Source organism: Bubalus kerabau, chromosome 5 (assembly GCF_029407905.1).
Source record: "Bubalus kerabau isolate K-KA32 ecotype Philippines breed swamp buffalo chromosome 5, PCC_UOA_SB_1v2, whole genome shotgun sequence".
Classification (NCBI taxonomy): Eukaryota; Metazoa; Chordata; class Mammalia; order Artiodactyla; family Bovidae; genus Bubalus; species Bubalus kerabau.
Genome location: NC_073628.1, coordinates 38,535,253 through 38,679,431, shown reverse-complemented (window position 1 = coordinate 38,679,431; position 144,179 = coordinate 38,535,253). Strand labels below are relative to the sequence as shown.

Here is a 144,179-nt window from a genome sequence, read left to right as displayed (position 1 = left end):
TTGATGTTGACCAAAATGCCCAGTAGAGTTAGTGCTTGTCAAACTCTAATCATCTGATGCCTTTTCTATGATACCTAAATTACTCCAACTTTGGCCAGAGTTCTTCAATTGCTTTGTACCCCTTTGACATAACCCCATTACTCTGTGTGTGTGTGTGTGTGTGTGTGTGTGTGTGTGTGCATGTGCACTTCTTAGCTTTTTGCCACTACAAGATGTTTTAGACCCCTTTTGTCTATTTTCTGCTACAGTCCTAGAACCAGTCATGACCCCCAATAATCCCTCCTATTACACATTGTTAATGTGAGCACTGTGTATACTCATTACTACTGGATGTCACTATTTCTAGGCCCTGCTGATGGAACAAGGGAAGCAAGGGGACTGTATGTGTGTATGTTAACTGGTGTACCTTCACATACCTACACATATTTCTATATGTAGCTCTCTGTATCAGTACTGATTCAGTGTATCACACTGAAACCTCCAGGTCATTACTATGTCGTTCATTCTAGCCTCCACTCTTTTCTTATCTATAACCTTGCACTTCAATAACAAAAATCCAGGCTCCTACCACCTGCTATAACATTATTTAAGTCCAATTCCAGTATACTTGTCTAATGATGTAAGAATTATAAATCAGGGACTTCCCTGGTGGTTCAGTGGTTAAGAATCTATTTGCAAATGCAGGGGACATGGGTTCGAATCCTGGTCCAGGAAAATCATACACCATAGGGTAACCTCGCCCCTGTGCCACAACTACTGAGCTTGCTTCCTGCAACTACTAAAGCCCACACCACATGCCTAGGGTCCATGCTCTGCAATAAGAGAAGCCACGCCAAGGAGAAGCCTGCACACTGTGACTAAAGAGTAGTCCCCACTTGCCACAACTAGAAAAAATCCCACACATAGCAACTAAGACACAACGTATCAAAAAAAATAAATAAATTAAAATTCTTAAAAAGAATTATTAATCAATATTTGCTTGGAAAATAACTTTATCCACTAGAGTACTTTGTTTGTCTGTAGTTGTACAGATTCTTTCCCAAAGGTAGTCGGAACAGCAATTTTTACTTCATCCCCTTCAGTGAGGTTGTTTCACAATTTAAAAAAACTCACTTAGATATTTTTCACATTGTTAATTTTATCCTGGGATATCTGGACCTCCTAAATGACTTTTTAAAAATTTGCCTAAGTTAAGCCCTTTCCTTTATGCTGTATAGTTCATAGGTATTAAAAAGGAATGGTGGTATGAATTCAACTTCGTGGTAAGCAGCCTTTTCAGACTGGCTTCTTTCACTTAGCAATATAGATTTAAGTTTCCTCCATGTCTTTTTATGGCTTCTTAGTCATTTATTTTAATCACTGAATAGATCCCATTGAATAGATATGCCATTGTTCGTTTACCTGTTCACCTGTGAAGTACATTTTTTTTTTTTTTTGCCTCCAGTTTCCAGTGTATGAGTAAAGCTATAATAAACATTGTGTGAATATAGTTTTCAATGTGTTTGGGTAAATACCCAGAAACATGATTTCTGAATTGTATGGTAAGACTATATTAAGCTTTGTAAACAACTGCCAAATTATCTTCCAAATGAAAGTGAAAGTCGCTCAGTTGTGTCCGACTCTGCAACCCCATGGACTATACAGTTCATGGAACTCTCCAGACCAGTATACTAGAATGGGTAGCTGTTCCCTTCTCCAGGGGATCTTCCCAACCCAGGGATCTAACCCAGGTCTCGGGCATTGCAGGGTAGTTCAGCTGGTAAAGAATCTGCCTGCAACTCAGAAGAACCCCTGCTAGATTCCTGAGTTTGGATGATCTCCTGGAGAAGGGAATGGCTACCCACTCCAGTGTTCTTGCCTGGAGAATTCCATGTACAGAGGAGTTGGTCAGGCTACAGTCCATGGATTTGCAAAGAGGTGGACATGACCAAGCGACTAATACATGCCAGAGTCCAGCTCCAGCAGCCAGGGATTCAACCTGAAGGGGTGAGCGGTGTCGGCGAGAGAGAAACTGAGGCAGCCTCTCAGTTTTCTTGGACTGCTTGTTTATTTCAAGCTTATGATTCTCTTTTATACTTTTACAAAAGCATTAGGTCAGAGGTTTGATATTTTTAGTTCCCATGGACCCAGATTTATTTTTCTCCAAAAATCATTGTTGCTCCTCAAAAGGAGTTCCTTCCTCAGCGATTCTCTTATCTACTTTTTCTCACGTGTCCTTGTGAATACACTGTAACTCATGCTCATGTCTGGGCTGCATACCACATTCCTCAGTTTAATTCTTATCTTTCTAAGTCCTGTTTGCCCCTAGTATCCTAAGCAGCTCACTATTTCTTAGAAAGCGCTTCTACCTAATAATATCTCTAAAGTCTCTAATTTCTATAAGCTATAGTAGAATATGCTAACATTACAACAATCCTTAAATCTTTAGCTTCTAACTATTTTAATTATTCCTAAACCCTAAATTCAGCAAACTCCTTTGCCATAAACTTTTCTCACAAATGGGCTTCAGATAGCAATCCCTCCCATGGCCTCAAGCTGTGGCCTGTGTGCTCACCCCGGAATACTTTTTTGTAAAAGTCCTTGAACAAATGTCATTGATTAACTTTATGAATTATTCTTTGAGCACAGCTGCAGAAGGCTTTATGCCTTCTCATGCTCCTCTCAAAAACAATAAGCACCTTAATATTCTCTTCGGTCAACTCAGCCCGAGGAAAGGGAAAAACAAGTCAGAATCACAAAGCCTAACTCCATTCCGGATCTGTGCCTGCGGAACAAAGGGAGAGGGTTTAGGGCCGTGCCTCTATTTTGTCAGTAATGCCTAACACGGCTCCCGACAAATACACACACACATACACACACACACACACACACACACATATACACACACACAAATGCATTGGCCTCATAGAATGAAAAAGAAAGTCTTCTCTTGCTGTAATTTTTAGAAGAGCTTGTGTGGAATTGACATCATTTTTTCCCTAAATATTTGGTAGAATTCACCAACAGAACCATCTAGTCCTAGTGCTTTCTTTTTTAGATTATTAATTATTGATTCATTTTATACTTTAGATTTTAAAAGAAACTAAAAATAGAGCTACCAGATGATCCTGCGTTCCCACCCTGGGCATATATCCAGAGAAAACTATAATTAGAAAAGATACAGGCACTCCAATGTACAGAGCAACTCTATTTACAATTGCTAATACATGGAAGCAACCTAAATGTCTATCAACAGAGAAACGGATAAAGGAGATGTGCTATATATACACAATGGAATACTACTCGCCATAAGAAAGAAAGAAATAATGCCATTTGCAGCAACATGGATAGACCTAGAGATTATCATATCTCTGAAGTATCTCTGAAGTAAGTCAGAGAGAGAAAGACAAATATCATATGATATTGGTTATATGTGGAATCTAAAAAAATGAAACAAATTAACTTATTTATAAAACAGAAATAGACCTGTAGACATAGAAAACAAACTTATGGTTGCTAAAGGGAATAGCAAGGAGGGCTGGTAAATTAGGAGTTTTGGATTAACATACACACAGTATATAAAATATACACTGTATATAACATATACACTACTTGATATAAAATAGGTTAGCAACAAGGACCTACTGTATAGCACACAACTATACTATCTCGTTATAACCAATAATGGAAAAGAATCTGAAAAAGGATAAATACATATGTAAAAAAGTATTGATTCTTTTTTTTAATAGATATAGACCTATTTCAATTCAGTTCAGTTGCTCAGTCATGTCCGACTCTTTGCGACCCCATGAATTGCAGCACACCAGGCCTCCCTGTCCATCACCAACACCCGGAGTTCACTCAAACTCACATCCATCAAGTCGGTGATGCCATCCAGCCATCTCATCTTCTGTCGTCCCCTTCTCCTCCTGTCCCCAATCCCTCCCAGCATCAGAGTCTTTTCCAGTGAGTCAACTCTTCACATCAGGTGGCCAAAGTATTGGAGTTTCAGCTTCAGCATCAGTCCTTCCAATGAATACCCAGGACTGATCTCCTTTAGGATGGACTGGTTGGATCTCCTTGCAGTCCAAGGGACTCTCAAGAGTCTTGTCCAACACCACAGTTCAAAAGCATCAGTTCTTCGGTGCTCAGCCTTCTTCACAGTCCAACTCTCACATTCATACATTACCACTGGAAAAATCATAGCCTTGACCAGGCAGACCTTTGTTGGCAAAGTAATGTCTCTGCTTTTTAATATGTTGTCTAGGTTGGTCATAACTTTCCTGCCAAGGAGTAAGAGTCTTTTAATTTCATGGCTGCAGTCACCATCTGCAGTGATTTTGGAGCACAAAAAAAATAAAGTCTGACACTGTTTCCCCATCTATTTCCCATGAAGTGATGGGACCAGATGCCATGATCTTAGTTTTCTGAATGTTGAGCTTTAAGCCAACTTTTTCACTCTCCTCTTTCACTTTCATCAAGAGGCTTATGTATTTGTGTGACATGTGGTTATTTGTGTCTTTCAATGCTTTGGTACATTTAAGTTATAAATTTATGAGTATAACATTATATATAGTATTTCTTAATTATCCTTTTAAGATCCACATGATCAATAATCATGACCCTGATTCGTGATATTGATAACATTTCTTTTTTCTCTTTTTTCTTTATTAGTTGGGTGAGATATTTACAAAATTGATAGTTTTCCAAAGATGCAGCTACTGATTTGTGAATTTTACTATTTTCTATTTTTTAAATTATTGCTACCTGCTAAAATTTTTACTATTTCTTTTCATCTACTTCAAGCTTAACTTATTTTTCTTTCTGTGGTTTATTATGGTGGAAGTTTATCTCACTGACTTTTGATCTTTACTTTTATTGAAGATGTACATTTCAAACTATAAATTTCCATCCAAATACTGTTTAGGTTGCATTCCTCAAATTTTCATAAGCTGTTTTTAGTGTTCATTTATTTAAAGTTTTTAAGTTCTCTTGTTACATCTTGTCATGTGTTACTTAGAAGTGTGTTGTTTAATCACCAGATTAGCTGGAGATTTTCAGCTAATTTTATTGGTTTCTAGTTTAATTTCATTGTTGTCTGAGAATATAATTTGCCTAATTTCTATTTTTATGAACTTAGGTTTTTAAGACTCAGAATGTGGCCTATCTTGATGAACATTTCATAGGATCTTACAAAGAATATATATTCTGCTCTTGCAGATAGATCTGTAAATTAAAATTAGTCAAACTGATTAAGTTGTTGAACCATCCTCAGTGGTTTTAGCTGATTTGATCTATCAGTTAATGACAAAGGAGTGTTGAGGTTTTGACAATGATAGTGGATTTGTCTATTTCTCCTTCCAGCTCTTTGAGTTCTAGTTGCACATACTTTTATGTTCTATTCTTAGGTCCACAAACATTTAGGCTGATTATTATGCCTTTGTGGAAAACGGAACTGTTTATCATTAAGTAATGCATTTCCCCCCTGATTTTCCTTGGTTTGAAGCTTGCAGTATCTAAATTTAATAGAGCTACTGCAGCTTTCTATCATTGTTAACATGGTATATCTGTCTCCATCATCTTACTTTTAACCTATGAGATTTTATATTTAAGGTGAGTTTCTTATAGTGAACCTATAATGAGGCTTTGTTCTTTCTCATCCACTTTGACAAATTTCTTTTAACTTGTGTTTATATCAGTCACATTAAATTGATTGTGGATGTAGCTGGATTAACACTGTCATATTCTTAAGTATGTTCTATTCATTGCATTTTTTCTTTCTTTATTCCTTCTCTAGTTTTAAGTGAACATTTTATATAATTATATTTTATCTACTCTTTTAGCATATTAGTTATACTTATTTTGAATGATTTTTGTGGTTGTCCTAAAGTTTATAATAAAATTTTTTTATAAACCTGTGTCCACTACCTATAATACAATTTATGTAGGGTAGTGGAGGTAATGGGGGTGCTTCATGACAGACCATCTTCAGCTCCTCCATCTGTCCCTGTGAAATCTGTGATTCATTTATCTATCTGCTATTACCACCAAATATGTTGTGCCAGTTATTACTTTAACATCAATTATCTATAGATCAATTATGAATAAGAGAAGAAATTGTGTCTTCTCGCATGTTAATGCTTTGAATTCCTATAATTTTCTTATGATTCTCTACTGTACTTCCATCTCTCTGATTATGTTACCCATCTGACAAGTATTTTGCTTATAGCTTTTATCAATATATTTCTTAACATTTAAGCCTTAGTTATTTTAAGCTCTCTGTGTTATAGCTGAGTCTGGGATATTTGCTTTGCCTCTTCAGAGAGTGATGTTTTTTCTCCTTTTAGCATGCTTTGCAACTTTTTTGTTGAAAGTCATGCATGGTGTATTGAATAATAAAAACTGAGCTAATAGGTCTCTAGTTGTCAGGTTATACATTAATCTGGCTATGCTTTGAGCTTTATTTTATATTTCCTGTAACTCTATGTGCCAGAGGCTTCAAATTCCTGTAATGTCAGTTTTTATCTTTGCTGTTGTCTTTGGATTTCCCTAAGAACTACTCTTGAAATAGACTGCATCTTGCAGCTCTTTTAGCTGTAATCTACTGCTATTGTATGGTGGTGTCAAAATATGGGAGAGGGAAACTGTTGTATAATCTTATGATTTAATCTCTTTGTGCTGTGGAGCAGGACTGTGATCTTAACAGGCATTTCTCAATTATCCTTATCCTCTCCTTAGGTGACCCAGACTTGCTAGAATGACTGGAATAAAATAAATGCCCTTCTTCTATGGCTTTAGGAAAAGCCTATGATAAATATTTTTCTCTCAAAAATGAACCTATTTTTTTTTTTCAATGGAGAATGGTTTGGAGGTAATCTGTTAGGATTCTTTCCTTCTCCCTCACAAGGTGTTTCTTACTATCTGGTGAGTTACCTGCAAATAAAAGCCATGAAAATGTAAGGTCCCTTTAAGACTAAAGCCTCCAAGAGTTTCTCATGTAGTCCATACCCAGATAATATCTATTTGCCATTTAAGAACTCCTCTGTCTCCAGTGACTTCTCCAGATTTTCCTGTGACAGTTTTCCCTGCAATGTCAGTTTTTTGATAGGTTCACAAAAAGTCACTGATCTTCAGTTTCTTCAGCTTTTAACTGTTGCAAGAATGTAATGTTGACTCTCAAGCCCTTTACATGGTAGGGGTGAAACTAGAGATCTCATTGCCTTTTCACTTTAAAAACAAGCATTTTATCAATGTTTTCCATTAATAATATTTCCACAGTAGCATTTGCACTATTTGTACACTTTTGTCCATTCCATGGCATCAGGTTAATGTGTATTCTCCTTGGTGATTTCCAGCTTCACAATTTAAGGGCCTTGTATTGTGGTAATGCCTTCTGCATGACTCAGATAAATAGATCTATCTGTACTCATTTATAATGCTAATCCTACATTTTGCCCTTTCTTGCATTCTCAGTCAAGTAGATCTTTTTGTTTCCTTTAACCAGGTAAACCTAAAGAATCCTTCTTCCCCACTGTCATAGAGAAAGAAAAATTCTGCTTCCTCTGTACTGACACAAACTTGAGGAAGAGATTGACGAGATGTGGAAAATTTAAAAGACTTATAGTTTAATTAAAAGACTGAGTCATACCAAAGATTTAAGCCAAGACTAAGTAGATGAAATTCAAAGTGACAAAATATTTTAACTAAAAGGGATAGTGATTAAACTGGAAATAAATATTTTAATTTGGCAAGTATAAGTTGTCTATGCTACTGAGTGGGTTGCAAGCCTTTGAAACAAGATGTAGAGAATAAAAAAAAAAAACCTATTCAAGTACAGAATGATTAAATATGTTATTCTGTCTTTTAAGCTAAATGTTACATATATACATTTGTCTCAAATAACATTTTTTTAGGAGATTACTATACTTTTTTATAGATTATATTTTCATATTTCTAAATCTAAGGCAATATTTATTAAAATGAAAAGTGAAATAGCTTTCTAGGGAAATAAATAATAGCATTGATAGCTTTTAAGCTAGTTTAATTATATTTAGTACAAGAAAGATCCATAATATCACTGAGAGATCATGATCATAAACAATTTATTACTAGTTATTTTGGGTTTAAAGCAGCAGTCTTTGAAAAATGCAAATGCATCCTCTATTCATAGAGGAAACATGATTTTCAAAGACAATCCCTTCCTGGTTGCTTGAAGATTTTCCTATATGTACACTGGTTGGCTTAGTGGGAAGGGAGGAGTTAAAACCCAGGTTTATGGTGCTGTAATTTCTCTGTAGTTATGAATGCTCAGGAAGGGAAATGGATTTTGCATACAAAGGCGAAAGGCTTGGAGGAAGAACAGAAAACAAAACAAGAACAGGATCTTTAGGTAAGTCAGATTTAAGAAAAAGAATACTGAGTTAGAATTTGAATATCTGGGTATTGAAATAAGCTCTTAGGGACACACCCTGTGACCAGGAGCAGGTTATATACTCTTTGGGCTTCATGTCCTGCAATAAAATAGATCTGAACTATATAAAAGTTTATGATCATCACAAGGTTCCAGTTTAAAATACTAAGTCTCAGGAGTACATAGCTTGATTTTTAACAAGAAAATGGCAAATAGCCTACAAAATGGTATCTTTTAGAGTCCGTCAGAAGCCTGAGGCGGAAAGGCAGTAAGACGCATCCAGAGTTTTGAGGCCCTCCAATGGAGAGTGGTACACACGAACTGACCCCTCTTTTACAGAACAGTGGTAGCTAGCATAAAAGTGGATAAGAAAAAAAGCAGCCCAAACTACAGCAAATTACTAAAGACCATGTATGGCTGGTGTGACAATTTGAAATTCTTTTGATTCCCCAAACACAGTAAAAATCTATTACAACCTGGCATAAGAAAAAGTGTCATATTAGACATGCAAGACCCCATCTTTGAACAAGCATGGCAGTGCTTCCAAACTTTGAGGGTGAAGCAGGAAGATCAATAGAAACTTGTAGGGCACTGCATACATACAAACTATTGACCATCTCCATTTGGGAAAACACAAGAAAAGTATTCCTCGTCTGGACCCTGCACTGATGAGCAGTCAGAGGGAGCTTGCTTTTGGAAAAGGAGCAGAACAACTGCCCACTCCCTGAATGCTCCACCTGAGTATAAGCAGGGATCATCTGCTACTGGAGCACAGGCAGGGACTTTGAAAGATCCTGACCCCTGAGGTAAAGGCACATAGAATCCAACTCAATAAAAGACAAGAACAGGAAATTAAGAAAAAACCCTCTCTAAATCTCTGATACTTAAGACTTCATATCCTTGCATCAAGTACCAGGCAAGAGATGACTCCCAGTGGGAAAAAGGGTGTCAGCATCAAGAGATGCTTTACAGATAGGGAGAGCCTCTTGATTTTTTAAGATAAAGCGGGACCGTGAGAAACTCTTCAGTACCGCAGGCCTTATACTAAGTAGTCTATCACAGGAGCAATTTAAAGCACTGTGGCGGATTCATTTTGATATTTGGCAAAACTAATACAATTATGTAAAGTTTAAAAATAAAATAAAATTAAAAAAAAAAAAAATAAAGCACTGAATGTAACCAAAACAATAACAAAGATGGAACCTAGGTTAAGCGTAAAATAAATGGACTAAACTCCTATTCCCCATGGGCTCACAAAAGAAAAGGGGTGGAAGCATGCATGTTTCAGGACTTCAATATTAACTACCACAGTCTCCTACTCATGGCTGGCGTTATTAACCAAACAACAATAACAACAACGGAAAAAAAAAAAACAACTATACACAAAGAGTTAGATCTGTTCTACCATCACGAAATAGAGTAGTCAAGAAAGAGCCAGGAAAGAAAATGAACTGTTGGTGTAACAAGGTTTCAGAAAGATAACTCCAGGCCCAAATGACTTTGCTGATTAATTCCATCAAGCATGTAAGGAGAATACAATGCCAGCTGAGAAAACAATATACCTCAACTCGTTTTATTGAGTCACTTATCCTGATGCCAAAAGCAAATAAAAATATTATAATAGAAGAAAATGATAAAACCTAATATTTTTCATGATGTATAATATTATCAAATCAAATCCAACAGTGAATAAAAAGAATAATCACTGATCTCGTGGGTTTTACTCCAGGAATTCAAGGTTGGCTTATATAAGAAATAAAATCCATCTTATTTTCCACATTAAGAGATAAAAGGGGAAAACACACACACACTTTTGAAATTTGCAGAGAAAGCATTTGGCAAGAAACACCGCACATTCTTGGATTAAAACTTCCAGTAAACCTTAATGGAAAGACACTTTTTCAATCTGATAAGTAATGGAAAAACCTAAAGTTGATATCATAGACTATCATAAAAAGTTAAATTTCTTCCTCGATTGTGGGCAAAATCAAAACAAGATCTAAAAATATTGTAAGTTATAGAACATACCACTGATTAGAACACTCAGTGTGATGAAAGGTCAAATTTCCTCAAATTCATCTATATTTGGTACAATCTCAATAAAAATATCAGCAAGTAACGTGGACATTTACAAGCTCACTGGAAAATTCATTTGGAGAGGCAAAGAACTTAGACTAGCTAAAATATCTTTAAAAAGAAAGAAACATCATTTCTTCAAAATCTAGCATAACATTAAGAGTTACAGTAACTAATTACATCAAGATTTATTTTAAAGCTATAGCAATACTTTGTCATATTGGTAAAAGCATGGGGAAAAAATCAGTAAAACATAATAAAAAGTCTATAATTTATCTGCACAAATATGGTTGGTATTTTTGACAAGATTCCCAAAGTAATGCAAAAAACAGAATTTCCAACAACTGGTGGCACCAAAGCTGGATATTTATGTGGACTAAAGGAAAGCTGACCGGTAACTAACTGTTCATGTCATCATTCTAAGACAGATCATAGATGTAAGTGTGAAAAATCAAACAATGTCAGTAGAAGAAATTTTAGTAGGGTCTATCACTATGTTAGGGTAGACAAATATTTCTTAGAGAAAAGAGAAGATACATTATTGAAGATGGAAAATTAATAAATTGGAACTCTTACATCTTCAGTTCAATCGTTCAGTCATGTCCAACTATTTGTGACCGCATGGACCGCAGCACACAAGGCTTCCCTGTCCATCACCAACTCCCAGAACTTGCTCAAATTCATGTCCATTGAGTCAGTGATGCCATCCAACTACCTCATCCTCTGTCATCCCCTTCTCCTGCCCTCAATCCTTCCCAGCATCAGGGTCTTTACCAATGAGTCATCTCTTCACATCAGGTGACCAAAGTATTGGAGCACCAGCTTCAGCATCAGTCCTTCCAATGAATATTCAGGACTGATTTCCTTTAGGATTGACTGATTTGATCTCCTTACAGTCCAAGGGACTCTCAAGGATATTCTCCAACACCACAGTTCAAAAGCATCATTTCTTCAGTGCTCAGCTTTCTTTATGGTCCAACTCTCATGTACATAAAAGACTACTGGAAATACCATAGATTTGACTAGATGGACCTTTGCTGGCAAAGTAATGTCTCTGTTTTTTTAATATACTGTCTAGGTTGGTCATGACTTTTCTTCTAAGGAGAAACTATCTTTTAATTTCATGGCTGTAGTCACCATCTGCAGTAATTTTGAAGCCCCCCAAAATAAAGTATGTCACTGTTTCCATTGTTTCCCCAGGTATTTGCCATCAACTTATGGGACTGTATATCATGATCTTCATATTTTGAATGTTGAGTTTTAAGCCAGCTTTTTCACTCTCTTTCACCTTCATCAAGAGGCTCTTTAGTTCCTCTTTCTGCCATCAGGGTGGTGTCATCTGCGTATCTGAGATTATTGATATTTCTCCCAGCAATCTTGATTCCAGCTTGTGCTTCATCCAGTCCAGGATTTCTCATGATGTACTCTGCATATAAGGTAAATAAGCAAGGTGATAATATACAGCTTTGACATACTCCTTTCCTGATTTGGAACCAGTCTGTTGTTCCATGTCCAGTTCTAACTGTTGCTTATTGACTTGCATTCAGATTTCTTAGGAGACAGGTCAGGTAGTCTGGTTATTTCCATCTCTTTCAGAATTTTCCAGAGTTTATTGTGATCCACACAATCAAAGGCTTTGGCATAGCCAATAAAGCAGAAGTAGATGTTTTTCTGGAATTCTCTTGCTTTTTCTATAATCCAATGAATGTTTGCAATTTGATCTCTGGTTTCTCTGCCTTTTTGAAATCCAGCTTGAACATCTGGAAATTCATGGTTTACGTACTGTTGAGGCCTGGCTTGGAGAATTTTGAGCATTACTTTGCTAGTGTGTGAGATGAGTGAAATTGTGTGGTAGTTTGAGCATTCTTTGGCATTGCCCTTCTTTGGGATTGGAATGAAAACTGACTTTTTCCAGTCCTGTGGCCACTGCTGAGTGTTCCAGATTTGCTGGCATATTGAGTGCAGCACTTTCGTAGCATCATCTTTTAGGATTTGTAATAGCTTCACTGGAATTCCATCACCTCCACTAGCTTTGTTCATAGTGACGCTTCCACAGGCCCCTTGACTTCACATTCTAGGATGTCTGGCTCTAGGTGAGTGATCACACCATCATGGTATCTCAGTCACTAAGACCTTTTATGTATAGTTCTTCTGTGTATTCTTGCCACCTCTTCTTAATAGCTTCTGCTTCTGTTAGGTCCTTACGGTTTCTGTCCTTTATTGTGACCATCTTCACATGAAATGTTCCCTCAGTAGCTCTTATTTTTTTGAAGAGACCTCTAGTCTTTCCCATTCTGTTGTTTTCCTCTATTTCTTTGCATTGATCACTGAGGAAGCCTTGCTTATATCTCCTTGCTGATCTTTGGAACTCTGCATTCAAAAGGGTATATCTTTCCTTTTCTCCTTTGCCTTTATATTCTCTTTTTTCCTCAATTATTTGTAATGCCTCCTCAGACAACCATTTTGCCTTTTTGCATTCCTTTTTCTTGGAGATGGTCTTGATCTCTGCCTCCTGTGCAATGTCATGAACCTCCATCCATAGTTCTTTAGGCACTCTATCAGATCTAATCCCTTGAATCTATTTGTCACTCCACTATATAATTGTAAGAGATTTGATTTAGGTCCTACCTGAATGGTGTAGTGGTTTTCCCTACTTTCTTCAATTTAAGTTTGAATTTTACAGTAAGGAGTTCATGATCTGAGCCACACTCAGCTCCTGGTCTTGTTTTTGCTGACTGTATAGAGCTCTCCATCTTTGGCTGCAAAGAATATAATCAGTCTGATTTCGGTGTTGACCATCTGGTGATGTCCACGTGTAAAGTTGTCTCTTGTCTTGGAAGAGGCTGTTTGCTATGACCAGTGTGTTCTCTTGGCAAAATTCTGTTAGCCTTTGCCTTGCTTCATTTTGTACTCTAAGGCCAAATTTGCCTGTTACTCTAGGTAGCTCTTGACTTCCTACTTTTGAATTCTAGTCCCCTAGAATGAAAAGGATATCTTTTATGGATGTTAGTTCTAGAAGATCTTGAAGTTCTTTATAGAACCGTTCAACTTCAGCTTCTTCATCATTACTGGTTGGTGCCTAGACTTGGATACTGTGATATTGTATGGTTTGTCCTGGAAATGAACCGAGATCATTCTGTCTTTTTTGAGATTTCATCCAAGTATTGCATTTTGTACTCTTGTTGACTGTGAGAGCTACTCCATTTCTTCTAAGGGATTCTTGCCCACAGTAGTATATATAATGGTCATCTGAATTAAAATCACCCATTCCTGTCCATTTTAGTTCACTGACTCCTAAAATGTTGATGTTCACTTTTGCCATCTCCTGTTTGACCACTTCCAATTTACCTTGATTCATGGACCTAACATTCCAGGTTCCTATGCAATATTGCTCTTTACAGCATTGGACCTTGCTTCTATCACCAGTCACATCCACATCTGGGTTTTGTTTTTGCTTTGGCTCTGTCTCTTCATTCTTTCTGGAGTTATTTCTCCACTGATCTCCAGTAGCATATTGGGCACCTACCGACCTGGGGAGTTTATCTTTCAGTGTCCTATCTTTTTGCCTTTTCATACTGTTCATGGGGTTCTCAAGGCAAGACTACTGAAGTGGTTTGCCATTCCCTTCTCCAGTGGACCACGTTCTGTCAGAACTCTCCACCATGACCCGCCCATCTTGGATGGCCCTACAAGGCACTGCTCACAGTTTCATTGAGTTAGACAAGGCTGTGTCCATCTGATCAGTTTGCTTAGTTTTCTGTGATTGTGCTTTTCATTCTGTCTGCCCTCTGACCGATAAGGATAAGAGGCTTATGGAAGCTTATCCTGGTTGAGTGTTCACAAAAGGCCATATTTTACCCATTTCTTTTCAAAACCAAACTTCACTTAGACTTTTTTCTTCCTTTTATTTTCCTGAACTCTGATGGTCCCGAGTCTGAGAAAATATTAAAAAGAGAATGTAGCCCCTTATTATTAAGAGCTTATCCCAAGGATTGGCTGATCACAGCAAAGACACATTCCCCATCAGGTACTGCTGATCATTTTCTCTCCTTTGTCTCATTTCCCCTCTCTCACTTCTTATCCTCACTGTATAAAGAAAAAGCCATTTTTCTTCTTGATGTTGAGTTCTTTGCAGATTTCCAGTGTTTTCCCTATTGCAATAGGGAAATAATGCTTGTCTTACTTTAAATCCAGATTTGTTTTAAAGTGCCACTACTCTTCTAAAGATTCTGTTGTAAAAATGAAAGATAACTCACAGACTGGGAAAAACTTTTGGAAAGCATATCTGATAAAGAACGTGAACCACAGTATTTACAAAACTTTGTTGTTGTTTAGTTGCTAAGTAATGTCTAACTCTTTGTGATCTCATGGACTGTAGCCCACCTGGCTCCTTTGTCCATTGGATTTCCCAGGCAATAGTGGAGTGAGTTGCCATTTCCTTCTCCAAAGGATCTTCCTGACCCAGAGATCCAACCTGTGTCTCTTGCATTGGCAGGCAGATTCTTTGCCACTGAGCCACCAGGGAAGCCCTTATAGAACTTTACCTCAATTAAAAAAAAAAAAAGAATCATGCAGTAAAGACAAGCAACACTTTTGAGCACATCTCACAAAAAAGACAAATGCCACTGAAACATGTATAATGTCATATGTGAAATGAATCAGCAGTCCAGGTTCAATGCATGATACAGGATGCTCGGGGCTGGTGCACTGGGATGACCCAGAGGGATGGTACGGGGAGGGAGGTGGGAAGGTCGTTCAGGATGGGGAACACGTGTACACCCATGGCAGATTCATGTTGATGTATGGCAAAACCAATACAATATTGTAAAGTAATTACCCTCCAATTAAAATAAATAAATTTATATTTAAAAAAAGACAAATGCCAAATAAGCACATGAAAATATTATCAAAATTATTAGACACAAGGAAAATGCAAATTAAAGTCAAATGAGATGCCGGTATAAATTCATTAGAATAGTTAAAAGAAATAGACACTACCAAACGTTGGATCAAATCTGTAGTAACTGGACTTCTTATGTATTACTGGTGGGATTTTGAAAGCGGTCTAATATTTTTCTATTTTTTTCTGTAACAAATTACTTTACATTTGGGGCTTAAAATAACACAAATTTATTATCTCACATTTTTGTAGGTCAGAAGTCTGATATGGTTAGCAGGGCTCTGTTACTTTCAGGGGGATCTAAGTGAGAATCCATTTCACTTCTTATTTAGGTTGTTGGAAAAACTCAGTTTCTTGTGGTTTATGACTGAGGTCACCATTTCCTTGCTGTGAACTGAGAGCTATTCTCAGCTTCTAGAAGCAGCTCGTAGTTTTTGCCTTGTGAACCTCTTCATCTCAAATCCCGCAAAAGTAGATCAAGTTCCTCTCATACTTTTAATCTTTCCTGCCTCTATTTCCAATGCCACATTTCTGACCCACTCTCTGCCTTCCTCTTTCATTTTCAAGGTTTTATATGACTATGTTTGAACCACTAAGATAACACTGAGAAATCTCTCCATCTCAATATATTTAACCTAATCACATTGACAAAGTTGTATTTGCCATATAAGGTTACTTATTCACAAGTTCTCAGGGTTAGGTCCTAGAATTGAACTGGCTGTTTTCTATCCTAACACAAAAGGTACAATCAATTCAAAGATTTTGTTTTCTTAAAAAGTTAAATACATATATGCCTTATTACCTAGAAATCCTATTTCTATGTACATAATCAAAGAAAGAGAAACACACGTTCACCAAAAAAAAAAAAAAAAAAAAACCTACATACAAAAAAGGTCACAAAATGTTGTTCATACTAGCTCAAAACTTGAAAGATCCTAAATGTCTACAAGAATGAGAATAAAGAAAAGAAGTGATGTATATGAATTTATGAAAGGGAACATACTTCTGATTAATGACAAAATGTGAATGAAACTTCAAAATATTATACTGAGCAAAAGAGAACACAAAAATATGCATGCTATATTTTCCCATTAACATCAAATTGAAGAATAGGCAAAATTGGTTTATGGGGAAAGAAATCATATTACTAGTCTTTCTAGAAGGAGGATTGTCTGGGAAGAGGCATGTGAAATGTTATGTATCTTCATATTATTCATCAAAATGAAATTGATGTGTCTTCCCATCATTCATCGAACCTGATTAAAGAATATATTTAGGATCTGAGCTATCAGTGAATGTAAAAGATACCTAAGAAAAATAAGATCTTTCAAATTCTCAGATTCTCAAATTCTGCAAAGAATCCAGTTTCCCTTTACTTGTTGTTCCTAAAAATGAAGTGGAAATTTATAAATGAAATAAATTTTCTTGGATGTTTAGAAAGCATTATCTTTTTCAAGCACGATGACCAAGTTTTAATGTCCGAACACCATTAGCAATCGGTGAGCATTTCTTTAGTTCCATCCTTTTAGTAGCCAAAATGGAAATTAGTGAATGTTTGGGGGGACCAAAAAATATCCTTTTTCTCAAATGTGAGATTTAGTATTAAAAGCAGTTCAGATCAAGAAATTAGATTTCGGGGGAGGAGTCAATATGGCATAATACAAGGATTACCAAAATGGTCTTTCCTCACAAGTACATCAGGAATACATCTACAGACAGAACGATTCTCACAGATCACCTGCTGAACTCTAGTGGAAGGCTTTGGATAGCTGAAAGGGTAAGAAAGATCCCCTTGCAACCACTTGGATGAAGAAAAGAGGAAAAGAGAAATCAAAACAAGAAACCAGCAATTCTGGTGAAAAGCTGAAGGGGAGGAGGGATTCCTACCATCAGGGGGAAAAAAAAAAAATCCAAAAAAGCTTATAGTGGGGATGTCTGCTGGCACAGTAAGAGACTTTTAGGGGATCAAAGGCGAACACAGTGGACAGCCTATGCAAGGCAGGACAAAGCAAGAAACGTGCACGTGGTCTGTGTCACAGTTCTGTGCTGCCCCAGCCTGAGTCTTGTGTCTTCTGCTGTGGAGGGGGTCTGGGTGCTGGAAGGTGGAGTTTGGAGCATGGACCTAGGGAGGGGACAGCTGTTGGCTGCTGAAAGACAGCCTGAGGGAAAAGAGTAAGGAGCTCCACAACCAGGAAGCTTTGTGGGAAAAGCCCAGGACACCATAGAAGGAAGACATCATCGCTGAGTGGCATGCAAAGGGTGGAGACAACCATTGTAACCCCCTTCCCCACCAACCAGCTTCGGCTTCCTCAGGCCCTGGGAAGGGCACTCATCAGGCTTGCCCACTCCTCAAGCTCAGGCCTCATCTGCCTGCATAAACTCTGAGGTCCTGACTGGCATCCATCCCAAAGCCTCCTCAAGAATCAGCCCTGAGCACCCCTGCCTGAGACAGGAATTCACCAGTGCTGGCAGGGGCTGAGCACTAAGGCATGGGGCTAAGCAGACCCAGGGAAAGGACTGCTGTTGGCTGTGCAGGCTACAGCAGTGGGGACGGGTGAGGGACTCTGTGGCCAGGAATGCCCCAGAGGAAGTGCAGTTTACCTGGCAAATGAGGGGCCAGTGTTGAGTGGTGTGCAAAGGTGGGGCCGCCACCACCCCCACACACCAGCTCCTACCTCTGAGGGCACTGGGAGGGACTCGCACCAGAATGAGCTTGTCCCAGCCTGTGGCAAGTGCCTGCTAGTCTCTGCAGCTATAGCCATTTCCACCACACCCAAGCTGGGTCTGGATACCCCTACCCAGTCTGAGTGTGCCCCAGGCAGCCACAGCTTTCACTCCCTTTCACCTGGCTAGCAACTGACACCTGAGGAGGTGCACATGCAGAAACAGAGCCCAAACCAAAGCCAAGGCCCAGGGGGGGTGGGACAAAGGGAGAGGAACAGAAATCTCTCCCTGCAGCTGCATAAGCCACAGATTAAATACTTGGAACTGGCATAGTAAATCCAGCATCTGTGGAGTTGAGGCTTACTACAACTGAGAGAAGTTTAGTTTTACCAACAGTGGACTTTTGGGGACAAGTCCATGTGGGAGATTGGCCAGACTCTGAGCTGGTCCCACAGTAGGTCATGAGACCTATCTAGAGGTATGGGGGACCCTCCTGGAGAGGCGGGTTTGGCTGTGGCTCACTGTGGGACACTGAGAGAATGTTTTTGTTCAGTCATTGAGTTACATCTGACTTTTTTTGACCCTATAGACTGCAGCATGCCTCCACAGTCCTTTACTATCTACCCAAGTTTGCTCTAATTCATGTCCATTGACTTGGTGATGCTATCTAACAATCTCATTCTCTGCCACTCCTTTTTTCTTCAATTTTCCCCAGCATCAGGGTCTTCCCCAGGGAGTAAGCAATTCACATGAGGTGGCCAAAGTATCGCAGCTTAAGCATCAGTCTTTCCAATGAATATTCAAGGTCAATTTCCTTTAGGATCGAGTTGTTTGATCTCCTTGCCATCCAAGAAACAAGCATCTTCTCCAGCACCACAATATGAAGACATTAATTCTTTGGGGCTCAGGTTTCTTTATGGTCCAACTCTCAAATCCTTAACCTGACTAGTGGAAAAACCATACCCTGACTATATGGACCTTTGTCAGAAAAATGATGTCTCTGCTTTTTATATACTCTCTAGATTTGAAATAACTTTCCTTCCAAGGAGCATCTTTTAATTTCATGGCTGTAGTCACTGTCTGTAGTGATTTGGGAGCCCAAGAAAATAAAACCTGTCACTGCTTCTACTTTTCCTCCTTCTGTTTGCCATGCAGTGATGGGAGCATATGCCATGGTCTTAGTTTTCTTTAATGTTGAGTTTCAAGCCAACTTTTGCACTGTCCTCTTTCACCTTCATCAAGAGGCTCTTTAGTTCCTCTTCACTTTCTGCTGTAAGGGTGGTATTATTTGCATATCTGAGGTTATTGATATTTCTCCTGGCAATCTTGATGCCAACTTGTGCTTCATCCAATCCAGCATTTCTCATGATGTATTCTGCATATAATTTAAATAAGCAGGGTAATAATATACAGTCTTGACATACTCCTTGCCCGATTTGGAACCAGTCTATGATCCAGCAAATGTTGGCAATTTGATTGCTGGTTCCCCTGCCTTTTCTAAACCCAGATTGTAAAGCTGGAAGTTCTAGGTTCATGTGCTGCTGAAGCCTAGCTTGAAGGATTTTGAGCATATCCTTGCTAGCATGTGAAATGAGCACAATTATATGGTAGTTTGAACATTCTCTGCCACTGCCCTTCTTTGGGATTTGAAGGAAAACTGACCTTTTCCAACCTGTGGTCACTGCTGAATTTTCCAAATTTTCTGAAATATTCAGGGAAGCACTTTAACAGTATCATTTTTAGGATTTTAAATAGCTCAGCTGGAATTCCATCACCTCCACTAGCTTTGCTCATAATAACGCTTCCTAAAGACCACTTGACTATACTTCAGGATGCCTGGCTTTAGGTGAGTGACCACACTATCAAGGTCTGGCTCATAAAGGCCTTTTTTGTATAGTTCTGTATACCTCTTGCCACCTCCAGCTTACTACCTCTTCTTAATCTCTTGTTGCTTCTGTTAGGTCCTTACCATTTCTGTCCTTTCTTGTGCCCATCCTTACATGAAAATTTCCCTTGGTATCTCCAATTTTCCTGAAGAGATCTCTAGATTTTTCCATTCTATTGTTTTCCTCTCCTTATTTTCACTGACCACTGAAGGAGGCCTTCTTATCATTCTGCTATTCTTTGAAACTCTGCATCCAGTTGGATATATCTTTCCCTTTCTCCTTTGCTTTTCACTTCTCTTCTTTCCTCAGCTATTTGTAAAGCCTCGTCAGACAAACACTTCTCCTTTTTGCATTTCTTAATCTTTAGGATGGTTTCGGTCACTGACTCCTGTACAATATTATGAACCTCCATCTATTGTTCTTCAGGCATTTGTTTTACCATATCTAATCCCTTTAATCTATTCATTACCTCCCATGTATAATCAGAGGGATTTGATTTAGGTCATACCTGAATGGCATAGTGACTTCTACTACTTCCTTCAACTTAAAACTGAATTTTACAATAAGGAGCTCATGATTTGAGCCACAGTCAACTTCGGGTCTCATTTTTGCTGACTGCATTGAGCTTCTTCTCCACCATCTGCTGCAAAGAACATCATCAATCTGATTTCGGTATTGACCATTTGGTGTTGTTATCCATGTGTAGAGTCGTCTCTTGGGTTTTGGGAAAGTATATTTGCAAATATACTCTTGGCAAAACTCTGCCTTTGCCCTGCCTTTTTTTTTTTTTTAATACTCCAAAGCCAAACTTGCCTGTTACTCTGGGTATCTCTTGACTTCTTCCTTTTGCATTCTAATCCCCTATGATGAAAACAACTTTTTTTTTTTTTTGGTGTGAGTTCTAAAAGGTCTTGTAGGTCTTCACAGAACTGGTCAACTTCAGATTCTTCGGCATCAGTGGTTGGGGCATAGACTCGATTACTGTGATGTTGAATTGTTTGCCTTGGAAATGAACCACAATCTTCCTGTCATTTTTGAGATTGCACCCAAATACTGCATTTCAGACTCTTCTCGACTCTGAGTGCTACTCCATTTCTTCTAAAGGATTCTTGCCCACAGTAGTGTAGTTATAATGGTCATTTGAATTAAATGTACCCATTCCCATCCATTTCAGTTCACTAATTTCTAAGATATAGATGTCCATTCTTTTCATCTCCTGCTCGACCATGTATAATTTACCTTGATTCACGGACCTAACATTCCAGGTGCCTATGCAATATCGCTCATTACAGCATCAGACTTTACTTTCTTCACAAGGCACATATACAATTGAATGTCATTTCTGCCTTGGTCCAGTCTCTTCATTCTTTCTGGATTTATTAGTAATTCTCCTCCACTCTTACTCCAGTAGCATATTAGACACCTTCCGACTTGCTCATCTAGTAGTGTCATATCTTTTTGCCTTTTCATATTGTTCATATGTTCTCCAGGCAAGAATACTGGAGTATGTGGCCATTTCCTCCTCCAGGGAACCACGTTTTGTCAGAACTCTTCACTATGACCTGGCAATCTTTGGTGGTCCTGCATGGTATGGTTCATAGATTCATTGTGCAAGCCCCTTTGCCATGACAAGACTGTGATCCATGAAGGGTACTGAAAATGGTGGCCCAGTAAATATTCTTATTACTATTGTTCTTTTTGGTTTGTTAAATTTGTTTAGTTGTTGATGGTGCTATTATTATTTTTTGTATTTTTTAATATATGTTTTAAAGTGTGTCTATTTTTACTTTTTGTTGTTTTATGTGTTTGTTTTTGTTACTTTTAAAATCATTTTTTATGTTTATGTTTTCTTTTTTTGTTTAAGCTTGCCTTCTGTTTCTGTTTCATTTCTCATTGTTTTCTGTTAGTGTAGTCCTTATTGTTTTCTATTTTAAGTTCTTTTATTGGTCTCTTTCTTTTGTTTGCTTCATTGTTTTGTTTTTTTATTTATCATCTATCTTGGCTTTGATTTGTCTATTTATTTACTTTATTCTTATTTTTTGTATGTGTGTATTTGTTGTTGGTGGTGCTGTTTATTTTGTTTTTGCTATTTGTCTTGGGTTTTGTGTTTTCTTTTTTCTTCTTTTCCCTTTCTTTCTTTTTCGTCTGGTCACACGGTATGGCTTACAGGATCTTGGCTCCCAGACCAAATCAGACTTGGGTCTTCGAGATAGGAGTACTGAGTCCAAGACACTGGACCATCAGAGAATTCCCAGGACCAGAGACTATTAATCAGCATATGCTTTCCTGGAGGTATCTTTCTCAACACCTAGACCAGGTTCCACCCAACTGCCTGCAGCCCCAGTGCTGGACATCTCATGCCAAACAACCAGCAAGATAGGAACACAGCCCCATCCATCAGCAGACAGGCAACCTAAAGTCTTCCTACCACATAATGCAGTCCAGCTCATCACAGGGAAAAGGATTCAGCTCCACCAACTAGAGCACAGACACCATTCTTTCTCACCAAGAAGCCTACATAAGCCTCTGGACCAACCTCATTTGCCAGGAGGCAGACAACAAAAGTAAAAGGAGCTATCATCCTGCAGTCTGTGGAAAGGAGACCATAAACACAGTAAATTAGACAAATTGAGAAAAGAGAGAAAGATGTTGCTGAAGAAGGAGGAAGGTAAAATCCCACAATACCAAATAAATGAAAAGGAAATAGGCAATCTACCTGAGAAAGAACTCAGAGGAATGACAGTAAAGATGATCCAAAATCATGAAAATAGAATGGAGGCACATATTGAGAAACAGATGACAATGAAAACACAATGGCCTCAAACCTAAATTATGCAACAAAAGCAGGTCTAAGACACATGTACCCCAATGTTCATTGAAGTACTATTTGTAAGAGCCAAGACATGGAAGCAACCTAGATGTGCATTGACAGATGAATGAATAAAGAGGTCATGGTACATATATACCACAGTAATGGAATATTAGTCAGACATAAAAGGAACAAATTTGAGTCAGTTCTAGTAAGGTGGATAAACCTAGAGCCTATTATACAAAGTGAAGAAATCAGAAAGAGAAGCATGTATTGTGTATTAATGCATATATAAGGAATCTAGAAAAATGGTACTGATTAACCTATTTGCAAGGCATGAATAGAGAAGCAGACATAGAGAACATACTTGTGGACACAGCAGGGGAAGGTGAGGGTGGGATGAGTTGAGAGAGTAGCACTGAAGCATGTGCATTACCAGGTGTAAAACAGACAGCTAGTGGGAAATTTCTATATAACACAGGGTGTCAACCTGGTGCTCTGTGACAACCTAGATGGTGGGATAGCGTGGGGGTTGTGAAGGAGGTTCAAGAGGGAGGGAATATATATACTTACGGCTGATTCATGTTGTATGGAAGAAAGAAACAAAACATTGAAAAGCAATTATCCTCCAATTATAAATAAAGAAAGCTAGACAGATCTAAGAGGGAAGTACATAGCAACAAAATCCTGCCTCAAGAAACAAGAAAAATTTCAAATTAACAATCTAACCTTATACCTAAAGCAAATAGAGAATTAAGAACCACAACAAAAACAACCAAAGTTAGTAGAAGGAAATAAATCATGAAGACCAGTGAAGAAATAAATGAAATAGAAATGAAGAAAATATAGCAACGATCAATGAAACTAAAAGCTCGTTTTTTGAGAAGATAAACAAATCTGATAAACCTTTAACAAGACTCAATAAGGAAAAAAGGGAGAGGACTCAAATCAATAAAATTAGAAATGAAAGAGAAATTACAACTGATGCCATGAGATACAAAGGATGGTAATTAATTACTATGAGCAATTATATGCCAGTAAAAAAGACAAACTGGAAAAAACAAATTTTTTAAAAAGCACAACCTTCCAAGACTTAATCAGGAAGAAACAGAATATATGAACAGACCAATCACAAGTAATAAAATTGAAATTTTAATTAAAAATCTTCCAACAAACAGAAGTGCAGATGGCTTCAAAGGTGAATTCTATCATACATTTAGAAAACAGTTAATACCTATTATTCTCAAACTCTTCAAAAAAAAAAAAAAATGGAGAGAGAGAGACACTCCCAAACTCATTCTACAAGGCTACCATCACCCTGATATGAAAACCAGACAAAAATATTGCCAAAAGGAAAATTGCAGGCCAATATCACTGATGAACATAGATGCAAAAATCCTTAACAGAATACTAGCAAACTGAATCCAGCAACACACTGAAAGGACCACACACCACGATCAAGTGGGATTTATCCCAGGGATGCAAGGATTCTTTAATATATGCAAGTCAATTAATGTGATATACCATTAAAAAATTGAACAATAAAAACTATTATCATCTCAATAGATGCAGAAAAATCTTTTGACAAAATTCAACACCTTTTTACAATAATAATAATAATAATAAACAACTCTCCCAAAAAAGGCATAGAAGAAACCTACCTCATTGTTAACAAAAGCCATATATGATAAACCCAGAGCACAAGGGTGTTCACCCTTGCCACTATTATTCAATATAGTTTTGGAAGTTCTGGCCATGACAGCAAAGAAAAATAAATAAAAGGAATGAAAATTGGAAAAGAATAAGTAAAACTGTCATTGTTTGCAGAGCACATGATGTACATAGAAAATCCTAATGATGCCCAGGAAACTACTAGAGTTAATCAATGAATTTAGTAAAGTCACAGGATACAAACTTAATACACAGAAATCTCTTTAATTCCTATATACTAATAATGAAAGATCAGGAAGAAAAATTAAAGAAATGATCCCATTTATCATTGTCACTAAAAGAATAAAATACTCAGGAAAAACTTACTTATAGAAGGAAAGACTTGTTTGCAGAAAACTGTTAAGGTACTGATAAAAGAAATCAAAGATAAAAACAGATAGATATATACTATAATCTTGGATTGGAAGAATAAACACTACCCAAAGCAGTCTGCAGATTCAGTGCAATTCCTATTAAATTACCAATGGCAGTTTTCATGGAATTAGAACAAAAAATTTAGTGTATAGAAACCAAAACCCCAAATAGCCAAAGCAATCTTGAGAAAGAAACACAAAGTAGAAGGATTCAGGCTCCCAGACTTCAGGCTATACTGCAAACCTCCAGTAATCAAGACAGTATGGTATTAGCTCAAAAACAGAAATACAGATCCATGGAGCAGGATAGAAAGTCCAGAGATAAATCCATGCACCTATGGTCATCTAATCCATGATAAAGGAGGCAAAAATATACAATGGAGAAAAGAAGATCTTGTCAATAAGCAGGTGCTGGCAAAGCTGGACAGATATGTGTAAAAAAATGAAATTAGAACACTCAACACCATACACGTAAACAAATACAAAATGGATTACAGTCCTAAACATAAGGCTAGACACTATAAAGCTCTTAGGAAAAAACATAGGCAGAAAACTCTTTGACATAAATTGTAGCACATTCTTTTTTGACCTACCTCCTTACAGTAATGAAAATAAAAACAAAAATAAACAAATGGGACCTACTTAAACTTAAAAGCTTTTGCACAGCAAAGGAAACCATAGAGAAGACAAAAAGACAACCTTCATAATAGAATAAAATATTTGTAAATGAAAAAACTGACAAAGGATTAATCTCTAAAACATAAAAACGGCTCATGTAGCTCAATTTAAAAAAAAAAATCAAAAAATGGGTGGAAGACCTAAATAGACACTTCTCCAAAGAAGACATACAGACAGATAGCCAACAAACATATGAAAGGATGATCAATATAGCTAATTATTAGAGAAATGCAAATCACAACTACAATGAGGTGTCACCTCACGTCAGTCAAAAGGCCCAGCATCAATGGATCTACAAACACCAAATGCTGGAGAGGTTATAGAGAAAAGGTCACCCTCTTATCCTACTGGTGGGAGTGTAAATTGATAAACTACTATGGAGAAACATATGGAGGTTCCTTAAAAAATTAAAAATAAACCTATAGTATGAACCAGCACTCCTACTACTGGGCACGTACCCAGCAAAAACCAAAAGTCAAAAAGGTAAATGCACCCCAGGGTTTGCTGCAGTACTATTTACAATAGACATGGAAGCAATCTCAGTGTCCATCAACAGAAGAATGGGTAAAGAAGATGTAGCACATACCTGTGATGGAGTATTAACTCAGCCATAAAAAGGAACAAAATGGTGTCATTTGCAGAGATGTGGATTGATCTAGAGACTGTCATACAGAGTGAAGTAAGTCAGAAAGAGGAAAAATAATACATATATATAAATGCATATATGTGGAATCTATAAAAATGGTAAAGATGGTCATATGTGCAAAGCAGAAACAGAGACACAGATGTAGAGAACAGATATATGGAAACCAAGGGGATAAATTAAGAGACTGGGATTGACACACACACACATATATATATATACATATATACACACACACACACACAATTATGTATAAAATAGATAACTAATGAGAAACTACTGTATACCATAGGGAACTTGACTCAGTGCTCTGTGGTGACCCAAATGGGGAGGATATCCTAAAAAGAACAGATTTATTTATAGGTATGGCTGATTCACTTTGCTATACAGTGAAAACTGACACAGTAGTGTATAAAGCAACACACACACACACACACACACACACACACACAAGATAAAAGGAATTCAATTTTATGCTATGGATGACAATTCACCAACAGCTTTCAAGATTGCTAACCCATCTCAATACTATTATGAGTCAGAGCAATGTTTTTGATTTTGAGGTTATTTCTTATACTTTCACTCTAAAGTTGTTGAAAACAACACAGTAAACTGTGGTGCCCAGTTGGGGGACATGGGGAAGGGGAGTTAGGAGTCGATACGCGACCTTCCTTTTGCCAACATTTTCCACCATGCCATATGACTTGGAGAAAAACAATTCATAGGTTAGAAATCTTCTTCACATAAAAAATAAATCTGGAGCTAACAAGAAGGGAATAAGTCTTTCCTAAGGCAGAGTGAGTCTGGGCAACCATTTCCTCAAACAAAGATGATTTAATAACACGGAAGACCTTCTATTCACTATAACAAGGCACAGTACTTGGCCCATTAATTGAAGAGACTGAATAAATGAGGAATCACATTCTATGATACAGAATACAAAAAATTTTACCTTAAAATATATGAATGTATGGCAAAAACCACCACGATATTGTAATTAGCCTCCAATTAAAAAAAAATATATATATATATAAATGCACTTTGATTCACACTTTTTGATTACTATGAGGCTAAGGACTCTTTCCAGTGTTCTTGCCTGGAGAATCCCAGGGATGGGGGAGCCTGGTGGGCTGTCGTCTATGGGGTCACACAGTCAGACACGACTGAAGTAGCTTAGCAGCAAGGACTTTTTATTAAATATGAGTCATATAATTGGAGCTCAGTCTATTTTTTTGCCTGTGGATCTTGTCTAGTTTCATTTCAATTCTTTAAAATGATATTACAGCGTAAGGTGACTAAAGTGAGAGCATGCATGGTGTATAATAAATCTAAATGCAGAATGAAGATTTTTTAATAAATATCTCAACATATTCCCCAGCATTTTAGTTGCTTAAATTTCATCTAAGTCATCCATTGATATACAGATAATATTTCTATTTCTGCACCCATATTGCAGTGTGTTACTTAATAGTGAGTACAAGCGGCAACATGAAGTTGGAAACAAAAATAACTTACTCTCACCTGAAACTGCTTGACTTTCATGTTGGGAGAAATACAGGGGTGAACTGGAGAGTAACCTGCTGTTACACACATTCAGGGGGTTTTGGGTATCTGTTAAATTCTTTATGGAGAGAACAATTATTCTGACAGATGTATTAAAAGGACATGTAACTAAGAGAACTTCTTTTGAAGTAATAATTGACATAATTACATGTGGTGATTAGAAAAGCTCTAAGTCTAGACTGTCATTTTCCATAAACCTACTTTCTTTCCTGACTCATTTTACTGTATTTAGTTGTACATTATGGTTTCAGAAACACATGTGACTTTCATATTTTATTTCTATAATCAGTCACAATGATCTATCAGTTAGAATTGGTAGCCTCTACATTTCTATCTCAACTAGTGCCTAATATTCTTCCTGTAAAATAACACATAAGGACATATATACAACCATGCACAGAGTGTACAGTTCATCAGATCAGATCAGATCAGTCGCTCAGTCGTGTCCGACTCTTTGCGACCCCATGAATAGCAGCACGCCAGGCCTCCCTGTCCATCACCAACTCCCGGAGTTCACTCAGACTCACGTCCATCGAGTCAGTGATGCCATCCAGCCATCTCATCCTCTGTCTTCCCCTTCTCCTCTTGCCCCCAATCTCTCCCAGAATCAGAGTCTTTTCCAATGAGTCAACTCTTCACATGAGGTGGCCAAAGTACTGGAGTTTCAGCTTTAGCATCATTCCTTCCAAAGAAATCCCAGGGCTGATCTCCTTCAGAATGGACTGGTTGGATCTCCTTGCAGTCCAAGGGACTCTCAAGAGTCTTCTCCACAATAAATCTGGAGTTTTGAGTGTAAGGGCCAAGTACTGTGCCTTATTATAGTGAATAGAAGGTCTTCCGTGTTATTAAATTTTGAACACCACAGTTCAAAAGCATCAATTCTTCAGCGCTCAGCCTTCACAGCCCAACTCTCACATCCATACATGACCACAGGAAAAACCATAGCCTTGACTAGATGAACCTTTGTTGGCAAAGTAATGTCTCTGCTTTTGAATATGCTCTCTAGGTTGGTCATAACTTTCCTTCCAAGGAGTAAGCGTCTTTTAATTTCATGGCTTCAGTCACCATCTGTAGTGATTTTGGAGCCTAGAAAAATAAAGTCTGACACTGTTTCCACTGTTTCCCCATCTATTTCCCAGGAAGTAGTGGAACCGGATGCCATGATCTTCGTTTTCTGAATGTTGAGCTTTAAGCCAACTTTTTCTCTCTCCACTTTCACTTTCATCAAGAGGCTTTTGAGTTCTATAAATGTAGCAAACAACATATGATACAATATTGACACTGTAGGGAAGTAATATTTGCCATCCCCAAATGCCTCATGAAGATTAATTTAGGCTGAATATTTTTAATAAACAGAAAATTCAAGAAGTTTTTCTTGTCCTTCTCCTTAAGTGCCTAAAAGAATTTACGTAACGAGACTCTCCTCACAATATAGCTATCAGACATTATCTGTGAAGAATATGAGCTTGGTGTGGTGGGGTCAACTCTAGAGATCATCTAAGTCCCATAGTCTCTGCATGACCCAGTAAACATTTGTATACTAAACATTGGCTCCTCCATCTCCATGTGAATCCTCTTCTTTAAAATCCCAAACCACTGCTTCCAAATATCATCTGTTCCTTTAGTACTGAAGATAGTACTGAAAGTGAGAACTTCAGCCATTCTGGTTACTCAGTTTTCCTGAGTCTTTCCCATATATACCTGTTATCAAACCTTACGTTTCTCCTGTTAATCTGTCTCACATAAATTTAATTCTTAGATGACCAAAAGAATTTAAAACAACATAGGAAAATCTCTTCCTCCCTTCCAATGCTAACAAGAAAGAATATTCTATAAACAGGAATTAATTTTGCAAAAGGTTGGACTTATAGCTTTTTAAGTGTGACGTTAGTCTTGTTTTATGTTACAAAATAAGTCAAATGTTATTTTGAAAAGTATAAAAACCCATCAATGAAATTAAAAATGATAATTACCTTTCACATCACTATGGAAGGTAAAAAGCAAATATAGATTCTACATGACAAATTACAAGAAGCAAAGACAAAAAAAATATTAAAAAAACAAAACTGAGAACATAAAACAGACTGACAGAATTAAGGCTGCGTATAACAGTGAAGACAGTAAAGGAAATTGCCTTAAACTATCTTGCTATTAGGAAGGAAATGTTTTCAGGAAGAATAACAAAGCTAAATCAAATTTTAAAACCTACAGAAAATGACATACAAAGATTTCAAGTAAAAGGATGCATAAAGTTTATCATGCATGGACAAAAGAAAGCAATTGAGCATGGAAATGCTGGCAGCAAACAAGGAAATATTTAAGGCAAAGAGCATTAGCTAAGATAAATAGGATCATTTTATAATTCTAAAATTGGCCCTCAATAGTGCAAACTAAATGGCATTAAATCCTTGTACATTAAATATGTAATATCAAAGTATACAAAATAAAAGCTAAGAAATAAAGCAATAAATTCATAGGGGAAAATTATACCGATAAACACATGCTGTGTGCTTATTGCTCAATAGTGTCCTACTCTTTGCTACCACATGGACTGCAGCCTGCCAGGCTCCTCTGTCCATGGGGATTCTCCAGGCAAGAATCCTGCTGTGGGTTACTATGCCCTCCTCCAGGGGGGTCTTCCCAACCCAGGGATTGAACCCAGATCTCCCACATTGCAGGTAGATTCTTTACCATCTGAGTCACCAGGGAAGCCCAAAATAAACATATAGATATTTATAATATTATATAAGTACATTAATATTTAAATTAACATGCATTAATTGGCTTCCTTGAAGATGCAGCCATTAAAGAATCTGCCTGCAATACAGGAGACACATGAGACATGGATTCGATCCCTAGGTCAAGAAGATCCCCTGGAGGTGGAAATGGCAACCCACTCTAATATTCTTGCCTGAAAAACTCCATTGACACAGGAAACTGGCAGGCTACAGTCCATATGATTTCAGAGTCTGATACAACTGAGTGACTAAGCACATTCATGCACACACACAGGAAAAATATGAATGAGTCAAGGTTTTTACAGGGGTTGTCACCTCATTTTAAATAGGCATGCACTATTTGGGGGAAATATTATCCCTAATTGGGCTTTCCTGGTGGTGCAGATGGTAAAGAATCTGACTGCAAAGCAGGAGACCTGAGTTAGATCCTGGGTCAGGAAGATCCCTGGAGAAGGGAATGGCTTCCCACTCTAGTATTCTTACCTGGAGAAATTCACAGATGGAGGAAGCTGGAGGGCTACATTCCATGGAGTCACAAAGAGTCAGGACTAAGCAACTAACACTTTCATTTTTATCCCTAATTAGCCAAAAGGACCCACAAATTCTAAAATGTGAAAACTATATTTGACTATAAAACTAGGAATTATTAGCAGTGTTTATACTAAAATATATCTACATTAAAATTTAAAACAACACACAAAATTACGATAAAGAAACTAGTATTAAAAATTAACAATATATTGTAACAGATTATGCCAATTATTTGATAAGAGGTTTTTATTTTTTATTGAAAAATAAAGAAGTAAACTAATGCTCAAAACAATTTTCTTTAAAACAAAGGTGCCCTAGAGACAATTTAAAGTATTAGGTAATTCAGTAAAAGTTGTGAAAGGCAAAGGAGAAAAGGAAAATATACCCATCCAAATGCAGTTCCAAAGCATACCAAGAAGAGATAAGAAAGCATTGTTAAGTGAACAATGCACAGAAATAGAGGAAAATAACAGAATGGGAAATGCTAGTGATCTCTTGAAGAAAATTAGAGATAATGAGGGAACATTCCATGCAAAGATAGGCACAATAAAGGACAGAAATGGTATGGACCTAACAGAAGCAGATGATGTTAAGAAGAGGTGACATGAATACACAGAACTGTACAAAAAGTCTTAATGATCTGGAAAAACACAATGTCATGATCACTCCCCTGGAGCAAGACATTCTGGAGTGTGAAGTCAGGTGGCCCTTAGGAAGCATTATGAACAAAGCTAGTGGAGGTGATGGAATTCCTCAAATGCCAAGTCGAATCAGTCATGTCCAACTCATTGAGACCCTATGAATTGTAGCCTACCAGCCTCTTCTGTCCATGGAATTTCCCAGGCAACCATACTAGAGTAGGTTGCCATGCCTTTATCCAGGGGAACTTCCCAACCCAGGGATGAACCCACCTCTCTTGTCTCCTGCATTGGCAGGTGGGTTCTTTACCACTAGCGCCACCTGGGAAGCCCAGGTGGAATTACAGCTGAGCTAGTTCAAATCCTAAAAGATGATGCTGTTAAAGTGCTGTATTTAATATGCCAGGAAATCTGGAAAACTCAGCAGTGGCCACAGGACTGGAAAAGGTTAGTTTTCATCCCAATCCCAAAGAATGGAAATGCCAAAGAATGTTCAAACTACCTTGCCTTTGCACTCATTTCACATGCTAGGAAGGTAATATTCAAAGTCCTTCAACACAGGCTTCAACAATACGTTAACCAAGAAATTCCAGATGTACAAGCTGGGTTTAGAAAAGGCAAAGGAACCAGAAATCAAATTGCCAACATCTGTTGGATCATACAAAAAGCACAAGAATTCCAGAAAGACACCTGCTTCTTCTTCATTGACTAAATTAAAGTCTTTGAGGGTGTGGATCACAACAAACTGTGGAAAATTCTTAAGGAGATGGGATTACCAGACCACTTGACCTGCCTCCTGAGAAACCTGTATGCAGGTCAAGAAGCAATAGTTAGACCTGGACATGGAACAATGGACTGGCTCCAAATTGGGAAAGGAGTATGATTAGGCTATATATTGTTATCCTGCTTATTTAACTCATATGCAGAGTACATCAGACAAAATGCTAGGCTGGATGAAGCTCAAGCTGGAATAAAGATTGCCAGGAGAAATATCAATAATCTGAGATACTAAGATGACATCACTCTAATGGCAGAAAGCAAAAAGGAACTAAAGAGCCTCCTGATGAAGGTGAAAGAGGAGAATGAAAAAGCTGGCTTAAAACTCAACATTCAAAAAATGAAGATCATGGCATTCAGTCCCATCTCTACATGGCAAATATATGAGGAAACAATGAAAACAGTGACAGACTTCATTTTCTTGGGCTCCAAAATCACTGCAGGTGGTGACTGCAGCCATGAAATTAAAAGATGTTTGATCCTTGGAAGAAAAGGTATAACAAACCTATACAGCATATTAAAAAGCAGAGACATCATTTTGCCAACAAAGGTCCATATAGTCAAAGCTACAGTTTTTTCAATTGTCATGTGCAAATGTGAGAGTTGGACCATAATGAAGACTGAGTGCTGAAACATTGATGGTTTTGAACTGCAGTGCTGGAGAAGACTCTTGAGAGACCCTTGGACTGCAAAAAAATCAAACCAGTCAATCCTAAAGGAAATCAATGCTGAATATTCATTGGAAGGACTAATGCTGAAGCTGAAGCTCCAATAGTTTGGCCACCTGATGCAAAGAGCCAACCCTGGAAAAGACCCTGATGCTGTGAAAAATTGAGGGCAAGAAGAGAAGAGGGTGACAGAGGATGAAATGTTTGGATGGCATCACCGACTCAATGGACATGAGTTTGAGCAATTTCTGGGAGACAGTGAAGGACAGGGAAGCCTGGCATCCTGCAGTCCATGGGGTCACAAAGAGTTGGACAAGACTGAGTGACTGAGCAACAAGAAGAAAAAGGTAAAAGAAAATTTGTCAAAGGAAAAATAGTATGAACATTATAAAGATCTTAATATTGACTCTAAAAATTATCAATGAAACAGAAACAAAAGAAAAACAGATGCATTTAATGTCTTTGCTACCTTTCAACCCAATCTCAAATTATTTACTTCCATTTGTAAAGGTGTTCTTGGTAGCCATAGGCAGATATACAGTGTATGTGTACATAAAATGAGGCTTTGTTGGGGTCTTGGTAAAAACAAATGATCTAGGACCAGGCAAGAGATAGAAAATTAGCACCATGGCAATAAATACGGAAATAAAACTGTACTTTAAAAATTTCTGAAAGCTTCCAGGATTAAAATTCATCAAACTTGCCTGACTATGCCAGTTTGTCCTGACTCTCAAAAGAAAAGAAACTGCTGAATGAGCACACTGAGTCTCTGTGGCTTTGAGGGAAAGAGGATGCAAGGAGCCCAGAGAACAAAGGGGAGCAGCTGCAGCACAAGCCTGGTGCCTTTACTGCACCTGCACAGCAATCACAGGGCCCTGGACACTGTTCCACTTCCATTTGTGAGACATCCCAGTCTGTCATGGAAAAGGACATTCACATGCGTTGAGGAAAGACCTCATTTTGCAGATTGTAACCACTGGCCTATTTCTAGAAAGGAAAAAGGAATAGAAATATACATTTAGTGTATCTGTAGACTATCCCTGAACTCATGCAAAAGGGACTAAGTTATCTACAAAGTGTGGGGGGTTTCTACTCTCATTGTTCAATAAAATAAGAAACACATTGTAAAAAGTCGAGAAAAATAAGATAACTACTCTAAAGCTTGGTTCAAAGAGAATGTTATGTGTCATATAAAAACAAAACAAAAATTAGAGTGCTCAATATAAAAACCCTCAGGATGCAGAAAGAGCTATTCTGAGAAGAAAATGTTTAGCCCCAAACACCTCCATTAATAAAAAAGTAAGTATTAAAAAAAACCCTAAGTATACACTGTAAGAAATTAGTAAAAGAACCATAAGGAAAAAAGTAAAGCAAAACCAAATAACAAATAGGAAGTTAGAGCAAATAGAAATACAGACTAGAATTACTTGGTTGGGTTCAAGGTAGCAGAATATGAGGACCTGGAGCTCACCTCTCCCCACAGGTACATCAACAATATGTCTACATATGGAACAATTTGCACAGAGCACCTACGAAACACTAGCAGAGGACCTCAGACACCTACCAGAACAAGTAATTACACAACTCCTTGTGTAATTAGGTATGACAAGTAAGAGAAAGGGAAGAAAAAGAAAAGAGGAAATGGGATAGGACTCTCACCCCTGCTGGGGGACTGAAAAAGAGAAGAGGTTATAGCATCTGGGAGGCCCCCTCACTGGCAGGGAGATCAGCTGAGATAGAAGGGGAGCTTCGGGGGCTATCGGAGGAAAGTGCAGCAGTCAGGACAGGCAGGACAGAGTGAGACTTACGCAGACAGTCCATGACATAGCCCTGCGTGCCCAAGCCTGAGGGGGAGTCCATCAGTGCTGGCAGGACTGGGTGCTGGAAGAGGGCGTTAGGAGAGTGGGCCTAGGGAGAGGACAGCTGTTGGCTGTGCAGAAATGGCCTGAGGGTATGGGAGTGAGGAATGCTCCTCAAAGAAGCCTGGATGGCCATAGCAGTAAGTCAGCATTGTTGAGTGATGCTCAAAGGGTGAGGTCACAGTCACAAGCTCTCTCCACGCTCCAGCCCCTGCCTCTGCAGGCTCGAGGAGGGGCTCTTCCCAGAGCAAGCACTCCTGCCCCAGTCCCTGCCACCTTCCTGCCCTCCCCCCAGAGTGAGCAAGTGTGCCCCAGTCAGTTGAGAAGTTACAAGAAATGTAACTCTAGAAGAGTTAATGAATGAACAATGATGAGCCCCAGTCAGTTGAGAAGTTACAAGAAATTTAACTCTAGAAGAGTTAATGAATGAACAATGATGAGCAACAAATTAAAAACTGACTGTGCCCCAGTCAGTTGAGAAGTTACAAGAAATTTAACTCTAGAAGAGTTAATGAATGAACAATGATGAGCAACAAATTAAAAATACACCAGAAGGAATTAATAGCAGAATAACTGAGGCAGAAGAATGGATAAGTGAGTGGAAGATATGATGGTGGAAAACACTGCTGCAGAACAGAATAAAGAAAAAAGAATGAAGAGAAACGATGGCAGTTTCAGAGGCCTCTGGAACATTTAAACTCCAACATTCAAAATTATAGGGGTTTCAGAAGAAGAAGAAAAAGAGAAAGTGTCTAAGAAAATATTTGAAGAGATTATAGTCAAAAACTTCCCTAACATGGGAAAGTAAATAGTGACCCAGGTCCAGGAAGCACATAGAGTTCCATACAGGATAAACCCAAAGAGAAACATGCCAAGACACACATTAATCAAGCTAACAGAAATTAAATACAAAGAAAAAATATTGAAAGCAACAAGGGAAAAGCAACAAATAATACACAGGGAATACCCATAAGGTTATCCACTGAGTTTTCAGCAGAAACTCTGCAAGCCAGGAGGGAGGGGCGCAATACATTTCAAGTGATGAAAGGTAAAAAACACGACAACCAAGAATACTCAACAGAGCAAGGCTCTCATTCAGATGCAACAGAGAAATGAAAAGTTTTACAGACAAGCTAAAGCTAAGAGAATTCAGCACCACCAAACCAGTTTTATGACAAATGATATAGGAGCTTCTCTATATCATTTGGGACTCATATCAGGCGGGAAGCACAAGAAAAGACAACAGAAGAGGAAGGGAAGAAAAAAGACCTACAAAAAACAAACCCCAAACAATTAAGAAACCGGCAACAGGAACATGCATAATAATAATAACTTTAAATGTAAATGGGTAAATGCTCCAGCCAATCAACATCAAATATCTTCAATCAAAATCACTGAATATAGTTCAGCTCTAAGCTGAAAAATTAATAGGGGAAAAGAGCTTATCCCAGCAAAGAATGAATGGTAAATTTCAGACTATCTATTAACACAACAGTTTATATTAATACATCAAAAATAAACTATGAGCTGGTATTACCATTATTATACTTTAATCCCTGGTAGCAGAATAATTTTTAGGGAGAAGGAGAACCAGACATGGAACAACTGATTTGTTCACAGTTGGGAAAGGACTACGACAAGGCTATATATTGTCATCTTGTTTATTCAACTTCTATGCAGAGTACATCATGTGAAATGCCAGGCTGGATGAAGCACAAGCTGGCATCAAGATTGCTGGGAGAAATATCAATAACCTCAGATACGCAGATGAGAGACAGGAAGGCCTTCTTCAATGAATAGTGTATAAAACTAGAAGAAAACAACAGAAGGGGAAAGACTAGAGAGCTCTTCAGGAAAATTGGAAACATCAAGAAAAAATTTTGCCCAAAGATGGGCACAATAAAGGACAGAAATGGTAGAGACCTAATAGATGCTGAAGAGATCAAAAAGAGATAGGAAGAATACACAGAACTGTACTAAAAAGATCTAAATGAATGAACCAGATTACTACGATGGTGTGGTCAGCCACCCAGAGCCAGATATTCTGGAAAGCAAAGTCAAGTGGGCCTTAGGAAGCACTCGGTTAATAAAGCTAGTTAGTGAATGTGACAGAATTCCAGTACGGAATTCCAACTATTCAAAGCCCTAAAGGATGATGCGATCAAAGTGTTGCATTATATGTCAGCAAATTGGAAGACCCAGCAGTGGCCACAGGACTGGAAAAGGTCAATACTCATCCCAATTCGGAAGAAGGGTAGTACCAAAGATTGTGCTGAACATTGGACAATTGCACTATATCCCATGCTAGTAAGGTCATGCTTAAAATCTTGCATGCTAGGCTTCAGCAGTATGTGCACCAAGAACTTCCAGATGTCCAAGCTTGGTTTAAAAAAAGAAAAGAATCAAATTGGAAACATTCCCTGGATGATAGAGAAAGCAAGGAAATTTCAGAAAAACATCTACTTCTGTTTCATTGACTATGCCAAAGCCCTGGACTGTGTGGATCATAATAAACTGTGGAAAGCTCTTAAAGAGATGGGAATACCAGGCCATCTTACCTGTCTCCTGAGAAATCTGTATGTGGGTCAAGAAGCAATAGTTAAAACCCTGTATGGAACAACTGACTGGTTCAAGATTGAGAAAGGGGTACAACAGAGCCGTCTGCTGTCACCCTGTTTGTTTAATCTATACGCTGAGCACGTCATGAGAAATGCTGGGCTGGATGAGTTACAAGCTGGAATCAAGATAAGCAGGAGAAACATCAACAATCTCAGATATGCGCTTGATACCATTCTAATGGCAGATATCGAAGATCAACTAAAGAGCCTCTTGATGACGGTGAAGGAGGAGAGTGAAAGAGCCAGCTTAAAACTAAATATTAAAAAACACTGAGATCATGCAATCTGGCCGCATTTCTTCATGGCAAATGGAGGAGGGGAAAGTGAAAGTACTGACAGATTTCCTTTTCTTGGGCTCTAAAATCCCTGTGGATGGTGACTGTAGCCATGAAATCAGAAGACATGTGCTTCTTGGCAGGAAAGCTATGACAAACCTAGACAGTGTGTTGAAAGCAGAGACATTACTCTGCGGACAAAGGTCCGTATGGTCAAGGCTGCGGTCTTTCCAGTGGTCATGTACGGTTGTGAGAGCTGGACTATAAAGAAGGTAGAGTGCAGAAAAGTTGATGCCTTTGAACTGTGGTGCTGGAGAAGACTCCTGAGAGCTCCTTGGATAGCAAGCAGATCAAACCAGTCAATCTTAAGGGAAATCAAGCCTGAATACTTATTGGAAGGACTGATGCTGAAGCTGAAACTCCAGTATTTTGGTCATTTTATGCAAACAGCTGACTCATTGGAAAAGTCCCTGATGCTGGGAAAGATTGAGGGCAGAAGGAAAAGAGGGCATCAGAGGATGAGACGGCAGGACGGCATCACTGATACAATGGACAGGATCTTGGGCAAAATTCTGGAGATAGTGAGGGACAGCGAGGCCTGGCATGCTGCAGACCATGGGTCACAAAGAGTCAGATGTGACTGGGTGACTGAACAACAATGCAGATGATACCACTCTAATGGCAGAAAGTGGAGAGGAACTAAAGAGCCTTTTGATGAGGGTGAAAGAGGAGAATGAAAAAGCTGGCTTAAAACTCAACATTCAAAAACTAAAATCATGGCATCCAGTCCCATCACTTCATGGCAAATAGATGGAGAAAAAGTGGAAGCACTGACAGATTTTCTTTTCTTGGGCTCTAAAATCACTGCAGATGGTGGCTGTAGCCATAAAATTAAAAGACTCTTGTTTCTTGGTAGGAAGGTTATAACAAACCTAAATCAGTTCAGTTCAGTAGCTCAGTCAGGTCTGACTCCCGGCAACCCCATGAACCACAGCATGCCAGGCCTCCCTATCCATCACCAACTAAAACCTAACAAACCGAAATAATGCTTAAAAAAAAAAACAGGACGTCACTTTGCTGACAAAGGTTCTAGTCAAAGCTATGATTTTTCCAGTAGTCATGTACAGATGTGAGAGTTGGATCGTAAAGAATGCTGAATGCCAAAGAATGAATGCTTTCAAATTGTGGTGCTGGAGAAGATTCTTGAGAGACCCTTGGACAGAAAGGAGATAAAACCAGTCTATTTTAAAGGAAATCAACCTTGACTACTCATTGGAAGGACTGATGCTGAAGCTCGAATACTTTGTCTGCCTGCTATGAAGGGCTAACTCATTGGAAAAGACCCTGATGCTGGGAGAGATTGAAGGCAGAAGAAGATGGGGGTGGTAGAGGACGAGATGCTTAGCTAGCCTCACTGACTCAATGGACATAAATTTGAGCAAACTCTGTGAGATAGTGGAGGACAGAGAAGCCTGGCTTGTTGCAGTCCTTGAGGTCACAATGAGCCAGATATGACTTAGCAACTGAACAATAGCAACGACAACTGCTTTTGTTAAAAGAAGCTTTGACTGGGAAGTGATTCCTCTGGTGCCTGGAAAGATATTCATGCCAAGGTTTCCAAAGAAGAAAGATGCAATCTTTATTCATGGAGGAGATTTTTATTTGTGTAGTCCCTAGGACCAACTAGGGCAGAACAGAATAAGAAATAAATCAAAAGGAACATAAGGAAAGCACAAAAGGTGGTAGATGTGTTAGAAAATGTTTCATTTCTCTGTAGCCTTTACTCTTTAATTACTAAGTAATAGTAAAATTTCTTACTATAAAGCAAATGTACTGAATTTTGCATTTGGTTTGCCACAGATCCAAATTAAGATACTGTGAGAAAAAAACTGAAGCAAGGAGGGAAACAGAAATAAAGAGAAGTAAACCCTGAAAGCACAGAGTTGGGTCACTGGTCAATTTTAACCACATTTCCCCAAATCAAGGAAACCTACCTAACATCTGAGTTACATGTGGAAACCTTTTTCATCATTTCTACAGAAGTTAAGAAAAGTATTCCATTGAATTCAATAAAAAGTTTTGAAACTGTATCAGCCAGGGCTCCTCAAAGAAATAGAACCAGACTTCCACACGAGGTGGGGAGGCTCCTCTCACTCGCAAAAAGAGACTGCAAAAATCAGAGGATCAGTGTCCCCAGGTTCATTAGGGTCTTTTCACACATCTCATTACAACTTTCAGGATCCCGTTACCTCCTCGGCAACAGCCTCACTTTACAGTAGACACCCTGAAAGGCTGGGAGTTCTAGCTGCATTGATATTCAGCCAGTGACAGGATGCGATTCTCAGCTTGATTTTCAGCAATCTTGGCTCTTTGGCTACAGGAGACAGGTTCTCCTACATACAGAAGACTGCAGGTCACTAGCGCAGTGTTTGAGCTGGGAAGTCAAATCCCTGATTTCATCCTTTTCTTTTCCCACACTGTCCAGCGATTTTACCAGCCACATCCAATCTCATTATATTCATCAGTTTGACAAAACGTTCAAAAATATATTTACAATTACTTGGCTATTTGCATCTTGTAAGTGGTTGATTAGGAGTAAATGACGGTGATATTTTTCACAGCTCTACTGCCAGATCACTCTCTGGACTACCCGTGCTCTCTTTACTACTGGAAATAGAATCACTGGCATCTTTAAATCAAGTCACATCTGAGATTCAATTCCATAGCCCCTAGAACAAATTCAGGAGACTCATGCTAAAAGTCTGTTTCTCAAAAACCATTCCTGATACCTAATCTATACAAAAACCCTTATTATAGGCACATAATAAGTACATAGTAAATATTAACTTTCATTATTAAAGCCACCACTGAGCTATTTAACTTCAAGTTCCTCTACTCCACCCATTCTTGCCCTTAAAAAAAGAGGCATATTTAACACTATTGAACTGAGAAATTCACTTATAAATAAAACAATCACTCATTTTTTATTAGGAAAACAGTAATTTCACAAACTTTCGTATCACATTTACATAGATTATTTTGCTACCTATTTTTTTTTTTAAATCAGGATGACCAGATGTGATAAATTTTCCTCTAAAATATCTAATCTCATCTAATTTGGCAAATTCTTCAAATGTAGAAGAATATAGAAAGGAAATACATTTACTTAGATTTACCAATGAGCATAATTCTACACTTCCACATGTGTTATCTCTGTTTCCCCATTCATCCTTTCCGTATTCATTCTGTCTTCCCTCCCCTCTCCTCTCTAATTTTTTGCTCTAAACCATTCAGAATTTCAAATTTCATAACACTTCATCACTAAATACTTCAAAACACATATTATAACAATAAAAGCATTCTCCTACATAGCCACACTATCATAACCAGACCTAAGAAAATTAACAATTTGATAGTACTATCTAAATGAAATCCATCTTTGAAAGCTTATTTTGCCATTCTCTCAAAGATATCTTTCACAGCCCTTTAAAAAAAATCTAGAAATAATCAGTGTGTACCCATTTGCATTTAGTTATTATGTCTCTAAGTTCTAATGAACTCAGCTTTTTAAATCAATCATATTGCTAATCTTGGTTCATGTCATATTACTGTAGTTATCTTGGCAAATTCTGGATCCGTCCGTTGTTTCCTTCTGAACAGACTCATGATAAACATTTTGGCAAGAATGCGACATAGATGATTGTTTGTGCTTATTACATTATACTAGGACACACTTGGAGAAGGCAATGGCACCCCACTCCAGTACTCTTGCCTGGAAAATCCCATGGACGGAGGAGCCTGGTAGGCTGCAGTCCGTGGGGTCGCTGAGTCGGACACGACTAAGCGACTTCACTTTTTTCACTTTCCTGCATTGGAGAAGGAAATGGCAACCCACTCCAGTGTTCTTGCCTGGAGAATCCCAGGGATGGGGGAGCCTGATGGGCTGCTGTCTATGGGGTCACACAGAGTCGGACACGACTGAAGTGACTTAGCAGCAGCAGCAGCAGGACACACTATTGAACGACACTGTGACTATGATGTGAGCTAAATTCTGTACTATGGATTAACATTTTACAGTGCCACATTTTATATCCATGTTATGCCAAGATTCTTCCATGAAGGTTTATATCATACTTCATTTTTACACCTGAGAAAGCATATCATTTCAGGTAGAAGTCTGTGGCATTCTCTTACTCTGGCCTGGGGAAGGACATTTGTTTTCCTCATCATGTCTTTACTAAAACTCTAACTGCTTTTAATTGTCACTTTCAATAGGGAAGTCAATTTCATGCACCCTTAGAAATAATAGCAGATTCTTTTGCTACCTTTTTTTGTTTATCATCTGGTCATCATGACCAGATATCATAAATTTTCCTCTAAAATTTCTAATCCCATCTATAGTATCCATGACCTTAAGATATATTTTGCTTTCTCAAATACTTTGTCATTCGTTTTTCGTTATTATCAATATTGAAAACTGCAGAATATTTCTAACCCAGTAGGACAAAGCTGGTTTATCAAGTTGAAGCAAAATTATTAAATTATAATATTTATTCTACAATGATTAATAGGTCTTGTATTTTCTTTCCCAATATCTATTATAAAATGATAACAATTCTTCTGTTTCCAATTTGTTTTGTTTTTTACCACCTTGAAATTAAAAAGATACATATTTGTATAAGCTCATAGGTAAACAAACACAATACATGTTTGGTAATAAATGTAACAAATGTGGTAAATAGTATAGCTCATATTTTATGCCTGTTTTATGACTTAGCACTAACTTGTTATTTCATTTTCCACTTAAATCAACTTGTTATTTTTCTTTTTCCTTCTCTACCTTGAGCTAAATTCTTTGTTTCACATAAACTTAAGAAGCTCTGATCAACTGCTGATGAAGACCATCTCTCTTTTCTGTCTCTTTAAAAACTGCATGAATACAAATGTATTCATTGTTTTTAGTGTTTTTAAATTTCAAGTTTATTTATTCTAGTATAATTTTATCTACTTCATGTAATCAATGTTTTCTAAGGCATTTTTTAGAGGAAAAAATACCTACTTAAGGAAAAAAATCTAAATCACTTTTCTATGCAATAGAAAACCATTGAGTGACTTGTTTTCAAAAGTCATCTCAACTCTGTAAGACTCAGCAAGGCTAAAAAATGTTTGGAACAACTAGATACTGTGTGCTAGGCAAATAAAGTAAAACTCCTAATTCTTTCTAAATGGCTTGAAATTTTATTTAAGCACCAAAAGGTATGATCTGACTGAAACAGCAGTTATATATGCCTGGGTATGGTATAAGGCATAATATCTACTAGAGATTAGAAGAATAGAAAATTATTATTGGCTGGCTTTGTTGTTTAGTTTTTAAGTCATGTCTGACTCTGAACCCATGGAATATAGCCCGCCAGCCTCGGTGGAATTCTCCAGGCAAAAATACTAGAATGGGTTGCCATTTCCTTCTCCAGGGGATCTTCCAGACCTAGGGATCAAACCCAGGTCTCCTGCATTGGCAGGCATCCTTTACCACTGAACCACCAGGGACCTGGTTGGATAAAACTCAAAAAAGCAAGTATCTTCAATTAGGTCTCATACAGAGCTGGGATTTCAACACATAGAACAGACAAGGGTCAATACACATTCTCTTCATGTATCCTCCTTTTCCTAGAGGTTTTGCCCTCCAGGTAGCTGATCCCATCTGTTTACATAAGTGTTATCTATGGACACCAAATTAATTCGATATCTTTCCTTTCCCTTTATCATCTTGAAGTTGGTTGAGAGCAGCTGTCTGAGATTCATAAATCTCCATCAGTTCTGATGCTATGCTAGCTGTTCAGCTCTAAGTAGGCAGCTTATGAGTTGTGATGATTTATAGTTTTAATCTTTTCTATAAATGAGTATGGAGGCTATGCAACAGGCCCATATTTACAAAGAAAACAGCAGATAAATAAGTAAATAAATAGATAAATAGGTAGGTAGATAATCACAACAACCTTGAGATTAAGGCATAATGTTAAAAGGCATTAAGGTTGAAGAAATACATTTTTAATCCCCTTTTCTGAAGTGATTCCTAGAATGTTATTTGCTGTATCTATAAATTTCTATGGATGAATAATTGGAAATATATCAGATTATTTTATTGCATCCACAATAGTAATACATTAGAGTATGGCCATTATCTTACATAGATTCTTAATTTATCTAACAAGCTTTAAATAAAGCTGCCTATCTCTATGCATTTTCTAAAAGTACAATAGAAATATAAAGTATCAGAGACAGAAGATGTTTTAAAGTGAGTTTAATCTATGCCCAAGATTACTAAAGTATTTATGGCTAAAGTTATAGTAATAGTTGGGGCTTCGCGGGTAGCACAGTGGTAAAGAATCTGAGGGCCAATGCAGGAGATGGGGGTTCAATCCCTGAGTTGGGAAGATCCCCTGGAGTAGGAAATGGCAAACCACTACAGTATTCTTGCCTGAAAAATTCCATCAACAGATGAGCCTGGTGGGCTATAGCCCAAAGGGTCACAAAAGACCCTTTGACTGAGCAACTGAGCACAAACCCTGAGCACATAGCAATGAGTGAGTGACGTCACTCAGTTGTGTCCGACTCTTTCTGACCCCATGGACTGTAGCCTACCACGCTCCTCTGTTCATGGGATTTTCCAGGCAAGAGTACTGGAGTGGGTTGCCATTAAACTGTAGACTGAGACTCAATTTTTCCCTCTTTGCCCAATATAGCATGCTATGTGTGTTAAAACTGTGTTAAGATTTAATGTTAATATAATTAGCCAATGGAAAGATAAATCTTTGAGTGTTTTATGTGAGTTGTATTCTTTAAAAATGTGTTCAAATTTTAGAATGTGTACATATTTTAGACTATTCTGAGAGGTCTCACCTTGGACACTATGCATGTTCATTGTTTTATTGTGATGACCTCACCAATGGCTGAATTAATCGAAGGTATTTGCTTATACATTGTGATGCATTATAAATTTTGGCAACTGTATTTTATTTCCTTTCTGTGAGATTGCCATTTTCTTTTTCTATTGACATTACTGTAACCGCATCAATGTTGTTTACTAGCTAAGTTGTGTCTGACTCTGCAACCCCATCGACTGTAGCCAGCCAGGCTCCTCTGTCCGTGGGATTTTCCAGGCAAAAATAATGGAGTGGGTTCCCTCATCCCAGGGATTGAACCTGTGTGCCTGCGTTGGCAGGCAAATTCTTCACCACTGGGTCACCAGGGAAGCCATGTATTTCTCCAATACAAACTAATAATTTAATCCATTATGTGTATAGAGAAATGTTATAATTCAGTTTGTTAGAATAATATGCAGTAAATAAGCATTGAATGCAGTTTGACAAAAGTATTTAAAAGTTATGGCATGGATTTTGTTACTTTTACAAATTAATATCTCAACTATTAATTCCATACTGGATGGGTGTAATTGTTAGGTTCTTGACTTTAAGGTCAGGAATTGAAGCAGGAAAATTCTGTCATCAGTAAAAAACTTGTAGAATGTTCATCCTTATCTTCATTATCATCATCATTCTCATCACCTCAGAGACCTTTCATTAATAAAATACAGGTGAATTTATATAGAGGTTTAACCCTGACTCTAACATTTATTATCTGCAGAACATCGAGGAATTACCTAGTCAGGTCTTGAATAATAAAATGAGAATAACAATGGAACTTATGCATTGAGTTTTTATAAAGACTAAATGATTGAAATTGTTATAAAAGTGCGTGTCACAATGCCTAGCACATAGTAAGTGGTTGTTGTAGTAGTTACAGTTATAGTAAAAAGTCGTAGTCGTTGCTGTTGAGTCACTAAGTCATAAAGGAGTATTATTAAAGGATATAGGTAGACTGGTGGTAATAATATTGGTGCTAATACCTCATGTTTCCCTAATGTCGACCTTGTAGAAATGATCGATAAAGGTCCCTAAATTTAATGGAATTAATTTTAAATTGTCTGTTTTCCAACAGCAAAATGGAAATAAGAAAAATACTCTGAGGACAAAATAAAATCTCATACAGTTTTTATGAAAACTGGGCCAAGGGCAGCCACTTCAAAATATGCTTCAATACATATTGATTATTTTGAATTAAAATTACTTAAGAAGTGACTGATGAAAGAAGGACATTTGACCCTGATCTCTCTCTCTCTGAAAGCAAAAAATATATCTCCCTCATGAAAGGTGCCCTTCCTGTATTGGGAGGTAGAAAGGCATCATCAGAGAGACAGAAAGCAGAGCTGAGAGACCTATATAAACAAACCTCATTATATAAACAAACCTCTCTACTAATTTTCAACCCAAGTGCGAACTTTGCTTAAATTCCTTACTAACTGAGCACCCAAAATTGTTTGTCTTTTCAATTTCTCTCAAATTTATTGTTTCTTTGTCTAAGAAATATAAAAGTTGCCTCCTTTGGCCACTTAGGTCTTATTTCCATGAGAACTTTGGGTACACTAATTAAACTTTTTTTTCTCCTGTTAATCTGTCTTGTATCAATTTCATTATCAGTCTAACCACAAGATGGGTAGAGGTGGAGAATTTCCCTCTCCCTGACAAAATAAAATACAATGGTATACGTAAACACCAAGGACAGAGCCTTAGAGGCTCTCCTGGTGACTCAATGTTAAAGAGTCTGCCTGCCAATTGAGGAGACACAGGATCAATCCCTGAATCAGGAAGGTCCCACATGCCGTGGAACAAGTAAGCCCATGTGCTACGACTGTTGAGCCTGACTCAAGAGCCCAGTGGCCACAACTGCTGCGGCCCGCATGCCCCAGAGCCCTTTTCCACAACAAGAGAAGCCCCCACAAAGAGAAGCCCACACACTGCAACTGGAGAGTAGCCCCCACTCGCCACGACTAGAAAAAACTTGTGAAACAATGAAGACCCAGTGCAGTCAAAAGATAAACAAAATTAAAATTAGTAAATAAAAAAGAACAGTGCCTTACTCAAGAAAGATTATTATTTTCTATAATGTTTTGATGTTTTTGTTGTACCACATCACTGGGCTCGGAAGTGATATTACTGACGTTTAAATCTATTGTCTATAACCAAAAATTATACTTTACCCAACACTATATTGCCTCCCCAGTTAACATACTGATTGATGAAGTTGAGTTTACTTTTCTATCACAGTAGTGAGAAGGCCATAATCCAGGCTAAGTGAATAAGCTTCCTATCACAGGGAATAGTTGACTAACTTGTTAAGCATTTTTACTGTATTAATACAACCTGGCTTCTCTTGAGACCTGACTTCAGGAAAGCACCGTCAGCACTATATGTTGACTTGGATGCTTTGTGGCATCCAAGGAGATCCACCCAGTGCATTCTGAAGGAGATCGGCCCTGGGATTTCTTTGGAAGGAATGATGCTAAAGCTGAAACTCCAGTACTTTGGCCACCTCATGAAAAGAGTTGACTCATTGGAAAAGACTCTGATGCTGGGAGGGATTGGGGGCAGGAGGAGAAGGGGACGACAGAGGATGAGATGGCTGGATGGCATCACTGACTCGATGGATGTGAGTCTGAGTGAATTCCGGGAGTTGGTGATGGACAGGGAGGCCTGGCGTGCTGCGATTCATGGGGTCGCAAAGAGTCGGACACGACTGAGCGAGTGATCTGATCTGATGCCTCCAAGCCTTGAGGTGATTTTAAGGGCCTAATTCCCTACTTTAACATATCTTTCTTCTTAAATTAGTGGTTTAATATGTCCTTTTCTCTCTCCTCTCTTTTTGAAACATTTATTTAACACTCTACCACTGAACTCACGTTGGCTTTACGTTAGGTCAATAATAGACTTTTAAATACCATTCTATTGTCTTACAGTTCTATAATGACCTCATCTAGATATCAATAACAATAGCCAACTGAAACCATTGGAGAAGGTGATAGCAACTCACTCCAGTATGGTATTCTTGCCTGGAGAATTTCACAGACAGAGGAGCCTCATAGACTACAGTCTACAGGGTTGCAAAGAGTCAGACACGACTGAGCGACTTCCACTATTGAAATCATAATTTGTATATAATGTGCCTGAGTGTGTGTATGTGTGTTTCTTTCTTTCTTCTTCTTAGCTATCATCTAGGTTTTTGTATCTGGAAATTGATTCCCTTCTCAAAATTCAAAAAATATAGGGCTTTTATTTTTTCTATTTTTTTCTTCTCTCTGAGACTATGATTTATGTTAATTTACATGATATCATGCCCCATGTTTGAGACTCTGCTCATTGTCTACTATTTTCCTATTTGTTTTGCTCAGATTTATAATTTTCTATGGGCCTATTTTCAACAGGTCACACTAGTGGTAAAGAACCCGCCTGCCAATGCAGGAGACTTAAGAGATACAGGTTTGATCTCTGCGTTGGTAAAATCCCCTGAAGGAGGTCATGGCAGCCCACACCAGTATTCTTGCCCAGAAAATCCCACTGACAGGGGAGCCTGACAGGCTACGGTCTGGTCCACAGTGCTGCAAAGAGTCAGAAACGACTGAAGCGACTTAGCACCCAAGCACACATTTTCAAGTATACTTTCTTCTGTCTTCCATTAACCCTTATCAAGTGGTTTATTTTTCAGTTGTTGTACCCTCCAAGTTCTAGATTTTCCATTTGCCTTCTCTCTATGGTTTCTATGGTAAAATTACCTATACATTAACTCATTCTGTTTAATTAAGTTTATAACTATATTTATAATTGATGTTGCTTAGTCACTAAGTCATGTCCAACTCTTTGTGATCCCATGGACTGTAATCTGCCAGGCTCTTCTGTTGGATTTCCCAGGCAAGGATACTGGAGTGGGTTGCCATTTCTTTCTCCAGAGGATCTTCCAAATACAGGGATCAAACCTATGTCTCCTGTATTGGCATGCATATTCTTTACTACTGAGACATCAAAGATACCTGTTTTTAAATCATGTCTATCGTTGTAATATCAAGGTCATCTTGGGTTTGAGTACTATCAACTGTTGTGTTTTGTTTTCTAAGTATACGTGGCATTTTCCTGTTTATCACAATGACATCAGTAGGAATCTGGCTGCAGTCTTTTATGTCTTACTTTTAGCAAGAGAGAAACTATGTAAACAACTAATTATTATCCAATTTGAATGTGGCCACAAAGTAAAGCAAAGATTTTGGAGGAAGACAACAGAGGAAATGTCCATGTTTTTGAGACAGGAAATATTTTACAATCTTTTAAAAATAAGAATGTTCAGGATAACAGAGAATACATTGCATCTTTAGAAATATAATTCAGATCAAATTTTTTTTTTAACTCAAAAGCTATATAAACATATAGTATAAGGAAATGATAATTCAGAGTTGCAGAACTTGTCTGCATCTTGGTTTGTCAGACAACCAATACAAGCTCTTTCCTCACCTGAAAAATATCTATTCCTGCCAGATCTAAGAACATTTATAAATAAATGACATTCCTGAGAACAATGAAAAATGCCCCTCAATCCTTTGAAAAGTGTAAAGCTTTTTGCAAATTTCATGTATCATGATCGTTATTTCCTACAATTAAAAATACACATTTAGAATAAATTATTCTGTATCAGAAAGAATAAAATGTCTAAGAAGAAACCTTACCTTAAGAGATAAAAGACCTAAATTTGGAAAACTATAAGACACTGATGAAAGAAATTGAAGAGCATACAAACAGATGAAAATATATACAGTGTTCTTGGATTGGAAGAATCACTATTGTTCAGATGAACACACTACCCAAGGCAATCAAAAGAGTCAGTGCAACCCCTCTTAAGTTGCCAATGTCATTTTTCATAGAACTAGACAAAAAAATTTAAAATCTGTAGCAAAACAAAAAACCTGAAATAGCCAAAGCAATTCTGAGAAAGAAATCAGGAGCAGGAGAAATCAGGCTCCCTGACTTCAGACAATACTACAAATCTACAGTAATCAAAACAGTATGGAATTACTAAAACAGACACAGATCAAGGGAACAGGACAGAAAACTCAGAAATAAATCCATGCACTTATGGCTTACTAATGTACAACAAAGAAGTTAGGAACATACAACAGAGAAAAGATGCTTTTAAATAAATGATGCTTGGAAAACTGAACAGCTACATGTAAAAGAATGAAACTAAAATATTCTCTAACACCATATACAAAAATAAACTCAAAATGTATTAAAGACCAAAATGTAAGACTTAATACCATAAAATGCTTGGAAATATAGGGAGAACATTCTTTGATGTAAATCATAGCAATATTATTTATGATTTGTCTTCTACAGTAATGAAAATAAAACAAAATTAAAAAAATGGACCTAAATAAAAATTTTCACAACAAAGTGAAAGTAAAGTCACTCAGTCGTGTCCAAGTCTTTGCGACCCCATGGACTGTAGCCCACCAGGCTCCTCCATCCATGAAATTTTCTAGGCAAGAGTACTGGAGTGGGTTGCCATTTCCTTCTCCAGGGGATCTTCCTGACCCAGGGATCGAACCAGGGTCTCCTGCATTGCAGGCAGATGCTTTACCATCTGAGCCACCAGGGAATGGAAACCATAAACAAACAGACAACCCTCAGTCAGTTCAGTTCAGTCGCTCAGTTGTGTCTGACTCTGCGACCTGATGAACTACAGCACACCAGGCTTCCTTGTCCATGAACAAATCCCAGAACTTACTCAGACTCATGTCCATCAAGTCAGTGATGCCATCCAACCATCTCATCCTCTGTCATCCCCTTCTCCTGCCTTCGATCTTTCCCAGCATCAGGGTCTTTCCCAATGAGTCAGTTCTTTGCATCAGGTGGTCAAAGTATTGGAGCATCAGCATCAGTCTTTCCAATGAATATTCAGGACTGACTTCCTTTACGATTGACTGGTTTGGTCTCCTTGCAGTCCAAGGGACTCTGAAGAGTCTTCTCCAACACCACAGTTCAAAAGCATCAATACTTTGGTGCTCTCCTTTCTTTATGGTCCAACTATCACATCCATACATGATTACTGGAAAAACCATAGATTTGACTAGATGGACCTTTGTCAGCAAAACAATGTCTCTACTTTTTAATATGCTGTCTAGGTTGGTCATAGCTTTTCTTCCAAGGAACAAGCATCTTTTTAATTTAATGGCTGCAGTCACCATTTGCAGTGATTTTGGAGCCCCCCAAAACAAATTCTTTATTTCCATTGTTTCTTCATCTATTTCCCATGAAGTGATGGGACTGGATGCCATGATCTTGGTCTTCTAAATGTTGAATTTTAAGCCAACTTTTCCACTCTCCTCTTTCATCAAGAGGCTCTTTAGTTCCTCTTCACTTTCTGCTATAAGGGTGGTGTCATCTGATTATCTGAGGTTACTGCTATTTCTCCCACAAACTTGATTCCAGTTTGTGCTTCACTTAGCCTGGCATTTAGCATCAGGTGTTCTGCATAGAATTTAAATAAACAGGGTGACAATATAAAGACTTGATGAACTCCTTTCCCATATGAAACCAGTCCCTTGTTCCATGCCTAGTTCTAATTGTTGCTTCTTGACCTGCATATAGGTTTCTCAGAAGGCAGGTAAGGTGATTGGTATTTCAAAGTCTCTAAGAATTTTCCACAGTTTGTTGTGATCTATACAGTCAAAGGCTTTGACATAGTCAATAAAGCAGAAGTAGATTTTTGGGGGAGCTCTCTTGCTTTTTCTATGATTCAGTGGATGTTGGCAATTTGATCTCTGGTTCCTTTACCTTTTATAAATCCAGCTTGAACATCTGGAATTCTCAGTTCACGTACTGTTTTGAGCATTACTTTGCTTGAGTGTGAGATGAATGCAATGGTGTGGCAGTTTGAACATTCTTTGGCATTGTCTTTCTTTCAAATTGGAATGAAAACTGACCTTTCAAGTACTGTGGCCACTGCTGAGTTTTCCAAATTTGCTGGCATATTGAGTGCAGCACTTTCACAGCATAATCTTTCAGGATTTGACATAGCTCACCTGGAATTCCATTGCCTCCATTAGCTTTGTTCATAGTGATGCTTCCTAATGCCCACTTGACTTTGGACTCCAGGATGTATGGCTCTAGGTGAATGATCACATCATTGTGATTATCTGGGTCATTAAGAGCTTTTCTGTATAGTTCTTCTGTGTATTCTTTCCACCTCTTAATATCTTCTGCTTCTGTTAGGTCCATACCATTTCTGTCCTTTACTGTACCCATCTTTGTATGAAATGTTCCCTTGGTATCTGTAATTTTCTTGAAGAGATCTCTAGTCTTTCCCATTCTATTGTTTTCCTCTACTTCTTTGCATTGATCACTGAGAAAGGCTCGCTTATCTCTCCTTACTATTCTTTGGACTCTGCATTCAGATGGGTATATCTTTCTTTTTCTCCTTTTCCTTTAGTGCTTTGTCTTTTTTCAGCTATTGGTAAGGCCTCCTCAGACAACCACTTTCCCTTTTTGCATTTCTTTTTTTGGGGGGATAGTCTTGATCTCTGCCTCCTGTACAATGTCACAAATCTCAGTCCATAGTTCTTCAGGCACTGTTTATCAGATCTAATCCCTTGAATCTATTTGTCATTTCCACTGTATAATCTTAAGGGATTTGATTTAGGTCATAACTGAATGATCTAATGGTTTTCCCTACTTTCTTCAATTTTAGTCTGAATTTTACAACAAGGAGTTCATGATGTGAGCCACAGACAGCTCCTGGCATTCTTTTTGATGACTGTATATAGCTTCTCCATCTTCGGCTGCAAAGAATATAATCAATCGAATTTCAATACTGACCATCTGGTGATACCCATGTGTAGAGTCATCCCTACACATTGTATTGTTGGAAAAGGATGTTTGCTATGACCAGTGTGTTCTCTTGGCAAAACTCTGTTCACATTTGCATGATATATTCTAAGCGATGAAAGGGAAGAAGCTACAGCCAAGAATACTCCACCCAGCAAGACTCTCATTCAGATGTGATAGTGAAATCAAAAGCTTTCCAGACAAGCAAAAGTTAAGAGAATCCAGCACCACCAAACCAGCTTTACAACAAATACTGAAGGAAGTTCTCTAGGCAGGAAATACAAGAGAAGGAAAAGATCTGACAAAAAATAAACTCAAAACAATTAACAAAATGATAATAGGATCAGACATATTGATAATTACCTTAAATGTAAATGGATTAAATGCACCAACCAAAACACATAGGCTGGCTGCATTGATACAAAAATAAGACCCATATATATGTTGTCTACAGGAGACCCACTTCATATCTACCAACACTTACAGACTGAAAGTAAGGGGATGGGAGAAGGTATTTCATGCAAATGGAAATCACAAGAAAGCTGGAGCATAAATACTCATAACAGACAAAGTAGACTTTAAAACAAAGACTGTTATAGAGACAAAGAAGGGCACTACTCCATTTCATCAATAGACCATCCAGACAGAAAACCAATTAAGGAAACGTGGGCTTTAAATGACAATTTAGATGAGTTGGACTTAATTGATATTTATAGAGTATTCCATCTTAAAGCAGCAGACTACATATTTTTCTCACGTGCACATGGAATATTCTCCAGGACTGACTGCATGGTGGTGACAAGACGAGCCTTGGTAAATTTTAGAAAATCAAAATAATAGCAAATATCTTTTCTAATAACAATGATATGAGTATAGAAATAAACTCAAAAAAAAAAAAAAAAGAAGAAACACAAACATGTGGTGAAAACAATATGCTACTAAACAACCATTGGATCACTGAAGAAATCAAAGATGAAATTTAAAAAATACCTTGAGACAAATGAAAATGAAAGCACAATGGTCCAAAACTTTTAGGATGCAGCAAAGCAGTTCTAACAGGGAAGTTTATAGCAATACAATCTTATGTCAAGAAACAAGAAAAATCCCAAACAACCTAAACTTACACTGAAAACAACTAGAGAAAGAAGAACAAACAACACCTAAAGTTAGTAGAAGGAAGGAAATCATAAAGATCAGAGCAGAAAGAAATGAAATAGAGACAAAGAAAACAATAGCAAAGATCAATTAAACTAAAAGCTGGTTCTTGGAAAAGATAAACAAGACTGATAAACCATTCAGCAGACTCATCAAGAAAAAAAGTGAGAGGACTCAAATCAGTCAAATTGGAAATGAAAAAGGAGACAACTGACTGCACAGAAGTACCAAGAATTATAAGACTACTGTGAACAACTGTATGCCAATAAAATGGACAATCTGGAAGAAATGGACAACTTCTTAGAAAGGTATAGTCTCCCTAGACTGAATAAGGGAGACATAGAAAATATGAACAGACCAATCACAAGCACTGAAAATGAAACCGGGATTAAAAACCTCCCCACAAACAAAAGTCTGGGACCTGAAGGCTTCAAAGGTGAATTTTATCAAACATTTACAGAAAGTTAACACCTATCTTTCTGAAACTGTTCTAAAAAGTCGCAGAGGAAGAAAAACTTCCAACTCATTTTATGAGACCACTATCACCCTGATACCAAAACCAGATAAATATACCACAAAAAAAGAAAATTACAGTCCAATATCACTGATGACACATAGATGCAAAAATCCTCCACAAAATATGAGCAATTTGTAACCAACAATATGTTAGAAAGATCATACACCATGATCAAGTGGGATTTATCCCAGGGATGCAAGGATTTTTCAGCATTCACAAACCAATCAATGTGACATACCATATCAATAAACTGAAGAATAAAAACCATCTGATCATCTTAATAGGTGAAGAAAAGGCTTGTGACGAAATTCAGCTCCCATTTATGATAAAAACTCTCCAGAAAGTGGTCATAGAGGACACATACCTCAATATAATAAAGGCCATATATGACAACCTACAGCTAGCATCATACTCAATAAAATATAAGAGCATTCCCTCTAAGGTCAGGAACAAGACAAGGATGTCCACTCTCACCACTTTTATTCAAAATAGGTTTGGAAGTCCTAGCTACTGCAATCAGAGAAGAAAAAGAAGTAAAGGAAATCCAAATTGGAAAAGAAGAATCAACCTGCCTGACTTCAGTCTCTACTACAAAGCCACAGTCATCAAGACAGTATGGTACTGACACAAAGACAGAATATAGATCAATGGAACAAAATAGAAAGCCCAGAGATAAACCCACACACCTATGGACACCTTATCTTTGACAAAGGAGGCAAAAATATACAATGGATTAAAGACAATCTCTTTAACAAGTGGTGCTGGGAAAACTGGTCAACCACTTGTAAAAGAATGAAACTAGAACACTTTCTAACACCATACACAAAAATAAGCTCAAAATGGATTAAAGATCTAAACATAAGACCAGAAACTATAAAATTCCTAGAGGAGAACATAGGCAAAACACTCTCTGACATAAACCACAGCAGGATCCTCTATGACCCACCTCCCAGAATATTGGAAGTAAAAGCAAAAATAAACAAATGGGACCTAATTAAAATTTAAAGCACTGCACAACAAAGGAAACTATAAGCAAGGTGAAAAGACAGCCTTCAGAATGGGAGAAAATATAGCAAATGAAGCAAAGAACAAGAATTAACCTCAAAAATATATGAGCAACTGCTGCAGCTCAATTCCAGAAAAATAAACGACGCAATCAAAAAGTGGGCCAAAGAACTAAATAGAAATTTCTCCAAAGAAGACATACAGATGGCTAACAAACACATGAAAAGATGCTCAACATCACTCATTATTAGAGAAATGCAAATCAAAACCACAACGAGGGACCATTTCATGACAGTCAGAATGGCTGCTATCCAAAAGTCTACAAGCAATAAATGCTGGAGAGGGTGTAGAGAAAAGGGAACCCTCTTACACTGTTGGTGGGAATGCAAACTAGTACAGCCACTATGGCGAACAGTGTGGAGATTCCTTAAAAAACTGGAATAGAACTGCCATATGACCCAGCAATCCCACTGCTGGGCATACACAATGAGGAAACCAGAATTGAAAGAGATATGTGTACCCCAATGTTCATCGCAGCACTGTTTATAATAGCCAGGACATGGAAGCAACCTAGATGTCCATCAGCAGACGAATGGATAAGAAAGCTATGGTACATATACACAATAGAATATTACTCGGCCGTTAAAAAGAATACATTTGAATCAATTCTAATGAGGTGGATGAAACTGGAGCCTATTATACAGAGTGAAGTAAGCCAGAAAGGAAAACACCAATACAGTATGCTAATGCATATATATGGAATTTAGAAAGATGGTAACAATAACGCTGTATGTGAGACAGCCAAAGAGACACAGATGTATAGAACAGTCTTTTGGACTCTGTGAGAGAGGGTGAGGGTGGGATGATTTGGGAGAATCGCATTGAAACATGTAAATTATCACACGTGAAACGAATCACCAGTCCAGGTTCGACGCATGATACAGGGTGCTTGGGGCTGGTGCACTGGGATGACCCAGAGGGATGGTACAGGGAGGGAGATGGGAGGGGGGTTCAGGATGGGGAACACATGTACACCCATGGTGGATTCATGTCAATGTATGGCAAAGCCAATACAATATTATAAAGTAAAATAAATAAATAAAACTGAGATAAAAAAAAAAGAAGTTAAACTGTCACTGTTTCCAGATGACATGATACTATAAACAAAAAATCCTAAAGATGCTACCAGAAAACTACTAGATCTCAATCAATTTGGTAAAGTTGCAGGTTGCAAAGTTAATACAGAGAAATCAGTTGCGTTTCTATATACTAACAATGAAAGATCAGAAAGACAATTCAAGAAGCAATTACACTTACCACTGCATCAAAAATAAACCTACTAGGAATAAACCTATTGAAGGAGACAAAAGACCTATATTCTGAAAACTATAAGATGCTGATGAAAGAAACCAAAGAAGATTTAAATAGTTTGAAAAACATACCATGTTTGCGGATTGGAAGACTCAATATTGTCAAAATGGCATGCTGCCCAAGCCAAGGCAGTCTACAAATTCAATGCAATCCCTATAAAATTACCAATGATATTTTCTACAGAGCTACAACAAAAAAATCTCAAAATTTGGATGGTGACACGAAAGACCTGAAGACCCAAAGGAATCTTGAGGAAGAAAAATGGACCTGGAGGAGTCAGGCTCCCTGATTTAAGATTACATGAAAAAGCTATAGTCATCAAAGCAGTATGGTACTGGCACAAAAATAGAAATATAAATAAATGGAACAGGACAGAAAACCTGGAAATAAGTGCATTTACCTATAGTCAATTAATCTATGACAAAGGAGGCAAGACTACACAATGTTGGAAACACAGTCTATTCAACAAATGGTGCTGGGAAAACTGTAAATCCATATGTAAAAAAATGAAATTAGATCATTTAACTCCATACACAAAAATAAGTTCAACATGGATTAAATACCTAAACATTAGATTGGACACTGTAAAACTATTAGAGGAAAACATAGCGAGAACACTCTGACAAAAATTACAGCAACATCTTTTTCAATCCATTTTCCAGAATAATGGAAATAAAAGAAGAAATAACCAAATGGGACCTACTTAAACTGAAATGATTTTGCACAGCAAAGGAAACAATAAACAAAACAAAGAGACATATGTACACCAATGTTCATTGAAGCACTATTTATAGCAGCTAGGACATTGAAGCAACCTAGATGTCCATTGGCAGATGAATGAATAAGGAAGTTGTGGTACATATACACAATGGGATATTACTCAGCTATAAAAAGAAACACATTTGAGTCAGTTCTAATCAGGTGGATGAAACTGGAGCCTATTATAAAGAGTGAAGCAATTCAGAAAGAGAAAGACAAATACTGTATATTACCACATGTATATGGAATTTAGAAAGATGGTAATGATGATCCTACATGCAGGGATGCAAAGGAGACACAGATGAAAAGAACAGACTTTTCGACTCAGTGGGAGAAGACAAAGGTAGGATGATTTGAGAGAATAGCATGGAAATCTGTACATTACCATTTGTAGAATAGATGGCCAGTGCAAGTTTGATGCACGAAGCAGGGCACCCAAAACCAGTGCTCTGGGATGACCCAGAGGGACAGGGTAGTAAAGGAGGTGGTAGGGGGTCAGGATGAGGGACACACGTTTACCTGTGGCCAATTCATACTGATGTATGAAAAGACCATCACAATACTGTAAAGTAATTTATCCTCCAATTAAAATAAATTAATCTTAAAAAGAACAAAATTAAGTAAAAAATAAATAAACAAAATGAAACAACAACCCACAGATTGGGAGAAAATATATTCAAATGATGTGACTGACAAGGGATGTCTCTGAAATTTACCAACAGCTTATGACAATTAATAGAATCAAAACAAAAAACCCACTCCATAAATGGGCAGAGTACCTAAACAGACATCTCTCTAAAGAGGACATACAGGTGGCCAATAGGCACATGAAAAGATGTTCTACATAACTAGTTATTCAGTTCAGTTCAGTTTCTCAGTCATGTCCGACTCTTTGCGACACCATGAATCACAGCATGCCAGGCCTCCCTGTCCATCACCAACTCCCAAAGTTCACCCAAACCCATGTCCATCGAGTCGGTGATGCCATCCAGCCATCTCATCCTCTGTCGTCCCCTTCTCCTCCTGCCCCCAATCCCTCCCAGCATCAGGGTCTTTTCCAATGAGTCAACTCTTCACATGAGGTGGCCAAAGTACTGGAGTTTCAGCTTCAGCATCATTCCTTCCAAAGAACACCCAGGGCTGATCTCCTTTAGGATGGACTGGTTGGATCTCCTTGCTGCAAACCAAAACTACAATGAGATAATCACCTCAAGCCAGTCAGAACGCCTATCACCAAAAAATCCACAAATAACAAATGCTGCAGAGAAGGGAACTCTGCTGAACTGTCAGTGAGAATGTAAATGGGTATACTCATTATGGAGAACAGTATGTAGGTCCTTTATAAAAACTAAAAATAAAGCTAACATATGACCCTGCAATTATACTCCTGGGTGTATATCCAAGAAAAAAACATGTCCTGGAAGACACATGTGTGCCAACATTCTTTGCAGCACTGTTTACAACAGCCAAGACATGGAAGCCTTCACCATGGCTATGAAAAACGTTCTTAAACAGCCTGAGAAAAATGCCCAGAGGGGCCCAGGTGGAAAGGGATGGGCTTGCTACTACTGTGGAAAGGAGGGGCACCTCAAGCGGGATTGCCCTCAGGCATCTAAGCTGCCCCCGGCTCCATGTCTGGTCTGCAAAGGACCACACTGGAAGAGAGACTGCCCCCAGAGGTGTAGGTCTCCTGGGTCGGACTCTCAAGACAATCAGGACTGAAGGTGCCCCGGGGGTCCCCACACAAGCTCCCTAATTACACCTAATTACACCTGTCCTAATTACACCTGAGGAACCCTGGGTATTAATAATTGTGGGGGGCCAATCCGTCGATTTCCTTTTAGATACTGGGGCAACTTATTCTGTGCTTACTGAAGCCCCTGGTCCACTTTCTTCCCGATCCACTTCCGTAATGGGACTGTCTGGACGAGCCAAAAGGTATTATTTCAGTTATTCTTTATCTTGCAACTGGGATTCTGTGCTGTTTTCACACGAGTTTCTGATCGTGCCAGAATCTCCCTCACCCCTTTTGGGAAGGGATATACTGAGCAAGGTCCATGCCTCTGTTTTCATGAATATGGAGCCCTCCCTTTCTCTCCCTTTAGTTGAACAAAATGTAAATCCTAGAGTATGGGCGGATGGAAAATCTGTGGGTCGAGCACAAAATGCTATTCCTGTAGTTGTTAAGCTCAAAGACCCACACGTATTTCCACATAAGAAGCAGTATCCACTGAAACCTGAAGTTAAGGGTTAAAACCCATCATCGAAAATTTAAAGGAGCAGAGACTATTAATTCCCTGTAACAGTCCTTGCAATACTCCTATTTTGGGTATAAAGAAATCGAATGGTAAATGGAGACTAGTTCAAGATTTATGAATAATAAATGAGGCTGTAGTTCCTTTACACCCCGTGGTGCCTAATCCTTATACTCTATTGTCTGAAATTCCTGAACGGGCCAAATATTTCTCAGTAATTGATTTAAAGGATGCCTTCTATTCAGTGCCTTTGGCGGAAGAAAGCCAATTTCTATTTGCCTTTGAAGACCCTATGCAGCCAGCTTCTCAGTTAGCCTGGACAGTTTTGCCCCAGGGATTTCATAACAGTCCTCACTTATTTGGACAAAATTTGTCACGGGATCTACAAAACTTTAATAGCTCTGAAGCGGTGGTGTTACATATGTAGATGATATTTTGCTCTGTGCTGAGACAGAGGAAGCTTGTTCGCGAGCCTCAGAAGATTTCTGAAACTTTCTGGCAGACTGTGGTTACAAGGCATCAAGAGAAAAGGCTCAGCTTTGTCAACAATCGGTTAGATATCTGGGCCTAATCATATCAGAAGGGACTAGGGCCCTAGGCCCTGAGAGAATTAAACCTATACTAAATCATGCCCTATCTATGACTTTAAGACAATTGAGAGGATTTTGGGGAATCACAGGCTACTGTCGCATTTGGATTCCGGGTTACGGGGAACTTGCCCAGCCTTTATATAAACTTATAGCTGAAACTCAGCAGGCCCAAACCGACCAACTGGTTTGGTCTCCAGAAACTCAAAAGGCTTTTAAGTTTCTTCAGACTGCTCTCCTGCAAGCTCCAGCTCTGAGCTTGCCCACAGGGTCAGAATTTAATTTGTTTGTCACTGAAAGAAAAGGTGTGGCATTGGGAGTTTTGACACCCCGAGGGCCTCACCAGCAACCTATTGCTTATCTAAGCAGAGAATTAGATGTAGTTTCACGTGGGTGGCCCACTGCCTAAGAGTAATTGGGGCAGCGGCTTTATTAGCACCTGAAGCTTTAAAAATAATTAATGGACGAAACCTTACTGTATTGACTTCTCATGATGTGAGTGGAATCTTAAATTCTAAGGTTAATATTTGGATGACAGACAGTAGGCTTCTTAAGTATCAGTCGTTGTTAGAAGGACCAGTAACTAAGCTTAAAGTCTGTGGAAATTTAAATCCTGCCACTTTCCTTCCTGAGAAGGAAAATGAAACACCTGATCACGATTGTTCTCAATTCCTAACTTTAAACTATGCAGCTCGGGAGGATCTAAAGGATACCCCATTAGACAATCCTGACATGGAAATATTTACAGATGGCAGTTCTTTTGTTCAGGATGGAAAGCGTAAAGCAGGTTACGCTGTGGTGACTGCTGAACAGGTTTTGGAAGCAAAATCTCTCCCCCAGGGAACCAGTGCTCAGTTAGTGGAGCTTGTGGCCCCGACCCGAGCTCTAGAGTTAAGCAAAGGCCAGCGGATGGGCCTGATAATCTATGTGAGTCTACTTCTGCTGACTCCAAATATCCTGAGTCTGCCATTGGATCCTCAAGACAATGTCTTCCTGTCCTGGGCTCACCCCTATGCTGCATTCCACAATCGGTCTAACTGCTGGGTCTGCGGAGCGCTTCCCTCTTCGTCAGTGGAAGGCTTCCCGTGGTGGACATCCCCACTTCAAGGAAAAGACTTTCTCCAAGTCTGTGAATACCTTCGACAACAATCACATGCGATGCCTCTTCTTCATCTGATGACATTTACCAACCCTAAAATGGACTGGTGCAACACTTTGTACTTTAACTATGGACATAATGTGACTCTTAATTTCGATTTTAACTTGTTTTAATGACTATGTTGCCTACATCTGTAATTGTATAACTGGATTTGTTTCTAGCCGCATGAAAGCTTTTAAGTTACAAATGGTTGCTCAAACTCCTGCTACTGCTGTAGCTTCCTCCAGCTACTATCTGGGGCCCCTGGATCAGATAGCCTCAATATGAGGATTAGGAGAATATGTTGCCTCACCAATTTAGGGACAACACCCCTTGTCAGCTCGGAAGTAGTTATGGAATGAGAACGACGCCCCTTTTCCCTAGGCAACATAATTCTCCTAAAAGAAAAGGGGGGAATGAGAGAGTCAGTTCCTAGGCAGGTTGATAGGGAGTCTAGGGGTCCCCAAGGAGAGAGGGGTCTGGAATTCTCAAGGAGGAAGAAAGGACAAACTTTTTTTCTTTCTCCACATTCCTTTAGATTATATAACAATAATGTATCCTGCCTAAGGACAGTCTTTGGATTCAACCTTTTGTTATCTTAAAATGTTAATTATGGGAGTAGACCTGGTCTTTACAAGGATGTATCTTGCCTGAGGACAGTGTTATCTTAAAATGTAAATTACCGGAATAGGACTGATGAGGTCTTTACAACCTCCAGATATTCTTCGGATTATATAACTTCATTGTTAACACTAGCAAGCGGGTACTCTTTCTGCCCCCTTCTGATGCCTATGTCAGAAGCTTTCTCTATCTCCTTTATACTTTAATAAAACTTTATTACACACACACACACACACACACACAAAAGACATGGAAACAACCTAAATGTCCATCGACAGAGGAGTGGATAAAGAAGATGTGGCACATATATACAATGGAATATTACTCAGCCATTAAACAGAATGAAATAAGGCCATTTGCAGCAACATGGGTGGATCAAGAGAGTGTCATACTGAGAGAAGGAAGTCAGAGAAGCAGAAATGTCATAGGATGTCCCTTATATCTGGAATCTAAAAAGAAATGATACAAATGAACTTGCTTACAAAACAGAAAGAGACTCAGACTTAGAAAATGAACTCATGGTTACTGGGGGGAAGGGACAGTTAAAAGACTTTCAGAAGGTCATGTACACACTGCTATATTTAAAATGAATAACCAACAAAAACCTATAGTATAGCACGTGGAACTCTGCTTAGTGTTATGTGCCGGCCTGGATGGGACAGGGGTTAAAACAATATACATGTACCTCAATATTCACAGTGGAACTATTTAAAATACTCAAGATGTGGAAGTAACCTAAATTTCCATCAACAGATGAATGGATAAAGGAGATGTGGTATGTATATATATAAGCAATGAAATATTACTTGACCATAAAAAATACCACTTGCAGCAACATGGATGGGCCTAGAGATTATTATACTAAGTGAAGTAGATCACCCATAGAAAGACAAGAGTCATATATCACTTTTACATGGAATCAAAAAAAATGATACAAATGAACTTATTTACAAAACAGAAACAGACTCACAGACATAGAAAACAAACTTATGGTTACCAAGGGGAAAGGGAAGGGAGAGATAAATTAGGAATTTGGGATTAACATATACATACTCCTATATACAAAATAGTTAAACAACAAGGACCGACTATATAGCACTAGAAACTATAGTCAGAATTTTGTAATAATCTATAAGGGAAAAGAATCTGAAAAGAATACATTTTTATCAATATTAAAAGTATGTATATATATGTGTATATAAAACTTATTTGCTCTGCTACACACTTGACTAACACAACATAAATCAAATATACTTCAATTAAAAAATAAGTTTATCTTGAAACATCAATGTTCAAATACTAAAAGTTTTACTATAATTTTTTAGAATTACAGAGCTCTTTGAAATCTAATATAATTTTAACATTGGAATATCCTGCACTGTCCTCTTTAAATCTTTTCTTTTTTGGTAAAAATCCAACTCCAAAAAGTTATCTTCAATTTAAGTAAATATACTTACAAACCAGAACTTTAGTAAAGAACAAAATTTAACACAGTATGAATTAAGACATAAAATATTAATTTTCTCAGAATTTTAAAGAAGACTTTTTGTTATATCATATAATTATTATGATTGGGAATGACAACATGATTTATTGATCTAATTTTTTAATGGGATCAGAGAGAGTCACATAGTATCTGGAGGCTTTAAATGAACTCTTCTGTCATAAAATGGTATCTCCTTCACACAAGTATACATTTTTATTACTTTCAAGTTAATTATAAATGTGGTATTAACCATGGGATAGATATTTAGGTCTGCAAAGAAATAAGAATATATATCAGTTTAGGTAAAATAACTTTTACTTTTTAGATTGCAGTCAGCATTTGGAAAATTATTGCTGAGTTTTCCATGCCTAGAAAGAAGTCAGTTGTTTTCCAATAATGGTGCTTCAGAAACTATCACCATCTCCTTTATTTTCTTTAGGATGTTATTGTTACCATTTTTAACATTACATCTCAGGAGATTTTGCTTCAAACATATGAAGCCTATAAATGAATCCATGAATACTGAATAAAAAACATTTTGAAAAGACAACAGTATAGGAAATCTAATTAGTATTATTCATTTCATATAGTTTTAGAATGGTATCAATAAGATATTTAATTTATTGTGATTTTGGTTAGCTATACTCTATAACTGCTTTTACAAAAGGCTTAAAATTCTGAGCTCACTCTAAATTTCCCATGTCTCTTTTAAGGTATGGGTCTTTCTTTATCTCTTTCCTCATGTCTGAGTAATTCTTTGGTTGAGGCTCTCTCTCTCTTTCCTACATTCCTTCTTTGTGTTGTTCCATTATTTTGATGCAAGAGTCTTTCCTCAAATATGTGCTGCATTTTCAAGATGATCTAGTGTGTGCTGGTCTCCAGAGTCTTCAGCAGACTGACGTATGGAAAATATAAAAGTACATAAAAAGATCACTATAGTAATTTTTCCTTGTGTTCTGAGTACCAAGATACTTGTCTACGATAGGAAACTGGCTAGAATTTGGTTGGCAGGCTGAAATAGTACCACAAAGATTTTCATACAGGGCAAGTTATTAATTTTCTCATATATTTATGGGATGTTTCTCATACAACATCTATCATAAAAGGAGACACTTTATTCACTGAACAGAGAGAATTAGTTAACAAGTCCTCTAGTCCAATACTGCTTTGCTTTCAAATCTTTTGTTTTGATTAGACAGCAGAATGTCATGAAAAAATTCAATGATAGTTAAAAATTCTACAACCCTAGTATTCAAACAACACCATTGAAAGAGCAGCAACTGTGTAGAAATAACATTCTTAGTAATGTGTGAGACAGACAGTGAATTTACAGTCTGGTCTAGAGCTCGACTGAAAAATATAGGGATAAAATAGAGAGTAAAAGATATCTGTTACAAATGATGAATTGAGGGTCCTGAAAATCAGTGGAATAACTTGTCAAATTTCAAGCAAAATTTAGCACTGCTTTAGTACAATATCTTCACAAAGAACAGGTCTGCTGGTTCCTTGCTTCATGGATGTGGAAACAACACAGATTTCCTACAAGCAGGTTTCAGAAGTTATCTGCATGGGCCTTTCCATTTGGGGATAGGACTCGTAATGAGATGCTTTGATGATAATGAATTTGCTAAATCACACATTGCCTGCTAAAAAACACCACTGATGGCCTTCTAACTCTTCCTCAATTGCCTCCATTCGTTCCCTCATATAACCTTTTTAACACCTAACACAGAGATCCAAGTTCTTAATGCAAAGTTGTGTCAAGCGGTCTGCTACACAGAAATCATCAAAGATATTATTAGTGCATCCAGGGGACTGCATCTTATGTCAATTTATTCCCTGAGTGCAAGGCCAACATTTCCTTCTCTTGATTCCACTACCATCACACAATTCTACTCAGTTATCTCACTACTCCTTTAGTCTCAGCATTTCTCAATTAGAATTCATGATCTCTATTTCACAAACCTTGCAGTTGACAATCTTTGTTTTGTCTGTCTAGCACTTACTCCCTCTGGACCACAGGCCCCTCAACCTCACTAGAGGTGGGCCATTCAACCCATACTGCTGCTGCTGCTAAGTCGCTTCAGTCGTGTCCGACTCTGCGACTCCAGAGACGGCAGCCCACCAGGCTCCCCCATCCCTGGGATTCTCCAGGCAAGAACACTGGAGTGGGTTGCCATTTCCTTCTCCATCAACCCATACAGCACTCACTAGTCATAATTATCTTTAGTTTCAGAAATGTGTTCAAAGAGCAGGCATATGAGCAAGGCTGGTTCACCTACAAACTGGGAGAGGAAAATTCCTTGCCCCATTGAATCATGGAAGGAAGTATATCTGGACCTGAAATTCCAGGACCTATGCTTTTAATCATATTTTTTAAAAAAATTTCAATAGGAGCAAATAAAGAAGGAATTAAGTTGAGATGACAATGTCTGAATCTCCAGTTCTAATCTTTGAAGTATCTCGAGATACCATGTTTCCCATAGCTTTTCCTTTGGTTTTGTGAAAGACTCCAGTACATTTCCAATGAATTATCTTATTTTTGTATGTCTATAAGCTAGTTTAAAGGGAGGTTTCTGCACATGTAACTACATATTTTGAATAATTGATTCTCCCTCTCCTATTTTGCCTTCTTTTATAATACCATCCACACCCCACTCTGGTACTCTTGCCTGGAAAATCCCATGGGCAGAAGAGCCTGGTGGGCTGCAGTCCGTGGGGTCGTTAAGAGTCGGATACGACTGAGCGACTTCACTTTCACTTTTCACTTTCATGCATTGGAGAAGGAAATGGCAACCCAGTCCAGTGTTCTTGCCTGGAGAATCCCAGGGACAGGGGAGCCTGGTGGGCTGCCGTCTATGGGGTCGCACAGAGTCGGACACGACTGAAGTGACTTAGCAGCAGCATAATACCATCCCTGCCCAGCCTTCTAAAGTAGCAATTTGCAGACAGGCCATTCCTGTCCCTTTTGTTTACCTTTGTTACTGAAACAGTGACTGTAATGTCCTCATCTATAACACTTTATCTTAATATTCAACGACATCTTAATAACTCCCCAGGTTTTTCTGCATCTCCGTCACCACCACCACACTGAAGCCACTTGCTCAGTCATCTGGAGGATGCCAACCATCTCTGCCACCTGAATTCTGCTGCCAGTTTAGTCTCTCCCAAGTGCCCAGGAATTAAAATGCAAATCTGATCATGACTTCCCTGTGTTCAGTTTTAGTGCTCACAAGTTTCGCTGCACTGATAATTTTAAGTTTTCCATTTTATATGTCACCCAAATGTCCCAAGCTCTTCAATACAAAACACTTCCAAATTAATTCCCACCCTGCTTCTGTTTTACTTTTCACTTTCTGGCTTGGTTAACAGTAACTTACTGTGGTGATCATTTTGCAACATATACAAATATCAAATCATTATACAGTATACCTAAAACAATGTTATAGGTTTACTGTAACCTATAACAAAAAAAAAGAGAGAGAGAGAGAGAATGGTGATTCTGGGGCACAAATTCAGATTATCTCCGTCTAGAATCCTTTTTTTTTTTTTCCCATTTATTACATATAGGACTCTAGTCATTAAACTATACTTTGTTTTCTTAAAAAATCCAGGGAAAATACATATTACAGGTTTGGTGGTGGGAGCTGGTGGGAGAAACAACAATAAAATTATTAATATAGTGCCCCTTAGGGTTGTTTATGTAGATCACTTAATTACATGTATTTGAGTGACTTTCATATTAAAAACATTAACCAAATAGTATTTTTAAAATAAGATGATTCTTTCAAGAACATCAGATATGTTTTTCATACCTGATTTGTCTTTATCCTATATATAATAAATTTACAGCTTCTCTTTTCATTCTATGTCACCGAACCCTTATTGAAAAGCTCATTGTATTCAAAATACTCCTTTTTAATTGCTTGTTATGAGGCAATTTAAAATCATTTCTTGTCAGTCAACTGCATAATGCAAGCTCCCTCTCTTTGAGAGAATGGAGTTATATATCCAAAATAATCTCCAAAAACATAATCAAGGAGAAGAATCACTTTGAAAATGCTGCATGCTGTATTCATCAAAGCATAGGCCAGAGATATCCTCAGTTGATTTTAAGACCATTGAATTAATGGCAGTTTCACTGGATTGGGATATTTGAAAGTTGAAAAATCTTATCAACAAGACAAGCTTAGACAGCAGCAGTAAGCTGCACCAGGCTTAGGTATTTAGGAGAAAACTCTAACTGGCAATGTATCATGAGGAACATTATTCAGTGTCTTAGGGTCCCCTTTTCTTCTTGGGCTATATGAAGGACACTATACCTGACTATCCATTTCCTAGTTTCCTTTGAACTGCAAGTTTCCCTGATGTATGAGAGAGTTAGAGTATGTGGCTAACGTCATTATTTATAAAAATTACAGAGGAAAGAACAGCCTATTTTGGATCATGCAAAAGCCTATCTGATCATGCAAAATCAGATGTTGATGTAACTTCTTCCTTTTTTGTTTTTTATATGCATAACTCTTCATCTTTTTATCATTTTTAAAACTACTGAATGAGGCAGTTTCGTCATAATGTCGTTTCTCTTACTGCATTACTATATTTAAACTATTAGCACTAACAATCATTTTGAGCACTTAATAAGCACAAGACATTGTATTACTCACTTTATGCTACTTTATAAAAATTTTATTGGAGTATAGTTTATTTACAATGTTGTGTTTGTTTCAGATGTACATTAAAGTGAAAGCTATGTGTGTGCTCAGTCATGTTTGACTCTTTGTGACCCTAAGGACTCCTCTGGTTCTGCCAGGCTCCTCTGTCCATAGGATACTCCAGGCAAGAATACTGGAGTGGGTTGCCATTTCCTCCTCCAGGAGAGCTTCCTGACCCAAGGATCAAATCCACGTCTCTTGTGTCTCCTTGCATTGAATCAATTATACATATTAATATATCCACTCTTTCTTTCTGTTTTTTTTTTTTTTTTTTTTTTTTTTTTTTTAAGATTCTTTTCCCATATAGCCCATTAAAGAATATTGAGTAGAGTTCTCTGGGCTTTACAGCAGGTTCTTATTGGTTATCTATTTTATACATGCTGCTGCTGCTGCTAAGTCGCTTCAGTCATGTCTGACTCTGTGCGACCCCACAGACGGCAGCCCACCAGGCTTGCCCGTCCCTGGGATTCTCCAGGCAAGAACACTGGAGTGGGTTGCCATTTCCTTCTCCAATGCATGAAAGTGAAAAGTGAAAGTGAAGTCGCTCAGTCGTATCTGACTCTTAACGACCCCACGGACTGCAGCCCACCAGGCTCCTCCATCCATGTATTTTCAAGGCAAGAGTACTGCAGTGGGGTGCCATTGCCTTCTCCGTGATTTTATACATAATAGTGTGTATATATCAATACCAATCGCCCAACTTATCCCTCCCCCTCATCCGCTGGTAATCATATGTTTGTTTTCTACTTCTGTGGCTCTATGTTTGTTCCATAAATAAGTTCATTTATACCTCTTCTAATATTCCACATATAAACAATATCATATGATATTTATCTTTCTGTGTCTGACTTACTTAACTCAGTATGACAATCTTTAGGTTCATCCACATTGCTGCAAATGGAATTATTTCATTCCTTTTGTGGCCAGGTAATATTCCAACATTCAAAAAACTAAGATCATGGCATCTGGTATACTATCACTTCATGGCAAATAGATGGGGGAAAAGTGGAAACAGTAACATTTTATTTTCTCGGGCTACAAAATCACTATGGATGGTGACTGCAACCATGAAATTAAAAGATGTTTGCTTCTTGGAAGAAAAGTTATGACAAATGTAGACAGCATATTAAAAAGCAGAGACATCATTTTACCAACAAAGGTCTGTATAGTCAAGACTATGGTTTTTCCAGTAGTCATGTATGGATGTGAAGAGCTGAACCATAAACAAGGCTGAATGCCAAAGAATTGATGCTTTCAAACTGTGATGCTGGAGAAGACCCTTGAGAGTCCCTTGGACTGCAAGGAGATCAAACCAGTCAATCCTAAAAGGTATCAACCCTGAATATTCAATGATAGGACTGATCCTGAAGCTGAAGCTCCAATACTTTGGCCACCAGATGTGAAGAGCCGATACACTGGAAAAGACTCTGAAGCTGGAAAAGACTGAGGGCAAGAGGAGAAGGGCGCTACGGATAAGATGGCAGGATGGCATCACTGACTCAATGCACATGATTTTGAGAAAACTCAGAGATATAGTTAAGGGCAGGAAAACCTGATGTGCTGCAGTTCATGGGGTTGCAGAGAGTTGGACAAGACTTGGCAACTGAACAACAACAATATTCCATTGTATAAGTCTACTACCTCTTCTTTATCCATTCCTTTGTTGATGGATATTTAGGCTGTTTCCATGTCCTGACTGTTGTAAATAGTGCTGCAGTGAACACTGAGGTGCATGTGTCTTTTTGAATTACAGTTTTCTGTGGGTTTATGCCCAGGAGTGGGATTGCTGGGTAACTTGGTAGTCTTATTGTTAGTATTTTAAGGAACCTCCATATTGTTCTCCATAGTGGTTGTACCAATTTACATTCCAACCAAGAGTGTAGGAGGGTTCCCTTTTTTCTACTGGAGGGTTCTCCAGTATTTATTATTTGCAGATTTTTTGATGATGGCCATTTTGACCAGTGTGAGGTGATTTCTCACTGTAATTTTTTTTAATTTAAATTTATTTAATTAGAGGCTAATTACTTTACAATATTGTATTGGTTTTGCCATACATCAACATGAATTCACCACGGGTGTACACGTGTTCCCAATCCTGAACCCCCCTCCCACCTCCCTCCCCATATCATCCCCCTGGGTCATCCCAGAGCACCAGCTCCAAGCTACCTGCATCCTGCATAGAACCTGGATGGGTGATTCATTTCTTATATGATATTTTGATTTGCATTTCTCTAATAATTAGAGATGTTGAGCATCTTTTGATGTGCTTTTTGTCTTTTTTGGAGAAATGACTATTTAAATTTGAAGTTCATTTTTGATTTTTTTTTTTTTTTTTTTAATATTGAGCTGCATGAGCTGTTTGTACATTTTGGGGATTAATCTCTTACCACTTGCTTCATCTGCAAATACTTTATTCTGAGGGCTGTCTTTTTGTTTTGTTTATGGTTTCTTTTGCTGTGCAAAAGATTTTACATTAAATTTGATCCATTTTGGCTATCATATAGAGATCATGACAGATACCATGCCCAACATGTGGTACATGTCTGTGGTACATCCATTTCTGAATGGATACTTTCATAAGTGATTTCATGAAACCATTCAAAAATATTTATCAAGTATGTATTACATGTTGGGCACAGTATCTGCCATGATCTCCATTTGATAGATGACATAAAAGGAATTTGCCATAGTTCACATACCACATAGAACTTTAGTATTCTGATTCCAGTGATCATGGACAGCAATGGTAGAAGGAAAATTCATAAAACATGGTGAAAGAGCAGCTTACAACTGTCAACAGAGTAGATAAAGCATTTTTTTTTTTTAATTCTGCATGAGCTATCTGGAGACCATGCTACAGCTCTGGCTTAGGAGACAGAAGCAGAAGTCAGATATCTATGGATGAATGAAAGTTTAAGATATCTGTCTTCCACTTGTCAGATTCGATCTGATTCTGCAGAGATGACACATGAATCCTTTCCCATTTGGTCTCCAGGGTTACCATTTTTAATGCTATGGTCTATGATTGTTTTTCTCATTTGATGGTTTACTCCTTCTGTAAACAATCTGAAGGCTTCTCTTGCATATTCTTGGCTCTTCAAACTTTTCAAGACCCAGGCTGTCTTCATAACACAAGTAACCTGTTTTACCATTCATCAGGCTGGTTTTTTTCATGCCTAATGACTTCAGAGTTCAAACCTGAGACCCAAGGCCAGATTTGAGAGCCACGATCTCCTCACTGGACACTTTTAACATTTCTATGCTTCTTCTGGATGTCTAAAAGTGTTAAACAAATCACTTGGTTTCAGGATAGTGCTCTAGTGATTTCTAAAACAATGAAATCTTTTCTCAAAAAAAAAAAAATAAAAAGGATTTCAAATGCTGTAAGAAGTGACATCATTATTATATATTTGGGCCAGGGACGATTTCTTTCTACAAAACAGTCTATAATCTTTCGGAAATGTTTTAACATCCTTTCTTTAGTGGTATAACTAGGCCCTCAAAAGGTGTCTAGAGGACTTCTGATCACTCAGTGCATTGACCTCTTTCTTAGTTCCCACCTTTATCTCTCAGCGGCAACTGGACTGTCAACATTTGCAGAAATGATCATGGACTTTGGAAGAAATACACATAATTGATTCTAATTTAAGTTACTTGCAAGCTGTGTATCCTAGGGTATGCTACCAAACTGTCTAAGATTTATTTTCTAGTAGATAAAAATGGTTTTTAAAACCATCTTGTGGTGTAGAGAATTAAGTGAATGTTAGATATGTTTTCCAGGGTAGGATTGTGCAGGGTAACAGCATCTCTCAATCGGTCCTGGTCTGTTAATAAGTTAAACACCATGCCTTACTTTTATTCAGATATCTGTTCTTTTATTCAAATATCTTTACTTTTATTCAAATATCAAATATCTGGTGTGAACATCATAGTGACTCGTACAAAGCAATAAATATATTTTTTCCTTTTCAAAATGCTCTTATCATCTGGATTCAGTCATTAAAGCTCAGGAAGTATTTACTATAACTGGATATTAAGTTCTTTCTCCTTTGGGAGAAGTTCTTATTATACCACTGGGGAAACAATGACAGTAAGTTTATGTCAGGCACTATGTGGAACATTTTAGATCAAATGCAGCTCAAACTAGTAAGAAAACAGAGCCCTTTAAAAATACTCCATAGTCAGATAAACTGTGTCTACCTAAATTGCCAACAAACATTGCTACTCACAGCTCCAAGTGTTAGCACATAGTCTGTTTTCCCAGTTTCAGGACATTAGTTCTTTCCATGGTTACTTTCCTGAAAGCCGTCCCTAATTCAGCCCTTTGAGACAAGACCTCCTAAATATATCTATTTCCTATTGTCACTGGAATCACATTGGGTGTTCAGATACTGACCCTTTCTGGCCACAAAGTGCTTGATGTCACTCACTTTCTATAGTTCAACCCAATATTAACTGCCTTGATTTTATCCTGAGCTTCTTTAGCACTACAGGTTAAGTGGTATGATCAAAGTTTAACCATATATATATATATATCTCCATTCATTCATTCCAATCCCCAAGTATTTATTGCTTAATATCATTCCTATATACTGTCCTGGCCATTGGAGAATAAACTCACAGAGCAGGAAACATACAAACAAAATAGAAGTAGAATTTATTTATGTAAAATACAATGCAAGTAAGCAAAGGGAATGTGGAAACTCGCTACCTGAGAGGATATTGAGGGTTTATATCTGTAGGATGGGTCAGAATACTCAGATAAATATGTAAGAACAATCCCAAATGTCCAAGGACAAATGAATGCATGAAGCACTCTGGTAAAGGGAAAGCTAGTAAAAAAATAAATAAGACTGGAAATGGTTCAAAGGGAACAAAGAACTTAATATGGAAGACAACATTGGTCTTTTTCAACATTAAAATTAATATTTTCTTAGAAGTCATGTTAAAAGTCATACAAAACTTAAAAGATGTACATAGTTTTATGACAGTTTGAAGACTATTATCACAACGTGTCCTTTTGGAAATAAGCATTGGTAACTGACATATATTTTGATAGAGATTTGTTGTCATTTAATAAAAATTAAACAAAAACACAAAAAAGATTTGTTCACCCTGGGGAAAACGATAAACAAACTTTATGTCCCCATTTCACCTAGCACATATATTTAGTTGTATATGCGACACTGAATAGCCTCCACACTTTCCTGTAGTCTGAATGTCCCTTGAGTGATCACTTTGAACTATATACCTCCAATTCTCATCTATGTGCTTATTACTCTCAAAATTAGAGCTTCAGACTGATTTTTATTTTGTTATGCCTGCTAGATAAGATAGCTTAAATATTCCATGCCTTCATTATCATCCACATGACTAAAACTGAACTAATGGGATATCTTCTGGAAATATGTCATTAAAAATATTCTAGGTATCTATCTCCCCTAATTTAGTATAATTTGATCCTAAGTAAATGACAAAAAAATCTCCCCCCAAAACTCTAAAATCATTTATTTTTGATGAACAAAATAAGAAATAGCCCAAGTGTTCCCTCCAAAAGGAATCTTAACAAAATGAGAGCAGTGAATAGTACATGATATAGTAAGTATCACCTGTGGAGAACTGCAATCATTGACCTGAACTAATCAGATATGGAATTCAAACATGCACAGCCTGTGAAGTCTGGGAAATCTCCAACATATTCATTATATTAAAATAGTTCCAGCCATGTAGCATCTGCTGGCAAAGCAAATAAATGCAGAATTCGCAGGAGGAAAGGATCTACAACTCTGGCTCCTCAGGACCCCACAGATAAAACAAGTTAACTCTAACAATACAAAATAATAATAATTACTTCATTTATGATGAAATAAACTATTCTGAATAGGAGTGAGCAGTAATAGCAAACAGCTGTTTTAGATTACCAAAGATTACAGGCATTAAATGATCAGACATAGAATATAAAATAACAAAGTTTAAAATATTTAAAAAATTAAAAATATATAAAATTCAAAATATGTGTGAGAACCTAGAAACAGACTTAAGTTCCATTTGTAGTCATTGCAATCACTCAGCTGCACACCTCTCCTATTTGGACTGAACTGAATAGGAGGTGCACAGGGATTTTTAGGGCAGTGAAAATATTACATATGATATAGCGGTAGATATATCACACTACATATTTTAAAAAATTCACAAAACTTACTGAAGTGTGAACCCTTAGTTATGCAATTTTATAAGGATCATTTAGGAGGTTAGTGGATACAAGCATGGAGAGCAGACTATGACAAATAATCAAATTGTATTACAAATATATTTAGCATCTCACAGAAGGGGCTGGGAAGAAATGCTGATCTAAGCAGACTGGGCAATGTGTGAAGTCCATGAAAGCAGAATAAGAAATTGTACACAGATAAAACTGTTATGAGGTTGGAAGTGTGAATTAACTATTTTAATATTACTATTCATGTATCCTTGGCTTGGACAATTAGGTAAGTGGATAATTCACGACTGAGTCAGAATTCTCATTGTTGGAGTAGGATGTTAAAATAAACAAAGGAACAGGATACAGTGATCAACGTGGTAGTGGATTAGAAACACTGGTATAAACTCACATTTCGCTTAATAGTTATATATAGAAATATAGATTTGTTCCCGAAGTCAGGTCCAACACTTTTGCAACCCTATGGACTATTATCTACCAGGCTCTTCTGTCCTTGGGATTTCCCAGGCAAGAATACTGGAGTGGGTTGCCATTTCCTCCTCCAAGGGATCTTCCTGACCCAGTGATCAAACCCACATCTCCTGCACTGGCAGGCAGATTCTTTACTACTGAGCTACCTGGGAAGCAGAAATATGTATAGGCATGTATATATTCACTGGTTAGTACAAACATGGAGTCCCTTGCTCTGTCAGTTCAGAGGACTAGAGCAGAGACACTAAGAAGTAAGGATCCTGACATGTAATATCATTATTCAATAAAAAGAAAGAGGGATGCTTGGGAAAAAGTCTGATATTAGGACTGGGGCAAAAAAATATATATGAACCAGGGACATTTTCAAATGCAATAAAGTAGGGAAGCATTCAAAAATAAATTTAATCAAACAAAAATATCCACAATGATAGAAGTATGTCAAAAGACACAGGAGATAACTGAAAGAGCTTCCAAAAGTCAAATTTGAAAAGAAAATTGAGCAAATATTTCTAGTAAATCAGTGTTGAATTATATCCCAAAGTATAAAATAAATATCCAGAGATCATACTAATATAAACATATGAGTAATTAAAGAAATGAGAGAGTAGGCACAAATCTGTTTATCTTCCAAATAATATATGTAGATACTTTTCCCTTCAAAAGGTGGAACGTATCTCCTCTGGATGCACAAAACGATTTCCTTTCAAAGAGGACACTATGCAAAGGGCTGGATGATGCACAGATTAGAATTGAGATTGCTGGGAGAAATATCAATAACCTCAGATATGCAGATGACACCACTTTTACGACAGAAAGTAAGGAGGAACTAAAGAGCTTCTTGATGAAGGTGAAAGAGAAGAGTGAAAAAGCTGGCTAAAAACTCAATATTCAATAAACTAAGATCATGACACCTGGTCCCATCACTTCATGGCAAATAGATGGGAAAACAATGGAAACAGTGACAGACTTTCTTTTCTTGGGCTGCAAAATCACTACAGATGGTGACTGCAGCCATGAAATTAATAGATGCTTGCTTCTTGGAAGAAAAGCCATGACCAACCTGGACAGTATATTAGAAAGCAGAGATATTACTTTGCAGACAAATGTCCATTTAGTCAAAGCTATGGTTTTTCCAGTAGTCATGTATGGATGTGACAGTTGAACCATAAAGGAGGCAGAGTGCAGAAGAATTGATACTTTTGAACTGTGGTGTTGGAGAAGACTCTTGATAGTCCCTTTGGCTGCAAGGAGATCAAAGTGGTCAATCCTAAAGGAAATCAACCCTGAATATTCAGTGGAAGGGCTGATGCTGAAGCTGAAACACCAATACTTTGGCCACCTGATGTGAAGAGCTGACTCATTGGAAAAGACCCTGAGGCTGGGAAAGATAGGGGCAGGAGGAGAAGGGGTCAACAGGAGATGAGACTGTTGGATGGCATCACCGACTCAATGGACATGAGTTTGAGCAAGATCCAGGAGATGGTAAAGGACAGGGCAGCCTGGTATGCTGCAGTCCATGGGGTTGCAAAGAGTTAGACATGACTGAGTGACTCAGCAACAGATGCAAAGTGCAGAGGAAAGCACCTTTAAAATGGAGAAAACTGATAAATACTACCTCATCCAGGTAACCAAGGTCAACAGTGATATGCTGTTTTGATAGTATGTACCCATAATAACTCTCTTGTTTTTTTGATGATTCATCAGATGTTGGCAATTTGATCTCTGGTTCCTCTGCCTTTTCTAAAACCAACTTGAACATCTGGAAGTTCACAGTTCACATATTGCTGAGGCCTGGCTTGGAGAATTTTAAGCATTACTTTACTAGCATGTGAGATGAGTACAATTGTGTGGTAGTTTAAGCATTCTTTGGCATTGCCTTTCTTTGGGATTGGAATGAAAACTGACCTTTTCCAGTTCTGTGGCCTGGATGGTTGGATGGCATCACCGACTCAATGGACATGGGTTTGGGTGGGCTTCAGGAGTTGGTGATGGACAGGGAGGCCTGGCGTGCTGCGGTTCATGGGGTCGCAAAGAATTGGACATGACTGAGCGACTAACTGAACTGAAAGCAAATGAACCCATGATAACAATATGATGAAAATAGCATTTCTCTTTCTGGTCTTCATCCCAGTCACTCATAACCCTAGTCTATTCATTTTATGGGAAAGCATCAACATATTCCAATAGGCCCAAAATATCTGATAAGAATTCCTCAAATCTGTCAAGGTCATCACAAACAAGGAAAACTGAATGTCATAGCTAAGAGTAGCCTAATATGGTATATTGGATGGGATCCTGGAACAGGGGAAAAAAGACATTAGGCAAACTCCAAGGAACTCTGAATAAAGAATGAAATTCAGATAATAATATTGTATAAATGCTGGATCATTAATTACAAATATATACCATACTAATACAAAATTTTAATAATAAGAGAAACTAGCTATAGAATATAGGAACTCATATCAGCTTCACAATTTTTCTGGATATCTAAAATTGTTGTAAAATAATACTTGTTTAGAAGAAACATCACTAGGAACTAATAAATTTATATGAAAAAATAGCAAATTCAATTGCCAGGATGAATAAACAAGTATTCCCTTTTATGAACCTAATAAAATAGGCTCATATAAGTAAATTTATTTACATATTTAAAAATACTATTTCTAGTATATATAAAATGCATATGCCTAATGCACTTATAATGCATATTTTATAGATATATGCATATATAAACTAATATGTATATATTGGAGACAAACCATATCCAATGTAATAGTTATTGATAAAACAGATGAAACACTAGTGAAGTCATAAAAAAATTAACAACACAATTAGCATACTTGATTTAAAGGAAATATATGGAATGATAAATAACAAATTAGAGAAAATGCATTCTTAGTAAACATGATAAAATATATACAAAATACTTTGTGTTCCCAGTCATAAAATCGTAACAAAGCAAGACATTTTGAACACATATTCAACTTTTTAAAGAAACACAAACTAACATGTTTCTGATGGATGTCCCAGCATCAAGAAAAGAAATTAGTTTGTACAGATGAGAGCAACCTCTCAGATGAACTACCTACTTTTTTCTTACACATTTTTTTTAGGGAGAATGAGACACTGGATATGTACCTGCTATCAAGAAATGGCCTAACCTCTCCAACCAGTGTGGAGTGGCAAGTCACCACATCACAGTGTGTCTTCTCCTCTGAGAAGTATTCAGAAGGGATTGCAACTAACCAGACTCCTATTTAATCAAAATTGAAATATTGCTCAGTTGTGTTTCTCTTCTTTCCTTCCTCAATACTTTGAGATTATTAAAGTAAAATAAACGAAAGCAAACAAAAGAGGCAGCTTTCAGGCTATTCAATTCATGATGAAGCAGATAATCATGACATTTACTATAAATTTATATTTGTTTTATATATGTTTGTTAATGTAACTGGAATATTTGACCTAGACAAGTGTCAATTAACATTCTCATATTTATATAGTGATATTAAAATAAGTACAATCATCTTTGATTTTGATGTTAAGAGAAATGTTTTACTTTTTAGTTATTAAAACCCATATTGGCTTAAAAAAATAAAAATAAAGAAACAATATGCTGTTAAATCAGAAATCAGCAAGTATGGGATACTTTTACCCTCCAAGCAATCTGAACATTATCATAGACACTTCTAATTATCTGTAGCTCATAAGAGCTTGTGCTCAGTCATGTCTGACTCTTTGTACCCCATGGACTGCAGCCCATTAGGCTCCTCTGTCCATGGGATTTCCCAGGCAAAAATACAGGAGTGGGTAGCCATTCTCTAGTCCAGGAGATCTTCCTGACCCAGGGATTGAACCCATGTCTCCTGCACTTGCAGGCAAATTCTTACCACTAGTGACACCTGGGAAGCTCTGTTCATAAAAGAAATCATAATAAAAATGTAAATGCTTAGAAGAGAATTGATTACTATTTTAAAAATTTTAGCATGAAGATGAGACAAACAATATTAAAGATAAATGTATAGCCTTAAATGTTATATTAAGGAAATAAACTACTAAAAATCAATGAGCCAATATCCAACTTCAGAATGAAAAAAGTAGGGAACAACAGTGGCAAGAACAGAAATGAAAGTAAAAATAAAAAAAAAAATGGAAAAATTTCTTTAAAAGAGAGTTAAATATGCTACTTTTGGGCAAGACAAAGTGAATAAAATACAGAAATGCTCAAATAAAAGTACATTAGAAAATGAAAATGACAAATTAAAAAAAATAAGAGCATACCTTTAAGAAACATGTGCCAATACTTTGTATATTTATATACTGCTGCTGCTGCTACTGCTGCTAAGTCGCTTCAGTCGTGTCTGACTCTGTGCGACCCCAGAGATGGCAGCCCACCAGGCTCCCCGTCCCTGGGATTCTCCAGGCAAGAACACTGGAGTGGGTTGCCATTTCCTTCTCCAATGTATGAAAGTGAAAAGTGAAAGGGAAGTCATTCAGTCCTGTCCGACTCTTAGTGACCCCATGGACTACAGCTCACCAGGCTCCTCTGTCCATAGGATTTTCCAGGCAAGAGTACTGGAGTGGGGTGCCATACTACATACTAAATATATCAGTATATGTGTACATACACACATATGAAACATATATACACACACATACATGTCATATGTGTGTATATGTGTGTACATATATACACACACACAGACACACAACAAATTTCTAGAAATTCTCTTTAAAGAGGAGAAAACCAAAATTCCATCAGGGAAATTAAGTTTCTTATAGAGGTTCAAAATATTCTCCAAAGACAAACACCAAGCTTTATGATTTAAAGGACTATATGACAAAGCATTAATAAAACAGATCATTGCAATTTTAAACAAATGTCCTAAGGCATGGGAAAAAAGGACTCTCTTCAATTAAATCTATGAAGCCAATATAATCTTGATAAACAAACTTTGTCATGGTAGTATAAAAGAGGAATGCTACAAGTAAATCACCTCATGAATAAATTTGTAAAACCTTCAGTAAAATATGAGCCAGCTAAATTCAGCAATATATAAAAGAGATCATAACTCATAAACAAGTAAAGCTTATCTGTGACAAGCAAGGTGGGTTCAATACTGAAAACTCTAATGATGAAGATTGTCACATTAACTGATTGAAAGAGGGGAAAAAAGATTTTTTTCCATAATGCAGAGAAAAGTAACTGATATTAGTAAGCATTCATTCAAGATGCTTAGTTATTAACAATAAAAATAGAAAGGATTTCCTCAGTCTTCTAGATATTATTTAACAAAATCCTACAGCAAAGTTGGTTACTAAAATAAAGAAGATGCTCATGAATGGTTTCTGTTGGACTGAGATTCTTGTCATTGGAGTACACATAAGGGAAAAACTTAGTTAAACGTTTACAGATCATGAAACAAGAAACACAAGCATATCTGTAGATAAAATTATCTAGAATAAACACTTCAAAGAATCTGCAAGTTATTAGAATGAAGAAGAATGTTTGCCAATGTAACCAGACACATAACCAATATATAAAAATCAATGGGAATTTTACACAGCAGCCACAAATGCAAATTGTAGTTTGTAAAATGATACAATTTACTAAATCATAACAAAATGTGAGATTCATAGCAACATATATAATGAAGGAAGTACAAGATTGAACCTCAAAATTGAAAAACAAATATTGAAGGGTATTTATGAAGAGACCAAAAGAGGTGTGGAAATATACTTTGCTCTTGGATAAAACAACTCAATATTCTGGACATATTTTTTCTTTACATCCAGAATCATTAGTTTCAATAAAATTCTAATAACACTCTCAAAGTTTTTATTTAAAAGAAACTTGAGGGCTATTTAAGGATTATATAATAAGAATGATGTTAGAAACACCAAACACTTCTGAAGGAAGTGAAGAAGAAAGTGGAAGATAATATCCAGCATGGTATCAAAAATAAAAAAAATTACAGTAACTAAAATATTACTTAAGAATTAGAAATAATTGGCATGGGAAGAGAAAAGAGGCACATAAAATAGTGCAGAACACAAGAATATTTTCAGCATTATATAAAAGCTTGATATATAAAAAAGTTTTGTTTTGCCAATCACTAGGGAAAGATAGGCTTATAAATTAATTATGCTTGGACAATTAATTATCATGTACACGATTCAATTCTAGGTGGATTAAAGAAAATAATAACTTATGTGAAGAGGAAAGTAAACTTTTTTGAAGAGAATATATATAACTATTTATATGACCTCAGGCTAGTGAAGAACTTCTCATTACAAGATTTCAAATGTGCAACCTATGAAGGGATGCAATAAATGTAAAATTCTGTTTATTAACTCAACAAATTCTCCTTGAGTACTCTGTGTTCCAGTCATTGTGCTAGATGCTATGGACATATCAGTGAACAAAACTTTTTGTTTCCCCCTTGTAGAATTTACTTTCTAGTTAGATGTTTGCAATATATGTGTCTCAGGCCATTTGTGCTGCTATAACAAAATACCATAGACTAAATGACTTAAAACAATAAAAATGTATCCCTCACAGTTCAAGAGGCTGAAAAATCCAAGATGAAAGCCCTGATGGATTCAGTGGTGTGGCTGTTGCCAGCATGTTTCCTGTTTCACAGATGACTATCTTTTCACTATGGCAGAAAGGAGGAGCAATCCCTCTGGGTCTGCTTTATAAGGGCACTAATCTCATTCAGGAGGGCTCCACCCATGCTATCCAATTAGCTCCCAAAGGCCCATCACCAATCAACGTCACATTGGATATAAGGTTTCAAATATGAACATTAAGGGGGACACAAATTTTCAGCCTATAGAAATAGAACTGTCAAAGGATTTGTATTTAGATACATACCTATCTTCGAAATGTAAGTTTTCAGAAAGGGGCAAAATAACCTCATAGAAAAATAGCCAAAGGTCATACACAGTGTTTTTCACAGAAGGAGAAGCCTTGATATTCAATAAATAAAATACTTTTATGTAACAGTGATGAATAAAATAAAAATGAAAATCAAAGGTAATAGCACTTTATACCCTCCTGATTGGCCAAAATTAAAAAGACAAAAACCAGACACTTGTGAAACTAAGAAACAAATACAAACTTTAGACACTAATGACAGAAATACAAATCATTAAACCACTTTGAAATCAATTAAGCATTATCTTGTGAAGTCAAAGATATGCATTTCCAATGACCACGCAGTTCCCCTCTTAGCAAAACACTAGGATATGTGCACCAGAAGTTCATGTTCAGAGCACCAATATTCGCTATAGCAAAAAGCTGGAAACAACCCAAGCGGACTAGATCAATAATCTGAATTTTATTTATACAATGAAATATGTACTTTTCCACATAATTTTAGAATCAACAAATCTGAATAAAATGACATTTCCTATTTTGCAAACTTTTATCTCTGCCCAATATTCCTCTGTAAATAGCTTTTTTTTTTTTACCAATTATTGAAAATGACAATGCTATGACCTCTGTTATACATTTCTCACAATTTAACCTATTTACTACTTTGTTTGACAAGTATTATCTCCTGTTTTGCAAGGTAAAGAAACAACATCACAGGGATCAAGTGTTGTACCCAAATCTCACAACCCAAAAAAGGCTGGTGTTATATTCAAACCCAAAGCTGTTTATCTACAAGGGCTATACCCTTCTCTATTATTTCTCTGTTACAATTTTGTGTGTCATATTTTTTAAGGACTACTTTTACAGTTTCTCTCCCATGAAACCTTTGAAAAATGATCCCCAGATGGAAAACCTGTAATATCCATCTGGGAAATGTATCTGTATCTATATGTAGGTATGTATATAGATATACACATTAATACATACACAGATATATATATATACCTGAATTTCATTCAAAATAAACCATCAAAAGTTTTTATGGATGAGAAATCATATATATTTCTATAATACAATAGAAATAAATTATTATATTTACTTGGCTATACAATTTTACATTGTAGCATAGTTTTATTTGTTCCTCTATACCTGATTCCTTCTGCTGGAAGCGGGTAGAGAGCAATTATTAAATTTTGGCTTCCTGTTGCAACATTTTTTAGAGGATCTTTCATGGCAAGTACTGAAATAAGTGTATTTCCATTGAATTATATGTCTTTTTTTCTTGATAGACAGGTAGATAAATTAAAAGGTACACACAATACATTTAAAAGCAATACACAATAAGGTTACTGTCTAAGAAGTAATTTAAAATTTTGTGTGTACTAGATTTTGAGCCATGTGCCAACACAAACAGGATGACTAATGATGACAGATAAACTGGGAAACTCAGGTGACAGCTAACATTTGGCAATAGATCAGTTCCCCATCACAGAGAACTAAATAGTTTCACTATATCAAACAAATTGCAAAATTATGACTACCTGGAAAACTATAATAATTTACTGTAAATCAGAGTACAACAGGACAAACATTTTCAACTGTGTATCTCTCTAGCACTGATATTTCAGCTTCTGAGGAAAGATGTGAATTTACTGTAGTCATAAAGAACAATTTGCAATGCATATTTTGATGTCATGAGATTAATAAAACTGCATCCTCTGGGCAATGATTTGTCCCAGGATTGGCACAGCCTCTAAAGGGCTGTAAATATTATTGTACATAAATAGTGCACAAATTCTCAACACGTCAGTATACTTATGAAATGAGGAAAATTACTGTTTTAATCATAGTCAAAATGTTATGGCAGGTAGAGTTGGAGCATTTATAGGGCAGAGATTCTATTAGACATTATCATTTTTAGAACAGCCTCTATTATTTCCACCATACAGTTAGGTCAAACAAATTTAAAACAATAAAACAAAAGCATGTCTCCTGAAATTCACAAAGGCATGGAAGAAGACCATTTCACCACTGTCCTTCATAGGTACAACCATCATCTCCCAGCCTAAAGGAGACAGGACATTTCCATTTTCTTTGAAGTGGTTTTAGCTGAGTGACTCATCTGAGGTTAATTTCACAGTCTATGTTCCTCAGGGTCTTTATGTCTGGATTTATTTTGTCTCCTAAGAATATGCATCTTATTTAGACTTTATTAAAGATACATTTATTGAGTACTAACTACTAGACATTATTCTAGAGATTGCATATACAGAGATGGAGAAAACAGATCAGGTCATGCAGCCTACATTCCAGAGAGGACAGAAACAGTGCCACTTCTATGACTGATTATCCCTGAGGTGGTGTAGAAAAATATTTTTAGGTAGTAGGATTGAGAAATAGTTTTTTTTTTTTCCTGAAAAATATTTATTACTATATAGCAGATTTAGCTGGAATATGTATGGAAATGTTCTTTGGCTTCAGACAATGGAACAACAAAACTACAGTGCTTAAATAGTGGCTTATTTCTCATATAACAAAATGATGTGAGTAGCTAAGTCTCAGCTCTGGTTCAGGGTCTGCATCTATGTGACTTATTATCTTTCTTCATGAATACCAGATGGTGGATGCAGTTCCAGCCTTGACCTACTGACAAAGCAGGAGAAAAAAAGGGGAGGGGGCAGTGTGGATTAGGTTTATCCCATTGGCCAAAACTGTAGCATATTGTCTTCCTCATTTCTTTAGTTGAATCGGAGGTTGGAAAGTAAATATTTTCTTCTATGGCCTTTAAAACAGAGCTAGACAGGATAGAAAGGAAATGGAATTTTGAGTTGAATTAGACTACCTATACAACATGCCATAACTGAGGAAGCAGATTTGGGTATCTTCTGCATATGATATTTAAATAGGAGTGAATGAGATTGATGTGTCTAGATCAGTGCTTTTGAATAAACCTCTGTAATGCTTAAATTGTTTTGTCTCTCTGCTGTTTAATACAGTAGTTACTGGTTACATGTGGCTGTTGAGTCCATAAAATATATCTAATGTGGCTGAGGAACTTTACTTTTAACTTTCTTTAATTAAAAGTTAACTTCATGTAGCTACTGATGACCATACTAAACAGAAAATCTAGATAGTGTGGGAATGAAAAGAGAGATTAGCACTTAGAAGCTCAATATTTTGAAGGTTTGTACAAAGAGAATGACAAAGACTACACACACACACACACACACACACGCATACATATATGAAAGTGAAAGTCTTAGTCACCCAGTCATGTCTCTTTGTGACCCCATGGACTGTAGTCCACCAGGCTCCTCTGTCCATGGGGTTTCCCAGGCAAGAATACTGGAGTGGGTTGCCATTCCCTTCTTCAGAAGATCTTCATGACCCAGGGATTGAATCCGGGTCTCCTGCATTGTAGGCAGAATCTTCATTGTCTGAGCCACCAGGGAAGCCCATGCATACATATATATACACACATTTATGTTTTGTTTATTTTTCTATATAAATAATGATATATGATATCTGAAGATGAGAAAGGTGGGAAGAAAACTGAAAGATAAGGTATGAAATACTTAAATAAGGTAACAATATAGAAATGGATCAGCTAGTGATGTCAGTAAGATAGTGGGATAGGATATTCCAGGCCTCATTGCCCTTAAGAAACCAATTTGACAACCATTCATGGAGCAAATACCTTCACTAGAGCACCGAAATCCACATGAGAGATTGTGGCATTTGAAAATAGCACAGAAATGAGAAAAGACATGTTAGAGAGAGGAGGAAGCCCAGTTTTACTTAATCTGCATCACTCTTCCTCCAAGCCTGTGCAGTACAGGACCAAGAGAGAGAGCCCTCAGCCCAGAAGTTCTCTTATGAAGGTAAGAGAGCCCAGTGACTGTCAGACTTCACTGCAGACCTTCTCTCCAGGCCTGCCAGGGTCTGTGAACCTAGACCTGCTACCTTGCAGACCCTAAAGCTGAGCCCACCTGTGGACCCTGGTACAAGGTCACTCACCTGCAGTATAGGGGAGCAGAAAAAATTTAAATGAAATAAACTATAAATAAGACACTTATTAGAGAGTTAAGGGAAGAAATCATATACATAAACCATTACCATGGTACCAACACCAAGGTATTAATCATAAAGGAACAACAGGAAACCAAAAAAAAGCATGGTTTGAAATAAAAAATGAAAGTGGTGAAAGTTAAAGATGAAATCATAGAAACACTGGAGAATGAAGTTGAGAAAAATCTATGAAAGTAGAACCTCCCCAACTTTTAAAAAAAAAAAAAAACAAAAAACAAAAATTGGACAGAAAGAAACTTAGGTGACTCACCATTATACTAACAGAAGTTTCAGAAAGGTAAGCACAAGTGAAAAATAATGCCTATGACCAGTCCTCCAAGCTGATCTGGGACAACACAATGCTGCAGCTGGTTGGGCATGTAAACACTGCAGACTGTACTCTGCCAAGACGATCAGCAACAGACACATTGTGCAATAGCTGTCACACAACTCCTGGCATTGCTGCCATGCGCACAACTGGATTGAACTAACTGGTTCCTCTTTATTTGGGTCAAAGCTTCTGATTCAAGGTCCAGAAGAGGTGGATCTGATTCAGGAAACCAGGTGGAGTAATCATATCCTTGTTGCAAAGGAGGCTCAAGACTTCTTTATCCACCAATTTCAACTTCTATAATGAGAGTCTGGCTCAAAAAGTGTATGACTTCACCTACATAGGAAAGGTTTAGATACTAGCACCCAAAAGAATCACAAATGTTCACTACACATGGAGATTAATATTAGGAAGCAGAGAAGAGGAGTCTCAGGGTGAAGTTAAAGAGAAAATCAGAAGAATGGCTGTCTATACAGCAGGAAGTCTACACTGAAGCAGGAGGAGAGAGAATTTGGGGAGAATTATAGGCAACCAGTCCATTCTAAAGGAGATCAGTCCTGGGTGTTCTTTGGAAGGACTGATGCTGAGGCTGAAACTCCAGTACTTTGGCCACCTCATGTGAAGAGTTGACTCATTGGAAAAGACTCTGATGCTGGGAGGGATTGGGGGCAGGAGGAGAAGGGGACGCCAGAGGATGAGATGGCTGGATGGCATCACTGATTCGATGGATGTGAGTCTCAGTGAACTCCGGGAGTTGGCGATGGACAGGGAGGCCTGGCGTGCTGCAATTCATGGGGTGGGAAAGAGTCGGACATGACTGAGAGACTGAACTGAACTGATAAACAAACAGACAAACTCAACTCAACAAACACAACAATAACAACAAAAATCTGGTAGTGTATCTGAGGAATTAGAATATTTAGAAAATAATGTCAACAAATGTTTTACAGTTCTTAAGGGACATTTCAAAGAATTTTATAACTTGATAAGTGTAAAACAAACTAAAGAAGTGCAAAATCCAGACAAGCATTTTCAATGAAAAATTAACCCCAAAAAAGAAAACAAAAGAAATGCAATTTCATCAGTTTTCAATTGGATTCTTCAGTATCTTTCAGACATTTAGAGTCATAAAAATGTGTTTTACCTATATAAAATAAAATAGGTGTACAAACAGAAATCTTTCAATTTGTAATACTGAAAATTTTTTTTAAAAAAGCACACTCACACAGTAGTATTTAGAATAATAAACTTAGGAACAGAGGAAACTGTTGAAAAGTTTGAAAGTCCCTAGAAATAGAATTTCAAAGTAGGGATGATAACGAAAGGACTTGTTAAAAGTAAAAATATTTTTTAAAGAGGATCTAAAATATTACCTCTTCTCATGAGTTCTATCATGGCAGAGTGAGTCCTTTTCTTTATGTGTTCCCTCAGCATTTTATATACATTTTTATCATAGTACTGGTCATACTGGATCATAATTATTTACATTTCTGTTGCCCTCAGTAACTACATTCTCTATGCCTAACACAGAGGATTATGCCAGGTGTGATATAAATGCCAAGTAAATTTTTCTTGAACTGATCTATACTCAGCCTTCTCCACTCTAGTTTTTATGTTCTTTATTTCATCTTTTCCCCATTTTTACACACAGCATTTCAATGTTTTTGCTCCTAATTAGAAAAGAAAATCTTCCATATCCTCATGGAAGGAAAGCCAGAAATTTTAGAGTGAGTTCCTCCAGTTATTATCACTTTTCTTTGGGTCTATCTTCACATTTTACTCTGAAATATTCACTGGGTAAAACCAAGTTTACACTTACTACCTAAAATTACATGGGTGAATTGCTGATGACTTTTTATAAAAGTATATTTAAAATATTCCACATATGAAAACTTTCTATAAAAGTCTATTTAAATATTTCACATACTAAAACCTAGATAAGGAAGGTTCAATTCATCCATTGATTAGATGTACCCATTGTAGAAAAAACGTGAACAATCCATGAAGATTCTTAGCCCTTCAGATGTCTATAGATTCTTGACAGTTCTGTTCAAGGATTTTGATTACAATCACGAGACAGCAGAATTCAAACTCCAGATTATCACTTCTTTCCAACTTGCAACTTTTTAAGATCGCTCTTGAGCTAGGAAACAGAATTCTTTTGTGAATCTGAATCAGTGATTTGCAGAACAAGTCTCCAAAGTTAGATTCCTTATTCTATGTTAAAATATTCACAGGTATTAAATGCTACACAAAGAAACTGAGTCAGTTTATCTTAAATAATTTGGTCTTTAAGTAATTGTCTAATTTTTTTGCTTTATATTATTTCCTTAAAAAAATCAAATATTTATTTGGGAAAAATACTATAGGTCATCTTGTTTGAGAACATGGGGTTTGGCTTGACGGGGTTGTTAAGAAGATTTAATGGAATCACTAAGGTTTATTTTAAACTTGTTTAGAAACATTTTTACACTCAATCTGCCTACCAATATTAATTTTTAAAAAACAGATTGAGAATTTATTGGTATCCTAGGAGGAGGGCAAATAAAGACCATAGGGATTTCCAGTTTTGAGCTAGTTGCACAGAAGGTGAAGGTCTTATAAAGGCAGAAGGGGAGAAGAATAAAGTACCTTCTCAAATCAAAATGAGCAAAAACAAGAAAGCAGTTGTATAATAAAGAGCCTTAGAATGGCAATTGTGATGAATGTGCTTTCCATCGATGGATGAATCAAATTCATGGTGTGCTCAGAAGTCTGACACACAGGGGTATCTGGAGGCTGTGTGGTGGTTAAGGATCCAGTGGTCATTCCCTTTGATATAATTTATTTTCTTGGTTTGCAGATAATGCCACTAAATTTGATCCAGGTTGAAATCAGCACCACTCAAAAGCAATGAACTTGGCAGTTGAGATATAGCACTGAATGCATTTTTGAGGATAAATATACAGACAAAACAAGATTGAAAATGTTGTATCCTCTGTTCTGGACTTATGACTTTTGCTGAATTTTATGCATTAAAACAAGGGGCATGATTGAGGGTAGCAGCTGGGTATCATATAATGGAAGCAGTGCATTCTGGGTGTCTGGAGGCCAGAATTGGGGCCATTGTTCTGCCTCCACGTTGTAACTTGGAGAAAACCACATTTGTCGGTGTCTCACTTGCTGCATGTGTACAATAAAAAAGTAAGATTGCTTGGGGCTGGTGCACTGGGACGACCCAGAGGGATGGAATGGGGAGGGAGGAGGGAGGGGGGTTCGGGATGGGGAACACATGTATACCTGTGGCGGATTCATTTTGATATTTGGCAAAACTAATACAGTTATGTAAAGTTTAAAAATACAATAAAATTAAAAAAAAAAAAAAAGTAAGACTGGGTGTTCTCTGGGCTTTTTCCAGTTTGAAAATTAAATGCTTCTGTGTAACTAGAGATAATCAACCATGGATCATTGGGCATTAAACTAGGGAATGAGGGCCACTGGTTGAGTAACTCCTATATTCTAAGGTTTATATGGACTAAGAAGCAGCATGTAAGCCTTGTGGTCAGACCACCTGGGTTACTACCTTGTTTTCACTATTTTACTAGATGTGTAACTCTGGGTAAGTTATCTAAGCTCTCTGCTTTTCTCACCTACAAAATGGGGCTAGTTATAATAATCGTAATTCTATAAAGTAGGGATAAATAGTACCCCATCTCATAATCTTTAGGAGGATTCATGTGTTAGTTTTTAAGGTGCTTAGAAGAGTACTTTTCATAGGTGCACACAATAATATTAGTCATTGTATGTGTTTATTTGAATATTTATAATGATACATGCTCTTTTACAACTGAAAAAAATTATGTTTCTTAGTTTCCTATTTAATTTGTTAAAGAATGACAATTATAATTTGAATATTTTTATCAATCTCCTTTTAACAAGTCCAGCTAAGAGTCTGCAAAATAGTAGATTCTGGCAAGAGTGAATAAATGAATAAGATCAAAGACTTTGTTAGATATTGGAGCCCATGTAACTACGTGTGACAAGTATGAAAATGGTTATATTTCAAGCAGGAAAATCATGCCTTTTATGCCTCTTAATATTTTTTAGATAGCAACATTCTTTTTCCCATGCTGATTAAAAGACCTCATAAATTTTTCAGTTACCTTTGACCCTGCTGCCCTGATATTTACATTTATAGAAATTGCTACCTGTCCCCAGAGCTCAGCACTCTTAACGTGACACAGAATATTCAGGTGTTTCTGGAAAGGGGCTGTTGAGCACTAGCAATATAGACATAGAGAATAGCTACTTTTACTAAAACAAAATCAGGGGGAGTAGAGGATTATAAACAATAGAGCAATTCATTATGGCTAAAAAGCAGTATTATCTTAATTCTAACCACCATTTTGATCTAGTTAGCAGAAATCTTGAAATATTGCTGAGTGAATGGATTATTACTGAGTGAAAATGTAAATGTAGCAGCATCATGATGGCACAACAGGTATTCTCATCTCTTTTTCTTGTTGCTAGGCTATGGTTACTATGACATTAGTCACTAACCCTACCAATCTGATTCGCACTAATAGAAAGCCATTTTCCACAAACTTGTGAAGAGTTTTATTATTAAAATAAAGCTTTATCAAATTTTTACCACTTTATTAAATTTTTAACTTGTTGAATATCAAAAGAAGATCTAACTAAAACTGAAGGCATTATATTTGTTGAGAATATCTGTGCCAGATATTTTATATATATTTTACTTAATCCTTAATGGTAATCCAAAGACTTCGATTTTACTACTCAGTTTCACGGATGAATAAAGGAGGACACATGGAGGTTACATCGTTCAAACTTACACATCCAGCAAAATGAGAGAGCTTGGATATAAATCCATGGCTAACTGACTAATCCATATTTTTTTCATGATGCTATTGGATTAATCCTTAGAAAATTAGAGAAAGTTAAGTAAAATGAGAAGAATCATTCCATCCAAATGAATTTGGAATGCTTGGCTCTGCAACAGTTTGTGATATTTGAGTTAATTTTATCAGTAGCATCAGCAACCTGGGTCTAATCATGTTCATAGCAACTGAGTGCTTAGCTGTATGTCAAGTACTGATTTTAACACTTCACATTTATATTTTCACTTAATTTTCACAAGAATAATGTGAAAAACGTATTATTATATCTCCATTTTATGGACAAAGAAATTATCACAGATATTTTAATTTTCCCAGAGTTAATAATGACCAAGTGCTTGAGTCAGTATTTAAACCTAAGTGGTCTGACTTCAGAGCCTATGGTGTTAATCTCTACCCTACACTGACCAGTTCACATTGAGGGTTGGACTCTGGTCAGAGACTATAGACTAATGATGAGCCAAGAGACGATAGACTAAATATGAGCCCAAACTGGAGTTTTGTCTGATAGGTGGAATAAAAAGGAATCGAGAGTTCTCCTGAAAGAGTGCTTCAGATCATCCTTTTGACTAATTTACTTTCTTCCAATGTCCTCAACTGCAGAATAGACAATGAATCCAACTAATGCATCACTAATCCAACTAATGCACACCAGGACCCAGAGGCCTCACAGAGACTGAGCCAGACCTGCCTTTGAGTGTCTCCTGCAGAGGCACAGGTCAGCAGTGGCATGCTGACCTGGGTCACAAGCCCTCGGGGAAGAGGTTTCCATTAGCCCCACCGAGCAGATGACCCACAAACTGCAGAACAATTATACCAAAGAAATTCTCACACTGTTAAGACAGTTATAGGACCCACAACAGATTTTTCAAGGGGCTTGGCAAAGGGACTGAGAACCCCAGGTAATTTGAATTTGGAGGCCAGTGGGAGACTGAGCCAGACTTGCCTGTAAGTGTTCAAGAGTCTCCTATGGAGGCATGGGTTGACAGTTTGGCCTCAGGCCAAAAACAGGGACGGAACACAACCCTGCCCATCAATAGAAAATTGGACTGAAGATTTACTGAGCATGGCCCATAAAGAAAATTGAGTGCTGAAGAATTGATGCTTTTGAACTGTGGTGTTGGAGAAGACTCTTTAGAGTTCCTTGGACTGCAAGGAGATACAACCAGCCAATCCTAAAAGAAATCAGTTCTGAATATTGATTGGAAGGACTGATGCTGAAGCTCCAAAAATTTGGCCATCTGATGTGAAGACCTGACTCATTGGAAAAGACCCTGATGCTGGGAAAGACTGAAGGCAGGAGGAGAAGAAGACGGAAGATGAGATGGTTGGATGACATCACCAACTCGATAGACATGAATTTGAGCCCCTGGGTATTAGCGATGGACAGGGAAGCCTGGCGTGCTGTGGTCCATGGGATCACAAGAGTCGGACATGACTGAGTGACTGAACAGAACTAAACTGATCATGGCCCTGTCTATCAGAACAAGATCCAGTTTCTTCACAGTCTCTCCCATCAGGAAGCTTCAGTAAGCCTCTTATCCTTATTCATCAGAGGGCAGATAGAATGAAAACCACTATCACAGAAAACTAACCAAACTGATCACATGGAACACAGCCTTGTCTAACTCAATGAAACTATGAGCTATGCCATGTAGGGTCATCCAAGATGGACAGGTCATGGTGGAGAGTTCTGACAAAACGTGGTCCACTGGAGAAGGGAATGGCAAATCACTTCTGTATTCTTTCCTTGAAAACCCCATGAACAGAATAAAAAGGCAAAAAGAAAGGACACTGAAAGATGAACTTCCCAGATCGGTAGGTGTCCCATATGCTACTGGAGAAGAATGGAGAAATAACTCCAGAAAGAATGAAGAGACAGAACCAAAGTGAAAACAATGCCCAGTTGTAGATGTGACTGGTGACGGAAGTAAAGTCAGATGCTGTAAAAAGCAATATTGCATAGGAACCTGGAACATAAATCAAGGTAAACTGGAAGCGGTCAAATGGGATAGCAAGAGTGAACACTGACATTTTAGGAATCAGTGAACTAAAATGGGCTAGAATGGGCAACTTAATTCAGATGACCATTATATCTAATACTGTGGGCAAGAATCTCTTAGAATAAATGGAGCAGCCCTCATAGTCAACAAAAGAGTCTGAAATTAGGTACTTGGGTACAAACTCAAAAATGACAGAATGATCTCTACTCATTTCCAAGGCAAACCATTCAAAATCACAGTAATCCAAGTCTATGTCCCAACCAATAATGCTGAAGAAGCTGAAGTTGAATGGTTCCATGAGAACCTACAAGACCTTCTAGAACTAACACCAAAGATGTTCTTTTTATTATAGGGGACTCAAATGGAAAAATAGAAAGTCAAGAGATATCTGGAATAACAGGCAAGTCTCGCCTTGGGTAGAAAATGAAGCAGGGCAAAGGCTAACAGAGTTTTGCCAAGAGAATGCACTGGTCATAGCAAACACCCTCTTCCAACAACACAAGAAATGACTCTACACATAGACATCACCAGATGGTCAATACCCGAATCAGATTGATTATATTCTTTGCAGCCAAAGATGGAGCTCTAAGCAGTCAGCACAAACAAGAGTGGGAGCTGACTGTGGCTCAGATCATGAACTCCTTATTGCCAAATTCAGACTTAAACTGAAGAAAGTAGGGAAAACCACTAGACCATTCAGGTATGACCTAAATCAAATCCCTTACGATTATACACTGGAAGTGATAAATAGATTCAAGAGATTAGATCTGATAGACAACGCCTGAAGAACTATGGACAGAGGTTCGTGACAAAGTACAGGAGGCAATGATCAAGGCCATCCCAAAGAAATAGAAATGCAAATGGTAAAATGGTTGTCTGAGGAGGCCTTACAAATAGCTGAGAAAAAAAGAGAAGTTAAAGTCAAAGGAGAAAAAGAGAGAAATACCCATCTTAATGTAAAGTTCCAAAGAATAGCACGGAATGATAAAAAAGCTTTCCTCAGTGATCAATGCAAAGAAATGAAGGAAAAATTAGAATGGGAAAGACTAGATATCTCTTCAAGAAAATTAGAGATACCAAGGGAACATTTCATGCAAAGACAGGCACAATAAAGGACAGAAATGGTATGGACCTAAAAGAAACAAGATATTAAGAAAAGGGGGTAAGGAAAAACAGAAGAACTATACAAAAAAAGATCTTTATGACCCAGATAATCACAATGATGTGATCACTCACCTAGAGTCAGACATCCTGGAGTATGAAGTCAAGTGGGCCTTAGGAGGCATCACTATGAACAAAGCTAGTGGAGATGATGGAATTCCAGTTGAGCTATTACAAATCCTAAAAGATGATACTGCGAAAGTGCTGCACTAAATATGCCAGTAAATTTGGAAAACTCAGGAGTGGCCACAGGACTGGAAAAGGTCAGTTTTCATTCCAATCCCAAAGAAAACCATTGCCAAAGAATGCTTGAACTACTGCACAATTGCACTCATCTCACACACTAGCAAAGTAGTACCCCAAATTCTCCAAGCCAGGTTTCAACAGTCCATGAACAAAGAAATTCCAGTTGTTCAAGCTGGTTTTAGAAAAGGCAGAGGAACCAGTGATCAAATTGCCAACATCCACTGGATCATCAAAAAAGCAAGAGAGTTCCAGAAAAATATCTATTTCTGCTTTATTGACTATGCCAAAGCCTTTGACTGTGTGGATCACAATGAACTGTGGAAAATTCTTAAAGAGGTGGAAATACCAGACCATCTTACCTGCCTCTTGAGAAATCTGTATGCAAGCCAGTTAGAATCAAACATGGAACAATGGACTGGTTCCAAATTGGAAAGGGAGTACTTCACAGCTGTATATTGTCACCCTGCTTATTTAACTTCTATGCAGATTACATCATGCCAAAAGCTGGGCTGGATGAAGCACAAGCTGGAATGAAGATTGCCAGAAGAAATTTCAATAACCTCAGATATGCAGATGGCACCACCATTATGGCAGAAAGTGAAGAGGAGCTAAACAGTCTTTTGATGAAAGTGAAAGAGGAGAGTGAAAAAGCTGGCTTAAAACTCAACATTCAGAAAGCTAAGTTCGTGGCATCCAGTCCCATCACTTCATGGCAACTAGATGGGCAAACAATGGAAACATTGAAACACTTTATTTTGGGGGACTCCAAAATCACTGCAGATGGTGACTGCAGCCACAAAATTAAAAGATGCTTGCTCCTTGGAAGGAAAGCTATGACCAACCTAGACAGCATATTAAACAGCAGAGAGAGTAGTTTACCAACAGAGCTTTGTCTAGTCAAAGCTATGGTTTTTCCAGTAGTCATGTATGGATGTGAGAGTTGGATTATAAAGAAAACTGAGTGCCAAAGAATTGATGCTTTTGAACTGTGGTGTTGAAGGGGACTCTTGAGAGTCCCTTTCACTGCAAGGAGATCCAACCAGCCCATCCTAAAAGAAATCAGTCCTGAATGTTCATTGGAAGGACTGATGTTGAAGCTGAAACTCCAATACTTTGGCCACCTGATGCGAAGAGCTGACTCATTTGAAAAGACCCTGATGCTGTGAAAGATTGAAGGCTGGAGAAGGGGACAATAGAGAATGAGATGGTTGGATGGCATCACCGATGCGACGGGCATGAGTTTGAGTAAGTTCTGGGAGTTGGAAATTGACAGGGAAGCCTGGCATGCTGCAGTCTGTAGGGTCTCAAAGAGTCGGACACGACTGAGTGGCAGAACTGAAAAGAGGATTCTTTACTATTTGAGCCACAAGCCCAGGTTTCTTTTATATCAGATGCAAACTATGCAACTTATAATCACTGTCTGACTGAGCATTCACAGCAGCACTAGGGGATAGTTATTAATATAATGTATTAAGGAAATCTCCAGGGAGGTGATGACTCACTTGATCTTAGGCAGACATAAGTCTCACATCCTTAAGCACAATGCTAGGCTACTGATGGTGTTTCATGCTGCTTATCAAGTTTTGAGAAAAAAGACATTAGTCTGAGGTTGAAAGTGATTCAGAATATATTAACTAGCCTGCCCAAACATAAATAATTGCTAAAAGTCATCATTAAAAGCAGAATTACTTTGCCAACAAAGGTCCGCCTAGTCAAGGCTATGGTTTTTCCAGTCGTCATGTATGGATGTGAGGGTTGGACTGTGAAGAAAGCTGAGCACCGAAGAATTGATGCTTTTGGACTGTGGTGTTGGAGAAGACTCTTGAGAGTCCCTTGGACTGCAAGGAGATCCAACCAGTCCATTCTAAAGGAGATCAGCCCTGGGATTTCTTTGGAAGGAGTGATGCTAAAGCTGAAACTCCAGTACTTTGGCCCCCTCATGCGAAGAGTTGACTCGTTGGAAAAGACTCTGATGCTGGGAGGGATTGGGGGCAGGAGGAAAAGGGGACAACAGAGGATGAGATGGTTGGATGGTATCACCGACTTGATGGATGTGAGTCTGAGTGAACTCTGGGATATGGTGATGGACAGGGAGGCCTGGCATGCTGTGATTCATGGGGTGGGAAAGAGTCATGACTGAGTGACTGAACTGAACTGAACTGAACTGAAGTAAGAAGTAGCAACTTTTCTAAGAGATAACCTGTGATTTGAGTTACCCCATAGTAACCATGCAAATAAGTTGATAGAGCAAAACTACTGACTTTTGAGACATGTTGGACAAACCTCCCAAAACAAACATATATTTTCACATAACACATAAACAAAGAGCAATTTATATAGCTGTATGAGTACATATTATTTGAAGTCAAAAGCTTTGACGTGAGAGGCAAAGAAACACCATACAATAGCAAAATCAACAATTAAGGGCGCTGTAGCAAGGTTTAGAGCAACATAGCACAGTCTAGTTTTCTGGGACAATGAAAGTAGACGAGGGCTGGAATCAACAGATTTTTATTCTTTAAAAATTCTAAGAAGAATGTTAGAAGGAGGAGACCAGTGACCCACTTAGCCTGTGCTTCAAACTTGAGAGGGCTTCAAAATGTAGCACCCTTTAGAGGCAAATATATATGGGGTTGTAAGTAGAGACATTTCATATTAGTTCGCTTTTGACATTTAACAAACAGTCTTCAATTTAGTGGCTGAAACAACTACCACTTAAATCATGATCTGTGGGGCATGTGGCAGTTCTGGTCTGACTTAGCAGATCTCTTTTGGACTTACTCATCTATTTCAAATCAACTGGCAGTTGGCTGGTGGCTAGATAATCAAGGATGACCTGACTTCAGTCTGGTACTCAGACTCTCAGGATGAAAGAGCCTCCTGGGATAATTCACAGGCAAGTATCCTTCATACTGTGGTAGTGGCAGAGTTCCCACAGCAGTAAGCCTCACATATGAGTGCTTTGTAAGTCTGTTTGCTCACTCTAGTAATGTCCTGCTGGACAAAACAGGTGACAAGGCCACCCCAGTATCAATGTGAGAGGGTACTTTCAAAGGCCATGGAAGATAAGGGATAATCTGTGGCTATTTCTGCAGTCTTACTATAACCTCTATCACAAATTGATCAAACTATGTTGATCATAATTTAAATATGCCAGCTACTGATATTAGCTAAGTTTAAGTGGCAAGAATGATTCCAATGATGAAAGGAATCCAAAGGGGGTATATTCCAGGTTTTATGAAACTTATAGAGAGCTCAGAAATTAATAGTGGTGCATTAGTCAATTGATTGCTTTAAAAGAGGCAAAATGTTTTAGCAGAAAGAACATGGATAGAGTCAGATCAAGCCAGTAGGTGTCTTGCTTAGTTGTCTATTGGCTGAGTGACTAAATTCTGTAAGTACCCAATATCACTTTGTTAACAGTAAGGGTTAGATATATTAGAAGGTACTTTTCCTTTCTAATGCTTCACTTTCAACCATTAAAAAAATATTCTTTTATAGAATTTCTTTTGTAAGGATGAATAAAATCACCGAGAAGGGTAGTTTTGATAATTTGTAATGTACTACATAAATGTTGGTTATTTCAATTAAGAAGAATTTTTATTCTGAATTATCTATTATAGTCTTCCCTGTCAGTTCCTGAACTCAGCTTTGATATTGTTTTGAACTTTTGAAGCAACTGGAAATCTAAAGCTTGGGAGAATGAAGGGACATGAAAAACCTTAAATGGAACTGCTTGGATACTAAATTGATTTAAAAAAAAGTCAAGTTGTTAGGCTGTTAAAGACATTATGATGATCATGTCTAGAAAGATAATTTAAATATAGACGAACTTCATGCTAACATTTGTCCTTCACTGTGTTTAACAATGCACATATTAATAAATATGTATTTGGCAATGAATATATATTTACATTGTCATTCATGAGATGAAAATTCAATTATTTCTACTTTCATGTGGTCTGTGCCTTTCAGTGAGTCATGGAAGTTTTCTAAAACTCCAGTCCCCAACCTTTTTGACATCAGGGATCGATTTCATGGAAGACATTTTCTCCACAGATGGCTTTCAGATGATTTAAGCACATACAACTCTTGTGTATTTTATTTCTATTATTATTACACAAGCTGTACCTCAGATCATCAGTCATTAAACCCCAGAGTTTGGGGACTCCTGCTCTAAAACTCAGTTTCCTTATCTGAGGAATAGGAATAATGGTATCTCAAAGGACTGTTTGATGATTAAGGGATATTGTAATTGTTAAGTCTCCAAACCAGTCTTAATTCAGACAAGACCCTTTCACTTTTCCCTTCCACGATTCCTTCCTCTTATATTTGGCCACACAGACTTCAGCATCTCTTCTTTCCCTATAACAGCACTTGAGATAGTGGTAATGAGATGTCAGAGAACAAGTTTGAAGGGGAAGATATATGCTTTCTTTAGGCTGTGCAGAGCTGAAGATGCTTAGGTAATTCCAGCTAGTGAGAGGCCCCAGGGGGTTATGCAGATTCTAACTCCAGGAGAAGGGAGACCAAGGCCTGCTGTTGTATAGCTTTGACTCTGGATCCCTGTAGGAAGCGGAGTCATTGTTCTCCCCCTCGTGAGTGCCCCAGCAGGTTGCATCAGCTTGTGACAAAAGTTCAACTCTATTTTGACAATTTATCCAGGCCAATCAGGGATCTGTTCATTTCCTGGTGAAATGATGTTGTTAAAAGTGTAGAGCCTGGCTGGGCTGCTGGGAAAGGATGGCTCTCAACTTGATTTCTATTGACAAAAGGTAGCTCAGGCAAAGACACAAAAAGTTACAATGACAGGAAAAACTTGGGGCTTCCAGTTGGACCTCATTACTCTGAGCAGTCAGACTGGCAAAGAGCAGCAGGGGAGACAGAATTGGCTTCTCAAGGCAAGTAACAATAATGAAATAGCCTAGGAATAGTAAACAGCTTTCCTGAAGAATCAGGACGGTTGAACTCTTGGAGAGCAAAGGAGGTTTCTACTAATTATATTGGGTTGGCCAAAAAGTTCATTAGGGTTTTTCTGTAACATCTGATGGGAAAAACCTCAACAAAGTTTTTGGCCAACCCAATACACAATTCATGGCAGAAAGAATAATGGTTTGAGAGCCACAGAAATTTCCAGGCAGGCTTGAATTATCCAATTCCTTTTTTGGGGCTTTGTGCACTGTAGCATTTTACCATCATGGAAATATGAGTTTTGAAACCAAATTATTTTTAAGGTAACTTTAAACTCTAACATTATTAAATGTATAACTCTACTTTTACACAAAAGAGAACACTAGTGTAATATTTTCTTGGAAAGACTCAATGGAGAGACTCTCCTTTAAAAAGAGGAAGATAAGTTATGATACTTAGAATTAAGAGCCAGAAACATTAGTAGGCATTATCTGTATTTAATCCCTATATTGTCTTTAAGAGAATAGCTGGACTTTCCCCATGTCCTTTATTTTCCCCCACATTAGGAAACTGAGGCTCAAGGAGATAAAGAATCTTCAAGGGACATAATATCTAGGTGTAAACCATATATCATCCTCACAGATACCTATAAATATTCTTCTTTTTCAGATGAGGTTAATTGAGAATAAGTGACTTGCTTCAAATCACACAGATGGGAAGAGACAAAGCAGGGGTTTGAGTTCACTGCCATCTAAATCCCAAAGCCTGTGCTTATTCCTTTAGGCCTTGTGAGCTCTGGGAACAATCACCTGTAGCAGCAATAGGAAGGAATCAAATGAAATCTTCTCAACTTTTTCAGAGGCTACAGAATGAAGAAAAAGAAGCTTCAGTGGAGGATGAAGGATCAAAAAGAAGAAAGGAGGGAGGGGGCCTAGAGGGAGAAGCATAGGAAATTAAATATTCAGACATGAAATTACCGTTTGTGTTGTCTTCTTTATGTACAGAAAGGCATATACTTTTAACAGCTTGTTGAGGTATAATTGATAAAGTAGGTTGTGTACAACTGATAAATCCGACACTGAGAAAATGATCATGATAACTAGTGTGAACATACCATCACTGCCAAAATTTCCTTGAAAATATGTTACACATGTAAGTGAGAGTATTTATGGACTCTTGTTTTGACTGTAGTGTTCTTTTGACTTATTTAGGTCCTCTGCATCTTTTTGTGAATCTTAAAATTAGTTTAAAAATTTCTAAAAAAGTACTAGAGTTTTGATTCATCTTGCATAGACTCTTTAGATCAATTTAGGGGAAGCTGACATCTTAACAATACTGAGTCTTTAAGCCCATGAAAATGATATAGCTCTGCTTCAACTTGTATCTTATTCAGCTTCTCTTAGCAAAGTTTTATAGAATTCACTTGAAAAGGTTTTTCATCTTTCATCATGTTTATCCATAAGTATTCCAAATTTTCAATACTGTTGCAAATTGTATTTTAAAAATTCAGCTACTAGCCCTGACCCAGAGGGATGGTATGGGGAGGGAGGTGGGAGGGGTGTTCAGGATTGGGAACACATGTACACCCGTGGCAGATTCATGTTGATGTATGGTAAAACCAATACAATATTGTAAAGTAATTAGCCTGTAATTAAAATAAATAAATTTAAATTTAAAAAATTCAGCTAATTATTTTTGCTACTGTATAGAAATATACCTGTGTTTTTAATATTGATCTTATATCCTGCAACCTTGCTAAACTGATTTTTTAGGTCTACTAAATTTTTTTTGGCTTATATTGGATTCCTTACATAACACTGATGTCATCTGTGAATAAAGAGTTTTTACTTATACTTCAATTTGTACACCTTTTAAAATATATTTATTAAATGGCTAGAACTTTCAGAAGTTTTTTTTTTATATTAATACTTTATAAAGATTTGCTCCACTCTATCACTTTCATTATTTCTGATAAGAAAATATGCTGTAATTCTATATCCTTATGTTGGTTCCTCTATACTTAAATATATTCTTTAAGTTCTTTTTATTTTTTTTAAGTTCTTTTTAAAGGTTTTTATCACTGGTTTTGATTAATTTGATTATGATATATATTGGTAAACTTTTTCCTAATATTCTTTTTTTATATTCTGTGTTTGAGGTCATTAAGTTTTTCGCATTTATGGGTGTATAATTTTGGGCCATTATATTTTCAAATATCTTTTGGCATTCCTATAAGAGATTCTAATTGTATATGTATTAGGCTACCTCACATTATTCTGCAGCTAAATGATGGTCTGCTCATTTGCTTTTATTATTCCTTTTTCTCTAATTTATTTTGGGTAGTTTATTTTTATGTCTCTAAGTTCACTAATCTCTTCTTCAACATTAACCTGCCATTAATCTCATATGTAAGATTTCCATCTCAGACATTGCAGTTTTCATAACCAGAATTCAATCTTGGTCATATTTATCTTTCAAGTCTCTTAAGTTTTCAAATTTCAGTTTGTAATGTAATTATAAACGTCTTTGAATTTCCTTCTCTCTTAATTCTAATAGCTATGTCAGTTATGGTTGACTTAGTTATCCATGAAAGCTTCTATTTTTCTGCTTCTTTTGAGCAACTGATAATTTTTAATTGGATGCAATTTTACCTTTTTGGTCCTGGATAATTTATATAGTCACATAAATATTCTGAGCTTTGTTCTGGAACACATCTAATTAGGTTGTAGGTAGTTTTATCCTTTCACATCTTGCTGTTGCGCTTTAGGTAGGACTGAAACACTGCCAATCCTACAGCTGATTTCTCCCTGCTACGTAGCCAAGTCTCATTTGCGTACTCCGCCCCAAACCAAATGAGTCTGATGGGAACTGGCGCTATTCCTGGTTCTCTGTCAATGCCAGGCACTAAGATTGTGGATAATTTTTCCCAGTTTTGTATATTTTTTTCACAACGTATGCCCTAATCAGTACTCAATTGATTTCTTGTGAGTTATCCCGTAAGAAATCTATATTTCTCACTCTGAAGTTTTCTCCTCTTTCACACTTTATCCTGTGAATTCACACTCTTATTCCAATCTCCTCAACTCACAGAGTCTCCTGGGCTGTGCCTCAGTATCCTTTCACTACTCAGAAGCTTAACAATTATCTCAAGACTTTAAGCTGAGCTCATATCATTTGTTTCCATTTCTCAGATATCACTATCCTTCTTTGTTTTATTTCCAGAGTTCTGAAAATGTGCTGATTGTTCCGAGAAGAAAGATAAATCTAATTTTGTTACCCTATTTTAACTGGAAGGAGAAATCTCCCCAAGTAGGTATTAATATAATGGCAGTGACCACTGATGCCAAGAGCACGGGAGTCTGACTACTGCAACACAGAAAGGAAAAATGGCTCATGTCATATCCCCTCCAACTTATTGTCAAAATGCTATGTATAAAGAATATCTATGCTTTCCAACCCTGATGCTGAGAAAGATTTGAAGGCAAAAGGAGAAGGGGGCAACAGAGGATGAGATGGTTAGATAACATCACAGACTCAATGGACATGAATTTGAGCAAATCCTGGGAAATAGTGGAGGACAGGGGAGCCTGGCATGCTCCAGGCCATGGGATCACAAAGAGTTGGACACAACTTAGTGACTGAACAACTACAAATTCTTTCTGATATTAATTCTATCTTTTATTGGCATTTTTTGTGTGTGTGACAGGGTAAGTTACTGTCTTTTACTTAAAACTATTTGAAATACAGGAAATGGCATTGGGAGTGGTTTAGAGACTGACTTCTAGATTCAACGTTACTATTTTCTGAATGCACGAACTTGGATGTTATTTGTCATCTCTCTATAAGCCCCAATGTCATCCCCTGCAAAATGTTGATAATACTACCTGCTTTGCTTATCTAACAGGACTAATATAAGAATATATTGATTTTATAAGTGTAAACAAACTACAAAATAGTATATCAATATAGGAGTTATTAAAATCATGACAATGCTTTGGGGGAACTTAATATATCATAGAAAATTATGACTTCCATTGTCCTTAGGATAATCTCCTCAATATATTCACTCAGACCTGCAGGGAAACACTTACCTGCAAAATGCTACACTTTATTCTTTGAGATGCACAATGGAGTATTAGAAAGAATATTAAGTTCTAACATAAAGTAATCTTAAACTACAGTCAGAATTTGTTACTGCATGTTCTTGAGAAAGTTATTACACCACTCACCCTTCTAATACCTAAAGTGAGAAGAGCAATATCAACTTTGTCAGGTTTTTATAAGGCTAAAATGTTATAATGTGTATGAAATGGTTCTTTGTAAGCATCCAATAAAAATTATTCTAGAATATTTTCATTATTCCACTAAAGAGGCTACGTGGACCTAGTTTCATTAGGAAGGAAGATGTTCTTTTCCTAATCAAAGCTCAGTACTCAGATAACAAACCTTAATCACCTTTGCCTCCTTTTTATCCCTTGTGCTTCATTTCCAATCTGTTCACCAAGTTCCAGCACCTCATGCAGACTTTCTACTCCCAACTACCCATTTTCATTTCAAATTCATGGATGACCATTCTCTCTCCTGTATGTCATTGGAGCAGGAGCCTAACCAACTTCTCTCCATGAGTTTTCTCTACACCAATTTATGCATTATATTTGAGTCCACATTTTGATAGGAGTAGCTCTAATCATGACATATCACTTTTACAACCTTCTCAGTTGTTCAGTTTTACGTACAAAGTGTACATTCTCTGACTTGGCATACAGGTTCCTTCAAAAAAATTCACCATTTTTCTTTCCACATGTCTCCTCCCACAGACCCCAATGCACTCTAAGCTCCATTCATTCTGGGCAATCCTTCTCAAACATGTGTGGTAGCCTTTACTTGAATCGTGTTGTTTAAGCTATATAGTATTCTGGAATTTTCTCACTACCATCTATCAAAGTTATAATATTCCAGAATTTTAGTACTATCAAATGTACCCCATCACTTGTTAGCTTTCTCAAACAAGTTACTATTTACATAATTCTCATAACAAATCAACCATTAGTCTCAAAATGTTGTTTTATTTGATATTGTTGGGCTACATCCCACAGGCCTGCAAGGCTTGTACACATTCAGCTTCAGGACCAAAGAGAGAGCCCAGAGTCAGTAACAGCGACATCAGTCATTTAATGAAGGAGCTTACACCTGAAACAAGGTCCTGAAGTGACCACCCAACACATGTGGCGAATCAGGAGCAGGACAGGGAAGCAGCCTTCACCCCCAGGGGAACGAGGGAAGTTATCAGTCATGGGGAACTGACATCAGGTTGGCTCACTGGTTACCAGGGAAACCAGCAGAGGGGTATGGCCCTCACCTCCTCTTTGGTAAACTCTCATGGTGGAGACGTTCTGATCCAAAGATTAGAGCAAACACCAGCTGGAGCCGGAGTCAAGTATGTAGGGAGTTCAGTAAAGTGAGTATAGGTGAAGCAGGAGCTGGTGGAGCAGGGGATGTGTGAGCAAAAGAACAGCCATCTTGGGTGGCCTGATGATACACCCCACCCCTATAAAACCTGCGCAACCCTTTACAATCCTGGTCTCCATGATATCCCTGGGGTCAGGTATGCAGAAAGGCACTGCAATCAGATATCACAAGTACAATACAGATAACAACAGCCAAAAAGCATGAAAAATAAGATACCTAGCATGCTTACAACAGTCACATGCCAGGACATGGGCACATTCTGGAGCCAAGTGCTTACCTGTCAATGGAGAGGAGTCCACGGCAGCAGCAACCTGCACAGTTATAAGGAAAGTCTGGCCACCCCTGGTTTTCACAATTCAAGAGCTACCTCCAAAAGGAAGTGAAGGTCCTGCTCTAAAAGAAACATTCTGATGGCCTAGACAGGAGTCAGCAGTCACAGCACAGGTCTACCACCTCATGTCATACTGAGTGCCACTAGGGTGGACCCATTCTCTCTAAATGAAAACCAGTTAATCCCACTAGGTGGACTTGTGTGTCCATTCCATTCCACACAGCATAGCCCAGGGCTTATGGGCAGTCACCCTGGCCAAGTGTATGATGTGTTGTATAGTAATGTTTATCTAAGGGATCCTTCTGCTATATTGGCATTCTGGACAGAGAGAAGGTAAGGGTCTTCCCCTCTCCCCAGCCCCCACATTATCAATTGTCCCCACATGGTCACATTAGCAAGGTCTATTATTTTTCACTGAAGTCCAGAGGAAGACGACAATGGCATCTCACTGTAGACCCCAGCAATTAGACTTATTTCACTGTGAAGCCATTCCTCAAATGGATTTCCATCACTCAAGCTAGGGAAAAAATGTAAGACATTTAACAGGCACAACACAGGGGAGATCATTTCAAGCAAAATACAAGCAGTAACACATTCAGGGATGATACCACACCTGCCTATGGGTTTTGTCCTGGTTTGCAATACAGTTCAGAAACTCAGGTTTTCAATAATACAGGAATTTGTACAAAAATCACATCTGTAATGACCACCTAGGTTTACCTTGGATGTCTGAACCACAGTACAACATTTTGACTTTCAAATGTATTCCTTTCCACAATGGCCAAAGCAGATATACAATGTGTGTTCCATATGCCACAAAACAGGTCACTGTAAAGTTTAAGCTAAATCATTTATAGACCAGAATGACTTGCTCAATACCTCCACATATGAACATTTTTTTCCATTATTTTCCCATTTTTATTGCAAATCTTTCAGTAGACCAAGTGTACATACCTTGAAGCCAGAGTGAATGCTGCATACCCTGGATCCAGATCATGATCCTTGGTACTAGGCTTCCTTCATATTTTCCTAGTTATCCATGTTGGAGGAAAACTGATCAGAAATTGTAAACAAGTTCAGAGGTATGTTAAGGGGAAACATTTTATAGGCTTACACCAAATTGTTACAAACATTGTACATGTGCTTTTAGGGGCAGACTTAGAGCAAGGAGTGGTACATCATAAGTAGTTATACTGCGACAACTCCAATAGATAAGCTTTTTCTTCTGAATATCAGGGCACAAGTGTGGCTAACACAATAGATTTCATACATATAGACTTCAGTGAACATGTGTAGAAGTTAATATCCACCAAAACATAATATTTTTCTCCCTAAAGTATCCTCTTCACCACCCAACATACCAAATCAAGGCTAATTTGTATGCAAAATAAGTCTGCTCAATTGACCACACAGGCTTCTCCAACCTAGTTGTGGTGAAATTCAGCCTCAGACTGAATTCCCAAAAGGCTTCTCAAAAGCACGAAAGCCATTCCAGAGGTCTGCCATCAGACTCTACCTCAGCGGACCTCTTCTAGAGGTCCCTAAAATAAAGATTACCACACATGCCAAGAGACAGTCTTTCCCACTAGCCTAATAAAGCTGCTCAGAAGCCAAGAGCAATTCCTGGAGGGACCAGAGAGAAAGAAAAATGTTTTACTTCTAGTTGTAATTTACGAAACTGCTGAAGTCATAACTAAACTTAACAGGGGAAGGACTTCCCTGTATCTTGAAAACACAGATCAAACCATTAATATTCCAGACAAAAACCATACAAATCCTAACCGTATTCACCATTTCACTTGGTAACCAATTCTTTCTACTTCTTATTTTATGAAGCCATCAGGTTTTCTATTAGAATTCTTTAATTTCTTATCTAGTGTGATCTGAAATTGATCAGAGACCTGTACTTTTCAGAAGGAACTTCCTAGGAATCTTCTTGAAGATGAAGCACTTTCACAAATGTATTAGCATATAATAACCATCTACATATGACAAACGACTTTAAAAGCCATGGTTAAACACCTGATCACAATGTAACTATGTCATACCTTATTTTTTTTATTGGAGAACTTATGTTTTAGTCTTCCTATCTGAAGAAGGCAAATGTAGGTAAATTCAGACCTGCCCAGCAATTAATGTTCCAATGTTCCTTATTATTCATATTTAAAATGACTCGTTAATGAATTCCATTCAACTTATGTTAGTTTCAGGTTGCTAAAATCTCAAGAGACTTTTTTTTTAGATAGAAATTTCTAAAACATTTATTCCTATAGAGTTTACCTAAAACTCTCAATTACATTTACTTAAAGTTTCATCAAGCTCTTCTCCTTGATGACAAATTTGCAGCAGATATAATAAGAAGTGTTGTATTTAACACTGATGACTCTAAAGTCATGTCTATATTAATCAAATCAACAAAGTTAAGATATTTTCAACACCAGATTATTCAGTACTGAATATTTCCCAGATTATATAACCATGAAAATCATTTGAGCCAGTTTCTTTAATAAGAATCACATAGCTTAATTTCTTTTAAGTCAATTAAACATATCTCCTCCATGAACAAATCTTGGCAATGACATTTTGAAGTTGAGACACTTCATATTTATAAAGTACACATAGACAACATATATCCTATGTAGAACCAGAGATTTCACAGCTTTCCTGATAGATATTTAAAAAGCCTCATTTTTTCCTGAGAGTGAACTCAGAAGAAAGTAATTCCCTGAGAGCCCAAGTAGATTATTTACATCTCCAAGGCACAAGAAGAGAAGTACCAGATCCTTCTAGAAAGCTAACTTTTAATGGCAAATGCAAAAAACAATTTTAGAATGTCAAGGTTCTCATGTTGGCCATTTTCAGGGATTTTTTTTGTTTGTTTGTTTCTAAATAGTTAACTCACAGATGGAAAGATATACCAAAAAATAATTAACTACAAAGCCAATTCAGTTTGAGCAAATAACAAGGATAGTAATACATATGAATCACTCACATTCACGTGCCTCAATTTCACAGGAACATGAATCAGTTTTCAAATTAACCTTTGCCTTGCCTTTTAGCTCAGCCTCTGTGGCCTTTAGAACAAAACGCACTGGCCAGTCCACAGCTGTGGCTACTGCCTTGTTGTCTAACTGCTTTCCCATTGTAATGTCAGCCGACATCTCCCCAGCAGCCTTAGGGTGTCTGTGAGTTCTCCATACTCACTTGACAGCCCCCCTTCATCAAGGAAAGCCACCACAAAGCCCCACATTCTAGTAGTTAGCGCCCCCTGGGATTTCCTCTGCAACTTTCAGGATCACCCCACAACTTTCTGGCCCCACATTACACAACAGCTACCCTGAGGTTACACCTGTAACTTTCAGCCCCACACGTCAGTGGACGACCCCGCAACTTTCCATTCCGACCTCATTTCCCAACATCTTGCGCTCACGGGAGTTTCCTCAGTCTCCCAGCTCCTTGGCCGCTTGCCCGGCTGCACCCTGCAGGCCTGTAAACCCTCTGCAGGCCCAGCTCTAAGACCAAAGAAAGAGCCTGGAGTCAGAGACGGAGACGCCAATGATTAATGGATGAGGGAGCTTACCTGTCTGAAGTACGGTCCTGGAGCGACATCTCACCGAGTAGGACCCACAGCGGACAGGACATGGTGGCCACCTTAGCTCCTAGGGTCGCGGGGGAGGTTACTAATTAGAGGTGGAATGGACATCAGGTTGGCTCGTTTGTTACCAGGGAAACCAGCAGAGGGGCACACCCCTCACGGCTTCTTTGATAAACTCTCCAGGTGAAAATGCTCTGACCTAAATAGGTTAGAACAATCACTGACTGAAGCAGGGCCAAGTGTGTAGGAAGGTCAGTCATGTGAACAGGTGAAGCAGGCAGTAACATCAGGGAATGTCCAGCCATCTTGAGTGGCCTGATCATACAGACATACTCTAATCCTCATCACACAGTGTAGGAAATATGTCATCAATATACGTTTTTAGAAAAAGTAAGACATGGTTAAGTGCTAGTTTTAAGGCAGTTAGCAAGTACCGGCTAAATAAGGTTGTGACAAAGCATGTGCTAGAAAATTTACACTCAACTGCTTCTGCTCAGATGCTAGACTTCCCCAGATTTTCCCCATGTAATCAATTATTCACTTCTCCTGGTTTCAGCTGTTATTTTGAGACTAGTATATCGATGTTATAATCAGCCTTGCACTGTATCATGCATGTCTATCATCTCCTCTATTGAAACTCAACTTTTCAAAGGAGTATGTCATATTTGCAATTAATAACTCAGGTTCTGTCACAAAAATTGACAAATTCAAATCTGACCTAAATGCAAGTCCCAGCCTTTTCATTTACCAGTTGATCCCATGCTGAACAATTTGTTTACTCTAAAATTCAATTTTCTCATATGTAAAATGGGATTAATAGTAATACCCACTTCATTGTATTGTAAGGATTAAAAGTGATCATGTGTGTAAAGCACTAATCATATTGTCAGGCGTATGATAGGAATCAATGCCTTTACCAATTATTGTTATTATTATTATTGATGGGCTTCCCAGGTGGTGCAGAGGTAAAGAATCCACCTGCCGACACAGGAGATGCAGGTTCGATCCCTGGATTGGGAAGATCCCCTGGAATATGAAATGGCAACCCGCTCCAGTGCTCTTGCCTGGAGAATTCTCCATGGACAGAGGAGCCTGGCGGGCTACAGTTGCAAAGAGTCGGACATGACTGAGCCCACACATTATCACTGACAGCATTTACGCCCGTTTACTTTTCCAGTATTGAAATACTTTGCTCCCTTCTTCTAACCATATTCCTCTTCTAATAGTGCTGCAAGGGAACAGAGTAATGATCTAAATATAAGGGGGCTGAAATGAGCCCTGACATCTCTGACCTTACCAATGTTCCTCCAGATGTTATATTTCGTTCCCATAAGTGGTGATTTACAATAAATGACACATTTATGAATAGCCCTCAAGAAAGAAATTCCTTTTGATGGGAGGCAAATGATGCCCCTATTGAAATACAAAATGACTCTGCCAAGATTAATGTTCTTCCCAGAAATGCCAGGGTAATTAATAACAATTAGCAATTTAATATAAAATGATGCCAATAGCTTGAAAGCTGTGCATAGCGTTGTGGCTTGCTGTCCTTTAGAAAAGGTAACTTCATTAAGAGTCAAGTTTATTTACAAAAACATCTATATTATAAGGAAAACAAATATGATAACTGAAGGTCAAAGAATATAAGAGCATTAATAAGAATGCTACGGGTGAGCCTGTTGTAGTTGAGAGGTTCATATAAGCAATTTAGTGTCTGGTGGTCCCTTTAAGCTGTGAGCTCTAACAAAGGTGCAAGGAAGCTGGACTCGGGGCCTAAGTTGAAGTCGAAGATTTGGGTACTGAGTCATCATGGCCTGGACTGGTCATAGGAGGAAAACCACTCCAAGAGGCATTTCCCTGTACAGAGTCTGTGAAAATAGAGTAAATATATGATCTACTTCAATATTCATAATTTTATATCAGCGATTTTCAAAGTGCAGCCCACTGAATGGCAGCAGCATAGTCTAGCAGATTGTTATAAATGTGAAATTTTCTCTCCACCCTCAGACCTACTTAACTAGAAACTGGGAAATGGGTCAAGCAATCTGCATTTTTACCAGTCCTCCTGATGATTCTGAGGCCCTACAAGTAAAAAAATCACAATCATTATTATCAGCTGAAGAAAATCAGTGTGCAGACAGACTTAGTCACTGCCTGATCACACACAACCAAGGATGAAAATGGGTTCCAGCCTCATGTCTGCCTGATTCCACAACTCACAATTTTTCCTTTCTGACAAACTGCCTCCAGAGACAAAGTCCAAAAATAGGCCACTTGGTTCAGGCCCAGTTCAGGCCAGGGGTGGAGTACAAAACAGAATTTGAGGTCCTATTTCCTGCAAGGCATTTCCCAGGTGGTACAGTGGTAAAGAATCTGCCTGAAATGAAGTAAATGCAGGTTCAATCCCTGGGTTGGGAAGACCCCTGGGGAAGGAAATGACAATTCACGCCAATATTCTTGCCTGGGAAATCCCATAAACAGGGGAGCCTGATGGGCTACAGTCCATGGAGTCACAAAGAGCCGGACATAACTGAGCAAGCATGCAACAATTCTCTGCAATTGGTGGTCTTAACAGGAAGGTACTCTGGCTCTAGTCCTGCGAGGGTTCCCAGAGCTAATGCTGAGGCACTAGGAAGACAGTACATGTTGCTCAGAGCCAAGATGAGTGACTAAGACAAGATAACAATGTGCTGACGGTTAAGGCTTGTCATACAGGGCCTATGATGAATCTAGGCCTTGATGAAAGGAGCAAAAATAGCCTTTCATTCTTAGATGCCTTTTTGAAGTATTGAAGTGTTCCTATTCTTAGAAAGAAGACTATTCAAGTGTATCAGATGAAAAGACCTTCATTCTGGAACATTTACATAATGTACTTGTGACTGTTCTTTTACTTCCCCTGTCCTCTGTTTGAATGTGAAGTATAATATGCCTTGCCTGATACACCTCATCATAACAAATCTAATAAAATGCAAATAAACCTTAATAAACAGCCCCCTCCACCTTTAAACCTGCTCACTTTCTTTCCTGCTTTATTTTTCTCCCAACATATATGCCCATTTAATATAGCCCATATTTGTTTATTTATTAATTTGCTAGTCTCCATCATATACTGCTCTTATAATGTTGTCTTCTCAGCCACTTATACACACAATGCTCTTGATTAGACCACCCCATAATTGACAACATATTAGCCTTATCGATAAATATTAAGTCTTTGAGACTTGAAATTTCATTCAATAATATATGGTTTGGCACAGGGAACTCTGCTCAAAGTTATGTGGCAGCCTGGATGGAAGGGGAGTTTGAGGAAGAATGGATACATGTATAGGTATGGCTGAGTCCCTTTGCTATTCACCTGAAACCATCACATTGCTAATCAGCTATGCTTTTGAATCATGGTGTTGGAGAAGACTCTTGAGAGTCCCTTGGACTGCAAGGAGATCCAACCAGTCCATCCTAAAGGATATCAGTCCTGGGTGCTAACTGGAAGGACTGATGTTGAAGCTGAAACTCCAATACTTTGGCCACCTGATGCGAAGAACTGACTTATTTGAGAAGACCCTGATGCTGGGAAAGATTGAGGGCAGGAGGAGAAGGGGACAACAGAGGATGAGATGGTTGGATGGCATCACTGACTCAATGGACATGGGTTTGGGTAGACTCCAGCAGTTGGTGATGGATAGTGAGGCCTGGCGTGCTGCGGTTCATGGGATTGCAAAGAGTTGGACACGACTGAGTGATTGAACTGAACTGAACTGAATACCCCAATACAAAATAAATTTTTTAAAAAATGAATTTATGTTTAGAGAATTTCCTGGCAGTCTAGTGGCTAAGACTCCGAGCTCCCAATGTGGGGGATCCCCTGTCTGAGAACTAGATCCCAAATACTGCAACTAAAGATCCTGCATGCAGCAATGAAGATTAAATATGGGTGCTGTAACTCAGACCTGATGCAGCCAAATAAATAAATATTAAAAAAGAAAAATAATATATGTTTAAACAAGTTTAAAAAAAAGTAGAGAGTACTTAGAAGAGAGTCTGGCTAAATATTTACTCAAATATATGTTATGCCCTTTCAAGGCAGTTCTGGTTTCTAGACAGCATCTTTCTTTAATGATAAGACTGATTCTTGGGAGAACAAATAACAGTTCAACTACTACACATCTCATCAGTTCAGTTCAGTTCAGTCGCTCAGTTGTGTCCAACTCTTTGCGACCCCATGAATCACAGCACACCAGGCCTCCCTGTCCATCACCAACTCCCGGAGTTCATTCAGACTCACGTCCATCGAGTCAGTGATGCCATCCAGCCATCTCATCCTCTGTTGTCCCCTTCTCCTCCTGCCCCCAATCCCTCCCAGCCTCAGAGTCTTTTCCAATGAGTCAACTCTTCGCATGAGGTGGCCAAAGTACTGGAGTTTCAGCTTTAGCATCATTCCTTCCAAAGAAATCCCAGGGCTGATCTCCTTCAGAATGGACTGGTTGGATCTCCTTGCAGTCCAAGGGACTCTCAAGAGTCTTCTCCAACACCACAGTTCAAAAGCATCAATTCTTCGGTGCTCAGCCTTCTTCACAGTCCAACTCTTACATCCATACATGACCACAGGAATCTTATATAAATTAAGTACATAAAGATAAATAAGACAATACATCATAACTTTATACTCAAAGTCATAATCATCTCATATAAAAAAAAGTAAATGATGAGCAAGACGATGCCATATGTTCTGAGGTAAAGGGAGACACAGTGTGGCCTGTGAGCCCAGGACATCACCTTAATCAACAAAGAGGTAGGTTAGCCAGAAGAGTTTAGAGAAAAGGTATGGCTTAAGCTAGTTCTGAACTCACATAGCCTATACTAATAGGTCTTACAGAATACTAACTGACCAGATGTGAGTTCCAGAGCTAAATTCAGCCAGATGGAAGTTTTTCAAGTCATATTAAACTATTTCCTCTGAGGGTAGCTAGAGATAACCCTGAAGCCAGCTCCATCCTTTTTTCATGTCCCATTGCTTGTTCTCTTCTGTATAACGCTGCTGATAAAAGTCTGATGGTAGAACTGCTGCAAGTTGCTTACCAGTATCTCATGAAGTTGTCAGTTTGAGATGGATCTGAATCATGGTGATCACTGAGATCATCATGAAAATATGCATTTGGCCTTTTAGTGGAAATACTCAGAGTGTTATCTGTATGAAAATTTATAATAACATATGTGTTCTTCTGGTTATTAAAATATTTGTCAGTTATTTTGAAAAATAAACATATGAAAAATTAAAATCAATAATATCACTAACCTAAGATCACACTCATTATTTTCCAAATATAACAACAGAGTAGTTCCATTTTTGTTGTTTCATTTTTATCCTGCCTGTATTCCACTTACTTTCATGATAGATAAAAATAAAATGGTATTTATTTGGTACTAATGAAACTGAACTTTTTCAGAACTTTTTGATCATTTCTGTTTCTTTTCTTCCTTTGTCCACTTTTTGCTGCTGCTTTTATTGAGGCATTTATTTTACCAGATATTGAATTTTGTTCTATATTTAGAATTGTGAGCATGTGTTTATATTGTTCTTTATCTTTAAATTTTATTTACAGTATATTTTTGGCTCAGAAACTTTATATTTTTTTCCAATTTTTCTTCATGATTTACATTCTTTTGCTTTAAAGCTAGCAAATGCTTCCCTCTACAGCATACCAGCACACATTTACTTTTATTGTCTTCTTTATTGTTTTATTAAATGATTTAATTTTTAAAATTTTATTTTATTTTTAAATTTTACATAATTGTATTAGTTTTGCCAAATATCAAAATGAATCTGCCACAGGTATACATGTTAAATGATTTAATTCTTAAGTTCACTTGGAATTTATGGTTTTGTAGAATGAGGTAGGCCTCAAGTATTTTTGTTGAATAATGATTAACTGACTGTCATAGCATCATTTAGTAAATAAACCACATTTTACAAGTGAATTCAGTTGTTTTTGGTACTTAGAATTCTTTGAATTTTTACATGGGAATCAGGGAGGAGGCAGGTCAGTTGGAAGAGAGGATCTATATGTTATCACACTCAAACAATCTGGATGAATTTTTAGACAGATTCACATAAAACTGTGTTTTCACTAATTTCCCAAACATCTGCTGGCAAGGCTTGCTCATTAAACTGTTCAGCTGAGTGACTGCATTAAAAAAAAAAATCTGTTTCCAAAGCTTAATGAAATTGAATAAAAAGGTAATTTAAAAACTGATTTTTTTGAGCTTTTCTCTTTTCTTTAAGAATAAAAGGTAGTATCTGAAAGGTTAAATTACATCTTTGATGTCCCAGTTGAGCCGAAGCTTTGATTTAGAAATCAGGCAGGAAAGCAGAAACTATGTCACCTGTGTTTGCAGGTAATTATATCCATAAAAATTCAACTGGAAGTGACCCTGATGTATTACCATATCAAAAGATTTGGAGAGAAGAAATTGCTTAGATATCTTAACTAGAAAACAAAGATGCGGCCTGCTAATTATTGGAAGTTCCCTATCCATGCTGAAGGCTGAGGGGCCTTCATGTGATCTGTGAGCCCTCTGAGTGAACCCACAAGATGCTCTTTTCTGAAGGAGCACTATGCTGCACTTTGAAGCCATGTCTGCATGCAATTCCTGAAAGCTTAGAAACTAGGAGGGATGAAATGACATTCCACCAACAGTCACGAGATCTGGTAGTTAAGAGTTGTCACCTTGTAGAAGTTGTTTAGTCTCTTTGTTGTGCCTCAGTTTCTACGTATGAAAAATGAAATACTTTATAGGGCTGTTAGGATTAAATGAAGTCATACCTGTTAACCTTGCCATGAAAAGGACAGATCATTCTCCAAAGGCAAGACAAACTGCTTACCCTTAGTAAGAATCATCATTTATACCACATATATTACATGCTAGGCAGTGTGATAAGTAATTCACATAAATGGATGCATTTGATATTAAAATATTTGTCAGGTAGGTAGAGTTATTGCCCACCCCTTACATATGGAGAAGAGAAAATGAGGCACAGAGAGTTTGAGTACCTTGACTAAGTTACTATAATCAGTGAATGGCCAAGCCTATGGCTCCAGACCTTGCACACAAAAGATAATCAATTATGCCCAAAATTATAAGATGTGTAAATGGCATTCAAATAAAAAAAAAAAAGCCATATTTCTTTCAAAAGTATGAGAATATTTCTGTGAGTAAATGCCAACAATATAAAGACTGTGCAACCTCCAGTCTGGACTGCTGCTCTTTCAGATTTGTGTCATTTATCAATCCTGCTTATAGAAAACCCTCAATTTACAAAGATAGAGCTTTTTTTTCTTCCAATGATAGCTCAATGATAGACACTGTATGAGAATGGAGAAAAGTCCAGTACTGACCAATATAGGCTTCCAGGTTAAATTAGACTTCAGGGACAATTCTGAATCCATTACTTACAGATGTAGGAACTGCTACATGTTATTAATCTTCTAGAAGTCTCATTTGTTCACATATAAAATGGAGCTGGTGATCACTATTCTACATAACTCTGGATGTGATATGTACAGTGCAAAGAAGTAGAGGGAAAAAATAGAATGGAAAGACTAGAGACCTATTCAAGAAAACTGGAGATGTTAAGGGAAAATTTCATGCAAAGATGGACATAATAAAGGACAGAAACGGTAAGAACCTAAGAGAAGTAGAAGAGATTAAGAAGAGGTGACAAGACTACACAGAAGAACTATGCAAAAAAGGTCTTAATGACTTGGATAACCATGATGGTATGGTTACTCATCTAGAGCCAAACATCCTGGAGTGTGAAGTCAAGAGGGTCTTAGGAAGCATTACTACAAACAAAGCTAGTGGAGGTGATAGAATTCCAACTGAGCTATCTAAAATTGCAAAAGATAATGCTGTTAAAATGTTGCACTCAATATGTCAGTAAATTTCAAAAACACAGCAGTGGCCAAAGGACTGGAAAAGATCAGTTATCATTCCAACTGCAAAGAAGGGCAGTACCAAAGAATGTTCAAAGTACCATACACTTGCACTCAGTTCTCATGCTAGCAAGGTTGTGCTCAAAATCCTTCAAGCTAAGCTTCAGCAGTATGTGAATTGAGAACTTCCAGATGTGTAACCTGGCTTTAGAAAAGGCAGAGAAACCAGAGATCAAATTGGATCATAGAGAAAGAATGTCTACTTCTGCTTCATTGACCATGCTAAAGGCTTTGACTATGTGGATCACAACAAATTGTGGAAAATTCTTAAAGAGATAGGAATACCAGACCACCTTACTTGTCTCCTGAGAAACCTGTTTGTGGCTCAAGAAGCAACAGTTAGAACCTTACATGGAAAACTGACTGGTTCAAATTGGGAAAGGAGTACAATGAAGCTATATATTGTCACCCTGCTTATTTAATATATATACAGAGTACATTATGCAAAATGCTGAGCTAGATTTAAGATTGCTGGGAGAAATATTAACAACTTCACATATACAGAAGATACCACTCTAATGGCAGGAAGTGTAGAGGAAATAAAGAGCCTCTGGATGAGGGTAAGAGAGGAGAGTGAAAAAGCTGGCTTAAAACTCAACGTTCAAAAAATTAAAATCAAGGCATCTGATCCCATTGCTTCATGGCAAAAAGAAGGAGAAAAAGTGGAAGCAGTGACAGATTTTCTTTTCTTGGGCTCCAAAATTACTGCGGACAGTGATTGCAGCCATGAAATTAAGACACTTGCTTCTTGGAAGGAAAGCTATGATAAATCTAGACAGTGTATTGAAAAGCAGAGACATCACTTTGCTGACAAGGGTCCATATAGTCAAACCTATGGTTTTTCCAGTAGTTATGTACAGATGTGAGAGTTGGACCATAAAGAAGGCTGGGTGCTGAAGAATGGATGGTTTTGGTTGTAGAGCTGGAGCAGATTCTTTAGTGTTCCCTGGACAGCAAGGAGATCAAATCAGTCAATTCTAAAGGAAATCAACCCTAAATATTTGTTGGAAGAACTGACACTGAAGCTGAAGTTCCAATACTTTGGCCACATGATGCATTGGAAAAGTCCGTGATTCTTAGAAAGACTGAAGGTAGAAGGTAAAGAGGGTGACAAAGAGGATGAGATATTTAGATAGTATCACTGACTCAAGAGACATGAATTTGTGCAAACCCTGGGAGATAGTGAAGGATGGAGAAACCTGGTATGCTGCAGTCCATGGGGTTGCAAAAGTTGGACATGACTTAGTGACTAAACAAGAACAATTACATGTGACATGAGCAACACTACAGGGAAATTCCCTAGCATACATTATGATGACTTACTGAAATTATAATGGAGTAATCACAATCCATGCATACAAAATTGTAATTAGGCAGCCATTGAAGGGCTGGTGATGGACAGGGAATCCTGGTGTGCTGTGGCCCATGGGGTCACGAAGAGTTGGACAGGACTGAGTGACTGAACTGAACTGAAGGTCTGGTCCCAGACATGACTCTGTCCTACTGATAATTTGAGCTTTCTTTCTTTCCCAGACCCAAGGACACCATCAGCTGCTTTCAAAATAACACTTGCCAAATGCAATAATGGTCTCAACATTTCCGCATGTAACTATGCAACCATTTCAAATCCCAACAATTCCTCACTTAACAAACACCCTGAGTTTTTGCAATCTCCTATTATAATTCTTGACAGACAATCCATGTAACTACTGAAATCTTACATTATTTGCCTTTATAGGTCTCCTCCATTTTGCAGTCAGGTATAACACAATTCCTAAAATCAGTATCTCCTGGGCTGTAGTCCAAATAAACTCCAAATAAACACCTTTTTATTTCAACTAGGTCTTCATTTCTGAAATTTTGATTAACAATCATGTGCTTGAGAGTCCCTTGGACAACAAGGAGATCAAACCCGTCAATCCTAAAGGAAATCAACCCTGAATATTCATTGGAAGGAATGAATATTGAATGCTGAAGCTGAAGCTTTACTTTGGCTACCTGATATGAAAAACCAGCTCATTGGAAAATACCCTGATGCTGGAAAAGACTGAAGGCAAGAGAAAAGGGGGCAACAGAGGGTGAAATGGTTGGATGGCATCACTGACTGACTCAATGGACATGAGTTTAAGCAAATTCCAGTAGATAGTGAGGGCAGGGAAGCTTGGCATGCTGCAGTTCATGGGGTCACAAGAGTTGGACACAACTTAGGGACTGAACAACAATAAGGTATCTAGAAAAGATGATACTGGATCAGTCAAAAAAAGAAGAAAGATCCAGGTGCATTGCTCACATGGTTAAGCATGGTTGAATAGTTTACTATTGGTAATAACGTTTTGGATAACTTAATGAGCACAAAGACTGCTGAGTCATTAACTCTTTCCTACCTTATAGTCTACAAAAGGCAATTAATTTTAGCTCTAAAACATTTTGTGGCTGATAACTAGATTTCATTTTCTAAATTTAAATTATTAATTTAGTACTTTAGGCTGGTTAACCCAAGTGAAATATGATAAAAATAGTACTTATGCAAGATTTTTTTTGTTTTGTTTTTTTGAAGATTCAGAGAATGAATGATTTGGCATGGTGCAGTGCACAAAATAAATTCTCTATGAGTAGTCATTGATAGCAATATTATTTTTTATTGTTTTATCTCTCCTTACTTTCTTTGTTGAAAGAGCTGATAAGTTTAGATGCCTTTGATTAAAATGAATTAGCCTTATAATCATATAATGAAAGAATCAGAGATTAGGGTTACAACAGTCTTCAAGATTATATAGTATTTGGGTTTGCGGATGGAAAACCTGAGGTTCAGAGATGCATTGCAACTTACCAATGCCACCCAAATAGGGGCAGCATTGGGATGTCACCCCAAACCATTGACACCGAGAGGCCTTTCAACAATGCATTTAACAGTATTTTCTACTTAAGGATGTTTTGCTTCCATTTCTTAAAATCTTGGACTTAGTGACTTTACAGGTCTTAGTGCCTAAGGGAGAATGAATCCTATTGTCCGAGGGAAAGTTGATTGTCCTTCAATGGAGAAATGAAATTTTTACCTGGAATTCCTAGGCTCATTGGTACACATCACTACTTCTTAACCAAAAATAATGGTACATCAATAACTGCAATCTAATAAAGAAAACATCACTGAGGACTTTGAGCTACAAGCAATGAAGGTTATCCCATCAGGTTAAAAAACCTCTATAGGCTATGATCTAGCAAAATATAAGAGGAACAGAGAAAAATAAGTTAGAGTAAGGTTCTATGATTATCAGTCTAACTCCTGTAGCCAGTTTAAAAAGCAGAGACCACACCTGGTTTATTGTCCCCAAGCCCGCCCCATTCCCATACAGTCTCTTCTGCTTCCCTACATGTACAGCACAGACTATATCTAGTTTTACAATGGAAATTCCAGTAATAGTAGGACTAACTGATCACCCTACAATGAAAGAGTAGCCGACAGGACTCTGATTCCCTTGGTGGTAACACAGGGCTTTTTGCTTGTTTTTTTTTTTTTTTTAATCTAAAAGAATGACAAGAATGGATAATGAGTGGGAAAAATGGATTTGTTGGTCCAGATGGCATTTTTCATGATTCATTTTCCCTCAGTTTTATTGAGATGTAATTGATATATAACACTGTGTAAGTTTAAGGTGTACAATCTAATGGTTTGATACATGTATTCATTGCAAAATGATTACCAAAATAAGTTTGGTTAATGTCCATCAGCTCATATAGTTATAAACTATTTTTTCCTGTGATGAGGAAGTTTAAGATGTACTCTCTTGCATGCATGTGTGCTAATATGTCTCTGCAGTTGTGTCCAACTCTTTGCAACTCTACAGACTATAGCCCGCCAAGCTCCTCTGTCCATGGGATTCTCCAAGCAAGAATACTGGAGTGGGTTTCCTGCCCTCCTCCAGGGGATCTTACTGACCCAGGGATCAAAACTGCATCTCCTGCATTGGCAGCCAAGTTTTTTACCACTAGTACCACCTGGGAAGCCCATGCACTCTCTTAGCAGCTTTCAAATACACAATACAGTCACTGTCAACTTTAGTTATCATGTTCATTACATCCCTAGAAGTTACTTACCTTTTAACTGCAAGTTTGTGTTTTTTATGACTGCTGCTGCTGCTGCTAAGTCGCTTCAGTCGTTTCCGACTCTGTGCGACCCCATAGACAGCAGCCCACCAGGCTCTGCCGTCCCTGGGATTCTCCAGGCAAGAACACCGGAGTGGGTTTTACCCGATTATTCCACCTCCCTCTCCATCTCTGACAAAAACCGATCTCATCTCTCTTTCCATGAATGTTTTTTTTTTTTTAGATTCCACATGTAAGTGAGATCATGCAGTGTTTATCTTTCTCTTTCTGAGTTATTTCACTTAGAAAAATGTCCTCGAAGTCCATGTACATTTTTATAAATGACACAATTTTATTTTTTAAGGCCTAATTATACATATGCTAGATATAAAACATTTCCTTTCATATTCTTTTATCTGTCATCTATCAATGACCATGTAAGTTTATTCCAAGTCTTGGCTATTGTATTAATAAACAAAGCTGCAATGAGCATAGGGGTGCAGCTACCTTGCTTGACCACGTGAGAGAAGTGACTTCACACAGACAGTGGTTGTGTTCCTCTCGGTGACCACAGTTCAGCTCAGTCGTGTCCGACTCTGCAACCCCATGAATCGTAGCATGCCAGGCTTCCCTGTATATCACCAACTCCCGGAGTTCACCCAGACTCACGTCCATCGAGTCAGTGATGCCATCCAGCCATCTCATCCTCTGTTGTCCCCTTCTCCTCCTGCCCCCAATCTCTCCCAGCATCAGAGTCTTTTCCAATGAGTCAACTCTTCGAATGAGGTGGCCAGAGTACTGGAGTTTCAGCTTTAGCATCATTCCTTCTAAAGAAATCCCAGGGCTGATCTCCTTCAGAATGGACTGGTTGGATCTCCTTGCAGTCCAAGGGACTCTCAAGAGTCTTCTCCAACACCACAGTTCAAAAGCATCAATTCTTCAGCACTCAGCCCTCTTCACAGTCCAACTCTCACATCCATACGTGACCACAGGAAAAACCATAGCCTTAACTAGATGAACTTTGTTGGCAAAGTAATGTCTCGGCTTTTGAATATGCTATCTAGTTTGGGTCATAACTTTCCTTCCAAGGAGTAAGCGTCTTTTAATTTCATGGCTGCAGTCACCATCTGCAGTGATTTTGGAGCCCCCAAAAATAAAGTCTGACACTGTTCCCACTGTTTCCCCATCTATTTCCCACGAAGTGATGGGACCAGATGCCATGGTCTTCGTTTTCTGAATATTGAGCTTTAAGCCAACTTTTTCACTCTCCACTTTCACTTTCATCAAGAGGCTTTTGAGTTCCTCTTCACTTTCTGCCATAAGGGTGGTGTCATCTGCATATCTGAGGTTATTGATATTTCTCCCGGCAATCTTGATTCCAGCTTGTGCTTCTTCCAGCCCAGCGTTTCTCATGATGTACTCTGCATAGAAGTTAAATAAGCAGGGTGACAATATACCACAGTTCCTAGCAAATGCTTACTCTCCAGTGGCCACAGCTGCCATCATACTGGACAAACTCTGTTCCCTTTTCCTGTCTTTTCGGTCATCCACTTGGGTGACTATGCACCTTAATGTAGCTAGTTCTTGAATGCCTAACCAGCCCTTGTGGATCTTCTTATCTCTCTCTGTGTCTTTATAAACAATTCCATCTTTGTGTGTGTGTGTGTGTGCGTGCTCAGTCATGTCTGACTCTTTGTGACCTCAGGGAATGTAGCCCACCAGTCTCCTCTGTCCATGGGACTCTCCAGGCAAGAATACTGGAGTGGGTTACCATATCCTCCTCTGGGGGATCTTCCCCACTCAGGGATTGAACCCAGGTCTCTTGCATCTCCTGCACTGGCATGCGGATTCTTTACCACTGAGCCACCTGGGAAGCCTCCATCTTTAAACAATTGCAATTAATTTGTTGAGTGGGACATATTTTTTTTTTTTTTCAGAATTCTGATTCAACAGGGATCAATTTTTAAAGAAGAACTGACAACAAATAATATAATCAGAACTGGCAGCAGAGAAGGCAAACATGATGTAGTGGGGGAAAGACCAATACTAAGATTGTAGTTCATGATACTTAGTCCTTCTTAACCATTTAGACGACACGTCAAGTGAATAGAGTTCTACACATGTACCTATCCTCTGGCAGGACTGACATAAAGTATTCACTTCCCTCTCCTTGCTGAAATCCAGTATTTGCCCACATTCAGTTCCTTCTAGCCTATTTTTTAAAATCTTTTGGCTGTGCCACATGTGAAATCTTAGTTCCCCAACTGGGGATAGAACTGCATCCCCTGCATTGGAAGTGCAGAGTCATAACCACTGAACCACCAGGGAAGTCCCTCTTCTAGCCTCTGGATGGGGCTTATGTCTGAGAGTCTCCAATGATGCAATGAGCATCCTGAACATAGTTTGATGACCACAAGGAAAATACAAGAGGAGTGATGTTTTAGGAAGATTCAGAGCTCTCCCATCTAACATAATTTTCCCCAGAGTACTCAGCAACAAAACTATTCACGATAAAAATTACTAAATAATTTTTGGATGTTTAAAGGTGATATTTAGAAGTTTGTAACTTATCAACTAAGAGTATCTACAATTCACTGCTCATAAAAATGGCACAGTTCACATGAGAAATACAGAACCTTTAAAATGAATCCTCTTTACTGGTCAGGTTTCTCTCAATTTCTCTTAAAAATATGCTTTCAGGAAAGTTTAATGAGCACCAATAAGCAAGATGAAATTAACACTTCATGATTCTGCCTTCTTTTAATACAAAAGTACATCTTTATCATTTTTATGCCAAAAGCAACTAATTAAAATCTGTATTTTTTTCTCCATAATAAAATATGATGATATTAGGACAAATATTTCACGAATAAATTAACCTGCTATAGTATATTGTAAAATGTTTTTAAAAGTTTATGTGGATGTGCTTTTATATTGTCCTTTTGAGCCTGAAACACATTTTAAGTGTCTCATCCATTTCCCTCTTACACCCTCCAGAAAAGGTAAAATGAGGGTAGAAACACATGCAATACAAAAGATTATGTTTTAAATCTGACCACTGCAGGCTCGTCATATTTATTTAACTTAACATTTATTACATAATAAAGAGTAACCTGGATCTGAGGTCCAGTCCTTCACTTATACCGTGGCCATCATTAGCGCATTTTAACTTACATGTGTTCATGATAGTCAGTCCTTTTCTTCCTCCTTCAAAGCGCTGAGGTTTTAAATTACTGCTCAAGAGCTGGGAAGCAAGATGGGGCTATTAGATTTAGCATCATATATTTTCCCAAGCGGTATACACAGCACTTTTTAAATATGTATGCAGCCCGTTTTAGACTGTAATCTCTTTTCAGTTATTTATACCACTGACGGGCTTTAGATTCTTATTTCTGACACTATAATTTAATGCCACGACACAAGCCCCAGATTTACAGCTTCCAATGTTGGCCAGAGAATTCCGCTCCACTTCTCTGATATGGTGAATTCAGGGGAGTTGCAGAAGGGAATTTCATCAGCCTTTTTGTCTTTCTTAACAGTAATTTTTGTGGACTCAGTGTTGATTCCTTTGCCTTTAGAAAAGTGCTCTAACCCTGGATTTTGAAGGCCATTTTGTAATCCCTGATTATCCAAAACTGACATTCCACTGTATTTATCTATACAAGTTCACTTGTCATTCACTGAAGGTTTATAAGACCATGGATACATCACTGCACCTCTGTAAGCATCCATTTTCTCATATGTAAAATACTTACTACATGGGGCTGTTGTTAGAAATAAATGAGTTTTTACATGTGAAGTACTTAGAACATCTGGTGCATAGCAAAGGGCATTGTAAAAATAGCATTCAAAGTGTGGATTGGGAAGTTGGAAACTATGCTATATACCTAATTTCAGGGTCATCCTTCCCACAAATCATGAGAATGTTTCTTCTGAAATCATTCAATGTGCTAGCCCTGACTTTGCCCTGAATTTCCAGACCTTATCCGAGAGGAGAAAAGTGCAAACAGGCCAGATATGTAAAGGGAGTTGTATGTGTAAATAAAATTTGAATACATTAATAGAAATAATTTAAATATTTACTAAAAGAGACATGGTTAAATAAAGTATGTAGCATACAAGAAATGAAATATATACTCTGTAGCTATTACAAAAGAAGGCAGAAAGTATTCTCAATATTGTATTGTACTGTACTGACATTCTTAATACTCTATAATATGTTAAATGACAAAAGGAAATTGCAGAAATGTATGTGCATCAAGATTTAATATGTTTATTATATATTAAGTACTTTGGCCACCTCATGCGAAGAGTTGACTCATTGGAAAAGACTCTGATGCTGGGAGGGATTGGGGGCAGGAGGAGAAGGGGACAACAGAGGATGAGATGGCTGGATGGCATCACTGACTCGATGGACGTGAGTCTGAGTGAAGTCCGGGAGATGGTGATGGACAGGGAGGCCTGGGATGCTGCGATTCACGGGGTCACAAAGAGTCGGACACGACTGAGCGACTGATCTGATCTGATCTGATCTGATATAGGGAAATGTTGAATACTGATACTAAACTATTAATCAGTGATTATAATAAAGAGTGGGATTACAGAGCATTTGTCTTTATAAGTATCAGATTACTGCAATTTTTTTTAACAAAAATAGGCAAAAATGTCAATAAATACATATCTGATAATATATATTATTTCTGTTTGTCTTAGTCTATACAAGCTCCTAAAAAATTACATACATTGGTGGTTTATAAACAACATAAATTTATTCTTCATAGTTCTAAAGGCAAGGAAGTCCAAGATCAAGGCACTACTGGATTCAGTGTCCTTCCTGGTTCATAGATGAATGTTTTTTTGTTATGTTCTCACATGGTGGAAGAGAAGAGTAATCTCTCTGGGGTCTCTTTTATAAGGGCACTAATCCTTTTCATGAGATCTCCACCTTCGTGAATTAATCACCTCCAAAAGACAATCCACCCAAATAACAACATGTTGAATGTTAGGATTAAACATAGGAATTTTGGCAGGGGTGAAGGGGGGCAAAACATGTAGCTAACAGAACTGCTGCTGCTGCTAAGTCGCTTCAGTTGTACTAGTGACAACCTTTTAGGAAATATCCAGTACTTACAGGGTGAAGACCAAGACTTCATAAACTGTACACTTGCCTACCTCTCCAGTGTCTTCTACCATTATCCATATTGCCACAAATTCACAAGTTACAGAAAATAATTGTAGTTTCCATTACTCATATCACCAGATTGATGTTTCTGTTCATGCTGATTGATCTGCCTATAATGCACACCTCAGTAGTAGACTTTACTACAATTGCCTACTTTTATATACAGCTCTCTTTCTAAATTTTGACCAGTTGAAAAAGACAACTAATATTAGGACTGATAAATAACAATCCCTCAATAAATGCCCATTAAATCAATTGAACTATACTGATATTTTAGGAGAGCTGACAGGCCAAGATGAGCTCGCACACAGGCAGAGAAAATACAGAAATATATGTTAAAAACTAAATAATAACCAATATATTAGTAGGGTTGGAAGAAACTATTTGAAAACCATGTTCAATCAGGCAATATATGATTTCTGCTAAATACATGTAACTATAATAATTCAGCACTTTTGGGTGATTAGTAGTTTGCCAGATATCTGCAAGGATATAAATAAAGAACACAGATTGTTGCATTAATACAAGATTGAGCAGTAAGCTTCTTGACTAGAGTTACAGACCACTTACAGATAAAACTGGGCATAAGAAAGGTATCAAGAGATGAAAGATTGGACAGAGATAATATAGGGAAATAATTAGAAAGAAATAATGTCACTTTAAAAGAAGAAAATGCAAGTTAGGAGATTGAATTTGAGAATATTGATGTAAAACAAGAGAGGAGAGATGTCTTATAGACTGCTCCTGAGGATCATTTAATTAAAGTATCAGAAGAAATTTGTATGTTAGTGCTTCATCTCTTTAAATGGATGCCATATTATTTGGGCTTATTTTGATTGTAATAAAACCAATTCTAGCTTCGTTTGATAATATATCTATCTTCTTTCTTTGTTATTGTTTTTAAACAACTGAGGATGAGATCTCTGAATTTCAGATCCAAGTTTATTTGGAAGAGCTAATTTAGCTAACATAAACCAGATGTCCACTTACATTTATTTGGCTGGACCAATGAGGTTCAGTCATGTTTTTAGAACATTGCTTTCAAGAGTTCATGGCTGTCACCATGAAGTTTGAAGTAGATGCTATTCCCAGAAAAATGTGGGCAGAAAAATTCAATTGATGTTCATGGCTGGGCCCAGAAAGAGCTATGAAAAACCCTAGATAATTTCTCTTGGATTGCTTTTTTGTCAACATTCATGTATCCATTCATTCATTCTTTCATTCACTCAAAACATTAAATCATCTATTCATCCATTTATTCACTCTCAAACTATGTTTGATGGCTAGAACTGTCATGAATGTCTAAAATCATTGAGACACAACCGTGGTCATTTAAAAGCATATAGACTGGCAGAGGATATAGACATTTTGGTACAAATTAGAAAGTACTATAATGATTCCGTAGTATATACCTTGGAGCTGTCAGAGCACAAAGGACAGCTTATTAACTTTGACCAATAAAACCTGTAAGGGGTGATATTTATAGCTGAGCCTTAAAGAATAAATAGGCATTTCAAGAGGAGAAAGGAAGTAAAAATAAAATTTGCAAAACCTTAAAAGAAATAAAGGGCTTTATGAGTTTAGAAAATGGAGAAAAACTAAGGATGAGTCTGAAGACAAATACAGGAAGGTGTGTTGATCACAGATTATACGGGCCTTAATGAAACACATTAAGGAGTTGGGGTTTGTCAAGGATTAAAAATGTCTTTAAGAAGGGAAGAACTGAATTAAGCCAACATTTAACAAGAAGACTCTGATGATGGTATGGGTGATTGGTAGTGAGATGGTATGAAGCAGGGAAACCAAATAAGTGGCTTTTATAAAACCTTAGTTAACAGATTTAAGAGTCTAGCCTGAAGAAAATGTACTATATGATTTCTTTTAGTGATTAGGTTTTTTACCTAAAAAAAAAAAAGCTAATATGGAAAAAAAAAAAAAAAACAGAGTTCTGTGACTGACGAGGTGTTTCCCTACATCTGTGGCCTAATTAATTAATTGTTCTCTGATAGATATTTAATTAAATATTGTAAGGATCGTTGTAAAGGATGTGGAACAACCAATTAAAATTTTCATTGTGGCCTTTCAAAATTAATTACCTGTTAAAAGCCACAGACCAACCTATAACACAGATATTTAGATATTAGGGAAAAATAATGTTTGGATTTGGGTGAATCACAGTATCTAGCCTCTATTCATACCTCACAGGGGAAACAAAAGGCAATCAGAGATATACCACAGATCAGTGTATTTCAATAAAACTTTTGATGGTGACGAAAATTGTTGGGGGCCAGAGTGAGGCACTCCGCCCGTGGCAAAGGTCATGAGGAAGGAGGCTCGACACACGCAAAGGCGGGATCGAGCCTCAGGAGTCCCCCTGGAAATCCTCGAGCATCTACCCCCATAACCAGAGCCTGCCTACTTTACTACTTTGTGCTCTCACCTACACCTCTGACTTTACGGGGGGCTGTCCCCCACCACCTCTTTTGGAGAAGACATTAACTTAGAGCTCCAGTTAATAAAAACTCCTGGGCGTGATAGGAGTGTTTCAACCTACAAACTCCTCTGAAGGTTCTCTAGCCTGCCTGACAGGCTTGTCCGGCCACATGTGATTGCTCACAGCCTCCCAACCGTGAGAGGCACGAGATGCTTTAAACCTTCTAAACACAGGTTCCTTAGAAAAGTTAGAAAACCATTAGTGTAAGTATAGTGGGCTGATTAGAAACTGTATTGGTGAAGGGTTTTTCATTTGTTGAGCCAATGTTTACTTGTAAGTCTCCACATCCCCTGCCCTTATACACATTAATGAATATATAGAAGAAATAAATATTAACCTTTGATATAAATCACGTTAGACCTTAGGCTAAGTAAATTCTTTCCTTAACTAAAACCCACTATACCCTCACCCTATAGGAATGTAACTTTATTTGGGTGGCGTCTGTTTTAAGAATAATCACCCCTGGAGAAATAAGTGTCCTGGTTGACTGACCGCTGTCACAAGGAGAGGGTCATAAATTGTCAGCAGGCCCCCTGGCCAGAAGATGATGTAACACCCCTAAGACCTCTGTATACATTTGTGTGAAGCACCTGACTTTAATAAAAGTCAGGACTGCTGTCCTGCGTGACTTTTGTATAACATCTCAGTGTATAAAAACAGACTCTGGAAAATAAAGAATTGGGATCAGTTCCTCAAAATACTGGTCTCCCCATGTCTTTCTCCCTCTCAAACTCTGGTTGAGTCTCCATCTGGAGCGCAGAACCCGCCACACTTACTAATTATGCCTGGGCTTCTAAGATCCGACCGGGGAGGCCTCAGTGTCTCCCCTCCTTCGGGAGAACGGAAGGACGCCTGCGGCCTACGTAAGTGGTGCAAGCTTCTTGTCTTGAAGTTTTATTGCTCTCCCGCGTAATCCAAGCTACTCAGCCTCTTTTCTCCACTGAATTTTCCTACTGAGCTATCCTCATTCTATTACTCTTTACATCGCTAATTAATATCTAATTGAAGCTATTGTATCCTGATCCTTGCCGACGCCGTCCCCGCTTCAAACACCCTGGATCAGCCGGGGCTGGACCCCGGCAGAAAATTTTCTATATGGCTGATAATATACTTACTTTTAGTTGTGCGTAGCTAATGAGCATTTGAAATGGATCTGGTACAACTAAGACATTGAGTTTTTAATATTATATGTTTTAATTTGAAAGTGAAAGTGTTCGTCGCTCAGTCGTGTCCAACTCTTTGTGACCCCATGGACTGTATAGCCTGCCAGACTCCTCTGTCCATGTAATTCTTCAGGCAAAATACCGGAGTGGGTTGCCATTCTCTTCTCCAGGGGATCTTCCAGACCCAGGGATCAAATCTGGTCTCGAATTACAGGCAAATTTTTTTGTTGTCTGAGCCACCAGGGAAGCTGCTTCCAGAGAGAGGCAGGCTACAGTTCATGGAGTTGCAAAGAGTCAGACATGACTGAGTGACTAACAATTTAATTACAAATTTAAATAATCACTTGAAGCTAGTGACTACCATATTGGAAAACACAGCTAAAGACCATGAGAAATGCACAGGTTTGGTTGAACTGTACTATAATATCTAGCCACAGAGAAGACAGCAAGAGGAGGCAGAGGAAGGAGAGGGTGGAGACTAAGGATGAAATTTATTCTCAATACAGCTTGTTAATAAGCTGTGACACCTTGGGGAAACCAGTTCACACGTAGACTTCAGTATCTTCGCATGTACTAGGAAATGATTATCCATTTAAGCACCGTGTTTCTATAGAAATAAAAGCAATTTGTCACAATTCAACTAAATAAGACAGAATTCAAGAAAAATGGTTTATTTTCTTCTTTCACTAATTTTATTATGAAATTGCTCTATTCTTATAAAATTGCTCTAAGTGTGACTTTGAGATATGAAAGTCTAGCATGTATATCTTGGGTAGGTTGAGAAAGGAAAGGCAAATGTGTCTATTTGGTGAAAGCTGTTTATTTTCAAACTATATTTAATGTGTACCTGACTCTGTAATTGTCTTTTATGGCTTTCTCTTTATCGCCTGTTACTTTCTGTGATAGCAACCTCCAAAATGACTTCCAGTGATACCCAATTCCTTCAATTCACACCCTCCTTTCCTCTCCTTCCACAAGAGTAGTAGGTTTGGTTTGTGTGAATATGGCAGAAGTAATGGAAAGTCACTTCAGAGATTAGGGTATAAAAGCTTGAGATTTCTGAGCTTCCACCTTGGGTTTTCTCTCTTTCATTCTTACTTCTTTGAAAATGATCACATGGTAAAAAACAAACAAACAAAAAACCTTAGGTATACGGCCTACAGGCAGTAAGGAAGTGACCTCCAGATAATAGCCATGTGCGTGAACTTCCTTGGAAGGGAATCCTCCAACCACAGTCCAAGTTTAAATGATGCAGCTTCATTGCAGTCTTATGAGAGACCTTGAGCCAGAATCACCAGCTAAGCTGCTCCCAAATTTCTGATCCTCAGAAACTATTAATACAAAATAATAAAGGTCTGTTGTTTTAAACTACTAAGTTTAGGGTAATTTCTTATGCAGTAATAAATAGCTATTACACCTTCTCAACTCTTCTCATTCTTTACTAATCTTTCAAAAATGTTAATCATCATACTAAACTATCTGTAATCACCCAAATATGTCCTATTCTTGTAGGTAACCATAATTTCTTAAATATTATTCTTTTGGCATAAATCATCCATCTTTAAAATATCTTAATACTTTCTTATTTGAACTTGTTCTTTTTTTAATAATTCCATGTTCCCACAAATCTGAATGAAATACCCATAATCATTCATGCTTGCACAGATCCAGGAGTCTATATCTAACTTAGCACTACTCACAATGTTAGCACCAGTAGTCTACAAAAGAGATATTTCATATCTTTAGTCTGTACATGTAACACTTCAAGCTTCACCCCTCCAGAAATACTGTCTTAAGAAAACATTTTAACAAAGATGCTTTGCTCTCGAAAAAAGGATAAAAACAAGCTAACTCAGAAACAGAGTGGTTGCCAAGGGTAAGGGGTGGAGCATAATAAAGATCCTGACAGGTCATAGAATTGAATGTAAAATGTGGTGACTGTATGGCATAATAGAAATTTTCTTTTTTTTTTTTTTTTTAATTTTTAAACTTTACATAACTGTATTAGTTTTGCCAAATATCAAAATGAATCCGCCACAGGTATACATGTGTTCCCCATCCTGAACCCTCCTCCCTCCTCCCTCCCCATTCCATCCCTCTGGGTCGTCCCAGTGCACCAGCCCCAAGCATCCAGTATCGTGCATCGAACCTGGACTGGCAACTCATTTCATACATGATATTTTACATGTTTCAATGCCATTCTCCCAAATCTTCCCACCTCTCCCTCTCCCACAGAGTCCATAAGATTGATCTATACATCAGTGTCTCTTTTGCTGTCTCGTACACAGGGTTATTGTTACCATCTTTCTAAATTCCATATATATGCGTTAGTATACTGTATTGGTGTTTTTCTTTCTGGCTTACTTCACTCTGTATAATAGGCTCCAGTTTCATCCACCTCATTAGAACTGATTCAAATGTATTCTTTTTAATGGCTGAATAATACTCCATTGTGTATATGTACCACTGCTTTCTTATCCATTCATCTGCTGATGGACATCTAGGTTGCTTCCATGTCCTGGCTATTATAAACAGCGCTGCGATGAACATTGGGGTACTCGTGTCTCTTTCCCTTCTGGTTTTCTCAGTGTGTATGCCCAGCAGTGGGATTGCTGGATCATAAGGCATGTCTATTTCCAGTTTTTTAAGGAATCTCCACACTGTTCTCCATAGTGGCTGTACAAGTTTGCATTCCCACCAACAGTGCAAGAGGGTTCCCTTTTCTCCACACCCTCTCCAGCATTTATTACTTGTAGACTTTTGGATCGCAGCCATTCTGACTGGTGTGAAATGGTACCTCATAGTGGTTTTGATTTGCATTTCTCTGATAATGAGTGATGTTGAGCATCTTTTCATGTGGTTGTTAGCCATCTGTATGTCTTCTTTGGAGAAATGTCTATTTAGTTCTTTGGCCCATTTTTTGATTGGGTCATCGATTTTTCTGGAGTTGAGCTGTAGGAGTTGCTTGTATATTCTCGAGATTAGTTGTTTGTCAGTTGCTTCATTTGCTATTATCTTCTCCCATTCTGAAGGCTGTCTTTTCACCTTGCTAATAGTTTCCTTTGATGTGCAGAAGCTTTTAAGGTTAATTAGGTCCCATTTGTTTATTTTTGCTTTTATTTCCAATATTCTGGGAGGTGGGTCATAGAGGATCCTGCTGTGATGTATGTCAGACAGTGTTTTGCCTATGTTCTCCTCTAGGAGTTTTATAGTTTCTGGTCTTACGTTTAGATCTTTAATCCATTTTGAGTTTATTTTTGTGTATGGTGTTAGAAAGTGTTCTAGTTTCATTCTTTTACAAGTGGTTGACCAGATTTCCCAGCACCACTTGTTAAAGAGATTGTCTTTAATCCATTGTATATTCTTGCCTGAAATTTTCTAAGAGAATAGAAGTTAAATGGTCTCACCAAAAAATAAATAAATAAGTAAATATGTGAGGTAACAGGATTTGAAAATTAAGCAGATGGGGAAAATGCCTTCACGATGTAAACATATATCAAATCACTGCAATGTATACATTAAATATCTTACAATTTTAAATATCAATTATACCTCAATAAAGCTGAGGAAAAAAGAACTTTTGGTCTGACTTGATTTTCAAATACAGATTTAGAGAAACTCAAAGCTCTCCATTGTCAGCTCAGAAAATCCTTATAGAGTTTTTCTTACACTGTTGCCCATAACATTTCTGGCTTTTATTGATACCTGTCATTTTAACAACCATTGGTAAACTGTTTCTTTTCATTTTCAGTTTCTGTGAGAGTATCATTTTATTGTTTAGCACCAAATATTTTCAAAATGTGTTCCAATAGAGTCTAACAGTCTTTAATGTCAAAAATTCTACTTATTTCCAGTCTAACGAAATGTTTTCTTGGGTCCCTGACCTTTTTGAGACTTTAGAAATATAGATCTTTTCACACAAAATTCAAGATCATAGGGAAGATGGAAGGAAAAACAAAGAAGAACAGGAAAAGAAGAAGAGAAAACACCAACATGTACTTCACTGCTTTTCACTGTGTTCCACTCAGGTAAAACAGCAGAGGACTGTGAAAGTACATTTTACCCAAACATTTATAGCATATCTCATGCTCTTCAATATGTTTATGTTGTTTTAAAACAAAGGTTATTTCCATAAAGTTACCTACCACTGGATGAAATTGGGGCCCTGGAAACTGAAAAGTAATAGACATGACAATAGATATTATCATATAATTCAGCAGTTTTTACATAGTCACCCTCCAAAAGCTCCATTAAAAAAAAAATATTAAATAAGATCTCTTTCTCTCTTCACAGCAAAACTTGCTTTTTTCACAACTTACATTCTTGGTTCTCTAATCTGCAAGGATTATTATTATTATTATTATTTTGATGAAGTTTCTTGGGCTGTTTTGCAATTTCATGTCTATGTAAGTCAACTTGAGCTTTAGCATATCAAAACCTGTACTGTATAGAAATTGAAGCTTGCACCCTAAGACTAGAAATGTTCAGATAAGGCAGTTTTGAGCAGTCCTGAATGAAGTATTTAGCTATCTTAAAATAAAATAAACTGGAGCCCTGCCTTTAAACAAAGGATAACAAAGTTGTACTTGATAAAAATAAACCCACCCTGCACAGAGCCTTGAGTTCATTATCAACATTACCCATAGTAGATAGAGATGCTTATTAGATGTTCAAATAACACACAATTCCATTACATCTTTCAGATCTAAATTCCCTTACCACAAATGAAAATAATAAAGTTGAAAATATATTCACACTACCCTCTAAATTATATCACAAGTCTATCAGTCAGCTTTCACTGAGGGTTGGTACACTGCCAGTTATTGAAAAGTCTCTGCTTGACTGACTTCTTTCACAGAATATGAGTATATACTTCTTGTTTGTAGAAGCTCGTTCATATTCCATCACTCCCTGGCATTCTCATTGTTGCTATAATGTGATCATAATTTAGTGTATTGGAGAGACATAGTGGCTACTCCCTGCTGAAAGTTTTATAAGGGGTGCTTTTCTTCTGCTCTAAAGAAGCTTTGTTATAGAATTAAGAAAAATTACCCAAATCTCAGCAGAAAAATGAGGGTGACTTTTTAAACAAGGTTTCAGGGACTCCTGTCATTTTCTTATTTTTGCCTGTGGGAGGTATCTGGAGGATGGTGGAAGAAGCATTGGTTTTAGTGCCACAAAATGCAAGATTGAAAGAGTGTTCTGTCTTTTACAGTCTATGTGACCTGGAGCATAATTGTAGGCTAACTATAGAATTTTTGCAACCTTAATTTCCTATGGGTAGGAAGAAATTAAGAAGAGGTGGCAAGAATACAGAGGAAAACTATACAAAAATGGTTCTTAAACACCTGCATAACTACAATGATGTGGTCACTCACCTAGAGCCAGATATCCTTGAATGTGAAGTCAATGGCCTTCAGAAGCATTACTACAAAGTTAGTCGAGGTAATGGAATTCCAGCTGAAATATTTAAAATACTAAAAGATGATGTTAAAGTGCTACACTTAATATGTCAACAAATTTGGAAACTCAGCAGTGGCCGTGGGACTGGAAAAGGTCAGTTTTCATTTCAATCCCAAAGAAGAACAATGCCAAAGAACATTCAAGCTACCATACAGTCGCACTCATTTTTTATGCTAGTAAGGTTACGGTCAGTTTCCTTCAGGCTAGCCTTAAGTATATGAACCAAGAAGTTCCTGTCATAAAAGCTGGTTTTAGTAAAGGTAGAGGAAACAGAGATGACCAGCATCCGTTGGATCATAGAGAAAGCAAGAGAATTCCAGAAAAACATCTACTTCTGCTTTATTGACTACTCTAAAGCCTGTGACTGTGTGAATCACAATAAATTGTGGAACATTCTTGAAGAGATGAGAATACCAAACCACCTTACCTGTCTCCTAAGAAACCTGTATATTGGTCAGGAAGCAACAGTTAGAACTCAACATGGAACAATTGACCGGTTCCAAATTGGGAAAGGAGTCTGATAAGGCTGTATATTGTCACCCTGCTTATTTAACTTGTATACAGAGTACATCATGCAAAACACCAGGCTAGATGAATTGTAAACTGGGATTAAGGTTGCTGGGAGAAATATCAATAACCTCAGATATGCAGATGACACCACCCTACTGAGGCTTCACTGGTGGCTCAGATGGTAAAGAATCTGCCAACAGTGCTTGAGACCAGGGTTCAATCCTTGGGTTGGGAAGCTCATCTGGAGAAGGGAATGGCAATTGACTCCAGTCTTCTTGCCTAGAGAATTCCATGGACAGACGAGCCTGCATGGCTAGCATCTATGTGGTTGCAAAGAGGCAGGCATGACTGAGAGACTAACACACCCACACACACACACACACCACCCTAATGGCAGAAAGTGGAGAGGAACTAAAGAGCCTGTTGATGAAAGTGAAAGAAGAGGGGTAAAGAAAAGAGTGAAAAAACTGGCTTAAAATTCATCATTCAAAAAACTAAGATCATGACATCCAGTCCCATCACTTCATGGCAAATAGAAGGGGGAAAGTTGGAAGCAGTGACAGATTTTCTTTTCTTGTGATCCAGAATCACTGTGAACAGTGACACAGCTGTGAAATTAAAAGACATTTACTTCTTGGAAGGAAAGCTATGACAAACTTAGACCTCATATTAAAAAGCAGAAATGTCACTTTGACAAAGGTTCATATAGTTAAAGCTATGGTTTCTCCAGTAGTCATGTATGGATGTGAGAGTTGGACTATAAAGAAGGTTGAGTGCCTTAGAATTGATGCTTTAGAACTGTGGTGCTGGAGAAGACTCTGAGAGTCCCTTGGACTGCAAGGAGCTCAAACCAGTCAATCCTAAAGTAAATCAGTCCTGAATATTCACTGGAAGGACTGATGCTGAAGCTAAAGCTCCAATACTTTGACCACCTGATGCAAAGAGCTAAGTTATTGAAAAAGACCCTGATGCTGGGGAAGATTAAGGGCAGGAGAAGGGGTGATGGAGAATGAGATGGTTGGATGGCATCACTGACTCAACAGACATGAATTTGAGCAAAGTCTGGGAGATAGTAGAGGACAAAGGAGCCTGGTGAGCTGCAGTCCATGGGATCACAAAGACTCAGACACAACTTAGCAACTGAACAACAAAGAAGGAAATATATATTGGTAAGCAAGAAAGATATAGCTCCTCTCATTATGGAGATATAGTCTAGCAGGCAAGATAGGAAGAGAAGTAGTAGTTAACACTTTGATGTGTGTCAGGAACAGGAAGTGTAGGATTAAATGGTGATATTTAGTGATCAATATGTCACAAAAACTATCCCTGAGGAAGTAACAAATAGCTGAATGCTAAAGATAAGTTGATGCTAAGCAAGTAAAGAAAAGTAGTGGGCAGATGAGAATAAGTCTCATCTTCATACTCCTAGAAAGGACTCATTTTTCCTATAGCCCTGGTAACAAGTAGCCTCTGAAATATGTTTTAAACTCTTTCATTTAATCAACAAAGACAACTCACCTTAATGAATGTATTCTTACAACTTGATGAATCATTGACAGTTCCTCACATGTAAGTCAGCCAGTCAGGAATGAAAACACTCCAGTAAAAAAAGTCTTTTATGTGCCAACCAATCAAAAATTTCTCCATTCAAGTATTTAAATATTCATAATATGATTCACTGAAAATCCAACCGACCAATTTGGTCTAATACAGGTGCCTGAAAATCCACCAATCCCTGAAATCTACACATTCCTAAAACTCTATATAACATCAATAATCTGTTCAGCTCAGAGAAATTATGTCTAAGCTACATAAGTCTCCCTTGCTACGGAAAGCAACACATCTAGTTCTTTTCTTTTTTATTCCCCCCCAGATGGTGAATAATGGTCTATCATTCTTTATCATAAATGAAAGAGTGTGGCATATTTGATGAAGGGGATAAAAGTCCAGCAGAGCTAGATGGTAACAAACATAGGGAAATCAGCTGAGGGTTTAGTCAACAACGAGGCTGAGAAGGGCTTTGTAAGCCATCCAAGTGATCTTGGACTTCATCTTAGAGCAATGGAAGGTCAAAGAAGATGTTCACTTCATGGATGGCATGGTCATACATCTTTTTATATATATATTGATATTGATAACTGGTGGCTCAGATGGTAAAGCATCTGCCTGCAATGCGGGGGACCTGGGTTTGATCCCTGGGTTGGGTAGATCCCCTGGAGGAGGAAATGGCAACCCACTCCCCCACTGCAGTACTCTTGCCTAGAAAATTCCATGGATGGAGGAACCTGGTAGGCTACAGTCCATGGGGTGGCAAAGAGTCGGACATGATTGAGTGGCTTCACTTTCTTTCTTTCTATGGCTGTATTGTGGGCAATGGTATAAGATGCATAGGTGGAGAGAGAGCAAAGAAGAGCTGTATTAGCAGTTGAGGTAATGGCCAATTAGAGCTTTTGCTTATTTTTGGAAAAGGGATGGATACATGTAGAGGTATTAAAGAAAATCGTAGAATAGAACGAGCTTAGTAACTTACTGAAGCTTAAGAGTGAGGAGGGAGAAAGGGCAGTTCTGAGTTCTGGTCTGTGCAGCTGGGTCACTGCCGTCACCATTCTGTGAGGTCAGGAAACGCTGCGGATAAAGTGTTTTTAGGAAAGTTGTATCAGTGTAGTATGTGTGATTATGTGCCAAGTTGCTTCAGATGAGTCCAACTCTTCGTGACCGTAGCCCACCAGGCTCCTCTGTTTATTGGATTCTCCAGGCAAGAATACTGGAGTAGGTTGCCATGCCCTCCTCCAGGGGATCTTCCTGACCCAGGGATCAAACCCACGTCTGTTCTGTCTCTTGCATTGACAAGCAGGTTCTTTACTACTAGCATCACCTAGGAAGCCCATCAGTGTAGTATAGATTGAGTTTGAAAACTGCAAGCAAGTGGAGACGTTTAGTAGGAAGCTGGGGTTCAGAAGAGAGGGCTCAATTGAAGATGTAAATGTAATATGTCTAATTGTCACTCCAAAATTCTGTGATCATTAAGTGTTTTGGAGAAGTGATATCTAGAGAGATGCTCTAATGTTTTCTTCCATCATGCAAATGAAGCCATTGATTTTCTCTTTCTGATCCTCCTTCCATAACCACACCAGTCTCCTGCAGAGACTCTAGCCCAAATCTGAATAAGCACATATCTGTACCCATTGCTAAAGCTCAGAAGGATTATGGAGCTATGGAATGCTGGTTCTTTCAGTGTTCTGGTGGTTGGAGGCTCCAAGTCATTCAAATTAGGTTTATCAGGTGACCAAAGAAAGAAAGAAACTATAATGAGAAGGGAATCCAGCAAAGACTGCAAAGGCTATACGATGCTGATTTGGTTCTTCTCCATGATCCTTTCAAACATCTATGAAGTATAATTATCATGATGTGCAAGGTCTGAAAGAATTTGTGGTATAAACTGGGTAACAAACTTAATTCTGTGTCAGGTTTGTTGTGGAAGAACACGATTAACACAAAAGATGGAGCTCAGAAGAGCCATAGAAAAATTAATATGAGAACTGTTAAGAAATGATAGAGGCTTGGAGTTCTAGAGATTGTGGATACAGAAGTTCAATTTCAGTCAAACCAGATCTAGGTGGTACTTCTCTTCATTTTTTTGTTTGAAAACTCAGCTTTTAGAACGGAGCCCACAGGAAAAGGCTGAACTTCACCTCAACAGTTGATTTATCCCCAAATGACGTAACCTTTTTGTAGTAAGCTCTTGGTACCAATATTATTCCCAGCCACAGGAGCCATCTAAGAGTAAAAGGCTTATCTTTTCAAATTAGAGGATTTTTTTTTTTTTTTTAATGAAGCCAAATCCTTTGGGAGGAATTTAAAAGTTGCTCTGTCCAGCTCATCTCAAAATTCTCTTCAGAGCTCTTGTCTAGGATAGCTCTTCTCTTGGGTGGAAATGGTATGGGTATGGAAAACCTGAAGCTTTATATCTGCCCAAGAAAACCCCTCAAATAAAGTCCTCAGCAACTTTCCAGGTAACATGGAAGTGTTTCCTCTGAATTTCAAATAACAAGGAAACAGATAAACTCAATTGATTTTCTAAAAGAATTACAAAAGAGGTTTTCTACTGAAAATATGCCGACCTCTGAATTCCAATTTAGGAATACAGAAAATAACATTTTTGAAATATGAACTTTAAAAAATTACTATAAATTTATTTAATAGTATATCTAACAAGATATTTTCCATCAACATTTTGTAAGTTTTTAGTGATGGATTAAAATTTTAATATCAAGTCAGTATGTTGAAATGTATAAACTCTTAGATGTGTAATTTTAAATGAGATGTCTCCTTTCTAAAAGGGTATACAAATAAACTGTTTCATTCATATGACCTAAAATATTTCTTCTTTTTTCTTTATCCTATTAATTATGACCTTTCTCAAAATTATGATATTCTAAAACCTTGAATAAAATATCAATAACTTTGTTGAAACTTTGTGTTGGAATATCATTTTTAAAGTATTAACTGTTCTTCCTTCATTGACTTTTTCTCTTTAATCTAATACCATCCCAGTTACATAATGTTTGATCAACGGTATCTTGTGGCAACTAAGTCACAGTGCTGGTTTTTCTCAACTCAGACTGTCTGGAGCCTTGTTCCATCAAGAGGTAACTTTGCACTTAACACCTTAATGGTCTTAACAAAAAAGAGATGAAGGGAAATGGAGATCTTCTGTGGTGGGAGTGATTAAAGACAGATGTACAAATGCATTTGGTGCCAGATTTGATTACCCTAAATAAGTAAAATTAAAGCAAACATTTTATCATCTCCCATTACACAGTTACTCCCTTGAGTGTAATTAAGACAAATGGGTAGAAGACACTAATGGCAAAATTTTACTTAGTTCTCAAGGCAAGTTGAAAACTCACAACAAATAACTGCAGATCAGAAATAGTTACTATGTAGTTATTATTTCTAATTATTATATAAACTGGAATAATCCCTTTTAACTCTTCCCCCATCTTGTGTCATATCAGAAACATTTAAGTCCCATCTCCTGCACCAAGCTTTATTTGAGTATAGCACTGCTTACATGGAGACAGTTTGAATTAGCAAAAAAGGAATTGGCTTTTGAATTTAGACAACATAATGTCTGCATCTTACTAGCTAAGTTTTGTTGACCCACTTAGTGAAAACACTGTTTCTCTGAACTTCAGTTTCTTCGTCTAAGCAATAGGAATTATAATAATACTCAATCACATTAATCCCACAAGATGGCTGTGAGTAGCAAATGTAATAATGTAAGAGATAGTAATCAATGAATGGTAAACCAGTATATACAATTTAATCATCAGTTATTGACCTCTTACTCTGTTTATCTTTAAATTTTATAATATTCTTATAATAAGATGATTGCCATTGTAAATTCAAAATCCAAATAGCAAATATTTACCCAAAATCTGTTATATGAATCACAGCTAAAATCTTGTGAGGACTCAATAGCTCCTTTACACTGTGATGGGGTCATTTATTCAGGTAACATCTGTATTATTCATTTTTATGTCCCAAATGTCTATTCCAAAATGTGGTAAATTCAATGGCTCAATAACGAGTAAACTAATATATCAAAGAATAGTAAAAATGTATCTTATAGATTGATTTCAGCAACAATACTAGGCAAGTAAAATATATGTTACTGAAAAAAAAATTCAAAGGTTAAAAATATGCTCAAAGTTAAAAAAAATAGCAGTCAATGACAAAGTGGTATTATGTTAAATCAACCTAATAAATTATTTCCTAATATACTGTTCCAATTGTTTGGATTTGGTATATAATTGTACTTGGAATAGGATTCTCCTAATCAATGCATAACCCAAACAGTAAATGAAATAAAATATATGAAAATACTATAGTCCTTAGCTTTGCATCCAAATACATATCATGAGTTGCTGCACATTATCTATTATATCTACAGAAATCCCTGGCTTTGAACCAGAGACATTTTAACATTAAAGAAAATCTATGAAATTCATTAGTTTTTGGCAGGATTGCTCATACATTTGTTTAATATATGGATACCCTATATCCACTTTAATAGAGAGCTGTTCATGGCATGTAAATTAAAGCATCACTTTTGTCTGCCTTCACACTGGTATACTGAGTTCTAAATACAAAGACTACTTGGTCAGAAAGGCTTGGTAAGGATTAGCTAATTTTTAAAGATGTTAATTTATAAGTACTCTATTCCTTTATTTGTCTTTTCCTTCTTTTCTTTAATTAATTCCCAGGTACCAAGTGCCTTCATATTAAACCTGGTCTGTCCAGAATCCTCACTGTACCTTTAGCTCTGGATTTTATTTTTTTTTCAATTGAATTCTTGAAAGCTTTCTGTCTCATATGTCCAGACTTTGCTTGTGACAGTGCTGATGAGAGCTGTCCACTGGCACCTCTTTCAGCATATTTACATCTTGCTCTTTTATCTGTATAATGAAAGATAGAGTTGAACTTAGTGATTTCTAAGATTTTTTTCGTTTGGATATTGCCATGCTTCTTTCTATACTACTGTTTTGGAGCTTGCCTTAATTTCTCAAATATATTGGATTGGCCAAAAAGTCCATTTGGATTTTTCCATAAGATGTTGCAGAAAATCCTGAACCAACTTTTTGGCTAACCCAATACCTTTGCATGTTTCATGGACTAACAGTTATAACAGAATTTGAAGGGTGTTTAGAAGCTATTTACATCTTTGACTTACCAGTCATCTCTTCTCTGAATACTTATTCTGACATGAGAAAGATGTGTTAATTCACTGATGCTTGTGACCGTTCAGTTCAGTTCAGTCACTCACTCGTGTCCAACTTTTTGCGACCCCATGGACTGCAGCATGCCAGGCCTCCCTGTCCATCGCCAACTCCCGGAGTTTACCCAAACTCATGTCCATTGAGTCGGTGATGCCATCCAGCCATCTCATCCTCTGTCGTCCCCTTCTCCTCCTGCTTTCATTCTTTCCCAGCATCAGGGTCTTTTCCAATGAGTCATTTCTTTGCATCAGGTGGCCAAAGTACTGGAGTTTCACTTTCAGCATTAGTCTTTCCAATGAATGTTCAGGACTCATCTCCTTTAAAATGGACCAGTTGGATCTCCTTGCAGCCCAAGGGACCCTAAAAAGTCTTCTCCAACACCACAGTTCAAAAGCATCAATTCTTCAGTGCTCAACTTTCTTTATAGTCCAACTCTCACATCCATACATGACTACTGGAAAAAGCATAGCTTTGACTAGATGCATCTTGTTGGCAAAGTAATGTCTCTGCTTTTTAATATGCTGTCTAAGTTGGTCATAAGTTTTCTTCCAAGCAACAAGCATCTTTTAATTTCATGGCTGCAGTTACCATCTGAAGTGATTTTGGAGCCCCAAAAAATAAAGTCTCTCACTGTTTCCCCATCTATTTGCCATGAAGTGATGGGACCAGATGCCATGATCTTGGTTTTCTGAATGTTGAGCCTCAAGCCAACTTTTTCACTGTCCTGTTTCATTTTCTTTTTTTTTCATTAAGATTAGTTTTTATTATCCACATTTTGCAAATGAGAAAACTAAGGCTTAGGAACAAAGAGCCCCTGTTCTTCTTCTTTTTTTTTTTAATTTTATTTTATTTTTAAACTTTACATAATTGTATTAGTTTTGCCAAATCAAAAGATTCTTTAGTTCTTCTTCACTTTCTGCCATAAGGGTGGTGTCATCTGCATATCTGAGGTTATTGATATTTCTCCCGGCAATCTTGATTCCAGCTTGTGCTTCACCCAGCCCAGCATTTCTCATGATGTACTCTGCGTATAAGTTAAATAAGCAGGGTGACAATATACAGCCTCAATGTACTCCTTTCCCACTTTGGAACTAGTCTATTGTTCCATGTCCAGTTCTAACTGTTGCTTTCTGACCTGCATACAGATTTCTCAAGTGGCAGGTCAGGTGATCTGGTATTCCCAGAAAATTCTTTAAGAATTTTCCAGAGTTTTTTTGTGGTCTACATAGTCAAAGGCTTTGGCATAGTCAATAAAGCAGAAGTAGATGCTTTTCTGGAACTCTCTTGCTTTTTCGATGATCCAGTGGATGTTGGCAATTTGATCTCTGGTTCCTCTGCCTGTTCTAAATTTAGCTCTTTGAAACTTTTTCTCATAGGGCTGTGGTTGTTGTTCAGTCACTAAGTCATGTCTGACACTTAGTAACCCCATGGACTACAGCAGGCCAGGCCTCTCTGTCCCTCACTATCTCTGAGTTGGCCCAAGTTCATGTCCACTGAATCGGTGATACCATCCAACCATCTCATCCTCTGCTGTCCTTTTTTGCTTTTGCTTCAATCTTTCCCAGCATCAGGGTCTTTTCCAATGAGTTGACTATTCACAACAGGTGGCTAAATTATTGGACCTTCAGCTTCAGCATCAGTCCTTCCAATGAGTATTCAGGGTTGATTACCTTTAGGATTGACTGGTTTGATCTCCTTGCTGTCCAAGGGTTTCAAGAGTCTTCTCTAGCATCACAACTTGAAAGCATCAATTCTTT

The 144,179-nt window shown here is 37.7% G+C and overlaps 1 long non-coding RNA gene across 8 annotated transcripts; it reads right to left on the bottom strand.

Annotated features, from left to right (window-relative positions):
• Positions 1-63,466: 63,466 nt before the first annotated feature.
• On the bottom strand, positions 63,467-108,940 carry LOC129652641 (uncharacterized). Of its 8 annotated transcripts, XR_008714641.1 has the most exons (4): positions 108,740-108,940; positions 106,114-106,212; positions 105,106-105,139; positions 87,169-88,283 (listed from the first exon to the last, which is right to left on the bottom strand). It is a non-coding gene; the product is annotated as an uncharacterized LOC129652641 (long non-coding RNA). The 8 variants fall into 8 exon arrangements; XR_008714643.1 differs by lacking the exons at positions 87,169-88,283; positions 105,106-105,139 and adding an exon at positions 63,467-64,350 and having other exon boundaries at positions 108,740-108,938; XR_008714645.1 differs by lacking the exons at positions 87,169-88,283; positions 105,106-105,139 and adding an exon at positions 81,820-82,164 and having other exon boundaries at positions 108,740-108,939.
• Between the last annotated feature and the right edge of the window lie 35,239 nt (positions 108,941-144,179).